The sequence below is a fragment of the Rattus norvegicus genome, chromosome 19 (assembly GCF_036323735.1).
Source record: "Rattus norvegicus strain BN/NHsdMcwi chromosome 19, GRCr8, whole genome shotgun sequence".
NCBI lineage: Eukaryota > Metazoa > Chordata > Mammalia > Rodentia > Muridae > Rattus > Rattus norvegicus.
Window position 1 is genome coordinate 66681432 of NC_086037.1, and position 121896 is coordinate 66803327.

General features: G+C 52.5%; 2 protein-coding genes, 1 long non-coding RNA gene and 1 other non-coding gene across 13 annotated transcripts in view; 2 read left to right on the forward strand and 2 right to left on the reverse strand.

The window, feature by feature from the left end:
• The window catches only part of LOC102550418 (uncharacterized), a 12446-nt gene extending 7183 nt beyond the window's left edge, over positions 1-5263 (reverse strand). For all 3 annotated transcript variants that reach the window (XR_001842335.3, XR_005496874.2, XR_597283.4), the window contains exons 1-2: positions 4976-5263; positions 1-65 (exon numbers count right to left, since the gene is read on the reverse strand). The exon at positions 1-65 is cut by the window's left edge and continues 15 nt beyond it. This is a non-coding gene — a long non-coding RNA (uncharacterized LOC102550418). The remainder of the gene's footprint in view (positions 66-4975) is intronic.
• Positions 5264-21065: 15802 nt separating this feature from the next.
• Jph3 (junctophilin 3) lies at positions 21066-82517 on the forward strand. Of its 2 annotated transcripts, NM_001107437.1 has the most exons (5): positions 21512-21893; positions 42627-43404; positions 73201-73325; positions 75802-76685; positions 81081-82517. In NM_001107437.1, exons 1-5 carry the CDS (start codon positions 21512-21514, stop codon positions 81159-81161), a joined length of 2250 nt encoding a protein of 749 aa, NP_001100907.1. In that variant the 3' UTR covers positions 81162-82517. The 2 variants fall into 2 exon arrangements, with proteins under 2 accessions (XP_038953708.1, NP_001100907.1); XM_039097780.2 differs by lacking the exons at positions 73201-73325; positions 75802-76685; positions 81081-82517 and adding an exon at positions 73045-73184 and having other exon boundaries at positions 21066-21893.
• A 5609-nt stretch (positions 82518-88126) lies between these two features.
• Klhdc4 (kelch domain containing 4) lies at positions 88127-121195 on the reverse strand. Of its 7 annotated transcripts, XM_063278064.1 has the most exons (15): positions 120994-121188; positions 120707-120843; positions 120309-120372; positions 119255-119303; positions 118548-118639; positions 118034-118112; positions 116904-117002; positions 108464-108600; positions 99217-99309; positions 97416-97575; positions 93333-93408; positions 91291-91499; positions 89683-90085; positions 88740-88865; positions 88154-88570 (listed from the first exon to the last, which is right to left on the reverse strand). In XM_063278064.1, exons 4-15 carry the CDS (start codon positions 119279-119281, stop codon positions 88374-88376), a joined length of 1698 nt encoding a protein of 565 aa, XP_063134134.1. In that variant the 5' UTR covers positions 119282-119303; positions 120309-120372; positions 120707-120843; positions 120994-121188; the 3' UTR covers positions 88154-88373. The 7 variants fall into 7 exon arrangements, with proteins under 7 accessions (NP_001414476.1, XP_063134134.1, XP_038954135.1 ...); XM_039098207.2 differs by lacking the exon at positions 120309-120372; XM_039098205.2 differs by lacking the exons at positions 120309-120372; positions 120707-120843.
• Positions 100777-100888, forward strand: Mir3564 (microRNA 3564). Its single transcript, NR_037347.1, has one exon. It is a non-coding gene; the product is annotated as a microRNA 3564 (primary transcript).
• Positions 121196-121896: the final 701 nt, after the last annotated feature.

Below are 121896 nucleotides of genomic sequence, written 5' to 3' on the forward strand. Positions count from 1 at the left end.
TGCACGTGTGCGCATGCGCACACGGAGACCCGCGTTGCTACTGCTCTTTCTCAATCTTTCTCCACCTTAAAAAAAAGAGACTTATTTATTTTATGTATATGAGCACACCTATGCCTCTTCAGATATGCCAGAAGAGGGTATCGGATCCCATAACAGATGGTTGTGAACCACCAGGTGGTTGCTGGCAATTGAACTTAAAAACCTCTGGAAGAGCGGTCAGAGCTCTTAGCTGCTGAGCCATCTCTCCAGCTCCCTCCACCCCCTTTCTGAATCAGGATCGCTCAAAGATCCCAGAGCTTGCTGATTGGCTAAACTGGCTGGCCAGCAAGTTCTGGTGCTGGGATCCAAGCCTCAGGTCCTTATGCCTGCGTGGCTAGCAGGTTCTTGGCTGATCTGTCTCCTTTGGTCCCACCAGCTTTCTTTCTACCAAGACAAAATGTATGAAATCACCACGATCTCACTCTGGCATTTATGCGAACCGAGGTGGCAGACTCCCTTAACTGGGAGTGTGTGCCTCCTCTATTGGATAATTCAGGGGTACCTTCGGTGTAGTTGGTCCCCATCATCCACACCTTCAGTGTGTGGGCTGAGTTCTGGTATATAGCCAGAGATGGGAAGCCAGGCTCAGACGCAATGCCACTATGGTTATTTCAATGGCGTTGACCGCTCTTACTGCAAGGGATGCCCGGAAAGGACACACACCTGTACTTCCAGAAGGGAGAATTTGATGACTAATTGGGTGTTTATTAGCCCATCTGTCTGTCATACACATTCTATTTAATCTCATTCTGATTTATTTATTTATTCATTCATTTATTTTGTTTTTTTCGAGACAGGGTTTCTCTGTGTAACAAGCCTTAGCTGTTCTGGACTCGCTCTGCAGATCAGGCTGTCTCAAACTCACACAGATCCACCTGCCTCTTCCTCCTGAGTGCTGGGATTGAAGGATTGCTGCACCACACCCAGCACTCATCCTGGCTTCTAACTAGCTAATGTTTTAAACACTCTGAAATGTCTCATGGCACCTTGGAAATTTATATATTCTAGATGAGCCCTAAGCATGTGGGAGGATTTAGTTGGGAGGATTTGGGGTCTCTTTATAAATATATATGCACAAACACCATTTATTTAGAAAGATGTTTGTGTTAAATTAGGTGAGAAGTTGTTTGTTGGGTTTCATTTGTTTGTTTTGGTGGTTTGAAATAGAGTTTCCCATGTAGCCCATGCAGGCTGGCCTGGAACTCCCGGCAATCCTTCTGCCTTAGCCTCCATCTTGGGTTTTTTTTTTTTGTTTTGTTTTGTTTTGTTTTGTTTTTGTTTTGTTTTGTTTTTTGGTTTTGTTTTGTTTTTTGGTTTTGTTTTGTTTTTTTTTTTTTTGATGATGATGAGATAAAATACCGTTTCTCAAGGGAGAAAGGATTTATTTTGGTTCATAATTCCACGTTATAGCTCATCACTATAATGAAGTCAAAAGAAGTCAAAGCAGCAAGAACTTGAAGCAGCTAGCTTCAGTTTCAGGGAGAAGTGAAGTCAATGTCACATCCACAGTGAAGAGCAAGAGAATGCAGCCATGCCAGTGCTCAAGTGGCTCTCCTGATTATTCGGTCCAGAAAGCCCAAGCACAGGGAATGATGCCGCCCACAGTGGGCAGGATGAAACCATACTCTCATCTTTCCATGAAGCCTGTGTGTGTGTGTGTGTGTGTGTGTGTGTGTGTGTGTGTGTGTGTGTGTGTGCTTGCACTTGCGCTTGTAAAAAATCTTAGGAAGGATCCTGAAATATTATAAAGACAATTACCTGGAGACAGAGGGAGTTTGTGGTAAAATATTAAATGTTTTCTGTAATGTATAAGTGGAAGAGTAGCCGAATCAAGAACATACAGATAGACAAATTCTTGCAGGAGAAGGTTGGGCCTGGTGGCTCACACCTTTGATCCCAGCACTCAGGAGGCAGAGGCAAGAGGACCTCTGGGGGTTCAAGGCCAGCCTGATCTACAAGACAGCCAGGGCTTTGTAGAAAGACCCTGTTTCAACAACAACAAAATATCTAAAGGCTGAAAACCCTTCCCTGTGGATCATCAGTACCAGCTTAAGCCATAGAACGTTCCAGTTCCCCATCCGGCTCTAACTCCACCCTTTAAGGTAACCACCATCCTAGTTCTAACTGGGTTGTACCCAATTTGCATTCTAAACAAACAACGGGGCCACCCAGTGCCTGGCTTCTTGCCCTCCACACTATACTTGAGGAAGCCACTGTTGCAGGAGAGATGCAAAAAGTATCTATCTGTTCAGCACAGACAAGGAGGGCATCCACGGACTGAAGAAAGGATGATGAACCAATGGGCTGACTGGAACTACTTACAGGAGATGAGCCCCATAAAGACAGATCTGTCCCTGGAAGTCCCTGGCACGTCCAGTCACCTGTGCATCTCGGAGCCTCTCCCCTCCTTCCTGAAGGAATGCCAGCAGGTGTGACTGTGTGAGGGTCTCCATCACTGATCACAGCACCCCTGCTGTGGTCACACCCATCCCAGTAGGGGGTGCGTGTGACTATAGCAGTGTTCTTCCTGCATATGAAGATCTGCTCAAATCCTTCCCTTACAGCGAGTATGTATTTCTTTTCTTTTCTTTTTTTTTTTTTTTTTGGTTCTTTTTTTCGGAGCTGGGGACCGAACCCAGGGCCTTGCACTTCCTAGGTAAGCGCTCTACCACTGAGCTAAATCCCCAGCCCTGAGTATGTATTTCTTACATTGAGACAATTGTCTCAAACTCCAGTGGGCATCCAGGTAGGAGAGTACATGCCTAGAATCTCAGTTCTCAGGAGGCAGAGGCAGGAGGATAGTTGCAAGTACCAGTCTAGCCCAGTCTACATATCAATTATGAGACAGAACAAACAAAAACAAGATAAGGGAAAATCAAGTGGATTTTTAAGGAAAGTTCAAAAAGCTAAATGAAGCTCTCTGGGGCGAGAAGCTCTAGGGACATGTGACTTCAGCCTGTGTGCCGGCGGCTGCAAGGCAGAATCTCTGGGTAGAGTTGATCCTGTGCACCCAGAGGAGCCTGAAGCTTGGTGAGCCCCAGTAATTTGCTCTAGCTGAACACACTGTTGAAGCCTTCCCTCCTCCAGACTAGGATCCACCTGCCCTTTGCTTTCCAGAGACTTCCATAAGGGGACACAAAGGCCACCACACTCCCAAGGAATGAATGATCAAACATGAGGTGCCCCAGAGAGTGGGTATTGTATCAGCTGACCTCACTCGAACACTCTTCCCAAGACAAGACACTCAGGCATGTGGCATGCTTCCCTCCGAGGGCACTGGCCAGCAAGGCTCAACCAGGGTGAGTGAACAAAGCCCAAGGCACACAGTGGAGAACGACTGCTTTAGAGAGACATTCCCCAGCTCAGAGCTCTGGCACCAGTCAGGCAATATTGAGGCAATAAGTCCACCTGCTCTGTGTCTTTGGGAAAGCCAGTCTCCCTCTCTGAGCCTCCGTTTCCCCAACTGTAAGATAAGGGTCATGACAAGACACATGTTACTGGGTTACTGTGAGGGCTGACAGACTTGGTAAATAAAAAACTCTCAGAGCAAAACTCAGGCTTGAGATTAGCCTCTGGTCATTTTCATAAGATGCGAAAACACACACATTAGTACACACGTGTACATGTACACATCCATACCCAGAATCACAGGTGTACAATACATATACACACAGTATACACGCGTACATGTTGATACAACCCTCATGTGTGTGCACTTGGCCCCTCTCTTAGTTGGGGCCATCAGGATATCACCACGATTATGTATGCATTTCCTGCTGCCTCCCCCAAGCCTGACCTTGGTCAGGCTTGTCCCAGGAAGGTTAGGGATGGATCCAAACAGCAACACTGAAAATCTTAACATGCTAAATCTGCCGGTGAGTTTTGTCTGCGTGAAAAGGAGCTGGGTGGGGGTTTGAACCTCCAGTTTCTGGAAGCCACAGTGTCCACATGACTGACAGGCTGCAGCTCCCAAGCCTGGACTTCTCCCTGCTGCTGGCTTGGGCTAATAGCGTACATCTCAAGGAAACTGAGTGCAGCCCCAGGTCACCGGCCTCCCTGGGCTTGGCACATGATCTGGTATTGAATCCACAGATGACTGTATCTGAGGTGACTGAGAACTGAGACTATGCGTGCTCTCTCACCCGCTCAGCCTTCCTCTGGTCCATTTTACAGAGGAAGGAAGCACGCTGGAGGACAGAAGAGGAGGCGGAGGTGGGTAGAAAGCCGACACCCCACTAAATCATCCCTCTCCACAAAGCTGCTTCTGACAGGGGGCTGCTGGAGTTGGGAGAAGCACGAGGCACTGACAGGCAAGTTCACAGGAGACCCTGGCTCTGTAGACCAGAGCTGCCTCTGAGTTCATGTTAGGTTGGCGATGGCCAGTGTATCTGTTATCTACTGATGCATAACAACTAGTCCGAGAGTCTGAGCTTAGCAGGGAGTTCATCTCTGTGAGGCAGGAAGCAGGAAGTGCCTCGGCAGGGTCTAGCGCTTGGAGCCTCTTGCAGGGAAGATAGCTGGCTAAGGCTACGGCTTCAATCTGATGCTTTGATTGTGCAAGGACTCCACATCCAGCCTTACTCTGTGGGAAGCCTGTTCCCTGCTCTGTGGGAAGCTCACAGCAGGCAGCTGGCTTCTCAGGGAGTAGAGAGAGTTCCCACAAAGAGGAGGAGGCAGTAAGAGGGAAGGAAGAGTGGCAGAGAAGGAGGGGCGGAATACCCAGAATTTTCAGACAGGTCTTTAAAGTCCGAGGGGTCTTGATCAGGGTTGCTGGGCTTTGAATGCCTCTTCTAAAAGCAGCAGCCACCTTAAGAGTGAGCTGGCAAGAGAGGTGATGTCCCGTGAGGTCCTGGGGACAGTTTCTGGAGGCAGGTACACAGAGCAGGAGCAGGGACGTGAAGGGGAACACCTAACTGTGATTTCAGGGATGAATTACCTTAGTCGATGTGAGGCCCGGGCATGATGCCAACTCTCTCCAAGTTTCCTAAAAGAACACTCAAGAACAAATGTGGAAAGATGAACATTTGTTCATTCTGTGTGGTGGTACGAGTTATCAGTACATGTTGAACTGTGCTTGATGGGACATCTTCCCTGTGTTTTGACAACAGGCCTCCCTAAGGACGCTCAGCGGAGGCGGGGTAGAGAGCACACCTGTTGGCATTTAGTCTAGGCTCCGCCCCACGGTTACCTGGCAACAGCCAGGTGTTCCTGACTCACTATTAAAGGGGCTGCTCTTCCCCTCCCCCTCCCTCCCTCCATCTCCCTCCCCTCTCCCTCCTCCTCCTCTCTCTCTCTCTCTCTCTTTCTCTTTCTCTCTCTCTCTCTCTCTCTCTCTCTCTCTCTCTCTCTCATTCTCTTCTCCTTTCCTCTTGCTCCTTACCCTCTCCCCCCTCTCTCCCCATTCTTCTCCCCCTTCTCTCCATGTGCTCATGGCCCACCCCTACTCTCTCTTTCTCCCTTTTCCTCCCTCCTTGCCTCTCTCTGTCTCTACTGCCCCCTCAACTCCCCTCCCCATGCCCTAAGTAAACTCTATTCTATACTATATCGTCCCGTGGCTGGTACCTCAGAGGGGAGGGATGCCTCAGCATGGACCTGCAGACACCCCTTTCCCCCACACCATACCACACCTCCACCAAACCTATTCCTTCCTTCTTATCTCTTTATAAAACACAACGCCACCCCTCCCCCAACACGCGATGACCTCAGCCTCCTCAACTGACACCCAGGGACACATGTGTCGTGTCTGACGTGACAGCGAAAGCTCATGGGACCAGACACCTGGGATCGGTGGAGGATCACGTCTAACACCTAGATGCTGAGCAAGCACAGTCAAGGCTCTTCCTCCTGAGGTAGGTCAGGAGGTTCAGAATGAGGCAAGCCCCTTCCCAGACATGGGACCCTTACTTGGGCCATACCCCAGCCACAGTGAAGCCACAGTGAAGCCACAGCTGGCCTCCTGTCCTTGCTCCCTGACTTCCTCATGTTCTCATTATGTGCAGAACTGTACGTGACGGGCAGCTTCCCTGGGCTTGGACAACAGAGAAGGTGGGAGACCACCCTGCTCCTCACCGAACCTCATTCTGTGGAAATGAACTCTTCCCAGGCTGTCTGATTTTGCTTCTCTCTTGCTTTCTTTAGCTCAGACTGGCCTCAAATCTGTATCAACCTTCCCGCCTCAGCCTCCCAGGGCCTGAGATAAATGGCTTGAACTACTATACATGGTTCTGAGTTCAACTTTGCCAAAACTCTCCTGTGACCTCAGTGTGGGCACTGGCCTGGACAGTAGGGCCAGGCGGGTGAGTTACCCGCTGCTGGCTTTTTAACCTAAGCTCAGCTCTTCATCTGGGTTGATGTTCTCCCAGGATTAGAACTCTGGCAATTGGTGCAACTGTACACAGTCATACACATCACTCGTGTGACAGATGACATTCATCGTTTGCCTCTGGACCAAAGATGTCCTAGCATGGCAGCTCAGAGCTCTCAGCCCTGGGGTGAGGCGGCCTCGGGAGAGCTCTGGGGTAGGAACATCAACATGTACTGAAGACATGGACCTACCCTCTGGCCTTGTTCTTCTGCCTCTAAAACATTCCCCAAAACTGATCCTGGAGAGAGAGGAAAACTGGGACCCAAAGGCCACTCAGCCAGCACTGTGCTTGTTGTTCACACATAAGTACCCAAGCTTGATCCCTAGATAATTTGGCAAAAAGCCCTGTGGGAGTGCATGCCTTTGATCCCAGCACGGGAAGGTAGACACAGGGCAATCTCTGGGCCTCAGTGGTCAGCCAGCGAAGCCTAATTGGCCAGCTCCAGATCTCTGTGAGAGAATAAGTCTTAAAAAACAAAACAGGGGCTGGGGATTTAGCTCAGTGGTAGAGCGCTTACCTAGGAAGCGCTCTACCCTGGGTTCGGTCCCCAGCTCCGAAAAAAAGAACAAAAACAAAACAAAACAAAACAAAACAAACAAACGAACAAAGCTTTCCTTTCACTTACACATGTACCTGCACACATACGCATCTATACCCTCCCCCTCACCCCCAATAGTGAAGAGAACGCTAGGGCTGCTCATCTCTGCAGGAGACAGGGCTCACATCTTAGTAGCTTGTCAGTGTGCTCTGTCCTGTGTGCACGTGAAGCCTGCCACTCTGAAGTATCCATCTACAATCCTTTCCCTGCCTCTCACTCTACCCCTGAGCTCTCCCAAGGCCACCCCGCCGTCCAAGGTTGAGGGTGCTGAGCCCTCATGTTAATGATGTCTTAGGCGCAGAGGCACGTGGTGGATGTCATCTGTCACATGAGCGGTGCGTGTGACTGTGTACAAACTGCACCAGCATCGCACCTCCTAGGCATAGGGAGGTCCGCAAAGCTGCCTCAGAGGTTTGCGGGAGGAGGTTGGCTGTTAACGTTAAACACTGTTGAAATTTCTCTTTTGGGAGAAAATGCCCAAACGCCAAAATAGCAATGGAAAGTAAAAATAGAGTGGAAAGTAAAAGAACCCAAGTGCCTGCACCGGCCCCTGACTTCTTCTTTTTTTTTTTTTTTTTTTTTTTTTTTTTTTTTTTGGTTCTTTTTTTCGGAGCTGGGGACCGAACCCAGGGCTTTGCACTTCCTAGGTAAGCGCTCTACCACTGAGCTAAATCCCCAGCCCCGGCCCCTGACTTCTACCTGAACACAAAACCTAAACGCAGAGAATTGCAGGAGGATACGCAGTCAAAGGTGGGGGTGGAGATGTCAACCGGGCGAAGTACGCATGCTCAAGCTCCCAAGGCAAGGCTGTGTCTCCTGGACAGCGCCGTAGCAGCTGCAGTGCCACGGCTGGGCCAGATGGGGTCTCCCTCGATCCGCGATCTTCTGAGAGCCTGCTCAGCAAGCCACCAGAGAAGCAAGGCCACAGGCCACAGCGCCTCCCGAGTCTTCACCAAGCTGGTTGGTATCTTTATCTCCCAGCCTCAGTCTCTGTGCCGCCCTGGAGCTGGTCAGGATCAGGCAATGGCTACATAAGCACCCAGGCTGGAGCGGCAGCTGATGGCAGAGATTCAGGCGTCATGGAGTGTCCAAGAGCCGACGCCCGGAGGTGAGCAGTGTCCAAGAGCTGGCAGCCACGTGTCTGGCTTGGCTATTGACATGCCGCCTGCACCAGGCTTCCTGCACGACAGGTGGTGGGAAAGAAGCTGTCCGTGCTGGACAAGTGAGCAGCAGTTATGCAGTCTGTGAATGGACTTCAGCGATGCAGGACCACAGAACCTGCAAGGGAGCCACAGGGGCCAGCCAACCCTACTGTATGCTGCAGGCCATGCTAGTTCATCGCGACTGGACCATAAACAACAGGCAGCAGCCTTGCAAAGTGCTTGTGCCCTTTGACCTGGGCATTTGTCGTTTAGAATCAGTGGAAGCAGAACTGGCAAGGTGGGTCAGTGGGCAAAGACACTTGTCACCAAGCCTGACTCAGAACCCACATGGGGGAAGGTGACAACTGACTTCTCAGGTTGTCCTCTGGCCTCCACACGCCTACCACCCAAACAAATCATGTAGAACTGTTGGAAGGGAGTGGTTAGGGGTGCGTGTGTAAGGAAGCTTTTGAGACAGTAACTCAGTACAGTGGAGCTATGACTGTCCTCTACAAGCATGGGGGACAGACCCACTTCATCTGGGAGGTGAGTGCTTTGATAGAGGAGACACAGAGGCTCTTACTGGGCAGACTTTGGTGTATAATTGTTTCTGTATCGCCTGTGTCTGCTGACTATCACCACTGCCTCCCTGGACAACATGCCCAATGCATGAGCAAGCATCTCTCTCTTTCTCTCTCTCTCTCTCTCTCTCTCTCTCTCTCTCTCTCTCTCTCTCTCTCTCTTTCTCACACACACACACACACACACACACACACAAACACACACTTGAGCACTTCTAGGCAGCAGCCTGAAATCTAGCCCCCGCCCCCGAAGTCTAGCCCCTCCCCCAACACCTGGCTCCTACCCCCAAAGTCCCTACCCCTGGGATCCCTGGGAGAGGGAGACACTGGTCTACCTGCAGAGGTTGGCCTGTGTCACAGGCCACTGCTGTCTCCATTGAATGGCACAGCCTGTGCCAACCTACTCTGCCATCACTTGGGCAGCTGGGAGATTCTCATTCCAAACTTTGGTGCTTGGATCTAGGGGAGGAGAACGGAAGAGAATGGGGCCCCTGCATCTGTGTCTCTGCAGTTATAAAGACTTCGAGCTCATTGGGTTCCCTATGTGTCCCTTGGATGCACATGTGCACACACAGAGACAGGAACAGCCATCCCCAACCCCACACCCCCTCACCCCAGCCTTGGGACTGTGGTGGCTGGTATGTACATCCCAGAGCTGGCCAGCCTCTCTCTGACTCTACCTACCAGAGACCCAAAGAAGAGACCTGTGGACTTCAGGGCCACCCACCCCAGCATACCTCCCCTCCCATGCTGACCCTTCTACTTTGCCCAAAGTGAGACCATGTGGACTCCAGGGATTGGTTGCCTGAGTCCAAGTCTCAGTTTGAGTCTTCGCTGTGTGATCCTGGGCAAATGCCTTACCTCTCTGAGCCTCAGTTTCCTCCTCCACAAGGGAGTCAGGAGTTAACTACTTCAGTCGCTGGTGCCAGGCATTGGAGTGGACAGGTGGATGGAAGGGAAGCCGTCAACAGTGTAAGTAAACTTCAGGTACAGACAAGGCTCCAAGGCACTAAGCAAGCCATACGGATTCTTAGATTGCCGTTCCTGCTTCTCTGGAGAGATTCAGGTCACTGATCAGTCCGGCGAAGACGATTTGATGAAACCAGGAACTTGCCAGGAGAGCTTGCAAAGCAGAAGGAAGGGAACTCAGCAAGCCTGTACAGTGTTCTCCTAACTCTGTGAAGTGTCTCTGGATTAGCAACGCCTCGGAGGTTCTAGAAGGAACTATGCTGAGTGAACATTAGACTTCTTCATTTCCTTCTTGGTGTCTTGTTTTGCTATTTTTGTGCAGTTTCTTCTTCTTCTTCTTTTTTCTTTTTCTTTCTTTCAGAGCTGGGGACCAAACCCAGGGCCTTGCACTTGCTAGGCAAGCGCTCTACCACTGAGCTAAATCCCCAACCCTGTGCAGTTTCTATGATTGGATTGATTGGAACATGCTTGGCGCATGTTTTTCAAAAGCTCCTCTGGGCAGGAAGCAGGGGCCCCAAAGATTCCCACCTCTTGTAAAGAGGCTGCTTTCCCAGGTCTCAGAGCTATGGGAGGGAAAAGGTTACGAGGTCGGGGGACGCATAGGACAAGAAGCACCAGCAAATGCAGACTTGTTATCCTGAAGGAAAGTGGGTGGGTCAGGTTCTCTAGAAGCCCCAAAGTGGGAACGGCACCTTGCTTTTCCATTAAGTAAAAACTTGTAGTACTACAGCAAGATGGTTTGAAGGTAAGGGCGCTCTCCCACCTAAGCCTGACATGCTGAGTGGATCCCCAGAACTCGGAGTGGAAAGTAAGAAACAGGTTCTGCAAGTTGTCCTCCGATCTCCACATGGACATCACAGTACATGCATGCACAGTGGGCCTCTCCAGTAAATGAATACAACTTAACTTAAGAACTCCTTCAATAAAAGAAGAGAGAGAGAGAGAGAGAGAGAGAGAGAGAGAGAGAGAGAGGGAGAGAGAGAGGGAACTTGGGTTGAAAATAGTGTGATGAAGAAAGCGGGACCAGTTTGCCTGTGATTCTAGAAGAGGGGAGACTGAAGCTGGAGGATTGCTTCAACTTCTAGGCCACCCCGAGATACAAATGAAGATCCTATCTCAAAAACAAGAAGGGGCCAGGAAGTAGAGGCACATGCCTTTAATCCCAGCCCTCCAGAGGCAGGGGAAGGTGGAGCTCTGTGAGTTCAAGGCCAGCCTGGTCTACAAACAGATCTAGGACAGTGAGGGCAGTTAAACAGAGAAACCTTGTCTTAAAAAGTAAAAACAAAAACAAAAACAAAAAAAAAAAAAAAAAGAAAGAAAGGAAGGAAGGAAGTTAGGTGGGAGGGGATAGGAGAAGACAGCTCACAAAATAGGAGGGTCTTGCAATCATACATCCAGAGAGAGTCTTGAATACAGAAAGCATAAAGGACACAGCAGAAATACCAAGGAATGTTTCACAGCAGGAGAAGGACCTAAACAGACGTGTCTTTTAGAGAGGACACACAGATGGCCAGGAAGCACATGAAGAGATGAGAAAATGGCTGATTGCCAGGGAAACACAAATCATGGTCGCACAGAGGTACTGCTGCAAGCTGCAGGGACAACCATCATCAAAAAGACCAACAATGACTATGAAAGGTTCTGGAGACACAGGAACCCCCCCTGTTCTCTTACCCTGCTGATGCGAATGCAGTGTGGGGCAACCGTGGTGGAAACTGCTGAGCCAAGTCTCAAAAGATAACGCACAGGGTCATCATGGGGACGATGATTCGTCTCCCAGGTCACACCAGAGACATTAAAAGTCCTGTGTCGGGGCTGGGGATTTAGCTCAGTGGTAGAGCGCTTACCTAGGAAGCACAAGGCCCTGGGTTCGGTCCCCAGCTCCGAAAAAAAGAACCAAAAGAAAAAAAAAAGTCCTGTGTCAGTGCAAAAACACATGCATACTCCTGAAGGCAACCTCGAAGCAGAGACAGCCAAATGCCCTGTCTCTTGGTGGACCACATCTGTCTTAGGATTTTTTTTTTTTTTAAAGATTTATTTTATTTATTTTATGTACAGCATTCTGCCTGCATATGTGACTGCAGGCCAGAAGAGGGCACCAGATCTCATTACAGATGGTTGTGAGCCACCATGTGGTTGCTGGGAATTGAACTCAGGACCTCTGGAAGAGAGCAGTCAGTGCTCTTAACCACTGAGCCATCTCTCCAGCCCTTAGTTAGGGGTTTTATTACTGTGATAAACAGCATGTCCAAAAGCAACCTGGGAAGGAAAGGGTTTATTTCAGCTCACACTTCCATCATCCAAGGAACTCAGGGTGGGAACTCAAGGCAGGAGCTGTGGACCAACACTGCTTACTGGCTTGCTCCCCATGACTTCTGCAGCCTGCTTTCTTATAGAACCCAGGACAATCAGACAAGGGGTGGCACCACACACAGTGGGCTGAGCCATCCCCATAAACAAAATGCCCCCACAGACTTATCTACAAGTATATATGTGAGTATATTGTCACTATCTTCAAACACACCAGAAGAGGGCATCAGATCCTATTACAGATGGTTGTGAGCCACCATGTGGTTGCTGGGAATTGAACTCAGGACCTCTGGAAGAGCGGTCAGTGCTCTTAACCGCTGAGCCGTCTCTCTAGCCTCCTATCTATAGGCCAATATCATGGACATTTTCTCAGTTAAGATTTTCTCTTCTTGCTGGGCAGGTGCACAGGCCTTTAATCCCAGCACTCAGGAGGCAGAGGCAGGTGGTTCTTTGTGAGTTCAAGGCCAGCCTGGTCTACAGAGTGAGTTTCTGGATAGCCAGAGCTACATAGAGAAACCTTGTCTCGAAAAACAAAGAAACGGAACAAAACAAATTTCCTCTTCTAGACATAGTTTGTATCAATTTTTGAACAAAAAGCAAACCACTACAACTTCTCAATGAAGCAACTGACATAAAATCCCCAGGGACTGAAGCCCAACCAGCTATTGGTGTCGGTGTAGTTTGGCTGTACTTTCAGAGGTCCGCTGGCTTCCTTCGGTACTGATGAATTCAGGTCTGAAACCAGGTTAAAGCCAGCCAAGCCTGTGAGCTGAAGAGAAAGAAGTCTGAAAGAGTTGTTTGCCTAAGGGGCTTGGGTCCCAGCACCCTTTTGTCTTGAAGATCCGGTAAGCAGCACCGGAGATAGACAGGAACCGGAAGAGAGGGGTGCCATCTTGGTTGTGTAGGCAGAAGGCAAGGCGGGGGAGAGGTCTGGAACAGGGAGGGGAGTTCTCAGCCCCCTACTCCCTCTTAGTGCTCTCTTGTCCGCCTCTCAGAGGCTCAAACACAGTTATTAAACATCTGGTGTGGATGGAAACAGAGTAGGGGCCAGGTGTGAACACTGGAGACTCCGGTTGTGTCTTTGGTCTCCCCTAGCAGATGCTGACGGTGACCAGTCTGAACCATGCAGAGAACTCTGTGCTGTAATATGGAGACACCGAGTAGAAGGGGGTGTAGAAATAGAAGGCTGGGTAGACTTCCTGGAGGAGGAGGGCCACAAGTCAAATCCTGAATCTGATAGAAGTAACCTAGTAAGAGAAGGCAGAAGCTGGCTGGAGCCAGGGTGGGTACAGGAGTTGAAAAAAGTACATTGAGTGGGGCCACGTTGAGAGAGCCAGATGTCATCCTAAATTCAGGGAGTTGGGGGTGGAGGGCTCTCCCTGAAAAGTATAGCTATGAGCTCCTCTGGGTGCCTGTTCGTCTGATGGAGCCAGTCTGCACCAGCCAGGCCTCAAGTCTACCACTTTGATTTTGGACCCTTGGATCTGCTTTGCAACCCGCAGCAGCCACTGTCTCCTAAAGCCCCTCTCAGACCAGCCCCGCCACGTGTGTGATGAGCCTTCGTGCTCTTCAGCGTCTTTTTTTCTGGCCCCTCCTCCAGGTGGAGCTGATCCACTGAGAGGAGAGTGGGATGCAGACCCCGCCCCTGCTGTTGGTCTGTGGGAGCAGGGAGGAGGGCTGCATAAAAGTAACATGTTCGGGGGCAATGGCAGAGAGGCGGTTCCTCAGATGGCTTCTATGTCCCCCACACCATCTGCTGAGCAGGAGGGGGTGAACAGGGCCCCCAGAGTCTCCCCACGGTCCGTACGTTGTGTCCCCAAGTATCCTGTTGGAGATACCAGCTGGAGTATAGCACGTAGGGAACGTGGGTCAGAAGCAGTGTGCAGATTACCTTGAGCTGTGCCCTTCCCTGGGCCACAAGCTTCAGTTCTGTCTGTGTGTAGGGATGCAGGCTGTTCGCTTGTGTGTTCATTTGCTGTGTAGTCAGAGTCATCTGTGCCAGGTGTGGAGCTCGGTGCCATGTGACAGGTCCACCTGGCCAGACCCTTCCTTCCTTGAGTGAGTGGACGAGACCATGAATTAAAAGACAGTCACATGACAAAGTGGTACACGTGGTCAAATGTGCTGACGGCGCTCAGAAAGAGGGACCAGCCTGGCTCCCCTCTCCCTTGGCTGTGAAGGTGAAACCCCCAGTGTGAATGTGTGCAGGGCTCTCACGTAAGATCATGGGAGTGGTTTTAGCAGGACAGCTGCGGCTTCAGCGTGCGTCTCCCTAGGGTCTCTCGTGGTTGAAGGCTCAGTGCCCAGGTGAGGCTGTTGGGAAGCGGCAGAACCTTTGACAAGTGATGTCTAATGGACTGTCCTTGACTGTGCTCTTTGGCGGGGAATTATGGGGCCCAGTCTCTCCGACTCCACATCTGGCGATGTGAAGTCTTCCACACATAGATGTGCGCCTTTGCTGTGATACAGTGGCTGAGAGAAAGGGTCTTCCCCCAAATGAGCTAATGCTGGTACTATGCCCTTGAACCTCAAGCATAGCGAGCTAAACAAACCTTTTCACTTGATAATGTTTGCTGCCTCGGGTACTAGGCTATAGTGGTTTTTCTTTTACAGCGGAGTAGTTTAGCCCTAGAAAGCGGGAAGAAATGTCTATTGGAGACAAGAGGCGCAGCTGTGCAGATGAATCGTAAGCATGGTGCCGGGCAGAATAGATGGGTACGGAATGCTCCCACTCACATGAAGTTCAGAAGCAAGCAAGACAAAGCTAACTGGCACAGGTTGTTCAGTGATAGGGAAAAGCAAAGATCACTAATTCAGGTTCAGGGTTTTGTCTGGGAGGAACAGAAAGTAGATTATGAAAGTAGGTTGTACATGGCTCGGGATCCTGAAGCTAAGGTACAATTCACTAACCTGGGCAGTCCTCCTGTGGGCAGTCACTATGTAACAGTCCTCCCATGGGCAGTCACTATGTAATGGTCCTCCCATGGGCAGTCACTATGTAATGGTCCTCCCATGGCAGTCACTATGTAACTATTCCATGGGCAATCACTATGTAAGGGTCCTCTCATGGCAGTCACTATGTAAGGGTCCTCCCATGGCAGTCACTATGTAACAATTCACTAAGTATAGAAATATGCACTTGCCAATGGGCAAGGCTCACCTTTCGGGGGAGGCACAGGAGACAGAAGGAAGGCACTATGATGTGCACTGTTTGTTCACATCTACCTTGGACCAATGACTTGACCTAAAACTCAAGGTCCCTCGTCTATAAAGGGGAAAAAGAAGAACAACATTATAATACCTGTTCCATAAAGTTGCTTAAGGATTAAATCTGACAGTGAATGTAAATTGCTGACTACAGTCAGGTAGGTAAGCTTAGTTTCCCACCATCACCACCATCGCCACCATCACCACCACCATCACCATCATCACCACCACCATCACTATCATCACCATCATCACCACTATCATCACTATTATCATCACCATCATCATCACCATCATCACCATCATCATCACCACCATCATCACCACCACCATCACCACCATCACCATCACCACCATCACCATCATCATCACTATCATCACCACCACCATCACCATCATTACCATCATCCTCACCATCATCACCACTATCATCACTATTATCATCACCATCATCACCACTATCATCACTATTATCATCACCATCATCACCACTATCATCACTATTATCATCACCATCATCCCCACTATCATCACTATCATCATCACCACCATCATCACCACCACCATCACCATCATCATCACCATCATCACCATCATCATCACCACCACCACCATCACCATCATCACCATCATCACCACCATCACCATCATCATCACCATCATCACCACCACCATCATCACCATCATCACCACCACCACCATCACCATCACCATCATCACCATCATCACCACTATCATCATCATCATCACCACCATCACCATCATTACCATCATCATCACCATCATCACATCATCACCACTATCATCACTATTATCATCACCATCATCATCACTATTATCATCACCACCATCACCATCATCATCACCATCATCACCATCATCATCACCATCATCACCACTATCATCACTATTATCATCACCATCATCCCCACTATCATCACTATCATCATCACCACCATCATCACCATCATCACCACCACCACCATCACCATCATCACCATCACCATCATCACCACCACCATCACCACCGTCACCATCGTCACCATCACCACCATCACCATCATCATCACCACCATCACCATCATCATCACCACTATCACCATCATCATCACCACTATCACTATCATTGTCACCACCATACCACCTGTCTTAGGGGTTCCATTGCTGTAAAGAGACACCGTGACCAAGGCAACTCATCAAGAAAAACATTTCACTGGGACTGACTTATAGTTTCTGAGGTTCGGTCCATTATCATCATGACAGGAAGCATGTCAGTGTGTGGGCAGATGTGGTGCTAGAGGAGCCAAGAGTTCTATATCTGGATCCAAAGGCAACATAAGAGACTCTCTTCCACAGTGGGTGGGGCTTGAGCACTAAGAGACCTCAAAGCCCGCCTACACAGTGACACACTTCCTCCAACAAGATCACACTCCTAATAGTAGGACTTCCCGTGGGCCAAGCATATTCAACCACCACACCATAGTGATCACCACCAGCACCAGGCACCATCTCCATCCCCATCCCTGTCAATTTGAAGTCAACCACGCCATCCACAGACTGTCCATCCTGTCCTCCCTTCTGCTGCACTAAGAAAGCAGTCACGTGTTCTTCCTGCTGTCACAAGGCAAGACACCTTCCTTGGCTGGGGTTCCCAGACCAGGAATGGACCTCTGGCTCTAACTGACCCACGCTGAATCTGTCTCCCATGATTCAGGAGTTCATACAGGCAATATGTATGATGGGGAGAGAAGACTGCAGCAGAGAAAGCAAGGCCACAGAGAGCACGAAAAGAAAAGTGTGGCAAGAAGTTGACTTTAGGACTGAGAAGGCAGAGACTCCAGCTCCAACAGTGGCTACGCCTGGAAATCAGGGGGAGAGGCTTGGGAGAAACTGAGTCAGTTGGGACCTTGACCTTGAACTTCGGGACTCAGAATGTTAGGCAATAGACTGCCATTGCATAACCCCCTGCTCTATGGTCGTTAGTTAGGGCTGGCCCATAGCCCAGGCAATGGACTCACACACTGTTGTGGAAGTAGGTAACAGGGATGGGGTTTGATCAGTAGAGTTCTTGCTAGTATGCAAGAAGGCCTAAGTTCAGTTCCCAGCATAACCCAGGCATGTACACATCTGTAATCCCAGCTTTCAGCGGGACCAGGAGTTCAAGGTCAGCCTGGGCTATATGAGATTTTTAAGTCACTCAAGTGTCAACTGACTTGTGAGCTATGAGGTGTCTAATAGATCTGCTCAATTAGCTCGTCAGAGTGTCAGTGTTGATGTAGAGTTATGGACATCCTAAGTGGACGGCCATAGCTGTGTTACAAACACAGAGCCAAGAACAACGGTAGCAAAAAAAAAAAAACAAGTTGGAGTTTGCATGACTCTTGGCTTAAAACAACAGTCCATTTTGTTCAGAGACTAAACAATGTAAGGCAGTTGGAACCATAGGATTCCCTCCCGGATGGTGTGATATGGTTCTTCTGGGATACTGGGAATCCTTTGTCTATATTTTTATTTTATTTTCTTTTTCTTGCCTATGCACTGTCAGGGTTCCTTACGGCATGGTAACTGCCCCAAGCTCCAGGAGCATTCCGGGAGTTTGAGGCCACCCCTCACAAGCTCATGAGCTAACTTTAGTTGTGTTTGCAAGCTGGTGAGGGGTCAGGGAACAGGAAGGCAGAGCCCACGTAGGGGTGGGAGGAAGGTTGACTCTACCAACATTCATAAGGGAGATTTTGCTTTTGGGGTGGGGGAGTATAGGCAAGATAAATGCAGGTGACACTAGATGGTGACTGAGTTTTTTCTAAAATATTTATGTTTTTATTTTATGTATGTGTGCATCCGTGTGTGTGTGTGTGTGTGTGTGTGTGTGTGTGTGTGTGTGTATTTATACCATATGTGTGCAGTTCAAGTGGGGACCAGTAGAGGGCATCTGAGTCCCGGGAACTGGGGTTACAGCTGATTGTGAGCCATCCAGTGAAGGAGGCTGAGGGAGGGAGGGACTGAAGCTGGTTGCCCACCCAGCAAGATCCATCCCTCCAAGGCTGAAACATTGTATTTTATAGGGGCTTTCTTGACATTTGCAACAATTTCCAGTCAGTTCTCAGTTCTAACTTAATTAACACCTTCTTCCTGGGATGGGTAAGGCATGGGGACTGCACCCAGGACCCCCTGCATACCAGACAAGCATTCTACCTGTGCTCACTCCTCAGTCCACGGCCTTCTTTCAAGGAGACAATCAGGTTCATGTAAGGCTGAAAAACAGATTTCTACATAGAGGAGGCAGAGCGCCACCCCTAGCCCCATCCGTACCCCTACCCGTACTCCCACCGAGTTACAACCAGAAAACATCCTGGGCAGGCACCAGGGAGAGAGCAGCAAAGGACACAGATACCAAGTCTGGGAACTCTCATTAGCAAAGCTCTTATCTAGCAGGGCCAAGTGGGCTTCTAAACAAAGAGAGCCTGTGATTCCACCTGAGATCATCAAGGCAAGATTTCCAGCCAAGCTCAGTCAGTACCCAAGGAGCCCACAGAGGACTGAGGCCATAGCTCAGTGGTAGAGTGCTTACCTAGCACAGGAGCACACAAGGCCCTGATTTCATCTCCAGTGAGAGGCTGCAGGATCCTGTTTGCTAGGGCAGCTTTGCTTCTTCCTTGGCTCTTGTCTTTTTTTTTTTTTTTTTTTTTTTACCTTTCTTTTTTTCGGAGCTGGGGACGGAACCCAGGGCCTTGCGCTTGCTAGGCAAGTGCTCTACCGCTGAGCTAAATCCCCAACCCCCCTTGGCTCTTGTCTTAAGTTGCTGGGTGGTACTGTGTTTAAATCACTTTGGCAAAATTCCCCTTAAAGCCAACCAATACCTCCAGCCCTACTTTATGGGGCAAACGGGTCCAAACTGCACAAACACGCCTCAAATGTCTGTGCTCCAGAGACCAGAGCTCCCGAGCGACCCTGCCGGTGAGAGATGAGAAGGAGGAGTACAGGGGAGGCTGGGCAAGATGGCAGGGAGCAAAAGGCATGCGTGGTTGGGGGTAGCAGTAGCCAGTGTCTGGCTGGAGGCCATCATCACTTACCAGAGGGAACGTGTTTGCCATGCAGTGCTGTGCGAGCAAGGGCTGCAGAGTCAGCAAAAGGGGGCAGGAAATAAAATGGAAGAGGCAATGTGTTGCCAGGCATGGTTTATTCCTACAATGTAGGGGAAGGTGGCAGGTTGAGATCTGAGTATCCCCATCACGGTGCCCATGATAACCCTACCCCTAGATGCTGGAGACCTGGTCCTCGGATCCTCACCGTGACCCATTTGGAACTGTTAGCCCCATTTTACAGGCCAGGCAACTGAACACAGAGACACGAAGTGGCTACCCAAAGTCACACAGCCTAGAAACTGGAATCAGGAAGCGAATCCTAGCCTAAAGAAGACGCGTCTGTGGCCCACCTGACCACATCCTTCTAATAGCTAACAGATTCAACACACCAGTTCATACTCCGTTTAGATTAACACACTGAAACACAGAAGTGAAGCAAGTCTGGGAGGTTGGAGACTCTCTGTATGACAGGCCAATGGGTGGGCTGCTTGGTGATGGTGGGCTATGTGTTAACTTCCAATCAAGTCCAAGATGTGATGCACCCAGCGGTTCACCATAGGCATTCGGAGGGCCATCTGAAGGCGAACCCTGAGTCAGGGACCAGAGTGACTGGAAACCTTGGACACAGAACAGGGACTGGCAGCTTCTCAAAGTCTTTGGGGGGCGGGGAGACTGGGGGCCTTAAGGAGAGGGCGTTGTGCCTAAGACAAGGGGTTGGAGTTGCAATCTGGTTCTGGAAGCACATCGATAATATTGAGAATTCTTTCAGCTGAAGGCAACTCTTCCAGTAGAGACCCCAGATGGCTGCTGGTGCCACCCTGCACTTTTTTTTTTTTTTTTTTTTTTTGCTACCAGCCTAGGACTCTCCACTGCCTGGGCTTACTAGACCGCCTGTCACCACCAGCCCCCACTAACCCCGACCCGGTGCAGCTGTGAAGCCATGCAGACCCCCTCCTCCTCAGTCCAGTGCATTGCCCGCCGGCTGCCATCCCCTGCATGCATTCCGGGAGGACAGGGGATGTGGGCGCCTGCCTTCGGATTGATGGTCCAGGAAATGTGTTTTCAATTAGTCCCAGGATGCTGAGGTCCAAGCATTGTACAGCATCTCTTGGTGGGGGTGGGTAATGAGTGGAGAGAGAGAGACTTAGTAACCGCGGAGAGCGACCCCAAAGAGCGACAGCTTCTGGAGTAGGGGGAGACCTGTTGGCCAGGGCGCAGGGCCCACAGGATTGGGGTGGCCTTGCTCCAAGATGCAAACGGGTGACCCAACTTTCTATTAATTTTGGAGGGGCTAAACACTATTCGCTAAAGATGTGTTTTCCGAGGTGAGCGCCTCCCTGGGGACCCCCCAGAGCCCCTGAAAGAGGGAGGAGAGAGTATGTGTCACAGGGAGAAACCACCTGTGGTTGGCAGGAGCCTCTCGGTCAAGTCGTGGCCCGCGCGGGCCGCGGTGCGGGTGTCCCCGGAGCTGGCGGGGTGGGGACCGCGCGGCCCTCCACTGCCTGCGGCGCCCGCGCCTCCGCCGGGCTCCCGACCGCGGCGTGCGCTCGCGGTGCCCGGTTCCTTCCCGTTACGCAGTTCCTGTCCCTTTAAATCCCAGCCCCTGGCAGCGGAGACTGGGGCGCGCGGGCCGGACCCCGGCCAGGGGAGGGGCAGGGCGCCCCGGGGTCCCCGCGTGCGCGCGCGCGCGGCCGCCAGCGCCCCTCTCCAGGCGGCCGCGCGCCTGCCGGGGCCCGGAGCGCACGCCGCCGCCGCAGTGCCGCCGCCCGGTCCGGCCGGGATCGGTGCAGCCGCGCGCGCCGCCGCCCGCGGGCCCCGCCGCCCGGGCCTGAGCCGCGCCCCGCGCCCTCCCGCTCCCGGGGCGCGCGGCGAGGGGCCCTGGCGGCGAGGTGGAGCCGCGGGCACCAGCCGCTCCCCCGCCCTGCGCCGCCCCTCCCCCGCCTCCTCCCGGTCCTGTCTCCAGCGGGAGCGCGAGACGCTGGTCAGGCTCCGGCGCAGCTCGAAAATGAACAATCGCCGCGGGCGGACCTAGAAGCCGCCGCCGGTCCGCGCGCGGGGTCGCGGGCGTGCTTCGTCCTCCCCCTCACCCCCCCCCCCCCGAAAAGAGCATCGCAACAAAAAGCCAGCCAGCCAACCAAGACTCCGGTTTGTTGATCGCCTTGTTTCTTTCTTTTTTTTTTTTTCACCGCTTGCGGGATTCGCAAACCGCGTTACATGCATGTCCAGTGGGGGTAGGTTTAATTTTGACGATGGAGGGTCCTACTGCGGAGGCTGGGAGGACGGCAAGGCGCACGGCCATGGCGTCTGCACCGGCCCGAAGGGCCAGGGCGAATACACCGGCTCGTGGAGCCACGGCTTTGAGGTGCTGGGCGTCTACACCTGGCCAAGCGGCAACACGTACCAAGGCACCTGGGCGCAGGGCAAGCGCCACGGCATCGGCCTGGAGAGCAAGGGGAAGTGGGTGTACAAGGGCGAGTGGACGCACGGATTTAAGGGGCGCTACGGGGTGCGGGAGTGCACGGGCAACGGAGCCAAATACGAAGGGACCTGGAGCAACGGACTGCAGGATGGCTACGGCACGGAGACCTACTCGGATGGAGGTAGGTGCGGGCGGCGGTGGCGGGGGAGGAATGGGGACCGTCCCCCTCTTTCTCCTTCTGTTTATCTCCCGGGAAGTTGAGCCTCGCCTTCCAGTTGGGCTGTGGGCTCCTGGGGCATCTTCTAGATTCCCAGGAGGCCTCAGCGGGCCCCTGGCCACAGGTTGCCCCACGCTTGATTGGGACAGTGGCCCATGCCAACCCACGGGTTGGGGGCTCTCCAGCATCAGGGCCCGGCCCCTGCCGCAGCAGCCGAGCCAAAGTCTCGGCATATCCTGAGGAGCAGGCCAGAGATTTGCACCTGCCAGAAGGCCAGGCCGGGTCCTCTGCCACCTCTGGGACCTGCCAAGGCAGGAGGGGCCTGGAGATAGACCCTTCCCCTCCTTTAGTATTGCCTTCCCGGTATCCCCAGAGTCAGGCCCTGGTTGGTTTCTTGTTTTCCTGCGGTGCTTAGGGCCTCCCTCAGTCCTAAAGCAACCCAGGCCAATGGAGAGGGAGCGCTGGGAGCGCCAGAGGCGGGGGATGCCGACCAAACCAAACAGCAAAGCAATAAACTTCTAGGTGGTTGGACACAGGCTGTCGAAGCAGGCTGCTGGAGGGAGGGAGCGAGGGAGGGAGGAGGCCCATCTGTTTAGCGGGAGCCCAGGAATCTGGCCATTCAGTGGCGGAATCATTTTCACCTTTAGTGTAGGGAATCGCTCTGCGCCTCCAGTTTAAGATGCCACCACAGTCAGGGCAGAGCCGGTGCCGGAAGCCAGGCAACTGCCGGCGGCGTGATGGTTTCTGTTCAGAAGTCCTAGCTGGCTTGGCAGCCTCCAGTCCAATGTCACTTCTCAGCAGCGCTGAGACCTCGGGAACAGTTATAGGTCCTGGAAGTCAGACCCCCCAAAGCAGCCTCTGCCTGGAGGCCCCCTCCCCCTTGGGGCGCTTATCCCAAGAGGCTGTTCTTTTGCCTCCCTCTGGGCCTGGGCGGCTTCAGGATTTTCTGCACGGATGCCTGGGAAGGGAGCGAGCTGCAGCAATGACTTGGGCTTCTGCGGGGGGGGATAGCGAGCTCTATGGAGCCTGTGTGTGTGTTCTCCTGCCTGAAGCCAGCACCTGCTCCCGGCCACATCTAGGAGTGATGAGGGCTGGAAAGTAATTATTATTTTGGCTTATGCAACTGAAAGACAGGGTTCGTTATTATCCGAAGAGGAGGCGGAGTCTGGGCAGTTAATTATATAATACTCCTGCCTGTCTGCGCCTTGCCCAACCCTGGTCCCAGGCGGCCTTTCCTGTACTGTTGTTTTCTTGGATTGGCCTGGAGAGTTTCCCTGACCCTGGGGCATTGAGGCCCTCCTGAGGTTCCAGGCCTGCGTGTGCCTCTGTGTGTGTGTGTGTGTGTGTGTGTGTGTGTGTGTGTGTGTGTGTGTACTCTTGGTTAGGTCCTTGCAGCAAGTGTGGGTGACCAAGGTGGGTGGTCCAGCAGCTTGGTGTTCCCAGCAGGGATCCTTAGCAGGCAAGTGTAGCCCAGGGCAGTTGTCACCTGGGCCTCTGGCTAGACAGTTCTGCAAAACTGCCTTCTGGAGGTACTGCTTCGGAAGAGCTATCCTGGTGCCCTGGGCTGACTGGACCCAAAGGGAGGGGAGAAGCCCAGAATACCTAAGGGTGAGGCCCTCCCTGTGCTGAGACCCGCCCACGCTATAGCAATTTCTATTGGCCTAAAGAATTCTTGCCACCAACAAATATGTATTGAGCACTTACTATGGCCAGATGTGGTAAGCTCTGGGATCCCAGGAGCAGGCCAAGCAGACATGATCTTCCCAGTGTGTTCACTTAGGAGGAAGGCTCTCCATGGGGAGCTGGGAACAGGCACTGAGCCTGTCAGGGAGTCGGGGCCTGGTGTGCTGAGACTATCCCTTAGCTGACGCCTTGAGGAGATGCTTCCTAAGCTTTTGGCCTCCTGCAGTACCTCCTTGCCCCCACATCCCACCTGGTCCAGTCTACTTTGAAGAGAAATCAAAGGGACCATGGATGGATATGTGTGTGCAGAGATTAAGAGCTTAGCCTTGGCAGAATCCCCTTGTGTCAGGGCCACAACACCTTACTTCTCGATGCTACCTCGCTTTGCACAGGGGCGCTCTTTTTGCCCTCAACCCCTCAAGGAAATTTCAGTTCTTAACCCTTTCCCTGGAGTGCATGGCAGAGAGGTAGGCATGTGGAAATGGGCTTCAGGGACAGATCTCTCTCTTGGATGTTGACATAGCACGACTGAAATTAAACTGGCCCTCCCTGCTCTAGGGTTCAGGTCCATGTTTCTGCTCACAACTAGCTTTCCATATGGTAGGAGTGACCGTGGAGGATTCAGACCCTGGGGAAATCATTCAGCAAAGCCTGGGTGGGCTGTGGCCAACTGCAGCAGAGGGTCCTGGCCTGGATACCATGTCCCTTACCTGGCACCAGGGTCCAGTTGAGGATGATGGGTTCTCTTGAGTGAGCAGTCCTGGTTTGGGCTTTACATGGAGCTGGGAATTTGGGGGCAGACATCAGCAGTGCTCCACAACTTTTGCTCAGTATCCAAGGCTGACTTGGAGAAGTGGTCGTTGTCATGAACAGAACATGTGTTCTGCAGTCAGCTGTCGTTGGTACGGAATCCGTTCCGATTGGGGACACTTCTGCCAAGCCCTTCTGCATCTTGCCCTCCCCCAGGCACAGCCAGACATTGTTCCTGATGGGAGCCCATTGAGCCACTCTTTTTTTTTTTTTTTTTTTTTTTTTTTTTTTTTTTTTTTTTGAGCTGGGGACCGAACCCAGGGCTTTGCGCTTCCTAGGTAAGCGCTCTACCACTGAGCTAAATCCCCAGCCCCCCATTGAGCCACTCTTGAAGTCTATATGGAAGCCTGGGAATGGGGTCAGGGCTTCAGCTTTTGGGGGGTTGACCACCTGGCCTTGAATCCTGGCTCTGCTGTGTGACTTTGGGCAAGTGGCTTAGCCTCTCTGAGTTTCTGTCTCTTTTTGCAAAGGGATAATACCGTGAAGTGGGTGAGGATTGGAGTTCCCGTCTCTGCCAGGAACGAGGTTGGCATTCTCTTCATCCTTACAGTTTACAACATGCAGTGGACATAAGGTTAGCAAGTCTTAGCAGGACTTAGGCAGGACTGAGGAGGTGAGCATGCAGGTGAGAGTCGGAGGTGACAGGTGATGACGCTTACTGTGTCTTTTACACCTGTGCAACAGAGGCTTAGAGCCAGGAGCCTCGGGAAGAGGCGGGATTCTAAGTTCGCTTTTCGTCGCTTCCCGTCCCTATAAACTCCCTTTGTGAACTGTCTACTCTACATCCACTTTCCCCGTGTCAGGGGCAGTACCCCTAGGTACAGGCAGACACATGCTCCAGCAGTCATTGCTGCCCACCTATTGAGAACCGGGGACCTCCTTACTTTCTGAAGACAAACAAGGCTTCCTTTGGATGTCTTGGACCAAAAAGTCACCCCCTCCCCCAGATAAACCCTCCTACACTCTGAGAGATGAGTCACCGAACGCCCCGGCCTCCCCACTCCCCATACGAGCAGGTCCCGTTCACCGGCCCAGATTCCACAGCCCACACACATCACACACACCCACAGTAAGAACTCAGATCCACCCAGGCGCCTGCGCACACACAGCGTGCACAATACACCTGCCACCCGCGGATCTTCCACCCTGTCCCCCGAAGCAGCCACGTGCACCTCCTGGCTTTGTTTGCTCCTCCATAGCAGAGGGCCAGAATTCCTGACACCCTGTATATACAGAGTTCTGAAGAGAGGCCCCTGCAGCTGTTTTCGTTTTGAATGTAAGCCCCTGGCACGGCTGCCCCTTGTGAAGGGAGACTGATATCCGACAATATAAACTGTGTTTTTCTTTTAGTCAGCACCCGGGTTTGAACCTACGGCCTTGCGATGCCTGGTAGACACTGTCACCAAGTGACATCCCCAGCCTTCTTTTTTACTTAGAAAAAAAAAGTGTGTGTGTGTGTGTGTGTGTGTGTGTGTGTGTGTGTGTGTGTGTAAAACATACCTGTATATTTATATATAAATATTAGATAAGGTCTTCCTAAGTTGTTTAGGATGGTCTTAAACTGGTCATCCTCCTGCCTCAATCTCTTGAGTGCTTGGGATTCCAGGTCTGTGCTAGCATACCTGCCTACTTAAACTACCTTTCATGCTTGGCTACGAGGAAAGCTTTGGGGTTTTTATGTTTTTGTTTTTGTTTAAAAGCTGGGTAAAGGGTGGTACAGCCCCATCAGCTCATCTACACAGATACTCCTCCTGGAGAAGCTTGGCTCTGAAGGGGACACACACCCCTACAGGGAACATGAAAGCTTCCCACAGGCTCTCTTCCCCATAGGGGAGGGGGATGTTGACAGGCTCCATCAGGTGAAAGGAGACAGAGCAAATGACTAACTTTGTTCCAATTATAGCTGAGAAAGAGAGTTGCTGAAAGCGTTCCCTCCACCACCTCAGCCTCAACTGCTGGCATTGGAGCACAAGCGTCGACTGATAGCACCTGGTGTGGAGTCCTGGATGCTAATGTCACTGACCTGCTATGAGGACCTGGGATATCTCTGGAAGAGATATTTCTAGTGTTGGGGTACACTTTCTCCTCAGGACCTATGACTCCATAATTCTCAGTATAACTGGCAGACTGTGCTAACAGAACGCCCTCCACAGTAGCCCCATGTCCCTTGGAGGACACGACGCTGTATAGAATTCTGGTCTTTTTGTCATAGTTATGTGTTTTGTTTCTTCTGAGAAGGGATTTACTGAGTAGCCCAGGCTAGCCTAATATTCTCTCTGTAGCCAAGGCTGAGCTAGACTTACAGAAATCCTTCTGTTTCTGTCTCCTGAATGGAAATCCCTTTTTGTTGAATGCTTAACAGGTTTTTAATTTAGTGTGTGTGTGTGTGTGTGTGTGTGTGTGTGTGTGTGTGTAGTATGGACAAGTGTGGGTGTGTATAGAACAGTTGTAGAGGCTGGAGGACAGACACCTCCTTCCACCTTCCTGTGGGCTCTGTGGCTTGAACTCAGGTTATCAGGCACATACAGAATGTCCCTTTATGCACTGAGCCATCTCGCTGGCCCTTGTATTTTCTCACTGAGATGGGCTCTTATGTTGCCCAAGCTGACCTTGAACACTCTGTACCTGAGGATGACCCTTTCACTTCTTATCACCCAGCCTCGACCTCCTGAGTGTTTTAGGATTGCAGGTGTGGATCACCACACACCCTGTGTGCTGCTGGGGCTCAACAAACTCAAGGCTTCTTGTGTGCTGTGCAGGAACTCTAACAACGGAGCTTTATCCCCAGCTCTGCGTCTTTTTTCTTTTTTTAAGTATTTGTTTTATTTGGGTTCCTGGGTGCCAGGCTGCAGGTGGAAATGTCAGAGGACGTAGCAGAGCAGGGATTGGTTCTTTCTCCCTCCATGTGGGTCTGACAGCATACACACAAATCACAGCCTTGCCAGCGGGTATGCTTACCCACTGAGTGGGCTCTGTCCTGGGTTTCTGTTTGAGCTGGATGGTTTCTGGATACGGCGTCTTCAGCACCTTGGAGAGCGCCCTTGCTCGCAGAAGGTGCAGCCACAGAGCAGGTGACTTTCTCAGGCCACGCCCAGTGGGCTCCAGAGTAAACTCCCCGGTGTGGTTGTGCTGTGTGCCTAGTAAGTGTGTGTCTACCGTTCTGTCCACTGTTCATGTTGCAAGACACATGACTGGTCCAGCTGCTGGTCTGTCTCACCCTGTGCTACCCTTCTGATTTTCTCCCAGCACTGTTGGGGCGAGTCTGGGTGAGGCTTCAGACAGACTGGCTGCCCTACACGCACGCAGTCCAAGGCTTACTCCCATTTTAGGTTGTATGCTCTGTTCATGGAATGTGGCTGGTGCATGGCAGATGGAAGAATGTCTCTGTCTGTGGTGGCCGATGAGAGAGCATCTTGTGCTTTCTCTTTAGATCGGCCTTAATGGATTAATCACCTAGAGCAGTCCTGTCCACCCCACTGGACTCTAGCCACATGCAACCATTTGCATTTAAATCTAATTAAATGGAGTACAATTGAGGAGTCAGCTCCTTGGTGCGACAGCCACATCTCCAGTGCTTTGTGGGCCGTGGAACAGTGGCAGCTGTGGTGGACAGCACAGACAGGGACTGTCACTGCCATCATAGAAAGGCTTATACAACATGGCGGCCTGGAGTATATCCCCTGCAGGAGGGGATGTTGCTGGTGGCCATTGCCATGTGTTATCAGCATGCGGTGTTCAGCGGTCAGTCGTTGGACTTGATGTTTAGTTTCCTTCACCCTCGTTCTTGATGCCATTTCCTTCAGACAGTTGGAGTGTCCAGGTGGAAACATCACTGTAAGATGTGTGTTTTGGTCAGCCTCATCACCTTGGGCCTCTGTCTACTGTATCCCTGTTACAGTGTTTTGTTACTGGCTTGGACAACCGGAATTCGAGTCAAGGAAGACGGTGGCACTTGGTGGATGAATAACAGTATTAGTGCCCTAGGGGTGAGATGCACGGATGTCTGGAGAAGGTTCTGGACCTCTGCTATGCAAGCACTCTTTCCTTGCAGAGTGCTGGAAAGAGAGGTGTGTGGCCCTCTCCCTACCTGCGTGAGAACCACCTCTCTGGGGCTGCCCTCCTCGGCTGGAAGCAGCTGGTTGTAAGGAGCCTCTCAGGGAGAGCCTGCTCTGTTCAGGCCACAGTGCAGCAACAAGGCCTGCCTTGTGTCAGCTACATTTGTTGGCCTGGCTGTGTGCAGGGCGTGGTTTGCAGGAACAGAGGGGACTAGAAACAAGAAATAGGGTGACAGGACCCCCTGGAAATGCAAGCTGTCTGGACACAGATGCCAAATATGTAGCATAGACTTTAGAGATGCTGAAGAGAAGTCCCACAAACCAGAGTTTCACGTGTGTTCTGAGGGGCAGCAGACACCTCCCAGGGCAGAAAGGTCCCAGCTGTGTTTGGAAGATCCCATACGTATGCCCTCCACTTGCCCCATCCCCCACCCACTCTCCAAATTCCTGCCCTCATGAGAACCGTCTGTTCCTTCCTCCACCCGAGTTTCCCAGACTCCAGTGGGGCATTGGCCTCCTCCTGCTCAGCTGGTGCCCCCCAACAATGTCACAGGTACTCACCTGAACCAGGATGGGCCCGAAGGGGCAAACACTATCCTGAGAACCAAAGGCAAACAAAGAAGGGACCTCCTCCCTGAGTCGAGGCCAGCAGGTGCAGAAAGCTGTGCCTGAACACAGATTGTCAGTCCTCTTGACTTTCTGACTGGGACGTCACTCAGAAGATAGACAGAGCTCAAGCAGGGCTAGTGCTGATCCAGGGGGTGCTCTGAGAACCACAGCGTAGCCAGGTGCCTCCCACCCCTGCTATGGCCCCTGACCTGTGAGACAACCTGTATGTTCTGGAGGTGACCTGGGTCCTGATGTGCCCACATCTCAGCTGAGCACCAAGTCTGTTTGGAGTGCTTCGTGGGACACCATGACCTGGGCTTACCCAAAAGTGCTGGCCAAGGGGTGGCTGAGCCCTGGGGTGCTCCATGAATTCCCCAGGTGAGGCTGGTGCCTGCCTCCAAGGAAGCCCTTTGGGTCCAGACGACTCCAGCTTTTGTCAGAACCCAAAAGTCCATCCATCCCTGGTGGATTTTAAGCTTGAAAATCAGACTTAGGGAGTGGCTTCCCAGGCTGGTGTTTGAGAAAAGCAGGTGGCCCCGGGATGGTTGTAGCAGAGAGAGCTGTTAAACTCTGCGCCCGTGCTTCAGGAAGTAGCTGAGGGGACCTGGCCATTCCCAAGCACAGTGGCCATGGCTTGGTCTTTGCCACCATCGGCAGATGACCTTTTCTGTGGCTGTGCTGGCTAATTTTGATTGTAGACTTGATTGAATTAGGAACAGCCTGGGGCACGGGTGAAGCCTGCTTTGGGTGTGTCTGTGAGAGCATTTCCACAGAGGGTTAATGGAGAAGAAGAGGCACCCTGAGTGTGGGGCTGTCATCTCATACTGACTAAAAAGGATGAGTGGAGATAAAGATGAACCTTATCTCTCCCTGCCCAAACTGGGCACGAGCAGCCTCCTTCTCCTGCAGCCAGAGCCGTGACCACCTCCTGCTCACAGATCTGTGACCAAATGCACTGCCTCACCCAAAATGGGGCAGACCTGATGCTCACAGCCTGGAGCCCCCCAAACTGTAATGGATAGACAACATACTATGCCCTTTCTGGTGGTTTGTATGTGCTTGGTCCAGGGAGTGGCACTATTAGGAGGTGTGGCCTTGTTGGAGGAAGTGTGTCACTGTGGGTGTGGACTTTGAGACCCTCATCCTAGCTGCCTGGAAGCTAGTCTTCTAGTCTTTTCGTGGCTTCCTTCAGATGAAGACGTAGAACTCTCAGCTCCTCCTGCACCATGCCTGCCTGGATGCTGCCATGTTCCCGCCTTGATGATGATGGACTGAACCTCTGAGCCTGTAAGCCAGCCCCAAATTAAATGTTGTCCTTTATAAGAGTTGCCTTGGTTATGGTGTCTGCTCACAGCAGTAAAACCCTGACTCTTTAAGACAGTTACCAACACAGAGGAAGGCTGGGGAGCTCCAGGCAGAGCTGCCTTGGGGCAGGCAAGCTGGTTAGTTTTCAACTCTAACTAGAGTCACCTGAGAAGAGGGAACTTCAATTGAGAAACTGCCTCTATCAGGTTGTCCTGTGGGCAAGCCTGTGGGGGCATCAGCTTGATTAATGGCTGATATGGGAGGGCCCCGCCCATTGTGGGTGGAGCCACTGCTGGGCATGCTGTCCTGGGTGCTATAAGAAAGCAGGCTGAGCAAGCCATGAAGAGCCAGTCAGTGACAGTGTTCCTCCTCTGTGGGTTCTGCTTGGGTTCCTGCCCTGACTTCCGTCACTGATAGATGTGACAGTAAAATGTAAGCCAAATGAACCCTTCCCTTCCTCCCCAAGTTGCTCTCGGTCAGTGTATTAGCCCGGTAACCAAATAGAAACCACGAGAGTCTGTGTCACGGTCCCTCAGGCATGCTCAGAGACTGGCGTGTGGCGGGCTTGCACCCTGAGAGGCAGAAAATGGCATTTGATAACATTTTCAGTAATAACTTTATTGAGGTATAATTCACATAAAAACTCACTCTCTTCGCTGCACACTGTGGCGTTTTTTAGTGTGTTCACAGTTGGGGTCTTCTCCCACGAGTCTAACTTTTTTCCCCTCATTTCTGTCGGCGTGCGCGTGCACACACTGGTGCATGCACATCTCAGTCAAAGCAGACTGCAGGGGCTCCTCCTTAGGTGCCATGCTTGTTCTGTGTGAGACAGAGTCTCTCACTGGCTTGACCTTGCTGGCTAGGCTGAATGGCTAGTGAACTCTAGAGATCAGCCGTCTCTGCCGCTCCATAACAAGCAGGTACCGCCATGTCTGGCTTATTCGTGTGGCTTCTGGGGACTGAAATCTCTGACTTTTGTTCTTCCATAGTCTGGACTCTGAGAATAGAGCAGGGTCTCACTGTAGCTCAGGCTGTCCTGCCTCAGCCCGCCCCCAACCCCAAGTTCTGAGATCACAGATCTGCACCACCAGCCTGTCTGGAACACTTTCCAGATCCAACCATCTCCTCACCTCTCTTTGTTGCCTGGTGACCATTGGCTTGCTTCATGTTCCCAGGCCTACTTTGGATGTTTCACATGAACATGTGAGATCATGCATGTGTGTGTCCCTGTGTGACTGGCCCCTTCACCGAGCATGACGTTCTCATTCCTCCATACCCACTCTTCATTCCTTTTTTCTGCCTGAGTAGTACTCCATTATCTGGTGGACACATGTTCCTTTCTTGGGCTTTTGCACCCATTCCACCTTCTGGCTGTGGCGAGCAGCTCTGCTCTGACTCTGTGTGTATGTATGTTTTGGTTATCTCAGGGATACCGGGAGTGGATTCTCAGGGTTCTGTGGGGTGAGGAACCAGCTGCCCATCTGCTGCGCTGTCTCCCATTCCTGCCTGCAGTGTGGTGAACCCAGGCTCACCCCTACCTAGTACTATTGCCTGTCTGAATGCAGCCATCACGGTCCACGTGTCTTGCTGTGGCTATGTTCATGCTTCCTTTGGTGCTGGGTGTTGGCGTCTCTTCACGTACATCCAGCGTGTGCTATTGACGATGTCTGAGCTCTGCACTGTTGAGGATTTGTCCCTTTTTAAACCCCATTGCTTTTTCTTGCTCCATTCTAGGGCTTTCTGTAGATGGTGTCTGTGAGTGCTGGTCGGGAAGGAGGCAGACCACTAGAGATCTCCTCAGGGTCACCTTCTTTCTTTCTCCCAGAGCTCCCAGCACTGTGCCAGGCGCACAGTGGGTGCTTAGCAGGGGTCACTGCTCATGGTCTTTGTCAGGGTCACTGGGTTCTCAGCAGAGCCTGGGACACACAACAGCTGGCTCTGGGGACGTACACAGAGCCCAGGACTATTAGGCTGTTGGTCGCTCTGGAGTAGCCCATGTTGGTTCCTTACTTGGTGTTGGTGGAGCAGAGGGCATTGGAGACAGGGTGGTGGTGTCTGTAACCAGGGGAAAACCATCGGGGGAGTAACTTTGGATGGAGAGTCTGTGATGGCAGGCTGGCAGGAGGGGCTGCCGGGCCTCCGAGCCTGCAGAAGGAGCCTGTGGCACGTCAGGGAGTGTTTTGTGGCTTGCTGGCTAGGAGGAGCAAAGCAGCCTAGCCTGTCCATGTCTCTGCAGGGACTAAGTGACTGCACCATGTTGGGGGCCACAGGCTTAACTATGCATCGCAGAGAAAACGCGGCAGAAAAACCACATGCAGGGGTTTCCTGGACCAGAGTGGGCTTTGGTAACAGCAACCCGACCATGAGGTAGCTTGCAGCATCAAGCTCTCTGTTAAGTGCAGGAGCAAAGAGAAGAGAATGCATGAGCCCTAGGGAGTTAACAGCCAGTTAGGGGACGGGAGACAGGAGCAGGGTGTGGGAGACCCAGAGGCAGAGATAAGTTCTCAGAGTTAGATGACCCGGGTCCCCCGGTCAAGACCCCACTTTGAATTTCTCCCTCCACACTCTATTTTCTGGAGTATCTATGCCTGAGAGCCTAGTAGTACTTCAGCCTGCCGTGGAGGAGTATGGCAGAGGTTTGAAGATGATGCTGTGGACCATAGGGTGCCACAGAACCCCAGGGCTGTGAGCTGGGTGCTCCCTGGCTTCATGGCATTGCCCACCTGCCTCAGTTTCCAGCCCCATCAGTACTGTGCGTGCTCAATAGAAACTGGTTCTGCCAGTGCCAGGGAATGTAGCCAGCTCCCCACAGTGCCATCTCTAGTCCTAGCCCTGGGAGGTGGTGGCCTGAATCTCTAGAGAGTTCCATCTGCTCAACCCCAGGTATGGCTGGTGACCTGGGAAGATGGTGACACTAAGATAGGATGAGGAAGAGAAACTGAGGTAGTCTCTCAAGGCCATGCCTGGAATGGATTTATAGCTTTTGCAAGTCAGAAGCTGGTAGGCTTAGGCCTGGTGGTGCAACCCCATGTCCCACCCTTGGGCAGGTCAGATGACCTGCCCCAGGTTTTTCTCCTTCCTTTCTGTCTCTAACAGATGACCACCCCTCCTAAAGCCACAAAGGCCTCTCCCTAGAAAACCTCAGAACTCAGTGGCCCTTGTCTTGCGGACACCCCACAGGTGAAGATTTGGGCTCGTTCCTGGAGTGAGGTGTGTTAGAAAGAGCTACTGAAGGACTTGGACTTTAAGGGGGGCCCTAAGCCAATGGAGTTCACTTCAGACTGGTGCTGTCTGAAAGAGAGACCGCTCTCTAGAGAGGACTGTGGGGAACAGGGCCGTGATTGGTTGGGAAACACCTGTTCTCTGTCTTTGCTGGAGAGAAATGGTCGGTGTTTGTGGGTGGCACAGTGACCTCCTTTTTCCTCACTCTCCTGATCTTGGGGTAACCTTGTCTGCAGTTGATACTCTAGAAGGCAGTTCATATCCAGAAAGACATTGACGGGGATTGGGGGTCAGGAGGGGAGATGGCACAGGCGCGTAGGTAGCCAATTGATCTCTTGCTGATGGGGTTAGGGCTTCCTCGGGCCTACACTCTGCACCCACATCTTCTTTCGTCAGCCATTTCCTGGGGTCCTTGGGGGGTCTCTGTACCCCAGTTTTATAACTGAGGGAAGTTTCTAGAAAGTCCACTTATTTCCTTCTCTCTTCCTGGGCTGAATCTGAGCTCAACTGTCCATCAGAACAGACAGTCCCCTGTACCACTCAGGCAGTAACTAATGACTAATGTGCCTGGGGACCTCTGGGGACACAAGATGTCTGGGCTGGGCTGCCAGAGAGCCAGGCTTTCTTCTAACTTCCCTCTTCAGAGCCGCCCTATCCCTCAGCTTCTTTGCATGGGTGTCCCTTCCCCAGGCTGGGGTCCATGACAGTCGCAGGGGCAGCTTGCAGGGACAGCCTCTGCTGTCCTTGACCCTGGGCCTCCTTGGCTGGCCACTGCAATGTCCGGCAGGGTGGGCGTGAGGCTGATCCCCACCTTCACAGCCAGGTCAGGTCCCCTGCGCGATGCCATGTGGGGTTGTTTGTGTTCACTGGGGCTGGACGTGCCATCTCCATGAGGGACAGCCACAGACTTGGCTTCAGGTTGAGGCCTGTGAAATCAGAGTGAGTTCCAGAACAAGGATCGAGTGGCTATGGATATTCCATAGCAGGAGGCCTCTGTCTATTCCCACGTCCAGGGTAGATGGGGGATCTTAATGTCCGGCAGAAGGGGCAGGATGCCCCCCACCCCATGGTCAGGGTAAAAGAAGCCCGTTGCTGCCTCCTCAGACTTGGTGACGCCCACCCGAGTCCCAGCATCCCTCTGGCTGCAGATGGAGCAAGTTTTTCCCAACCCACAGCTTGAAAGCAAAACAAACAGAAAACTAGGTTTGGGGCTGGAGAAATGGCTCAGTGGTTAGGAGCACTCGCTCTTGCAGAGAATCTGGGTTCAGTTCCCAGCACCCACACTACAGCTCATGACCATTTGTAACTTCTGTGCCGGAGGATCTGACATCCTTTTCTGGCTTCCATGGGTACCAGGTACACACGTGGCGCACCAAAGTACATGCAGGCAAAACACCCATGCACATAAAATAAAGGAATCCATAAAAACTAAAAAACAAACAAACAAACAAACAAAAAGCCCCTCAGTTTTTTTTTTTTCTTTTCTTTTTTTCGGAGCTGGGGACCGAACCCAGGGCCTTGCGCTTGCTAGGCAAACAAACGCTCTACCACTGAGCTAAATCCCCAACCCCCAAACCCCAGTTTTATCAGCATAACATTTACATGGTACACAGTACATTCATTTAAGGTGTTCAACTTGGTGGTTTCTAGAATATCCTCGGAGTCATAAGCCATCAGCACCTACAGTGGTCCAGCAGCTTTACCATCACAGGAAGAAACCTTGTACCTAACGATTGCTTCTCTGCTCTTCAGTCTCGGCCCCTGGCGGCCATCTTCTCTCTGTCTTATGGTTCTGCCCAAGCTGGGGGTGGCTTTGAGCAGCTGGTTTCTGTCGCTTGTCCAGGACTCATCCACGTGGGTAGCAGGTGTCTGACCGTTGATTTGTTTCCCAGCTGAGTAATATTCTCTGACCAAGATGAACTTGCCTGTCCTTCAGTGGTGGACGTTTGGGTTCTTCCCATCTTTGGTCTGTTGTGGGCATCATTGTCGTGACCATTCACGGCGAACATTCAGGTACAAGATGTGTGTGCGCTGTGCTTTCTTTTCTCGTGGGTTAGGTCGCCAAGTGTGGTGGTTTACTCCCCACAATGAACTGCCAAGATTGCTCAAGCATATAGAGAGGAGAAGGCTTGGGGATCCCCGTCTGTGACTGTCTGCCACGCCTTTGGGTCTATGGGAGGCAGCATACCATGGTAGGAATACTGTTTGCCTCATAGTGAACAATGAGACAAAGAGGCAGCCATTGGACCCAGTATAGTCTCCAAGGGTGCACCCCCCCATGCCTTAAAGAGCCCACCCCTTCCCTATAGCTCCCTGCTATGGATCTGACCTTTAACCCCTGGCCCCAGGTGATATCCCAATCCAGACCATAGCTCATCACAGGGTGACTTGGGGTTGAACTGTTTGAGGAACTTCTCGCATCTCACTCTACTTCTGAGGGGGTTCCGGAAGCTGAACCCTAGTCAGGACCACCTCCAAGCATGTGGCACAGGGTAGGGAAACTCGGGATGAGTGCCCGGCTCCCTCCTTCTGGCACAGGCCTCTCGCTGTCCTCCCTCCATGCCCTGCAGCCCAGCTCTTGAGTTATACCAGCTATCCATTGAGAGTCCCTGGATCCTGGGTGCTGGGTACCACAGCCTGCCATGCCCATAAGTGAGCAGATCCGAGGTCACCGAGGGCCATGCCTCCTTCCCTGAGGTTCTGAGGTACCTGCATCCCATTTTCTGTCAGATAGAGAGAAGCTGAGGAAGACTTCTCTCAGGATACAGGGGCACGTGGAGCCCCCTGGGAACCTCCATGAGGAAACAGAGACCCTGGGACCTCCATGGGGACACGCAGGGAGACCCTGGGGACCTCCATAGGGACACAGAGACCCTGGGGACCTCCATGGGAACACACAGAGACCCTGAGGACCACCATGGGAACATCTAGGGACCCTGAGGATACACAGATACCCTGAGGATCTCTATGGTGACACACAGAGAGACCCTGGGGACCTCCACAGGGACACACAGACCCTAGGGATCTCTATGGGGACATTTAGGGACCTGGGGACCTCCACGAAGGCACACAGACACCCTGGGTACCTCCATGGTGACATACAGAGAGACCCTACACAGAGACCCTGGGGACCACCATGGGGGACATCTAGGGACCCTGGGGACACACAGAAACCCTGGGGCCTCCTTGGGACCATACTGTACTTCTCTAAACCTAAATCCTATTAGTAATTTTACTAAGACAACGAAAAGCTTCTCCATGCCACTCCAGTGCAGCGGTCAGCCAAGGGAGAAGTGCTCGGCCACTAGGGTGTAGCCTGTCATTCACATGGCTGACTGCACCTCAGGTTCATCCTCCCCCAGGTGGAGGTGGACCACACAGGCGGCCCCTGAAGCACACTGCCCCTGTGCTGTTCCTGGGACCTCTCACTCAGGTAGCATGCGGGGTGAGGATGGGATTGTGTGGCTCTAGCTTTGCCCGTAACCCCTCCTGACTCCATGCTGCTTATGCAAGCATGAGGCGTGCGTCCTTCAAACTGGCCACCGTCCTGCTTCCTCCATATGTCGTCTGACTCTTCCCTGGCGCCTCCTTTTCCTCTGGCCAGTCTTCCTTCCTCTTCCTGTCCCTCATCCCCTCTGAGATAACAAATGCCCCGGCTTATGAAGACTGTGAGTAGTCACCCAGGACAGTGCTCTGAGTTCAGGCAAGCCATGACACCCAGGTATGTTGCAGTCCACTGTTAGATACCACATTCCTTCAGAGGCTGACTGCTGCCTTTCTAAGTATGTGGTTGGTGGCAAATCTTCAAGATCCTACCTCAGAAGACAGAGAGCTTCAGACCCTTTCTCCCTTGCCCTGCCCTGCTCAGCCCTTCGCCTCCCCTCCCCTCTCCCCTCCTCTTCCCTTCCTCTCCCCATCCCTGGCCGTCCCAGCACTATAGCACAGCTTAAAAGCTGAATCCATACTCAGTGTTTTTTATCCTTGTAACTGGAAGCTTCATTACTGCTGAGCCAAGCAGTGTTCCCCGCTGTACGTTGCCCGTGCATAGCCTGACTGAGCAATTGACTCTGTTTTAATTGCATTATTTTATTTAAATCATTGGTCAGTCTTCTCCCCACCCTTCAGACACCCAGTAAGAAAATCTCTCAATGCAGCTTCTCCCTCACACTTCAGAGTCTCCGTCCATAACCACACAAATCCACACCTGTTCACAGGTTGGTCCCTCCTCACAGTCACCCTGGAGAATCCCTTGAGCACTCCCGTTTGATCATTCTGTCTGCCTCCTCCTTAGGTCCCTCCCTCATTTTGGTGGATTCCATTCTGCGGTAGCTTTCTGAGGAAGGATGCCCAGGTGACCAGGTTTCTGTGGCTTGATCACTTGATGGACATGTTGGTGTTTAGTGCAAATGGAAAACCGTTTTTGTTCAGAATTTGTGCCATGTGGGGACACAGTTTCATACCAGAGAAGCTCTACTGTTGAAGTCTTGTGTCTTTCTGTCTGTTGGACAATGTATCCTAGTCTTCTGTCTTCTGTCTGTTGGACAATGTATCCTAGTCTTCTGTCTTCTGTTTGTTGGACAATGTATTCTTTGTTTTATTCTTGTTTTTGTTTTTTTGTTTTTTTGTTTTTTTCTTTCTGGAGCTGGGGACCGAACCCAGGGCCTTGTGCTTGCTAGGTAAGTGCTCTACCACTGAGCTAAATCCCCAACCCCCTTGTTTTTGTTTTTTTTTAAGGCAGGATTTCTCTGTGTAGCCTCAGCTGTCCTAGACCCCCTTATGTAGACCAGACTGGCTTTGAACTCAGAGATCCATTCTGCCTTCCAAGTGCTTGAATTAAAGGCGTGTGCCAACACCGCCCTGCCAGGCACAGTATATCTCGTATGCTCTGATTTTGTGACTTCCTGGAAGCTGTCTGCTGCCATGTCCTTCCCTTCACCATGCGGGGACGTGGGTCCTCAGGATGCCCCAGACCCTTAATGCTCTGGGAAAACGGTTGTCCCTGTATTTGGTCTTTTCCTTTTGTGCTTTCCTCGATCTTCATCCTGGGGCTTTGGTTCCTGCCTCATCCATTGTCTTGCTTACGTCTTTTCCAACTCAACCACCTCCTTAAGTGTACGTATCCACGCAGTTCCGTTCCCGGGTTGGAAGGGTCAGGCTTCTCCAAGGGATTGGATGGACTCGCTTCAGTCCGTAGCTAACGCCAGCAGCCATAGCTCTCCAGAGTCACACAAGGCTGTAGAGTGTCACTTCGTGACTGACGGTGACAGGAGGATGTGGTCATTGTACCTTTTCTGAGGAAAACGTTCCAAAGACGTTGGGATGACCTTCCTTGTGATGGAGGAGTTTAGTTCTAGGGATGTGTTCCTCCGAAAGACAAAGTTTGGTATTAGGTATGATTATCAGCCATAGTCAATAGGCTGAGGGTTTAACTAGGAATGCATCATGTGTTTGGTGTGTGCAAGGCCCTAGATTTGGTCCTTAGCACCAAAAATAAATAACATGAAGTAAAACAAAAAATGATGTAGGTCAGACCCAGTGGTGATTTCTGTGATAGGAGACATCCACGCAACAGACTATTACACAACCTTTATTAATAGCGGGAAGAGGTCTACTGTGAAGGAAAGAAGGTTCTAGAACATGGTGTAGCTAAGTGTGCTATGCTGGGCACAGAGTCTGTCCTCGTTCTGCCTGTGTCGCTAGACACTGGGATGCTCTTCCTGATGACAGGAGTCACCCCATCTCCTCTGAAATCCTGACTCCATGGTCAGAGTTGGGGCCCCAGAGTATTGCATTTCTCGTCTCGAATCCAAGCTCAGCAGGTGATTTCAGTCCTCAGGGACAGCACTGCTGTGTCCACTGTGGTCATTTGAGAGGCCTGCCTGGCACGATCCCCTGCTGTGACAGTGCCCTGGTGTCTTTTTACTCCGGGTGGCATGGACACGGCGTTTCCCCTAACCCGGGATGGTTGGGAAAATCACTTCTTGGCTGAAGCCCACAAGTCACAGCTTGAGCCCTCGGTGCCACACGCAAGCTGGCCAAGACGGCTGACATCCCAATCCTCCCAGCCGCCTAGAGCATCCCACTGCGGGCGGAGGGCTGTAGGGCAGCAGGATACCTGTCCCAAATGAATGAGGATGCTACAGATTGGGTCGCAGGCCCTTGCATGGCCGACTGCAGGAGGGATGTTCACATAGCCTGGTCCTCGGTCTCCTTTATTCCTGAGGAGGGTGCCCACTCTGTCCTCAGACTGATGTCTTCCACCCTTTGTGGCAATGGCCTGAAGTGTCGGTCCCTGGGTCAGATACTCTCCCTGCAGGCTCCCAACCAGCTTTAAGGATATACAGTGACCTCTTGCCTCCAAGGGAGGTGGATTCCGTGATACTCTCTGTAGAACTCTCTTCACCCTGTCTCTCCTCCCTGACCCCACTCTGCGTGCGAGTCCAGAGAGGCGAATCCTGCTACGTTGGCGTGCTGTGTTTTCTTCCCTTTCTTCACTATTGTTGGTCTTGTGATAGAGTCTTACTTTATAGCTAAGCTGGCCTCAGATGTGCGGTAATCCTCCTGCCTCAGCCTCCAAGTGCTGGGATTGCAGGCATGAGCTGTCATGCCTGACTTCTCTTTCTGTGTAATACTGGAGATGGATCCCAGACCCTCACATGTGCTAAGCATGTGTTCTGTCACTGGACCAGGCTAACAGCCCCCAGTTACACTGTACCAAGGAAGCCACAAGCTCTAGGCAGATTTGTCCAAATCTCTCAGCAGATGGTCACTTTATGCACATCTGTCCTCTGCTGAGAGCCACACATCAATAGAAAGTTAGGTGCCTGGGTAGCCAGGAAGGTACACTCTGGGCTATTCAGGGACCTGGTACTATTCTGGGTCAGTGCAGCGTGTGGACAGTTGGTCTGACTGGTGTGTGGTTGGGGAGAGAAGTGAGTTGCATTGACCTGAAGGGGCTGGGTGGATGCAGTTTGATGAAGGAGACACTCTGTGATACACAAGCCAGGACAGCTGACTTGGGGGCTATCAGAAGATATCTGGGAGTGATGGCGGTGTGTGGACCCTAGGTGGCGCTGTGTGACTCATAGCTGACAGTGGAGTGCATTCATCTCTGAGGTCTGTGAATGAGGAAGGGGGCCTGGGGGATAAAGTAGGAAGTGGGGTTGGGGTAGGGAAGAGTAAGGGGCCAGAGGAGGCAGCTGCTGCGAACTCCTAGTCATTTCACATCCGAGAAGAAAGATCTGGGGCTGCTGTGTCTTAAGAATACACAAGAGAGACCCAAAGTTGTGCCAAAATCGTTTGGTTTGACATGTGGTGCCTCAAAATGATGCCGGTGGGCATCCACTGCAGTGGGCTAGAAGACCATTTCCCAGTGTGATGAGCTAGCTCTTCTGTGGGTCCAGATTGGGTCTAGACTGTGAGAACAGCTGGCCCGTTCAGCGGATAAGGAAGCTGAAGGGGTCCAGAAACTTGCCCTCTATCATAGAGTGACATCAGAGAGGGATGGGGGTGGGGTCCTGAATGTCTCCTTGCTGGTTTTAGTGCCTTTATAACATCTTGGGGCTGAGGAGATGGCTCTGTTAGTATAGTGCTTGCCACACAAGCGTGAGGACCTGAGGTCAACCCCAGCATCCACATAAAAAGCAAGGTGTAGGGAACATGCCCGTAATTACAGCACCGAGGGGTGGAGACAGAAGGGTCCCTGATGCTTGCCGGTCAACCTGTCATCTGCGTTAGTGAAGCTCACCAATTAGTGAGAGACCCTTGAGATGGCACAGTGGTCAAGAGTGTGAACTGCTCTTTCAAGGGACCCAAATTCAGTTCCCATCACCCCCACCAGGTGGCTCACAACCTCCTGTAACTCCAGTTCCAGGGGATCCAATGCCCTCTTCTGGCCTCTGACGGTATTGCATGCATGTGGTGCACAGCCGTACATACAGGGAAAGTAAAAACTAAATCTTAGTGGAGAACAGTGGAGGAAGACAGCCATCAGAACTCACATCTGCACAGACATGCACACACCCACAGATGTGCACACACACATGCATGCACACACGCAGTTTTACATTACAGTTCTAACCACCTTTTCTTGTTTGGAGAGGGTTGGGCTGTGTTGCCCAGGTTGGCTCTGAATGTCTGGGCTCAGGTGATCCTCCTGCCTCAGCCTCCAAGGGCCACCATACCATGGCACTCTGCAGCACGATTCTTGGTGGTATTAAACATGTCACCATCTACACTAGAACATCTCTATTGCCCAAAATGGAAATGTAACCCCCAGTGAGCGACACAAGCCATGTGTTCCTGTCCCAGCCCCCGGGCTCCGCCCCTATGTGGAAGAACCAGGGGGTGGGGGAACCGGCTGCTTTTACTTCTATGGAGTCAGAGCTATGCCCTGCTATGGTGACATCAGTCCATCTTCTTCTTGTTGTCTAATTTCCTGTGTCATGGCTTTGCCACAAGGCTGACCATTATTGACACAGGGTTATTTTGGACCTCTGCGGACAGTGCTGTGTATGGGGAGTATGTTTCTGTCCTCCCAAGTCCTGTGGTGTATTTGTGGGTCAGGTAATTTTAATGTCCCTTCCCCATGCACCTGATGTTCTTCTGGGCTGTCCGTACTGCTGACAAACCTTCTGGCACACCTTGGGCAGTAGCAGCAGGGACCTTCCTCTCCCCAAGGGGAACCTGTGCTTAACGGTCTTACAACCCTCAGCCTTCTGCAGGCCACGCTTCCTCCCCTCTTTCTGAAGGCTCCCCAGGGACTCACTGGACTCTACCTGTCTAGATTATACCTCAGTCCAGCCTCAGAATCCAACCATGGGAGACAGTGCCTTTGAACATGCCCATCCGTGAGGCCAGTGTGAGGTGACTGTGGCCCTGTGCCCAGGTAGACCTACCCGGGTTTCACTTTCAAAGAGAGGTTCTGAGAGAGGCAGGTGAATGTGGATCTCCCACATACCTAACACCCACATCCTGCCTCAACAGCTCACCCCCCTCTCCTTTCTCTCCACAGGGACGTACCAGGGCCAATGGGTTGGTGGCATGCGCCAGGGCTATGGTGTACGACAGAGTGTCCCTTACGGCATGGCTGCGGTCATCCGCTCGCCCCTGAGGACGTCCATCAACTCCCTCCGCAGCGAGCACACGAACGGTGCGGCGCTGCACCCGGACGCCTCCCCGGCAGTGGCCGGCAGCCCGGCTGTGTCCCGTGGTGGCTTCGTGCTGGTGGCCCACAGTGACTCGGAGATCCTGAAGAGCAAGAAGAAGGGACTGTTCCGGCGCTCGCTGTTGAGCGGCCTGAAGCTGCGCAAGTCTGAGTCCAAGAGCAGCCTGGCTAGCCAGCGCAGCAAGCAGAGCTCCTTCCGCAGCGAGGCGGGGATGAGCACCGTGAGTTCCACGGCCAGCGACATCCACTCCACCATCAGCCTGGGTGAGGCCGAGGCTGAGCTGGCTGTCATTGAGGACGACATCGACGCCACCACCACTGAGACCTATGTGGGCGAGTGGAAAAACGACAAGCGCTCGGGCTTTGGCGTGAGCCAGCGCTCGGATGGGCTCAAGTATGAGGGTGAGTGGGTCAGCAACCGCCGGCATGGGTACGGATGTATGACCTTCCCCGATGGCACCAAGGAGGAGGGGAAGTACAAGCAGAACGTGCTCGTGAGCGGCAAGCGCAAGAACCTCATCCCACTGCGTGCCAGCAAGATCCGGGAGAAGGTGGACCGGGCCGTGGAGGCAGCCGAGAGGGCGGCCACCATCGCCAAGCAGAAAGCCGAGATCGCTGCGTCCAGGTAGGGTTGGGCAGGGTGTCTTGCAGAACCTGAGTTTTGGTCACCAGCAAGTGTCCATGACCTGCTCTGCCTGTCCGTACTGTGCCCTGTATGAGGCCTGTGCACTGTCCCCATTTCCCCCACAAGGTCTTGGGTGTTCCTTGGAGGCCCTCAGAAGGTGGTCGTGGGCAGAGGGGGCTTGGGGACCTGCAGCTTCCTCTAAAACAGGGCAGGAGGGCGTCAGGAGGCTGCAGACAGGGAGAGGTATCCTCTTGTCTCTGTGTCTAAGTATGTTTCGTTCCTGTATATCCCGATAGAGAAGGCTGCTGTTCTGCTGATATGATGTATGGAGCACTATGCTTCAGGAACACAAGAGGACTAGAAGGTACCTCAGTACCCCAGATCTATGACTGAGGGCCCTCACGGACCCCAGGCGACACCTCTTCCAAGGGGTTCACGTGAGACTTGGCATTTTGAGCCAATAGCGGTCCCAGTTGGGCTATGGGGCAATAAACTCGTGGCTCAGATGGACTACCAGGCCCCAGGGAATAGGTACTGAGGCTGAGGGCAAGCACTGAGTCTCTGTCTCTGTCTCTCTGTCTCTCCATCTCTCTCTGTCTCTGTCTCTCTGTTTCTCTCTCTCTCTCTCGCTCTCTCTCTCTCTCTCCCTGTGTGTGTGTGTGTGTGTGTGTGTGTGTGTGTGTGTGTGTGTGTATGTGAATGTGGGTATGTGTGTAGTGTGTGCGTGTATGTATGCATGCATGTTCCTGTGCGTGCGTGCGTGTGTGTGTGTGTGTGTGTGTGTGTGTGTGTGTGTGAGCGCAGTGTGTAAGCCTCAGGGCTGGAGAAGGTGCCCCAGGGTGCTTCCCTGAAAACCACATAGGCAAGTGTGGGAGCCTGGGCTGGTCTCAGCCAGTCTGAGAGGCTGCAGACGGGAACCCAGGAACCACATTCTCAACTTGAGGATGCTGTCCTGTCTGAGCGGCCACCTCCCACCCCAAACAGCCGCCTGCTCTTCTGCCCCAGTCACACGCAGCCTCTAGGTCTTAGGGGCAGGACTAAGGTAGGGAAAGATCAGGAGCAGAGGTTCTATCTGTGTGGTTATGTGGAAGCCAACCCCCATGGAGGGTAAGACTCTCCAACGTGGCCTTTTGGGGAGAGCACCCCGTTCCTATCATTTACCCCCACCCAGGCTCTATAAGGAAACTTAATGTGTTGGCTCCCCAGGGTGAACTCTGGGGGTAGATCCCTTACTTGGTTTGTTGTTAGGACCTTAGAGGTCGATGTTTGTCTCCCTCTTCGCTTACAGAAGGCCTAGGGTGGTGTTAGAAGGCAGAAGTCCCTAATCATTCCCGGCTTGAGAGCCTGGGAACCTGGAGCCACTGTTCGGGCCTCAGTCTCCTAAGCCAGTAGCCTCAGGGCATATGTGTCCGTCGGGAAAAATTCTCCGGCATGGGCTGAGCATCCAGGAGGCTCCGACTCAGCCTTTAGACTGTAGCAATTGGAGGTTTGCTGGTTCTGGGCGACTTTGAGCACGGTACTGAGCCCAGGTGTCAGCTGAGGTCTGGCGGTGATACGCACCTGTCCCCCGTAGTGTCTGTGCTCTAAAGAGGAACACGAGAACTCTTAAGAGACTGAAAGAAGGGCAGGATTTCTACCTCAGTACTGAGGTCAGACACTGCTCTGTCTTGACCCTGCCCCGCCAACTCCATCACCCGTCAGTGATGGTTAGTGATAGGTGTGGCTGTTCCCATGGGATTTTAGGAACCGGATAAACTCCAGGTGTTTTTTACTGTCGAGAACATAAACATAGCCCGTACAGAAAGGTGGGAAGTGACAGCCAGAAGACCACAGTGCTAGCTGAAGGCTGATGCATGCCCCCTGCATCCCGGGCATCCAGTACTTAGTTTTACTGTCTGTCTTGTATTTTGGGACCCTGGCAGATAAGGGACAGCTCAGAGGCTGGGAGTGCTCGTGATAGCCCTGTCAGGTACCAAGTGGATTCTTTCCTTTTTACTTTTTCTTTCTTTCTTTATTTTTTTTTTTTTTTTTGGTTCTTTTTTTCGGAGCTGGGGACCGAACCCAGGGCCTTGCGCTTCCTAGGCAAGCGCTCTACCACTGAGCTAAATCCCCAACCCCCCCCCCCCCCGCAAGGTAGTTTCTTTATGAATGCCATAGAACACTGGAGGCGGGGGGCTCTCTCTGGAACGGGGAGGTGGTGTTGGACCTGGGTGCACCCAGGGAGACCCCCTGTGGCTGGTGTTTCTCTCTGGGCCTCAGTTCCCTCATCTATGGCAGAGAAGCCATACTGTTCCCAGTGCCTGCCCCTGTCCTGCCTTTCCCAGAGTTGAGTGCGAGGAGAGCTGCATAGGGGTTGGCACACAGTGGCCTGCATGCTTCAGGGAAAGCCCAGGGGCAGGGTTAAGAGGACAAGAGGGACTCGGAGAAGTTGGGGGTCAGCCTGGAAGCTGTGAGCTACACAGCTCTGAGTGAGTCACCAGCTCTTCAGGTCCTGGCCTGCCAGTCAGCGCACCTGTCCCCTCTCATACTCTGTTGTTCTCCCTGGCAGGCGAAGGGACAGGTGGAGAGAGGATGCACCTGGGTGAGCACACACGTGCACGTGCACTCACGCACACACACATGCACACACACACACACTCCTACTTACTCTGTTGAAGCCCTGAAGAATACCCATTACTCCTACTGGCTGCCTGGGCTCAGGCTTGTTTTCTGCAGAGCTGGGGTCGCAGAGAGGGCCCAGTCCTGTTACCTGATTGGTGGTCTAACCATAAGATGAACGGGTCCTGATTCTGCATTTACACGCCTGGGATTTCAGTCTTTTGAGAAAGAGACCAGTTGATGGGTGTGTCCCCAGGTGACCTCCACATAGTGTGGGACCCATAATGTATAGCATATACAGGTATGCTAAGCCCCTTATTCTCCCTCTCCCCCCGGGCAGTCTTAAATGACTGGCACTGGCCAAGTTGTGGGGTGTGGCCTGAGCGTGGTGACAGGAAAGACAGGAGGACCAGGGCCTCTCCAGTCATCGGGAGCCAGCTTCTTAGACTTTGACCTTGAAATAGCAGGGACTTGTTCTCAACTCTGCTGTCACTGCCAAAGTCCAGGGGAGGCTGCGCTCTGAGAATGGAGCCTAGGACATGAGGCCGGGTCTGTGGTTGGCCTCATCGTCATTGCTCATGCCACCTCAACACTGCTCTGAATGTTGGCTCCTAGTGTCTCCTGCTGGAGGGAGGGAGGCAGAGCAGGGCCACCAACCAGGCTGTAAGCCTGAAATTGCGCCTTCTACATCCTCCCAATGGGCTTAGAGTGTGGGGAACTGGTGTTGAAAGGGAAGAGGTGGGAAATGATTGGCAGAGCCTTGGGTCCAGCAAGAGCCACAAAGAGCTGCACTGCCACAGAAGGGCTGGTTCATCCCCAGGATCATCACCGTTACCATGGAGATGACAGAGTGTCATCTGGTTTCTGATGGCTGGTGAGCCATCATAGGTGGGAACCTGCAGGTCAGGCCTCATCTAGCCGATTGTAATGAGAAACTGCCCGTGGCATCCTTGTCAGACATTCCAGGCCATCTTGGTGATGGCTCCAGCAAGGCTGGGGAGTAGCTGCGAAGGGTGCCATAGGCCCCTTGGGGAACCCCTTTAGAGACTTTTGGGGGAGACAAGGTAGTGCCGGTACCTTGAAGTACCCTTTAGATGGAGGGCTGGGGCTGGAGAGATGCTCGGTGGTTAAGGGGACCCCAGTTCTGTTGCCAGCACCCACATCAGGCAGCTTCCAACCTACAACTCCAGCTCGAGGGAATCAAACGCCCTCTTCTGGTCTCCATGGGAACTGCATGCATACATGCACATTTACACATGCACATATGCACATAAGTGAGAATAAAAATGTTGGGTCTTTAAATGCAGTACTGCTGTGATGGGAAGGGGAGGTGGGTGTGTCACTTGGGAAGGGGTGGGTGTGTGCACTTGGGAAGGGGAGTGGTGTGTGTGCACCTGGGAAGGGGGGTGGGTGTGTGCACTTGGGAAGGGGGTGGGTGTGTGCACTTGGGAAGGGGAGTGGTGTGTGTGCACCTGGGAAGGGGAGTGATGTGTGTGCACCTGGGAAGGGGTGGGTGTGTGCACTTGGGAAGGGGTTGGGTGTGTGCACTTGGGAAGAGGCCTGCTCAGGAGAGTAGCCAACCCTTGCTGCTCCCCATTAAGATGGTCAAATTGCACACCTTTGCTCACGGATACGTATGAAGTCACCATGAGCCGACTTGGGCTAAGCCTATCCCCCAGGCACCGCACGCGAACACTACGGTCCACCTCATCCATACGATTTTCTGCGGTCAACTGTGGTCTGCCTGGAAGAATCTTGAGGAAAATTCCATAAGTAAATAATTCATGGGTTTCCCCTGCTTTGGGATGCCCCCCCACCCCGTGTACCCATAGGTTTTTCCGCTGTGCACCATTACAAGGTGCGCAGTGGTGCCTGGCACAGTCAGTCCCACTTCATCCTTCCCAGGCCGTGACTCATTCTGTGACTTGTTCATATCCAGCATATCCATACCATGTATGATACCCGCCCATGAGCCACCAAGTCGCTACCTTCAAGTGACCCTATTTGACTCAGTAGAGTGGCTGTTGTGTCACTAATAGTCATTGTCACATTCTCACAGGTGCCTGGAATAGCAAACTCTAAAGACAGGGCTGAGGGCCATAACCTGAGATCTTAGGGTTCCCTGCCACAGGGGGACCACCATATATGTGACACCATTTCGTAACTTGCTTTGCAAGGTACTGCGTCTGGTGCTCTGAGCTCGTCCCTTCTCCCTTGTCCAGGAGTGTGTGTGCATGTTTCTTTGCCATCTGAGATATGGGTGTTCCACATTGCTGGGGCCCTTCCTCTGTTAGAGCGTTCTGGGCCTTTCTGATCTTGCAGTCCTGGACTGAGGCTGCAGAGGCCGTCCACCTATCCATCCTGTTTCTGTACCACTCTCCCCTGTAGTGTTACGATTTGTTGAAAGACACACATGTGAACCCACAGTGGATGCAGCTCCCAGGAGGAGGTGATGGGCTCCTAGGTTCACGGCCGTGTCCCAAGGAACGGAACAGAGGCCCCTGAAGTGTACCACGTCTCAAGCCCAGAGTCTGCGGCTGTCACCTCTCATGACAAAAGGGCTGCAGAGATGTTGCTGGGGGTGTGGAAGGAGGTGGTTAACGCTCCCCTCAGCTCCCCCAGGTGACCCTGTGTTGGTCTTCATGTGAGGCAGGCAGTGAAGGCAGAGGTTAGAGCTGTGACGTACAAAGATGAAAACGGAGGCCAGGAGACCAAGGAATTCAAGCAACTTCTAGTTGTTGAGGACGCTAAGGGAAAGGAGCCATCTGGATGGGCCCAACACAGGCCACACCCTGATTTCAGCTCTTCTGTATTCTGATATGTCTGCACAGCGGGTGTAGTTTAAAGACAGCGGCCACAGGAGGTGCACGCACTTGCTATTCTGTCCACAGACCCGACTGCGTCTGAGCATCTCCTGAGAATGTTCACGTCCCTCCCACCGCCCTGTCCCACCGGCTGTGCTGGCCCACAGTATAGCTTCCTGGTCCAGGGTTGGGCTCCTGCTCCACTGGTCACACATCTGGCAGCCAAGGGCCCATTTGTTTGGACTCAGCCTTGCAACTGAACAGGGTGGGTAGGGTTTTAGGGTCCTGGGAAGTGACCGGATGCAGGAGCAGCTGAGGAGGGGACACTAAAGGCAGATGACTGGTGTGTACTATTCAGGGCTCTGGGTTTACTCAAAAAAAAAAAAAAAAAGCCTCAGTTGTGTCTCAGGGATCTGAGAGATCTTGACCTTGGGCTATGTCTGGCACCTTCTGTGGTAATTCTCAGAAAGTGGGCAGCCTCCGCCCATGCCAGCCCCACCTCCTGGTCTCCACCCCGAGGGCTCTGACCTTGCTGCAAGCAGTCAGATCCTGTTGTTGGAAGCTGTGGTTAGGACAGGTGTCACACGCCCTGCCCATGGAACGCTGGTCACATGGTAGTCTAGGATCTCCGTGCAGTCTCAGGCAGCTGTCCTCCGGGTTCACAGAGGCACCACAGACACCGGAAGAGGAAAGCTTCAGCTGGAGCCTCAAGTGTGTGTCCAGAGGCTCACTAGGCCCAAGAGTCCTGCAGTGCTGAGCAGGTGTAGGAGCTGTGGGACCCAGGCCCATGACACTCTCCTTTTGCCACATGAACTTGTTGTTTAAAAGACCCCTAGGATGGGACTCCATGGCATCTCAGTGGGCTGTCCTAGGATTCGGCGACATCATGATGTCTCCTCTGAATCCAACCTGACCCTCCCATTGAACACCCTTTTCTCACTTGCCTCTCGGAAGTGTGAAGTGGCTGTGTGTGTGTGTGTGTGTGTGTGTGTGTGTGTGTGTGTGTGTGTGTGAGAGAGAGAGAGAGAGAGAGAGAGAGAGAGAGAGAGAAAGAGAGAGAGAGGTGCCTGAACTCCTGGGCCTTGCTTCCCTCTCTGTAGGGTGGCGGGTGGAGACCAGGACCACACGCCAGATGACATGGCCGTGGTGTGCAGTGTGGACATCCCAGGGTCAAGCTGACCCCAGTGGACTCAGCTTGAGTCACTGATTCATTATTTCTGACCTCTGCTCCCAGGAACAAGTACAGAGTTTCAGTGTCAGTGGCAGCCTGTCCCACACACAACAGGTTGTCCCTTCCCTAGGCCCACGTATGCCTTTCACAGGGAGTTTGCAGCTTCCCTGCTCCGTCAGGTCTGGCACATGACCCAGGAAGGGGCTATGCCTGAGCCTTTTGCTGCAGCCTCCGAGCCTCTGGGATGCCGGGTGTACACCGCCGGGCCTGACTTACCCGTCGATGTTGCTCACGCTCTTTGTGAGATGGATGGTAGACTTTGCTGTGACATCTGACATGGCAGGCAGGTCCTGAGGTCTTCCCACACACCACTGCTCCAGCCGTACTGACTCTTCTGGGAACCCCTCCATCCTGCGCAAAGGTCTCATGGCTTCTGTGGCAGAGTGCCACACACTGGGCAGTCATAGCAGCAGGGACTGTCTGGGTGCGGTTTTGGAGGCTGCTGTGAGTGCAGCCCTGTATGTTCTTCTCCACAGGGCCAGGGCGGGGCCTCCTGTCCCTACTGGGTGGTCCTGGGTCTTCTCAGGATTCTAAGGTGGCCCTGCGACTATGATCTTTACTTCTATCCCTCTCTCTCCCTCTCCCTCTCCCCCACCTCTCTCTTCCCCTCTCTCCCTTCCTCTCTCTCCTCCCCATCGGGAGTGTGCCACAGTGCTATGTGAAGGTCCGAGGACCACTGTATGGAGTCAGTTCTCCCCTTTCTCCTCTATGTGGGTTCTGGGGGTTGAACTTGGGTCATCAGGCTCTCATGACAAGTACTTTACCTGCTGAGCCATCTCACTGGCCCTGTCAGGGCCCACTGGAGTCTGGAGTGGCCTCATCATAACTTGACTACTTCTGCAGTGTCCTGCATCCCAGTAGGGCTGTACTGACGCTGCAGGTTGGCTCTATTGTACCTGCCTCTTGCCTGCTACTCTTCCACAGCTCGGGCTGCTCCTCTGTGCAATGGGCCGTCCCTCCTCCACTTGCTGTGATTCCTGGAGGCCAAGGTGCCTGCTGGAGTGGTGTTCCCAAGACTCGGAGTCAGGAGCTGACCCTGGCCTCTCGCTGCCCACATAAGCTGTGTTTGTGTTCTTGGCATGGGCCCCAGTGTGCAGGGCTTCTGCTCTTTGGGCTTCTTGCTAATGGGTTCTGTAAATATCTTCATCTTCCCACAGAAGGCACGTGCGCATGCGTGCACATGTGTGTGTATGTATGTGTGTGTATGTGAGTAGTGCATGTGTGTATGTGTGCATGTATATGTGTGTATGTATGTGTGTATATATATGTGTGTGCACGCACATGTTTGTAGTGCATGTGTATGTGTGTGCACATGTATGTGTGTGCATGTGTATGTGTGTGCATATGTGTATATGTATGTGTGAATGTGTGAATGTGTGTATGTATGTGTGTATATATGTATATGTATGTGTGTATATCTGAATGTGTGTATGTGCATGTATGTATGTGTATGAGTGTGCATGTTCATTTGCATGTGTGTGTGTGGGGTCTTTGTGCCATCCAGATGGTTCAGTGGGGTGAGGCAAGTTCAGCTCAGCCCCTGGAAGTTTGCACCACTCACTGCCTCTGATCCTAGCCTTTCCCAGTGCCTGCCCTCTGTGTCTTCAGTGGCTCACTCCCCCCAGACTCAACACAGGGGTCTGTGTGGTCATTGGCAACTAGGATGGCCTCTGCTCCCTGTGGGAAGCTGCTGCCTCAGGCGGAAGGGAGAGGCAGGCAGGGGTGAAAGGAGCCAAGTGGGATGCAGACCAGCTCACTGACCTCGGCCTCCAGGGCTTAAGTCTGTGCATATGCTATGTAACTGAGCTCTGGAACCCATGATTCTAGGGGACTTTGAAGTGCACCTGACAACTTGGGGCTCCTTCCGTCTGTGTGTAGAGTGCAGCCAACGATGTAGTCAGGACATGGCTTCTAGGACAGAATCCCAGTGCTCAAGCAAAACGGCAGTTGGGTAGCTTGCCCTGCTGGAGTGTACTGCGGGCACAGTGGGACCCAGGGCTGCAGGCAGCACTGGGACTCTCTCTCCCCCCCAGTTTGTTTTCTTCTGTGCTCTGTGTCACCACCAGAGGTAGTGAAGGCTGGAGGTGTGTTTGTTCACACACCTGACGGTTCTCAACCTTTGCAGGAAGGAAGGAGATGTCCTTTCACTCCCAGGGCCTTAGAGACTCCCCCTGGATGCCCGGTGTGTAACACGGTGTCAGTCACTTTCACTTTCCCATTGCTCCAGGGAAGAAAGTCTGGTTGTAGCTAACAGTCTGTCCTGACAGCAAGAACCTGAGGCTGCCAGAGGAGCATGATGTCGGCAGACAGGAAGCGGGGCTGTTATACCCGGAGTGACCCACTTCCTCTAGCGAGGCTTCCCCTCTTCAGGGTTCCACAGCCTTAAAAACAAGGCACACAGCTGGAACCAGGTGTCCAAAGGAGGAGCCGGAGGGAGTGTCCTGTCCATGGTGCTGAAGAAAGACTAGAGGCTCTGCCAACCCTGGGATAGAGCCGGGAACATAGGTCAGCATGCTAGAGCCCCATTTATTGGCCAGTTCATCCTGCCTTCACTCCCAGAACAGCCTCATCACCTCAGATACACCTCAGATTCCCCCCTCTGTTCCCAGTGTGGAACTGTAGTCTTGATTCCTGTCTCTGTGGACTTTTCATATAGCCAGCATCCTACCCCAAGAGGCCTTTGTTTTCATTTTTGGTCCACGTCACATTCTCAGTGGTCATTCCGGCTGATGACTGGGCAATAGTCTATGTGGTTTCTTACTGATTCATTATCCTGTGAACTCTTGGCCCGTCTCTACTCTTGTCTACTGTGGAGAAAGCAGACTTGGACGTTCATGCACATGCATGCCGTTTTTCTGAGTCCTGTGGTGTCTTTGCTGATCTGCTTCTGCAGCTGCTGGGGGGGCATGGCGTGAATCTCTCCATCCCCTGCCAGCACTTGGTATTGGCCGTCTTCTCTATCCCGCCATTTCAGTGGCTGGGGAAATGGTGTCTCGTTGTGGGTTTGTAGCGCAGACTGGCGTTGAACTTAGGATCCTTGTGCCTCAACTGTTGTCTCTCAGCCCAGCTTTGACCTGCATTTCCATGACGCCCGGCGTTATTAAGCATCCTTCTGTGTGTTTACACCTTCTCTGAGGAAATCGTTCTGTTTGGCTTTGCAGTAAATATTTGCATCCTCTGGACATTAGTTAAATTCATCTGAGTTGCAACCAGGCATAAGACTGGCTTCCTTGACAGCATAACACTGCCTGACCCTGTGCCCCGGAACACACAGGAGGACACTGCAGAAGCATTCCTTCTAGGAACGGGGCCATACACCTAATCCTGAGCCCTCCCTGAAGGCCTGTCTTGGGTGCCCTCTGAGACACAAGGCACAAGGATGGAGACAGATCCCCCAGCAGGCAGAGCCATTTCCACTCCAACTCCGTGGAAGCCAGCCCAAGCTGGCATCCCCCCCAGGGCCTGTCCGTGACGTCAAGTGCCCAGGTCTTCAGTATCCCACCACTGAATGTGACCCCAGCTCACACCGGGATCTCAAGAACGAGGAGAGAGGAGGTCCAGCCATCTTGTGAGGACACTCGGTTGCTAGGAAACATGATCCTAATGTAAACAGGGTCCAGGTAACTGTTGGTTTTAGGACAATGAGTCACAGGAGGCAAATGCTATGGGTAAAGGCCACATTTGCCACCCTGACCAGGAGCGGTCACTCTCAGGGCTTGTGCCCCTCAGTCCACAGCCTTTTCTGGGCCCCCTGGCTGGCTGCCCCATCTCTACAAGGGTCACAGCACCCATGGCACCCTGCTGCTATTAGCTCCCTTGTTTAGCTCCTTGTTCTCTGAGCAGAGTCTGTGGGTCACCTTGGGCCTCTGGCCTGGACCAGGCTGGGTCAGGGTAGCTGGAGTGAGTTTGGGTGGGTGTGTTAGATTTCCTGAATCACAGAGCTAAGGGACAGCCAAGGCATGCTGTCTCCAAACCCACAGCAGATGGCCAGCTGGGGCCTTCTGTTCTGCGTTTTTCTTCTGAGGACAGAGGTGAGGATAATCCACCTGTCTCCAGCCCTTGCCTTGTTGCTGTCTCTCCATGTCTGCCTCTGCCTCTCCTTAAATTTTCCTCCCTTCCTTCATTGCTTCCCTCCCTCCTCCCTTCCTTCTTTTTCTTTCCTCCCTTCCCTCCTCCCTCCTTTCTTTCCTTCACTCCTCCATTCCGCCTTTCATTCCTCCCTTCCCTCCCTCCCTCACATCTTTCCTTCTCTTATCCCTCCCTCCTCCCTCTGTCTTCATCCTTGCTTTCTGAGCTTTCTCTCTCCCCCCTCCCTCCATTCTCTCTCCATCTCTCGCTCTTTCTTCACCTGTGGACTCCCATCAAGGAACCAGGACGGCCACAGTGAACTGTGCCTGGCCCTCTGCCATCACCCTGACAGCCACATGTGGGGCGTTTATAAGGAACTGGCTCCCGGCAGATGGAGGGAAGTGACTGGCTGATGTAGGGGCTGCTCCTTCCACAGCCCTGAGGCCTCCCCTTTCCAGCCCCAGGGGTCTGTTAGTGATTTTCTCAGCAGGGCGACCCGATGGCTGGCGCCTTGAGAAGCAATTAGAGGAAGTAGCTGAGCAAGGGAGCTATTACCCGCAGGGCGCCACAGTCACCGTGACCTCAGTTACCACTCAGCTGTGCCCAGCTGGAGCACCCACGGCAGGCCCAGACACCCCGCCCTGGCGTCGGCGCAGCCTGCCTCTTGTGGAGAGCAGCTGTCGGGGAGGCCAGGGTGATGGGCCAGCCTATCACTGATAGAATAGTAGTGGCTACTGAGGACATTGAGTTGAAAAGGATTAGAAGGTCAGATCTGGGTGGGAAGCGATCCTCTGTTGGTTCGCAACAGAGGCTCGCCTAATAGGAGCCTTCTAGGGGAGCTTGTGTGTTGTCTCTGGGCCATGTTGGCTTAAAGTTCTGGAGGAGAGTTTTCCCAGGTGCCCCAGCATGGGGTGTGTATGTGGTATGCATGTGTGCATACGTGGGCTTACTTACCCACGCACCTTTGTGTGATGTTGTCTGCATGTGTCTGTAAGTATGCTCAGCAATGCCTCTGTGTGTGTGTGTGTGTGTGTGTGCAGGTGTGTGTTCACAGGTCTGTAAGTGTGCCCACCCGTGCCCCTGTGTATGTGAAGGGCAGAGGCCAATGGTCTCTTCCCCCCCCCCATTGCCCTTGATACCCCCAAAGTATCTCCCTAGCCCCATGGCATCTTACCTGCAGTTTTTAGAAATCAGGGTTAAAGGAGCCGTGGAGATGGCCTTGCATACGCCAGGACCTGAACTCCATTCCCCGGGAGATCCATTAAAAGGCAGGCATGGTGGCTCACATGTGTAATCCCACAGCCGGGGTGGTGAAGGCCGGGATCCCTGAGGCTTACTGGCAGGCAAGCCTAGCTTAATCTGCAATCTTGGGCCAGCAAGTGATCCTGTCCAAAAAAGCAAGGTAGATAGATGGTAAGGGAAGAAGATGTCCAGCGTCTGGCTTCTGCATTCATGTGCACATGTGAGAACGTTTACACTTGAAAATCTTTATAGAACCCCCAGAACAAAATGGCCCCCTTAGCCATGGTTCATAACGTCACGTACACACAACCATAACCAGGTTCTGCCTTCAGAGTGCAGCCTCTGTCCCCATTAAACACAGCTCCCCTCTAACTCCCCAACCTGCTAGCTACTGTAAAAGCTGGGGCTTGAGGGATGGTAGGACTAAAGAAAACGTGCTCCCCTCAATGGTGGTTGGCAGGGCGCCTGCTGGGAGGGGAGAGAACCCTGACACAATGTCAGAGTTCAGCAGGCCTGGCTGGGTGGGATGAAGATGCTCCCCCATGGGTTTTGAGTTCTGGGGTTTAGTTTGGGTTTTGAAGAAAGGTCTCCTTTATGTAGAGCAGGTGAGTCTTGAACTTGCTGTTCCCCTGCCTCAGCCTCTGTACCTCCTTGAACACCTTCCCTGGCAGCTGTGACCCTTGGTGGGCCTCTCTCTCCATTTATTGCTCCTCAGAAGCTCCTTTTACTGCAGGTCCCACAGAGCTTGGTACCATCAACCTCACCTGCCCCTTACAGCCCTCAGTTTCTCCTCTCCTGTGACCATAGGGACACTGACGTGGAAAGAGAAAGAAAATTCTAACATAGGACTGACATTCACAGATAGCACTGAAGCTCCAATGCTGTTTGTCGTCTTAGGGGTTGCCAAGGACTGAGCCCTGGCCTTGCGCGTGTTGTGCAGGCTCCCCCACACTGCCCCGCCCTGTGATCATGACAGCCGTATATACAGTTTCCATTCCGTGCTTGTTTGAAAGGCGAGTATTTGCTCCAAGAAGAGATCAAGGACTCGCCTCGTGCAAAGCAAACTGTGTCTCCCTGTGTGCAGGCTCACACCGCCCATGTCAGAAGACACAGTGTGTACCTCTGCACACTGGCTTCATGCACCCTCTACTTGTGGTGCCAGGGCTGGCCACCTGTGCCAGCCTGCCTTCCTTTCCCATCACGACCATTTCTCAGCATCGCCACAAACTAGGGTCATTTCCAAGTGTGGTGGACGCATTTGTGGTGTTCGTGTTCTGTCAAACCCTCAAACCCCAGCTTTTACGGTAGCTAGCAGGTTGGGGAGTTAGAGGGGAGCCGTGTTTAATGGGGACAGAGGCTGCACTCTGAAGGCAGATGCTGGTTATGGTTGTGTGTAGGTGACATTGTGAACCATGGCTAAGGGGACCATTTTGTTCTGGGGGTTCTATAAAGATTTTCAAGTGTAAATGTTCTCACATGTGCACATGCATGCAGAAGCCAGACGCTGGGCATCTTCCTCCCTTACCATCTATCTACCTCTGCTGCGTTTCTGCCAGCTCCCCACCCTCCTTGTGTCTCTGCCAGCCCCGTCTTCACAGCCTGGTCATTGGATGGTGCAGTTTTCCTGCCCATACAGTGATGTCCAGAAGTGCAGGCATCTACTTCAGAAGTGTCCCTATCCTGTGACATGTGTGGGAATGGCCCTTGTGTGACAGAGTCACATGAAAGTGTCCAGGGCTTGAAAATAAATGCCTCCCACTGGGACCTGAGCTCTGGGTGCTGGCCAGGCCTGTGCTGCTTCCAAATCTTGGAAACTTAAGGGATTTGATGAGAAGCAGGAGGCGAATGGAGGCCTGCTGGTGAGACACGGAGGTGGGGGCCTGTCGCTAGGCTGCCCCTGGGCACACGCCCCCTACCACAGTCTGGCAGGGCTTGCTCAGGTCCTAGTGAGTGAAGCCCAAGCTTAGGGTAATGGGCTGGGCTTTGCCTGGAATTCTGGGAGAAGGCCCTCTCCATACCTCCCAGCCCCATCCTGTGGAGCTCATTTAAAACCTGTATCCACTTGTTTATGTAGTTACCTAGTTAGGTTTTGAGGTAAACACTTGCCATGGAGCTCTGGCCAGCCTCAAACTGGCAGTAATCCTCCTGCCTCAGCTTCCTGAGTGCCTGGCTATCAAAAAAAAAATCGAATCTTTCTGATATTCCTCTTCTTTCTCCCAGGTGCCCTATTCTTTTATGTAATGCAGTCTTTGCACAAAGCTAAAGGATTACACCAGCCTCTGGCCTCCTCCTGTTGACACCCTCGCCTCCTTATGCTAGATTAACAGGGTGTGTCCGCTGAGATGGGAGAACAGCTGGCCGGAGCCCAGAGTGCTGTCCTAGCACGGACTACATGTCTCTCCACCGCCCTAGGAGCCCTGCAGGACCACAGGCTCTGACTCAGAGCCCCCACCTGCCTGGTACAGCATCCCCCACCCTCCACAGGCCTGGAGGGTCTCTAAGACCCATCTCAGACAAGTGCTTGCCTTTCCACTCCTCCATGTGTGGAAGAGGCAGCCACACAGCTAGTGCGGTGGCTTGAGTCTGAGGTGCTCAGGGTTATAGCTGTGTCATCCTCTGACCATCACCGGGGTGCAGATGGTAGGCATCTGCAGACCGGTCAGATTGGAAGGTCTCCTCCTGAAGGCGGGGCTGAGGGATGGAGCCTCATCAGTGATCTCGAGCCTGCTCTAGTGGCAAGATGGGACAGGGTCAATCGACAGTCACTTTTGACCTGCCAGTTGGCCGGGAGGAACCCAGTGTAGCACCCTTAAGTTCTGGTCACTCACGCTTCCCTTCCCCATCACACATGGGGAAGCCATGTCTCCCAGGGCAGATGTGACTTATCCAGGCTCTCAGCTCCTCAGTGGGAGAACTGGACCCTTGATTGGTGTCTGTGTGAGCTTTGTAGGATCCTGATGAGTGCTACATGGCTAGCGTGAGTCTTAGTCCAGACCCGCATGGTGCAGGTCTCTGGGGGTCACCTATACTCGTACCTCTGGGCTTCTGTCTCGCTGGCCTTGGCAAGCAGGTGGCGTTTGCTGTCTGCTCCTCTCAGGGAGACACCCAAGGCTCACTGCTGATGCCCTTCCTGCCCAAGTCTGGCTCCTGCAGAATGGACCAACTAGAACGTTCATCCCCAGGGTAGCACTTGGTGCCCATCCAGGACACCTAAGTCAACTAGCTGAAGACTTTGGGTTGCTAAAGTCCCCAACCCAGATGACCTTAACTAGTGACCACGCAAGGTCCAAGGAGGTTTTGGCTGGTCCCACACATAGGTCTCAGGGCAGTCGGGCTGAGCCCCGGGATGCCCCCAGAGTCTCCTCCTGCTTTCTGAGTGCTGCCTCCATAGCTGCTCCACATCCGATTCTGAGACACCTTTGAGCTTCCTTCGCTTCTGACTTCACAAGTGATCCCACATTGCAGGGTATGAGACAGCCGCTAAGACAGAATCCAGCCCTCTTCCCCTAGGCCCAGACTTCACGCACAGGGACAGGGCCTGCAGAAACTGGACTGGACACGGTGACAGGGAATCCTGACTCCTCTTTCCTCCTGCTCGAGCCCTGCGTGCTTCAACCCCAGATCCCATCCCTGTCCGTGGATGTGGACTTTGGTTGTCCTGGGGCTGTCCTCAGCTTTGAAACGAGACCTCGGTACTGATTCTCCCCCATCTCTGACCGCGTCAGCTCCTAATCTGGTGTATCCTCAGATAACTGAACTCAGATCGGCAGGGGCAGAGCCAGTGGCTACGTGGGAAGCCAGATGGTTTGATTTCTGATGGACGTGGGTGTCTTGTAGGAATTTTTTTTTTTCCAGAGCTGAGGATCGAACCCAGGGCCTTGCGCTTGCTAGGCAAGCGCTCTACCACTGAGCTAAATCCCCAACCCCCTTGTAGGAATTTGTAAACCCCTACTTTAACTGTGCCTGTAGACCTTGTGAGGTCGACAGTATCCACCTCTCATGTCTAGAGGGCTGAGGCATTTACCTGGCCGTGCATTTGCAACCTGGCAGCATCGGCAGAGACTGCAGCAGCCCGTGTGCCCCCCATCCCCACCTCCACTGCTGGTCTTGTGGTTTCCTGAGGTGTTGCAGCAGAGGTCCACAGTCTGAGTGCTCAGTACAAACCGGAGCTGGGATCTCTCAGGTTAGAAGCCCACATGGGAAATTCAGGTGAGTCTACGGAGGACCATACTCCCCCAGGCTCCAGGGAAAGCTCCTCTCGGGCCCCTTCCAGCATCCAGAGCACCCTGGGCATCCCTCCTTGATTTATGGCTGCATCAATCCTGTCTCCGCCTTTGTCTTTACATGGCTTCCCTCTGAATGGTGCCCTCCTCCCCCTTCTCTTTTCTCTTGTTTGTTTTGAGACAAAATCACCTGTAGACCAGGCTAGCCTGAAATCCTACTGTAAAGCTGAGGATGACCTCGAACTCCTGATCTCCCTGCCTCTACCTCCCAAGTACTGAGATGGCAGGCATGTGTCACCATGCCTTGTATGAAATCTGCCTCTTTTAAGGACACTGGTGGTGACAGCCAGGGCCTAGGTCACTTGGGTGACCCCACCTCAAGGTCCTCAATTTTTTTTGTTTACTTTTGTTTTTCAGGACGAGGTATCTTCGTGCAGCCCTGGCTGTCCTATAACTAGCTCTGTAGCCCAGGCTGGCCTCCAACTCAGAGATCCACCTGCCCCTGCCTCCCAAGGGCTAGTATCAAAGGTGTGCGCCACCACCGCCCCACTCCCACTTTTATCTTTACACTTACTTTGTGTGTCTGTCTTTCTGTCTGTCTATCTCCCTGTGTAAGTGTGCATTTTCCATGGTGTCCATGTGACTTATCAGAGGACAGCTCGGAGAGTCAGTTCTCTCTTTCCACCCTGAAGATTCCAGGAGTTGAACTTGGGTCATCAGGCTTGGCAGCAAGCTCCTCTTACCCGCTCAGCCACCATGCTGGGTCTCACCAGTTTAGTCATAGATTTAAAATATCTTCTGTTCTGGTGGGGGGCATAGCTCAGTGGTAGAGCATTTGGCTGCAAAATGTATACATCATTCCTTACAGGTATTGGCGGGAGAGGAGGGCATGTTGTTTGGGGGCCTATCTTCCAGTGTGAGGTAGAAACTGAATGAGGGCACTGGGTGTGGAGTGACACCCCGTGAATGCTGGAGTGGGTCAGCCTGGATCCCAAGCCCCACCTCTTCCGGTTTTGACCCAGCAGACTGGGCTGGGCTGTGCCTGGGCCTCCCAGCCCTGCTTCCTCACCCCACTCCCTTCGCTCCTTGGATGCCAAGTTCAGCTCTGCCATTAGCTCCAGTGTGCACTGAGATCTGATCCCCAGAGACCGGTGAACACTACAAACACCTCATTAATCCTCTGCATGGCCCCAGGAGGCCAGGCTGCTACACTTTGCCTTTGGAGAGCTGAAAATTTGCAAGGAAATGGCAGATCCTGGTGGGTGCTGGAGCTCTGCAGGGCTGGCTGGCTGGTTTTTTGTGATCATGGGCGGGAAGATCAGGACACAACTGGCTGTGCGGCTGAGTGGTCTCCACCCTTGGCCCCTCCATTTCCTCCTGCAGGAAGCTTCATGTAGATGGGGATTGGGATTTGAGTGCCTACCTGCTGGGTGGGGTGGGCAGTGAGCTGAGGTCCTAAACAGGAGGAACAAGGGCCTCTATGCCCAGCTGTGTGGGGGGGGGTGACAGCGAGGAAGGGACCTTGGTCACATTTGAGCAGCAACTCACACTCATACCTGCGTGTGGCAACAGGGATCTGGGACTTTGGACCCCAGCCTCTGTCCCCTTCTGGCTACTCTCTCTGCTTTCTGAATCATTGCTGATCTCTGTTGTTCTCTGGGTGACCCAAGCAGAGCGCACAGGTTGACACCCCAGGAAGTGCGAGCCGTCAGTGTTGAGAGAACTGGGTGGCAGGTGGCATCCAGGGCTGGGTCTGACAAGCACTGTTTGGGATAGGAAAGAAACCGTTTCCCAAGAAGCCTGGGCGCTGAGTGAAGGCTTTGATCAGTGTCTCCACTGTAACCTCAGGTTCTCAGGTCCTCCATGGCCTTGCTTCCCCTTCTATCAACAGTTCTGCTTCACACCAAGTTCTGACTGGAGGAGCTGGGAGGAGTGCACAGGCCTCTCAGGTCCTGCTCAAGCACTGGCTTCCCCTCTAGCTCTCTCCTTCCTCCTTCCTCCTTCCTCCTTCCTCTTTCTTCTTCCTCCTCCTCTTCCTCTTCTTCCTCCTCCTCTTCCTCTTCTCCCTCCTCCTCCTCCTCCTCCTCCTCCTCCTCCTCCTCCTCCTCCTCCTCCTCCTCCTCTCTTCTTCCCTTCCACCTCCTCTCCCTCTCTCTCTTCTCCTCCCAGCCTCCCTTTCACCAGACTGGGATCTCTGGCCCTACTGTGTGAGATGCTGCTGGCAGGTCTCTGAGCTCCCTCCTCCCCATCCCTCACCCCCTGTCCTTGGTTGCTGGCTGCCCGTGCAGACAGCATCATGGAGAGTGGCTCTCATCTGTTGACTGAGTTCAACCAACGCTTGTGGTGCTGCCCTGGGCCCGCCCTACCTTTGGCTCATGGGGGGTGCATACTGCTGCCGTGTGACCTGTTCACACGGGGACACAAATAAAGGTGAGATCGGGGACTACAGAAGGGTTGACAGGGAAGGGCTTCAGAGGTGGCAGAGCCTGCCACTAGGAGAGGTGGCAGGATTGGTGTCAGTCCTGTGCCCAGCAAGGCATGTCTTACAGGTAGGCCAGCTGACATCGTGAATGCAGTTGACCCCCAGGCAGGCTCTCTGCTAGCAATTGCCTGACCTTGATCCCACTGAGCTCCTGGGATGCTGCTGGGCCCCTGCCGATGGAGGAGGCTGACTTCCTCTTTGCCCTTTACTCCCTGGGAACCTGGGTTCTAATGGCATAGCAGACATGCCCTTCTGGTGTAGAGGCTCAGGGCGGAGGAGAGTAGGGTCATCATACACGATCCCCTTGGGCCATGATAGGCGATCACGCTTGAGATGCCATGGACGAGGCCTCCCTATCTGTCTCCTCATCCTGAGTTTGAAGTTTCCGCCTGTGAACAACGCCCTCTGCTGGGGTGGAGGGGTAGAGGTTCCTCCAGACACCCTCTTCCTCCTTTAACTGAGTAGGGCAGAATTGTCCAAAGATCAGATTTAAAATGGACACTGAAAAAGCAACACGAGACTCAGGTTACTGTGTCTGCCCACAAGTGCGAGGCCTCAGCTTTCATGCTAGCCCGTGTCTGACCCTCTCCCCCTGTGCTCCTGTGTCCAGGACCTGCCTAGCCAACCCTGAGAAAAGACCCCAAGCCCAGCCTGGTGTGCAGACAGCCCTGTTCAGTGGGTCTCTAGGCTGTTCCTCGTACAGTTTGCGTGGTTGGCCTGCTATTCCTGGGCACGGGGGTGGGCTGTAGGGTGAGGGAAAAGAGGGGGTGCTGGATCTAAAGATAGATAGGAGGCCTGAAGGTGAGGGGAGGCGCCGGAAGGAGGGTGAAACAATGCTTAAAATTCGACCTGCCTTTGCTTTCTCAGGCTTCCGGAGCTCCTAGAGCACCAGGGTTGCCATGACAACCGAGATGCATCTTCTCTCCCCCCCCCCCCCGCCCCATACACACAGAAACTGGATGGTGTGGGTGGGGCCTTGGCTCTGACTGGCCAAGAGCTCTCTGATGGGCAGACTCAGTACTGGAGGGGGATGAGCCTGGCTTCCCCTCACAAACAACTGTTTGCCCACATGTGCTGTGTGCTGGCCTGTAGCTTATGACAATGTTCTGAGCAGAGCCCTGCCCACGGAGAACCTCACAATTCAGTCCCCAACTGCCATTCCTACCAGCAAAGCCTTACCCTTGTCCTGTTGGGTTGTCTGATTTTAGAAAATTGGCTTTCTAAGCCCCACCTCTAAAGTCAGCCCTGGTGTTCCCACCTCCGAAGCGGTGGGTGGTGTTGGCGAGGTTCCAGCTAATATGGAGGTGTCCACAGGAGGAGGGCACTAACACGGGAAAAGAGAGACTGTTGGGGACACGACTTTCAGGTGGTGGCATTTTCGCTGATGCAGATTGACTGGGCCAATTTAGGCTCCGTTTGGGGAGGGCAGGAAAAGTGGGAATCTGCCTCACACCTCCGAGGAGAACTCCAGGTGCATTAAGAAGTTGATTTCTTACTACTCGGAGCTGAGAAGTCAAGCACTCTTGTGAACTCAGCGTTGGGGAGGCTGAGGCAGGACTGCAAAGCTTAGACCAGTAAGATCCTTGTCACAAAGCAAGATCCAAAAGTCCAAGGGCTAAAGTAAGACACAGCTAGCTCACCAGCAGCCTGTGTAGCCTACATGTGCAAAGCTGTGGGTTCAAATCTGAGCCCTGCAAGACAGTTGGCTTACTGCACTGGTGCACTAAGCCCCGGGTTCAGTCTTCAGTACCACGTAAACCCAGGTGGAGGCATTGGAGAGATGGCCCCGTGGCTAATAGCTCACAAGGACCAGAGTTCAGAGTCGAGCATCCATTTTGAGCAGCTCATAACACTTGGAACTGCAGCTCCAAGAGGTCCAATATCCTATTCTGGTCCCCATAGCTTCTTTCATGTATATGCGCATACCCACATAGACACATACCCATGATGATGATAAGGGCTGGAGAGATGGCTCAGTGGTTAAGGCCACTGACTGTTCTTCCAGGGGTCCTGAGTTCAATTCCCAGCAACCACATGATGGCTCACAACCATCTGTAATGGGATCCGATGCCCTCTTCTGGTGTGTCTGAAGACAACCACAGTGTACTCATAGACATAAAATAAATTTTAAAAATCTTTAAAGTGAGCCAGTGCCCAGGGGTTGACATTTAAAAAAAATAATGATTATCATTAATTATAATGATATTTATATAATATATTAAGTATAATAATAATTATTATAACTACAGGCATGGTGACACATGCCTATCACCCTAGCACTCAGGAGAAGGAAGATCATATGTTCAGTGTCATCCTCTGTTACAGACCAAGCTGGAGGCTAGCCTAAGCTACATGAGACCCAGTCTCGACAATAATAAAAAGGAAAGAGAGAGAGAGAAATGCAAATTAATGTGACACTCGATGTCACTGCCCTGCTTGCCAGCCTGGGAGAGTGGGTAAGCTCTGGCGACCTGCTGAGCAGGAGCCATGGATGGACCCATCCATGTGATTTCTTGTCATGACCAGTACAGCCCAGTCTTTGCTGTCCATGCTGAGCCTTAACTAGGAGATCACATTTCTGGAAATGGATCCCAAAAATATACTTGCAAAAGTCAAACGTGATCAACAGATCATCACCATTGGACAGGAAGTGACATGTGGCCACAATCAGCTCAGGGCAGCTCTGTGAACAGAACGAGGAAGATCTGCAGTTCACGGACGTGACACAGATTCCAAAGTGCCGTGTTAAGTTTAAGTGAAAAAAAGCCAGAAGTGGGGCAGACCATGTGATGTGACTTCTAGCTTTGGGTCCCGTGTCTGACACGTGGGAACTGTAGCGCCAGCACGGTGTCCTGTGTCTAACACATGTAAACCGTAGGGCTCAGCACCGTGTCCCGTGTCTGACGTGTGGGAACCGCAGCACTCAGGCCAACTGGGATGCTGGGACGAAAATGCTCTAAATTTCAGACTTTATTGAGTTTTGATGTATTTGCATGTCTCGGAGCTATTCAGGAGGTTGAGGCAGGAGGATTGTGAATTTGACACCAGCTTGGGGTACATAGTGAGACCCCGCCTCCAGAAGAGAAAGTACTCCTTGGAGATAGGAGGGGAAAGTTCACTTGCGTCTCCAGGGTGCCATCTCGATGGCCCAAGAGTGATCTCACATGTTAGCGTGTCTGTACTGCGACCTGGGCATGGCTCTTGGACACTGTGCCAGCCTCCTGCTGACCCTTCTCACTGGGCAGGCCCCAGTCTGCCTGTACCCAGCACCTGTATCCATTGGGCACATTTGTCCAGTGGGCACTGCTCCCAGAGGGCACCAGTGACTCAGAGAGCAGAGATGAGGGAATCTTTGCTCCCTCTCCATGTGTGGCTGCTTGCTGTGACAGCTTTCCAGAGCTCCGTTCTTTTATAGCAGAGTTTCTTTCCACTTAGAGCAGAACAGTGAGAACAGGTGTGGGGGTAGCTGCTGCACTGACCCCATGGCCTCTGAGTCACTGCTGACCCTAGAGGGGCTGGCAGGTGGCTCTTCTGTCCCCCAGTTTTTATGCTCTGTTCTTCCCCTCCCTCGCCCTACCCCAGGCTATCTCACCTCATACAGATGCAGCCAGATCAAGCATCTCCCCTGTGCCCTGGCTCCTTAATGTCTCCAGAATGACTTAAAACAACAAAACCAGGAAGCAGGTTGTCTGTTGCCAGGGGCTGAGGCTCGGAGTGTTGTGGGGGCATCAAGAGAAGGTGAAGCTGGACCCTGGTGGGATGGCACACCCCAGAATGTTCCCAGCACCTTTGAAACTTGCTTGTCGAGCCAGACATGTTAGGCCAGAACTCCGTGAGGCCACCCAGAAGTGAACCCTCAGAACCTCCACAGTGGAACTTCAGGCCCTGCTGCAGGTTCCTTTCCTACAGTGACCCCTCCCTATACCCACTCCTCAGATGAGGACATGAGTCCTAGAGAGGGAGGCTCTTCCCCAGCAGAGTGGCCAGTGAAAGAGGAGGCCATGTGCTCACCTCAGCCTGTCAGGGTTCCACCTGTGGTGACGCTGTGGCCGTCCATGGTCAAGATGGCTGTGTGCGTGCATATGTGGAGGGCTGTGTTCAGGAGGGCTAAGTGTGAGCGCATGCGCGCTGTGCCCTGTGTATGAGTGTGTGAGTATATACACGTGCTGTGGCCAGGGTGGTTCTCCGGGGGTACACACTGTGGAGGGCTGTGTGTTAGTAAACACGCTGTTCAGTGCCGTGGTCCGGAGGGTTCTGTCGTGAGTGCGAACACTGTGGAAGGTTGTGGTTGGTCGGGAGGGTTCTCCGAGTGAACGCATACGCAGGGTTAGTGGCCCCGGCACTTGGGAACAGTGGCTCAGACACTGTAGCCACCTTACATGGGAGCTTCCTTCTCTGTGAGGCACAGCCCTGGAGACCTTGATGACCATGCTGTGAGCTGTACTTGGTGGCTGTAGCCCGGGTGTGATTGGACATTTTAGACAGGAAGACCACATTTAAGGCCTAGGAGAGCAACTTAGCAAGACCCTGTCTAAAAGATAAATTCAAAGGAGCCACCATGCCCTGTGACTGGCACAGAGTGCAGGGAGGAGGGCGGTGCTGTGGGTGGAGGACACCTGGGAACCTTCCAGCCTCGGTCTGGAGGAGATAGGTCTTCAACCTCTTCCAGTGATCCCTGGCAGACAAGGCACATATACCAACCCCCACATATAGACCTGTGCAGCGGCCCATTCCTGAGGGAACATGATTGTAGTGGCTGTGCCGCCTGGGCCGTGTGAACAAAGCCCTGGAATAACCCAAGGCTTGTATATAGGAGTCTGTAGCACCCGTTGGCAGAGTCGCTAAGCAGCTATTGGAGGACAGAGCCAGCCTGAGTCTCCCTGGTTGTGACATGAAAACCATTCTGTTCCCGTTCCTGTGCACAATGCCTTATGTCAGGGCTGCCCAGAATCTCTATTCTTGTCAGGGTGAAAGCCAAGAGGTCCCTGACTGGTCCACAGGGCATGACAAACTCTGGTCCAGTCTCCAAGGGCTAGTCTGAGAGTCAAACGCTCAAGCCTTTGGTGCTAGTCCCCAGCAGGCACCGGCTGGCAGACCTGCCTGGGCATGGTGCCTCCCGGTGGCCTCCCTGGAGGAGGTGGAGTTGCCTTGACAACTGCAGCCTGAGGGGAGAAACCTGCTGTGAGGCTGGACACTTCCAGTAGAGTCTCCAGGAGGCTGGCTTCCTTCCCTTGAGGAAGAATAGGAAGGGTCTGTCTGCTCCACAACCCTGGGCCACCAGGATGGCATAGGACTTCACCATGAAGGTGACTGTGTGGACCATGCGTTTGACAGAGCTCCATCATGCACTGTTTGCTTCCCACGTCTGTCAGCTCTAAGCACTATGAACGTGGAGCTTGACTGCTCCACCTTCCTGGGAAGAAGAATCCAAGATCAAGGTGGCTCCATGACAGGCTGTGAGGAGAGCCCCATTCTAGCTCTGTTAAGTGTCTTCATGGAGTTCGTTCGTTCTCTCTCTCTTTCTCTCTCTCTCTCTCTCTCTCTCTCTCTCTCTCTCTCTCTCTCTCTCCCTCTCCCTCTCCCCTCCCACCCCCCCCAAGTTTTGAACAGAGGTACTAGACAGTGTACTGGATTACCTCACACCCACAAATACCTGTGGCAGGATTATAATACGTCTACTACGGCCATGACCCAGCCTGTGGCACACACACTTGGCCTTTATAGTTTAAGGCTGTCCTTAGAAGTGTAAAGGAGGGGCTGGGGATTTAGCTCAGTGGTAGAGCGCTTACCTAGGAAGCGCAAGGCCCTGGGTTCGGTCCCCAGCTCCGAAAAAAAAGAACCAAAAAAAAAGAAGTGTAAAGGAAAACCGCATTTACAATCAAGGCCCAGGATGACACATCCTAGCACTAAGGTGACTGAGGCAGGGGGATAAGAATTCAAGGCCTGTCTGGGCTACAGGGTGACTTCCCTGCTATTGAGAGAGAAGGGTGGGGAGAGAGAGAGACACACAGAGAGAGACAGAGACAGAGAGACAGAGAAAGAGGGAGGGAGGGAGAGAAAGACAGAGAGAGACAGACAGGGAGGGAGATACAGACAAACAGAGACAGAGAGAGATGGATGGAGGGAGAGAGACATAGAGAGGGAGGGAGAGAGGAAGAGACAGACAGAGAAAGAGGGAGGGAGGGAGAGAGACAGAGAGAGATGGACAGATGGAGGGAGGGAGATAAAGACAGAGACAGAGAGAGAGGGAGGAAGGGAGACAGACAGAGACAGAGAGAGATGGATGGACAGACGGAGGAGAGAGGGAGAGACAATGAGACAGAGACAGAAACAGAGAAAGAGAGAGAGAGAGGGAGGGAGAGACAGAGAGGGGAGGGAGGGAGAGAGAGAGAGAGAGAGAGAGAGAGAGAGAGTGTGAACCCCATGCAGAGTGCAGGCTGGGAAGGCTAAGAGAGCTGTTAAGTTCAGCTACCTCCCTGAGGGACAGAGTCTGCACCACTGTGCCCCTGCCTGCGTCCTGGTGTCTGCCTATGCTCACCGCTGCTATTGCTCCTCCTCAGCCCAGCGCTGTTTCAGAGCAGAGCCGTCCAGGGTGTGCTCTACAGTGGCCTATGGCTGAGCATAAAGGCCCTTATCTCAGCTCTGGGGGGGGCGGGGGGGGTTAAAGACCCTGGGTTTCAGGCAAGACCTGCCAGGGGTTCTCATGAGAGGGGTAATGGGTTAGGCCAGCAGCAGACAGGCACAGCTTGTAGTGGAGTAAACTTCCAGGAAGCAAGAAGGGCAGAAGCCCTGAAAGGCACAAACCTGTCCTGATGAAACAGGCCCTCCCTGAGGATCGGTGAAGATGGGGATGATATCCATTGCCAGTACTGACCAGAGGGCATATGTGAGCTCCTGAGTCCGGTAGAGATTCACGGTGCTGCTGTGGCAGAGGAGGGGTTAGAAGCATACACATAGTAGGCGCCACTGTATACCATCCTGTGAGATCCCTGAGGGGCAATGCCTGGGAGGAGGGAAGCCTCTGACCCTTTGCCCCACCCCGCTCCTGCCAGCCCAGGCCAGAGGTAGATACAGAACAAGAGACAGGAAGACACTGGCCACAGAAGACTGAGTTCCTGTGGTCTAGGGGAAGAGGCAGTTCTCACAGACACGGAGAAACACAGAAGGACCACACAAGGGAGAGACAGAAGGTTGTGGAACCTGAGCTCCTTATCCCTGAGACTCACTGTGATTCCTGACCCTCGGTGGCCAGGAGACCTGAGTAGTCCTCTCTCTTTGGTGGGTCCTTTCATCATGGTTCTCTGACACTGTCCCCAAGCAGACAGCAGGAACAAGAATCCTTCTGTATAAAGGCAGAGCCGTGCCCACCTGTCAGCCCAGCAGTGAGGGGGAGGTGGGAGGAGGATTATGAATTTGAGGCCTGTCTGGGCTACAGGGAGAGGTCCTGTCTCCTTCTGCCTCCCATAAAAATAAAATAAAATCCCCTCTGTGGTCCCCGAAGGCCTGCCTGGGCTTCCCAGGGTCTGGCTCCAGTGTCCAAGCATGTGTGGTGAGGAGACCAGAGGCACAAGACAAGATGGGAAACTGCCAGGGAGACCCAGGAAGTCTTGAAGAAACAGATACCCTGGCTCTGGAGCCTTGTTGCTGAATGAAGCTGGTGGAGGAGAGGCAGGGAGGAGTTGGGGAGAGGGAGGGAGGAGTTGGGGGAGAGGGAGGGTCTCCTCATGGACTCACTACTTCCCTGAGCTGTGAGAATCTCATAGCTGCCTGTTTACAGGGGAGTGATCTGTGTTCCAAGAGAACACAGAAAAGACAGGATGTAGAGCAACTTCCCTTGGCTCCCGGACAAAGGGCCACACACGGTCAGCAACTTTTTTTTTTGGTTCTTTTTTTTTCTGGAGCTGAGGACCAAACCCAGGGCCTTGTGCTTGCTAGGCAAGCACTCTACCACTGAGCTAAATCCCCAACCCCCACACGGTCAGCAACTTAAACGATCTGTTTGCACTAGAAATCTACAGCAGTCAGAATGGATTTCCCAGGATATGAGCAATGGGGTGGGCCACCCCTCCCAGAAGGCTCCAGGACGGGTCTGCAACCTTGGCTCCCCAACCCCTAGACACAGCGTCTCATGAATGGGAGAAACACAGTGTCAGGTGACCTGAGGACCAGACACTGATCCACCTGTTTTGTGGTGACTTGGGTTTTGGCACACCCCCAGGGATCTTGACCTCACACCCCATATAACACTGCACACTGTCAGCTATCTGCCCCTGGCCTCAGGGCAATGGTTTCCACCACGAGCTCCCTTTGTCTGGTGTCAGTGGCACGGCTCTCATGACTTCACCAGCAGTAGTCTGATTGGTCACCTGCCTGATATGTATGCTGGGCACCCAACTATGCTCTGAGGATCCCTTTAGGGGAGCATTGGAGGCCTTATTGAGACATAGGCTGTGGGATCCAAGTCATACAGTGTAACCCAGTGACTGACCCTCCTGCCTCAGCTTCCTGCATATTTGTATGACGAGATTGCAGGGGTGCACCAACTTGCACAGCCCTGCCACTGTTAGACACCAGGCCAACATCACCCACTGGCTGCCCTGAAGTCCTTAGGCTATCTCTGGATTCCCCCAGCCCCCCATGAACTTCCTGCAGTTAGCTTCTCTCTCCATCTGGAAAATGACTGGTCCAACCAGGCTTCTGGTCCGCCTTGGTTTCCTCTATCCAGGATGAGTCCCGGATCATGACTAGCTGACCCTCAGTTGCTCTGTGCTTTAAGTTGTCACCTTCTCTCTGGGTGCCTGAGCCCGTGGTGAGGACCACAGGTACAACTATGCCCAATATACAATGTACCCATGCAGGACGAGCTGTGGGTATAACCGTGCAGAGAACCCAGCATCAATGGCAGATGCAGGAGAGAGCCTCTCATAGGCTGAACGTCCCCTCATGCTGCCCGACCTCACATGAATGAGCCTAGACAGCAGGAGCCCCCTATGGAGGCAGCTGTCCCTTAGAGGACTCCACCAGGTCCTGCAGATACTGTTTGAAATGGACCTTTGCTACCCACATGCTGGAATCTTCACTAACCACCTCTCGTCTTGATTGATTTCATTTAGGGTTGGCATGTGTGCTTTTCTATACGTGTGACGTCTCTATGTAAACATGCACACAGCACGGGTGAGCTAATGGTATTTTTACTAAGTGAGGTTGTGGACACCAATCACAGCCCCTAAGGGACATCGGGAAACTGAGTTGTCTCTAGAGCAGGGCTGTGAGCTCGGAGGGTAAGGAAGCCATGAGTGCCCATTCAGGTCAGGACGGAACCGGAACAGTAACCGCTTGAGAAGCTTCATCTGTGCAGAGTAAGCTCAGCACTCCAGATTTCCGTCTGTGGGTTTTGGGGGTACGCACTCTCCTCTGCTTCCCGGGACACTTCAGCTCAGCAGCTGCTGTCAGGACTGTGTTCAGCTGAGTAAAAAAAAAAAATTTTTTTTTTCCAGAGCTGAGGACTGAACTCAAGGCCTTGCATTTGCTAGGCAAGCGCTCTACTGAGCTAAATCCCCATCCAGGACTGTGTTCTACTCTGGGGCATTGCAGTCCCCTCTGGAGCTGGGGTGGGGGGCGCTTGCATAGAACTTGGGACAGTTTCCAAAGTTGCACAGATCCTCGGGGAGGTCATTTTCAGAGTTCCACAAGCTATGCTGGGATCACAGGACAGGATGGAAGGACCCTAGCTAAGGGACACAGGTTCCTCCGAGGTCCCCGGGCAGTTTCTGCAGAAGGGGCCTACAGCCCTGAGTCTTCAGCTGATCCATTATCGGTAATTAATTACGTGTTGGCTAGTGCTGTGGGAGGGTAATGTTGTCGTGACAAATACCAGATACCCGAGGAATATTCTAGAAGGCACAGCGTCCATCTCACATCCTGTGGGACATGAAGTCATGGCTCTGCTGAGACGCAACTGTCTTCCCGCTCCCAGGAACTAATGTGCTTCAAGGGATAGAATTTACTAACACTATAGTCTAGCCTGTTGGGTTTCCTGGACTCCTCGGGCTGGTTCCCTGGTGTATAGCAGAGAACAGGAGGTCCTAAGGCCTGGAGGGTCACATTAGAGAACCTGGGGGCTGGGTTAGGGGTCTTGCTTCCCTTCCTGCACATTTATCTGTGGCTTGGGCATCTCCCCCTGCACCTGGGTGGCATATTTTCTTCTAATACGTCATTTGAAGAGTGAGACCCGGGGTTGGGGATTTAGCTCAGTGGTACAGCGCTTGCCTAGCGAGCGCAAGGCCCTGGGTTCGGTCCCCAGCTCCGAAAAAAAAGAACCAAAAAAAAAAAAAAAAAAAAAAAAAGAAGAGTGAGACCCAATGCTGTAAACATTGTGAGGGGTTCAGGAGTTGGCTTGGAGACCCCAAGTCGCAGGTGCTGTGAGACACCAGAACCAGGCTGCTGGGTAACAACTGTGCCCTGAGAGCTTGCTCCTCCATGTGTCCATGGTGGGAGCCCATCCCCAGGAGACGACAGAACTATCGAGGTGGAACCTTCAAGAATGGCGTCAGTGCCCTTGAGGCCAAAGCACGAGAGATGCCTTCTCTTCCTTCAGAACAGTCTGAGGATGCCATCTGTAACCAGGAAGTGGGTCTTCCCCAGATGGCACCCTAACTTTGATCCAGCCTCAGAACTGGGAGAAAGACATCCCTGAGTTGAAAGCCCCTCTCTCCCTTGCTTGCTCTGAATTTCCTGACCACGGGCAGGAGAGCTGTATGGAGACTACCACCTTTATCTCAGGGCCTGGGGACTGCTGTTTGCAGTGTCAGGGAGGTGGTATTCATGTGTATCGTGGTCCAGCCCTGCAGCCAGCATGCCAAGGAGAAGGAGAAGGAGGAGGAGGGAGGGCAATCCAACGCCTTCCCCTGGCCTCTGTTGACATACAGGCAGGCAAAGTACCCATTTACAGAAAGTAAAAAGCAAAAAAAGAAATTTACACTTTCTCCACAGGGTTGCTACACTAAAGCTGGCTGGTTGATGCCGGGAATGTTTGTTGAGTGACTATTGGAACAAACAGGATCCAGGGTAGGCTCCCAGATACTCACAACAAAGGGTCCCTTCAGGGCCTTCACTCAATGCTCGCCCATTACCGCATGTCTCCCCCAGGACCTCCCACTCACGGGCCAAGGCCGAGGCAGCACTCACTGCGGCTCAAAAAGCCCAGGAAGAAGCACGGATCGCCAGGATCACTGCCAAAGAGTTCTCGCCTTCCTTCCAGCACAGGGAAAACGGTGAGTTCTGCCCAGGAGGGTGGCTCCTGATGCCACCTGGGGCTGATTGTCACCCCTTTACCAGTGGCTTCCCTCGCTGAAGCTGATTCAGCAAACACGTTGCGTGGGTGTGCGCGGACCTAAGCGACCATCTCTGAGTGTATAGACACTGTCTCCTCGTCTTCTGGTCCCTAGGTTATCCTATAGCCATCTGCAGTGGTGGCTTTGGTCCCTCTGTAGCAAGGGTGACCGAGGAGCTGAATCTAGTCTCATCTGATAACTTCTGCTCCCTGTTTCTAATACAAGATCTTATCCTGTAGCCCAGGCTGGACCACGGCAATCCTCCTGCCTCAGCCTCCTCTGTGCTGAGTTTCACTTCATCCTAATATTCACTCGGTGAAGTGCAGGCAGCCACATGTGGGGAGTGGCTGCCATGTTGGAGAATCTCCAATGAGCAGAAGCCTGTGCTCTGTCCTGTGTGGAAGTCACTGCCCTCTGGGAGCTGTGTAAACGGAGGCACGGAGTTGGGACAGTCAACTGAGGAGGGGGTTGTGCTGTCCCCACTCAGCCTCAAAATGCCCAGTTCCACCTTGCATCCCTCCAGCATCCTGGGGAGCATCTTGGAGACAGAGTCACGGCCCCCATGTCTGCCCCCAGCTACTGTATACACAGGGTGAGAATAGAAAGTTAAACGAGGCTTTGGGGCTTGGGTGTGCCGTGTCCGATCTGTGTTTTCACACAAATGAGGACGGGGCCTCTGGGCCTGGGCTAAGGAGCCAAGCTCACACAGCTGGTGGTGCCCGGTCAGGTCAAATCAGAGTCTTGCTGTCTGCTCCTTCTAGGGCTCCCCCAGGACCCATTCTGGTATCCCACTGACCCCTGGCCACCAGCACCTTTCTTAGATGTTTCCAGTTTAGAGAGGGAGGTGGCCATCAACTCTCTGCACAGTCCCTCTCACCTGGCAGCTCTCTCAGCTTGAAGAGAAAGAAAGGGGGAGGGGGAAGCCCTGGTCCCCAGTGGAGGGCTAGCTTAGTCAGACTGAGGTGGCCCTGGTTCAAGTCAGTGGGCCGCAGCCAATCTGCTCCACATTTAGACTAAACATGTAACTGACCCCAAGCCAGGTGAGCCACGTGTAGAATATGTAAGTGAACAGACATATTAATAATTCCCACAGATCCCCAGACTCCGGCCTGCTGCTGGTTCCTTCCTTCTACACTGTCCCAAGGAGTTTTAGTTGGAGGGGACTCAATACTATCTGGGGCACTGTGTATGGAATGGTGACCAAAAGATTTATCCACCAGACATTCTGATGACCCTGGGCAAGACCCATAGGAGCCAGCCCTGCCCACAGCTGGCCTCTGGGCCTTTTGTGTGGCCTTATGCCCCATGTATATGTGCCTTGGAGCTCCCAGATGGCCCAGGATAGTGTTTCTCCTGGAGAGGCCTCAGCTAATGTCTGTTTTCTGTTCAGAGATGCCTCCTTGAAAAGTCTACGAGGAAGACCTTCAACTCACAGTACCTCAGCTGCCCCCTTACTGGGATGGGACCAGCCCATGGGACTTGGCTGGTGCAGAACCCCTTCCTGGCCGTCTCTCTGTGTGGTCTCTGGCCATGCCTGTTGCCTGGGGGGGCTGCCATGGCCTCCTCTCTCCAATATTGTGTTACTTCCAGGTCCCTTCTGCAATTTGCATCCCCATGTTAGGGCATTTCCTAGAATGCATTAGCGGTCAGTGGGGCCTTACTGGAAGGGGACTGGGGGCCAAGTGTCCCACTCCTGGTCCTCAAGGCCAGCAGTTGCTGTGTTCTCTTACAAAGAGAAGACTCCCAAGGACAGTAGCTCCATAGTCTTGTGGAAACTGAGGCAGAACTGACATTTAACATGGATCCCGGGCCACAAGCTTCGGCCATCCCTGCTGTTAAAAAACATTAGGTAAATGTTTATCAGCTAGGGGCAGAAGGCTGTCCTCCTTCGGGCTGGCTGCTTGGGGGAGACCCTGGTAGCCAGTTCCTGAGACCGCCTGATGCTAAAGGCCGGAAGGAGGGGTACAGGATGAGTCAGAGCAGTGCCCAGAGCACCGAAGCTGATACCCTATCCTTAGAGCCGGCACAGCCATGCACCCGGACGCAAGGCAGGAATAAAGGCACTGAGATTAATTTGCCCCAGGTGCCTTCTTGGTCTTCATAATGGTCTTCCAGGGACAGCGCGGGCTTTGAAGCTAATTTTAGCTGAGAATGACCTCCGTGGTGCTAGCAGGCGGGCACAGCCTCCCTGTAAGGTGCAGAGCAGTCTCACCCTTGTGAAGAAGGCCACAGGGCACACAGAAGGCTCATGCCCTGACTTTCCAGGACCCTATTTTCCACCTAAGAGACCCTGGTGACAGAAAGTGACTTGCTTTAAGGTCCTACCAGTTATCTTTGCTGAGTGACCCACACTGGGCACAAGACCTCTCTGCAGTGGGCTCCATGTAACTCTGTGCACTTTTGTCTCCCACCCAAGGGCTTGAGTACCAGAGGCCAAAGCACCAGATGTCCTGTGATGACATCGAGGTGCTCTCCACCGGGACACCCCTGCAGCAGGAGAGCCCCGAGCTGTACCGCAAGGGCACCACCCCTTCTGATCTGACCCCCGATGACAGTCCCCTGCAAAGCTTTCCTGCCAGCCCCACGGCTACCCCTCCGCCAGCTCCTGCCTCCAGGAACAAGATGGCCCACTTCTCCAGGCAGGTCTCGGTGGATGAGGAGCGAAGCGGGGACATCCAGATGCTCCTTGAGGGCCGAGGAGGGGACTATGCCCGCAACAGCTGGGGCGAGGAGAAGGCTGGGGCCTCTAGGGGTGTGCGCAGTGGTGCCCTACGCAGCGGTCAGCCCACTGAGGACTTCCGCACCCGGGGTTCAGGCCACAAGCAGCCTGGGAACCCCAAGCCCCGGGAGCGGCGGACGGAGTCCCCCACCACGTTCTCGTGGACTTCACACCACCGGGCAGGCAATCCCTGCTCTGGGGGCCCCAAGCTGCTACAGCCCGATGAGGAACAGCTGAGTAACTACAAGCTGGAGATGAAGCCCTTACTAAGGATGGATGCCTGTCCACAGGATACGCACCCACAGAGACGGCGTCACAGTCGGGGTGCTGGGGGAGACCGGCGCTCTGAGGACCGGGGCTTCGGGCTACAGAGACTGAGGTCCAAGTCCCAGAACAAGGAGAACCTCAGGCCGGCCTCCTCTGCAGAACCCACGGTGCAGAAACTAGAGAGCCTGAGGCTGGGGGACCGGCCCGAGCCCCGTCTGCTGCGTTGGGACCTGACCTTCTCCCCACCCCAGAAGTCCCTGCCTGTTGCACTAGAGTCTGACGAGGAGACTGGGGATGAGCTCAAGTCCAGCACGGTAAGTGGTGCCCACCCCTTGCTAGGCAGAGACGGTGGGACCCAGGGCCACCTTGTGTTTATTCTGCTTTCTGTGAATTGCCTTGCCAGGGATTGGGGTGTGGGTGTCTGTGGGAAGCAGAAACTGTGTACTATAGGGATCACACCTGCTTTAGATTGACCCCTGAGAAGGCTCCTCCTGGGCTTACCCTTTAGAAGCCATGTGGGTGCCTAGGAAAGTGTCTAAAAGGGAAGCCAGGCTGACTGTTGCAAACCCATTGCTGAATTTGGGCTGGAGCAGGGCAAGGCCCCTCTGCCCAGACAGCCTTCTCTTCTGAGTACCTTTCATGTTTGCCAGATGCTAAAACAGGTAAGGGTTTAGCTCCCAGGAAGTTGATGCTCTACACATGGGATGATGGGTTGGAGCCCTGCAAGCCTCTCGGAGGCCAGGCTCCAATGCCTCCCTTTCTGTGAAGCTGCTGCTACCCAGGCAGTGGGAAATCGCTAGGAATCATAGCATTGACATTCCTGGGCTGTCTGGCCTTTGGAGGTTTATCATGTCCTATAGGGTGTAGGTCAGACCCTCTACCATGTGAGTTCCCTTCCTCAGGATCAACTCTGCCTGGCCAGGCACCCCCCTCCCCAGCTGATACCCCACCCCCATCTTCACTTTCTGTCCTGGAATGGGCCTTTTGAAGGAAACAGAAGCCTTCCCTGGGCCAGTCACTTTAACGGTCTTCTGCCTGGGACCTCTAGGCCCACAGCTGGCTCCATGACAGGAGGCAGCTGGAAGGGATAAAGGGGTGCTGGCAACACAGATGCTTGGTGTCCTGTGTACCAGTGATCTCAGCTGACAGGGCCCTATTCACCTGCCTTGACACAGAAGACCACCCTGATGCCTGAGCTTTATGTGATGAACTAGATTTCTGGGCATCTAGCTGTGTGTCTGGAGGTTGTGAGGAGCTCCCCACAGGAGTGCTCTGTGGCGTGTGGCTTGTGTGGGTCACACACCTGTACCAGGCCCAGAGGGACCCTCTGCAGGGTTCTCGCTCCAGTGGCAGGGATCGGTGCCCACCACAGGGGCCTTGGGTGCTGTGTGTGGTTTCATTTCAGTTCCAAGAGTCTCTTGCCCTAGGCAAGAAGCTTCCTGTGGCCTGTGATTCTCCTTGAAGACCCTGATTGTGTCTTTGCTGCTGTAGTTCTAAGATGTCTCCTCCGCTCTGGGTTGCTGCTGGGACCACAGCAGTAGCACGGGCTCACTCTGCTGAGCCTGCGCAGTTGTGGGCATGCGGTGTGTGGCTATTTCAGGAGCAGCACAGCAGTGGGCAGGGGTGGGAGGCTCAGGAGTAGTTCTTTATTTAGCTCTCTTAACCATGTTCGTTTTTTTTGTTTTTTTGTTTTTTGGTTTTTTTTTTTTTTTTTTTTGAGTGCTTTAAGATGAGGCTTCTGGCTGGGGCTGTTCTCAATGGTAGAGTGCACTTGCCCAGTGTACATACGGCCCCAGGTTCAGTCCCCAGCAACACTGGAAAGGAAAAAGCAAAGGTTTAGCCACACCCATAAACCTAGCACTCCAGAGCTCCATACTGGAAGAGCACCGAAGTCATTCCAGTACAGGACGTGGAATAAGGCTCTTTTTTTTTAAATTTATTTATTTAATGTATGTGAGTACACTGTAGCTGTCTTCAGACACACCAGAAGAGGGCATCAGATCTTATTACAGATGGTTGTGAGCCACCATGTGGTTGCTTGGGATTTGAACTCAGGACCTCTGGAAGAGCAGTCAGTGCTCTTAACCGCTGAGCCATCTCTCCAGCCCTAAGGCTATCTTTTTGAGAGAGCACTGTGTGCAAACTGAACCTGAGCACATGAGTTTGATTCCTGGAACCAGGTGGAGTTGGTGCACACCTTTAATCTCAACACTTGAAAAGACAGAGGCAGGCAGGTGAATTCTCTTGAGATCAGGGCCAGCCTGGTCTATAGAGTGAGTTCCAGGATGGCCAGGGGTTACACAGAGAAACCTGTCCTGAAAAACAAAACAAACCACAACCCATGAGCATTATTACCCCAGCACTGAATTCTCTGTGGCCAGCGAGGCTAATCTACTTGGTGAGCTCCAGGCCAGTGAGGATCTTCTATGTCCAAGTGAGACAAGGTGAGAGGCTCATGAGGAAAACTGGGGTATACACACACACACACACACACACACACACACACACATCTACACAGTGCATGCATACACAACCAAAAGACACCCAGAGTTCCCCAGGGTAGCCGTGCAAACATGGGACTGACCTCAGGCTCGCCTTAAGTGAGGGCTGGGAGAGCCGGAAGTTTACACAGAAGCTAGGTTGATCTGGGACTCTATCACTGCCCAAGTCCATGCACACTTCAAGAAGGGAAATCAGAGAGGGCCTCCAGCCTCACCCTATGGTCCCAACTTCCTGAGAAAGCAGGCAGGTTTTCTGTAGGTGCCACACTGTCCTATGGGCCTGAGGGGAGGTTAGGCAAGGCACAGCTGTAGACTCCAGCCTTCATGGTAAGTTGAAGGTGACACTGTCCCCTGCTTGTGTTTGTGTTTAGAGGTGACCATGACTGGCCTTGGGGAGGTTGACTGCCAGCCATCTCAACATCTGTGCTCCCTTCCGGAGGGTTCTATATAGTAATGGCTATGCCCTGTGTCCTGGTCAGAGATGGTTGGTCCCTGGCTGGTGACATCATCACTTCCTCCAAGTTGTGGATGGATGGGAAAGACCCAGGCTCTGGCTCATAAGAGTCCTGGTCATGTGGAACTTTTGTGTCCTCTCCAAACCTCAGGAGCCCCACCTCTCTGATGTGAGGGGCAGAACATGAGTTCCTCAGCTCTAGACTCATCATACCTGGCAGCAACTGCAGATGACTGCTGGTGGGAGAGTCCCCTTGGTGGAGTGAACCACTGCTGTGATGGGGACCAGGTCCCAGAGCTGTCCTGCTGCATGCCAGCTATGCCCTTGACACAGCTATGGGCCAGGAGCTGGACAGGAGAGCAGCTGAGAAGGGCAGGGAGCGATGGGCTTTACCCCAGGGCTGGCATCAAGGGGCAGGACCCAATCCTTGGCCAACTCTGTTAAGATTTGTTCCTCTTCCTTGCAAGGCTGTCATGGGTATCTCAAAGTCCATGACATAAAAATGCTAGAGGTCAGAAGTGAAATCAAGACCCAAAGGCCAGTAGTCCCCCCACCCCCTTTGTTCCTCCCAGGGAGTGCCTGGGTCTCCATCCACGCCTCGACAAAGTGGTAACAGGCAAATGGCCTGGGCTGCTGGGTTCCTGGGCCCAGGTAGCACTGGCTACACTTGGATCTTTCTCCCTTGGCCAGCTCCCAGGATATTTTTAAAAAGCCTTTGCTTTGACTATAGAGGTAGAGTTCAGTAGTAAAGGGCTTGCCTAACGAAAAGTACCACAAAATAAAATATGCATATATTAAGAAGCCCTTTACTTAGCCCAGCAAATAAGGTCTGAGGACACTCAGGTAGGTAGGTAGCAAAAAATAAGGGGGAAAGCTCCCTGAAGCCTACAGTCTGGCTGAACAAACTTCTTGTTCTATTAAAAGCCAATGTCTCAAGGCTGGAGAGATGGCTCAGCGGCTAAGAGCACTGAGTGCTCTTCCAGAGGACCCTGGTTCAGTTCCCAGCACCCACATGGCGGCTCGCAGGCTAATAACTCCAATTCCAGGGGATCTGACATCCTCACACAGACATACATGCAGGAAAACCATATATACACAGAAAATAAATACTAAAGAAAGAGGCCGATGTCCACAGCAGACGAGGAGCAGGTCCTTTGTGTGTTTGGGGATGTCAGCCTAGCACCAAGTCCACTCAGAGGATGAACTGTAGGGTTGTGGGTTAGGAGCCAGCTGTGCTCTGCACACATGGGGCCTAGTTTAGGCTTCGCCTGTGCTCGCTTTCTCTGGACCACAGTCAAGGGCACATGTAAAGCCTCCATTGTGATGGGATTGTGGGGCTTCCTCCTCTGCTCTGTGTGTGAAGTATGCCCCTCCCCACCCCTGAGTTGCGACAAGACAAGGCTAGGTACACAAGCAGGCAGCTGACCAGGCAGGTGTCTTGGGCCTCTTAGGGACAGTGGCTATGAGGGGGGTGACAGCAAGCCGCACTGAGAGCTATGGGCTTCAGTGAGTGTTGGGAGAAGCTAGGTACTGGATGTGTGACAAGAATTGGACCCACGAGAGCAGCCTATGGCAGCAAGCAGGTCTTCGAGCAGGAAGAGAGGAGCACAGGAGACTCCGAGTGACCCACGGAAGAGCTGCCCACCAGGTTGAGAGCAGGGAGTGGTGCAGGAGGGAAAGCCCTCTCCCACTAGGCACCCGTGTGCAGTGAGGCCCTACACTGGCCTCACTCTTACCTGTTCCCTCTGTTCCAGGGCTCAGCTCCCATCTTGGTCGTCATGGTGATCCTGCTCAACATTGGAGTCGCCATTTTGTTTATTAACTTTTTCATCTGACAAGATTGTTGTGACCACGGAAGCAATGATGTACAAAAGGGACGATAAATGCAAAACAAGAAGGGGAACCCTGACTCGGACAGCCCCACAACTCCTGTCCTTCCACAGAAGAACAACATGATTGGGTAGCACTCACAGTTTGCCTTTTTTTCTGGGTAATGTTTTTTTGGATTTTAGCCAAAATTCTTTGCTTGTGTAACACGATGCTGTGTGGCATGGTAGGAGGAGGCCGGCATGCCACCCCTCCAGCTTGGTGTGAACGGGTCCTGGCAAACCAGCGGCCAAAAGATCGGGACTTTCATGTTTCCTGCCGGGTGTGGAAGGTGGCAAGTGGAAGGTGGCGCCTTGACCAGGGTGCCCGGCGAGCCGGGAGAGGGGGAGGGCAGCTAGGGAGTGCAGCTATGCAAGGCAAGTAGCTGGGAGTGTGGGCCCAGGCCCAGGGACAGGGACAGGGTGTCCTGGCCTCTGTCTCCATGAGTCTGTGCTGCATACCTGCGGAGGGAGAGGGAAGCCCCTGCTCTTCTTCCCAGAACAGACCATGATCCCTCTTCTCGGCACTGCCCCAAGGCTCTCCTAAGGAGGCCGCCTCCCCACACTGAGTCTTAAGGCAAAGTCTGTTCCTTGCTGTCCTCCGCTCACTCATTGTTGGCCCTGTCCAGCCATCCTCCCTCCAGACCCAGGGAGGCCATGCTGCAGACGTCCAGGGCTGACCCCGACCTGGCCAGGCACATCTGAGCCCTGATGCCAAGGGGGCTATGGCCCACATGCCCCGGACAGCCTGACAGCACGCCTGGGCTGAGCATGTGACGTTTTGCACCTAGTATGCAGGATGTATATTCAGGCTTCCGTGTCCCTGGCAGTGACGCCCCATGGAGGACGTCACCTCTCACTGACCTCCACGGGGTCTCACATCTTTGCACTGTGCCTGCCTCGACTTCCCCTAACAGATATGCATATTCCCTCCAGATGCCTCAGAGCTACTCCAGAGAGTCTGGTCCGGGACAGGAATGTGGTTGAAGCCAGTGGCTTGAATGTCCTGGAGACTGTTGCATACCCAGCACTCCCCGGATGTACAATGTAACTTGTTTCAGTCAAACAACAGGTTCCTCATGTCTCTGCCTTCTCTACCAGGGTTGTTCCCTCATCCAAACAAATGAACAAGGGATGCCAGCTCGCCTGGCACCCGTGGCTCCGTCAGTCTTCTTGGGTGCAGCCCGTTTGTCTTATGGACTTTGCCTTGCTTTGCTCGTGTTCAGCTGTCCTCTGCTACCTTTCGAGCAGATTTCTTTACTACAGTGCACTGGATTGCTATATTTTTAACCAGAAATAAACTACAGATTAGAGCATGTTCCAGCGACGCTCCGCTCTGTTGTCTCCGTTACCCACGCTGTTCCCTGTCCACCGCCTGCCCCTCCTCCACGCTGGTTTGGATTGGGGGTTGAAGGAGGGGGAGAGGTTCAGCAGGTGACCCAATGCATTCTGGTGTTTCTAACGGGCTCCATCTTTTTGTACGGCTTACTCTTCCGTTCACCTTTTTTAACATCAAGTGGTTGCCGCAGATCTGGCGTGAACCAAATAAAAGATCCCTGCCCTTTGCAGCCGTGAGAGCCGTCCGTACCGGGCTGTGTGAATTGTAGTCTCTGCAGACTCGAGGGGCTCAATGTGCATCCTGGAAGCTCCTGGCCCATTGGGGTGCTTATTCGCGTCACTTGACACAGGCACAAAGCGCAGCCCGGATGTGCTTGAGAGGCCCTGGCAGGGGACGGAGCTCATCCACTCACTTGCAAGTGATGTCACCATAGACCGGAGCCCGCTGCCTGGTGGTCCACTGGCGACCTGTAGTAGAGTGGATTCTAGGCAGAAGTGATGGAGACTGAACACACTGGATCCTGGGGATCCAGCATGCTGGCCCACAGGGTGGGACACCTTGCTGCAGCCTATGGCTACTGCTGTCCTACCCCTGCAGGCCCTCCCTCCTCTCTGAAGGTGTGGTAGATACAGCATGTTCAACAAGGGGACGATGGTAGCTTCAGGGGACACAGCAGTGTCACTCTGGCTCCCAGGCACACAGCAGACGACACACTTTCTAGAGAAATCCTTCCTGGATACCCAAGGCCCTTGGTGCCTGCGACATGGCTGTCCAGCTGTTGAGCACTGAGTCCTGCACCCTGCAGACTCACTCTTGCAGGCATGAAGTGCACGGATGAGTCCAGGCACCACAATACCAAGGTCAAGGAGTCCCAAAGGCACACATCAAGCAGCCACACAGAGCGCAGGGTAACTGGTCATGATGGTGGGGGTGGGGGTCAGAAATTCCACAGCTGCCACAATGCAAGGGCCACGCACAAGATCTCAGGCAGCACAGGCAGCGGACTGCTTTCTGTGAAAGTCTCTGCTCTGAACTGACCTCTGACAAACCCCTGACACCAGGCTCCTCCGCACCCACACTAATCCTGGTCCCTTGTGGCCAGGTTGGTACCCAGGGCAAGCAGAGACAGCCACACATCCCACTTCCAGCGTGTTTCTGCTCACTAGACAAACAGGTCCAGCTTAGACAAAACACATAGGGCCACCCTCAGGGAGACAGAAGGCACTGCTGGTGCGATGAGCAGGAGACAAGCAGTTCTGGGTGTCATTCTTTCTAGTTTGAGTTCATGGCTGGCTCTAAAGATCTTGGGTGACTGGACTGTTCTTCCAGCAGTAATTCCTGCACAGCCTATCATTCAGACACATCCTACCATAGACCTGCACAGCCTATCACCCAGACACATCCTACCATAGACCTGCACAGCCTATCACTCAGACACATCCTATCATAGACCTGCACAGCCTTGCTCCAAAGGTCTCACGGCTGCTTATTCCATACTCTCTGTGACGGTCCGAAGCGGGTGTGGGACGTTACATTCCCTGCCAGGTTAAGCTCGGTTTTGCTGGTCCTTCCTCCTCCTTCGCAGTCTCTGGTTGTGAAGCTCAGCACAGACTCCTATGCCTGCGTCTCCACATCGTGCAATCAGCTCATAGCCACACAGCCCTGTGCCACCACTTCACCATTATAGTGTGTGAGCATCCAGGAGACGGGCTGTGTGCCCTCAGCTCTGCTGTCTCTCCAAGGTTCAGCTACAGGTCAAGCGCACACCAGGACAACCACGTGTCTGTCCCTAAGTGCCCAGAACCGTCTTTCCTGTGTACCCTGGCTTTGAAAGAGGAGAACATATAGCTGTCTTTGCTGAAATTAGCGAACAGCTAGAAGCTGCACTCCAGTGCGAGTGCTGGTAACATGCCAAGACCCAAGCCTTCCTCTCCTGAGGAGCTAGACAAGGCCTGCATGACAGCATGTGAACAAGGCATGGGGCAGGAAGGAAGGCCCTCAAGGGCAGTGGCAGTGAGTCCTCATGTGGCCGAGTGCTCTCCAGACAATAGCACATGGTGCTCCTGGAGTTTGCTTTTTCTCGCCTCCCCTAATGTGGCCAGGACTAAAATGCATACTGGGCAGTCTCCTGGCTCAGCTCCTTTCTAAACTTTAGAGGCTCACTAGGACGACCTGAAGGGGGAGTGGGTACACTCCACAGAGGTGGGCTGAGGGGAACACAGGCCAAGGGTTTCCAAGGTTAGAACAGGCAAGGCAGCCAGCCAACCTCACAACTACCTCACTTCTGGGATGGCCTTTAGCCTGTCCACCCCAAAACACAGGTCAAGATGCAAACACCTATCTATGGGGTAAAACACTTCACGCTGGATCACAGACTCATCCTGACCTTTGACCTTCCCCACACTGCTGCAGCTGGATGCTGGTCCCCTCCTGTGTTGGCATGCTTGCTAGCATGCTGCTTTCTGTCTACCTTGAAGACCTTGTCTCAATTTTGATGAAAGTCAGCCTACTGCCTGAGCTTTCTCTTCAAGCATGATATCTGAGGCTGCCGAGGGTCCTGGGTCCTAAAGGCACAGCAGCCTCCTCCTGTACAGATGTGGTGTAAGTGAAGCTGAGAGGTACAGTTCAACCTTTCCCACCAAACGGGTTCTACTCTCTCCCTCCGCCAGCATCTACTTTAAGTAGGGATGTCCACTTACCACCATCAAAACGCTCTTGCAGACCATTCTGAGTCCATGAGGCAGGTACCACCATCCGGGGTGGGTAGGCAGTCACTGGATACAGGCTGAAGACTCAGGGCACAGGGGGGGGGGGGGTAGCATGAGGTGGTACAGACAGCAGCATCCCGAGGCCCAATGTCTCACAAGTCCTTGTTGCCCACAAGACCCACCAGCTTGAGCACTGCCCCCAGGAGCGGCTGTAGCTGTGCAGGCCCAGGCAGCCATGGCCATCAGAACCGACAGCTGAAGACAGGTCTGCAGAAAACACTCTCATCCTACGTGGCTCTCTGGGCGGGCGCTCCTGGCTCTGCTGCTGCATACAGGTCAGCTCTCCCTCCCAGCAGGCCAATCCTGCCTGCACCATTCGCCACTCCCAAAGCCACGCCACCCAGAAGACCTGAGGACTCTGCTGAGCTTCACGGGGCAACGACCCTGCTGTAGATGCCTTAGTGTGGCCGTGTCTGATCTTGTTTTTCCCTCTTGGTGCATGTAAACCACTCGTTAATGAGACGGACTGCTCTGTGGGCGAGGAGGGGCTGTCAGCTGAGTTCCCTCTGACGTGGTGGCTGCTCTTACCTTGGTGTCTTTAGTTGGAAACAGCTTGGCTGGCTAATCAAAAGCTGGAAACAAATCCTCTCTAATGAATGTAACTTTAAATCAGACTTCACACCTGAAGCAAGGGACGCTCAAATTTAAAATCCTCTGCTCCTTTACTTAATAAACTCATTTAAAACCACAGGACACTAGTCTCATTTCATTACCAAGCACCTTCCTGAAGCCCTGAAGAGTGGGTGGGGTGTCCCCCACCCTGCCCCTCCCAGTCTGCAACGCCCTGTCCCAATGTTGTCCTACAGTTAACGCCTTGTTCCAGCACTTTGTGGGAACACAGGGAGCTTGTGGGCCAGACAGTCCAGGACAGGAAGGGGCCCTCATGCCATCTAAGCCTCCTTCCCATCAAAGAGGGTCACCCCCCCCCCCCCCGTTCCCTCATCTCTATGACAAGCCCCAGAGCCTCTGAGTCCCGCCTCTGGGCACTGTCAAGTCCTGGCAACTGAGACTGGGACGCGGGGGCTCAGAGAAGCCCAGCTGTCTCGTGCCTGCACTGTGGCCAGCTGTGCTGATGGCTACCTGCGTCTCCACTGTACACTCCTGTGCCAAGGACAGTGACTGAGACCCTGAGTGACAGTCCCTTGGGGAAGCCCTCTGCTCTGCATGTCAGCCTACCCATGACAGCAGCAGCAGCTCATTCGTTCTGCACTGACCCCACCATATAAAGGAACTGTTATCCCTCCTTGTCTCCCTCCTGCAACATACCAGAAACGTGTCTGCACGGGAGGCTGTCACTTTCTGGCGAGAAGACGGCCCTCTGGTAGGAAGGCTTCTTACTAGCCTGGGCACCTCTGTATTTCCACTGTCATCTGGCCACTGACTTGCTACCTACAGCAATCCACTCTTAAGAGTCAGAATAGACACTACTGTCAGACCATTTTTTTTTTTTTTTTTTTTTGGTTTTTTTCGGAGCTGGGGACCGAACCCAGGGCCTTGCGCTTCCTAGGCAAGCGCTCTACCACTGAGCTAAATCCCCAACCCCCTGTCAGACCATTTTTAAAAAGTCATACTTAGAATAAGGCTTCCAGCTGGGCATGACGGCGCATGTTTTCTTTTAATCCAGCACTTGGGAGGCAGAGGCAGAGTCGAGGCCAGCCTGGTCTAAGCAATGAGTTCCAGGACAGCCAGGGACTCTGTCTCAAAACAACCAAACAAACAAACAAAATGGTAAGGTTTTCCAGTCTGCGTGGTGGTTCTTTCTGCTATCACTCTACTCTACCAACCCCAAGAGGTCCAGGGCCTTTAAGCAATCCCTCAGCCTTGGCTAATGGCATGAACTGGGTGGCTAGCTCAGCTGCTCCTGGGATACCACACTCAAATGCCAGCCACAGACTCCTGTCAGAAGTGAGCAAAAGGACCAGGCGACAGTCCAGGTCTGCTCAGCATCCTGGGCTGCATAGGCCTCAGCCCTGGCCTGGCCTGGCCACAGTAGCAGACGATGGTGTGTGAGTGACTGTGGAGCTATGGCTGTCTGGAGGCCTGCCTGGCTTAACTGTGCCCTTCTGCCTCACAGCTCCCCACAAGTCTCTTCCACTCAGCCCAGTCTGGTAGCCATCCACTCACCCTGTGGGCACAGCCCAGGACAAGCAGCAGACACTTCCCAACAAGGGGCTGGTTCCTCAGAGCGCTTCCCTCTTACCGTGGAACCAGAGTCTCACTGTGTGGCCCAGCCTGGCCTAGAACTCACTCTTCCTGCTCAGCGGTGGAGCAGGCACTGGCCAGCGTGTCTGGTGCTCGACCAATAGCACTGGAACCCCAGCTCCATGGCCAGTGGCAAAAGGGGTGAGGTCTTTGTCCTCCAGACTTGCTCTTTTCACAGAAGACAGCCCTGTGCCCACAAAGGAGAAGAGAAGGGAAGGGAAGGCATCAGCACTTCCTCCACAGTTAAGACTGTAATGGAGGGGCTGGAGCAATGGCTCGGGGGTTAAGAGCACTTTCCAGAAGACCCAGGTTCAGTTCCCAGCACCCATGCAACGCCAGCTCTTCTTCCCCAACACTCTCTTTTAGCCACCATGAACACTGGCATGTACATTCATATAAATAAAGGTAAAATACACGTCTAAAGATAAGGTAGAAAAAAAACCCAAAAACATTGCAGTCAGTGGAGCCAATGGACATGTCCACGTGTCACAGAACAAGGCTGGTGGCAAAGGCCAGCTGTCACAACAGATGCAAGGCCTGTACAGCAGCTTCAAGTGACTGCTGGGTTACTACTTGGTTGGTGACCTTCAGTCTGAGGCACATAGCACATCGGGACACTCATCCTGTTCTGTAGAAGAAAGAAGACCTTAGAGCACACAGCTAGCCCAGTTTTATTAGGACAGAAGCACACAGCCTGTGGGCCCCTCAAATTCACATCCCATTCACCTTCCCTCAGCGTGGGCAGAGGCCACTGTGAAGGCAGGGTAGCCCCCATCAGACTGTGGACAACCAAGGCTCCACAGAGGACCGTCTCTGCAGGGGCCTCCTCACACCTGGCTCGATGCCAGTGTTGAGTCCACCGCTCCGCTCCGTCTAATGTTTGGCCTGTGCAATGTCTGGAACTGCATCGTCGAAGCATGCTTTTGCCATGGCCTGGGCTACTCTCAACACTTTCTTCTCCTTTGCATCGGGCCCCACATGGTTCCGGGCGAGCTTCAGCCAGTGCTGTTCAGTCCGGGACAAGTACTCTTCGTATTGCTCCCCATGTGCCACCTCTGGGTGCTGCGGATCTTCCCAGCCCAAAAGGAAGGATGAGAAAGAAGTCAGGCAGTTCACAGGGCCCGGGGCAGGACTACACTGACTGGCAACCTGCCTGGACCCACCCCAACGCACACACTGTCAAGCAGGCCTTCCTCAGAAGCAGCAGCACACCGCAGTGTGTCTGACTGTGGCTCTCACCTGCTCCCTCCTCCGCACTGTCCTCCGAACTGTCCTCCTCCTGGTCTTCATCTCCCCCCTCTGCACCCTCTTCATCGGAGCTGCTGTCCTCTTCCGAGTCCGACTCCTCCAGCCACTCCTGTGACTCTGACAAAGCATAAGCAAAAAGGGATTCTGTGTGCCATCTCTGGTCCTGGGGAAGCACACAAGTCGGGAGCTGGTACCAGCTCCCAGAACCTCTTCCTCCTTCCACTCAGGTGCTGGGGCGGGAACCCAACATTCCTACCCTGAAGCCTGGGATTAACAGCACAGCACATGCCTCTTAGGCCTCATAGCAGCCTGGGACGGAGACCCTGTGGTTGGGTACCAACTCCAGCCATCCTGGCTGTGGGCAGCCAAATGGAGGCTGGCTCTTCCCAGGCCTACGGCCCCTGCATTATGGGCAGAGCCTTTCCCTAAACATGCAGGTTTGAGTCTCAAAGAGAGGATGATAGGCACGGCAGGTCCCACCTTTAATCCCAGCACTCAGGAGGCAGAGTCAGGTGGATCTACTTCCGTTTGAGGCCAGCCTGGATTATACAGCAAGACGCAAGTCAGCCAGGAGCACAGACTCTCCCAAGGACCAACAGCAGAGTGGGATAAATGAGGCTGTCAGAATGTCAGAGCAAAGATGGAGAGAGCTGCCACCCCAGAGTGCCAGGCACCAAGAGCAGGAGTCCGCCTGCTCTGCACTGTCCCGGGAGAAGGCAGGCCAGTGCAGCAGGCCTGACCCAGTACCAGTACCTATGCTGTCCCTCACTCTGTCCCTGCTAGCACTGTAGCACCCGGAGTGCAGGAGTGCCAGGTAAGCCCGCCCCATTCCCAGGCTCTTCCTGGGAAAGCTGCCTGGAGTCAAGGTCTGGGCCCCTGCAGGCAGGGAGGCTTTGAAGAGGCTCTACAGCCCGGCCTCGCCCACCCAGCTTACTTGGATCCATCTCCACCAAGGTTTTCCATTCTTCCATCTTGTGAAGGTCAAGGCAGTAGAGGTCACTAAGGGTCACCTGGCGGTCACCAGCTTCAAACATGCCGCCGTAGACATAGAGCAGTCCATGCTTGACAGCCAGCATGGCACTGGAACGTGGACATGGCTCCTGCCCAGTGCTGCTGGCTTCCGAAGCACTGTCGTCAGCCTTTGGTGGGGGTTGCACCCCCAACCCTGAGGGAGTGAGCACTTGCTTAATGGTAATTACTGTCCCGTCTTCAGACACCACCTCTTTTATCACCTCCAGCGGCTCTGGGGCACTGGTCCCCCCAGTCTCCTCCTCAGTGGCTCCTTCCGGGTCGTCTGCTTTGCCCCGCCTCCGTCTCTTCTTCTCTGACTTGGGGCCCTGTTAACACAATTCAAGCTGCACCACAGGGCAGTGACAGCTCTCACTCTAAAGTGTCAATCAAAGGTTTGTGGGAAGCGGAGTTGAGCAGTGCAGGAGTGAGGACCAATACTCCAGGAAGCAGGGGTGGCCAGCCAGGAAGAGACTCCCAGCCATCATTGTGATGGGACAGGCACTCCTGAGTCCCACACTGGGAAGCACTCAGTAAGACCAGGCCCGGCTAACATGCAGGCAGTATATATCTGAGGCTTGTCTTCAGAAATCCTACCTATTCACAATCCTTATCAACAGGACGGACAGACTCCACTCCTAGCCAACAGCAGGACAGGCTGACAAGAGGGTCCACACTGCACTCATCTTTAAGACCACACCCAGGAGGAGGACCCTGTCTCCAGCACTTCAAAGGTACCCTCCTCCCATTGGGCGCCCTGCAGGAGAACATGTACTTTGTCTCTCTGGCCATTCTGCAGAGTGCACCCAAGCAACGTGGTAGCAGCCTGTCATTGGGCAAAACGCTATGCTCTCATGACAGCATTTGCTGGGCTATATTTAAATATTCCAGCTAGGACTTCCAGCCAACCTGGGTCAGCTCCCTGTTCTAGACTCAAGACCCACTTCATCCACAGGCTGCAGTGGAAATCTCACACATGACAGCTCCTGAAGAACATAATGGGGCCTGAGGGCCAAGTAATCTTTGAGTAAGAGGCTAACCTACACGGTGGGGTTCAGTGCTCCCGGCAGGGCCACCACGTTTCCATAGAGCCCTTCCACGAGGCTGAGCACACAGCAGGCACTCACTAGCTTCCTGTACTGAGGGCACTCCGAGCAGTTCACTTGCATAGATGTCAGGGTGCCTGGGATCCCACATGGACTATCACCTGCTAATCTGTCTGTTCCAGGCAAGTCCTAGGCAACAGCTGCAGTGACAGCGACAGTGACAGTTGAAAGGGTGATTGGAAACCAGGGATGGTTTTGAGTCACAGACATTAACTGCCATAGACAGCCTGATGTGTCTTGATACCACACCTCTGTATCAGGAACTGCCAGGGAGTGGTGGCTGACATAAAGAAGGAATGGGTCACAAAACCAAGGGGTCCCAAGCCTAGTCACCCACAACCTACACAGAAGAGTACACGGCAGGAACAAGGCTCGAGAGTGGGCAGGAGACCAACAGAGAGTGTGGGAGACTCAGGAGCCTAGGCTACCTTCAGCTGTGCTGCAAACCATCGACTCTTGGCAGCATCGTAGATGTACAGGTCATTGAAGAAGGAGCCCTCCAGGTGCTCCTCCTCTTCCTCGTCACACACGCCCCCGAAGACCAGGATCTGATGATTGGGAGCCACAGCCACAGAAAAGCCAGACCTTACAGTAGGCTTGACCCCTGAAGGGTTAACCCGGGTCCAAGTCCATTTGTCTGTAAGGAAAAAACAGGAAGGGGTAAGAGGGTCACTGACACCAACGCAGGCACACAGAGAACCCTGGGCACAGGGGATGAGCATCATTTCAAGCATTTGAGACTGACTAGGCAAGGAGCCTCATTTCGTTCCCTGTGAAGGAAGAGATGCCCGTCAGCCACCCTCAAGACCCCTCCTTCTCAAAGCTCAGCTGTGACGCTGCCTTCTAGGGACCCTGGCACCAACTACTAACAGGCAGAAGAGACAGATGTGGAGGTGCCATCTTGCTAGAGGAGGGTCATGAGCTAAAGTATACCTCCTGGGGGTCCTAAGCCAGCTCACTCGGTCTTGTCCTACACCACCTCACCTCTAGAGATGGCTGCTCTATGCTTACCAACAGATGCCACGTTCATGTGACAGTGCTGAGTGTGTATGTGTTCATGTGACAGTGCTGAGTGTGTGTTCATGTGACAATGCTGAGTGTGTGTGTGTGTGTTCATGTGACAGTGCTGAGTGTGTGTGTGTTCATGTGACAGTGCTGAGTGTGTGTGTGTGTTCATGTGACAGTGCTGAGTGTGTGTGTGTGTTCATGTGACAGTGCTGAGTGTGTGTGTGTGTGTTCATGTGACAGTGCTGAGTGTGTGTGTGTGTGTTCATGTGACAGTGCTGAGTGTGTGTGTGTTCATGTGACAGTGCTGAGTGTGTGTTCATGTGACAGTGAGGAGTGTGTGGCCTGGTATGACATAGGAAATGTCTAACCAATACTTCTGGAAGAAAAGCTCAGACTGTCACCTCACTAAGCATTAAAAAGTGCTAGCAGCCACACACTGGGTAGTGGCCAACAAGCCCCACAGAGCGGGAGGACTCTGGGCCTGCCTGTGCTGACCAAGTCAGCTCATCACAGGAGGAGGTGTTGTGGGGAAGGACTGGAGACTAAAACACAGCAGCAGGCAGCACGGAGTGAGCCCACCATCTTTACTGTGCAACCACGGCAAGTATGCTGCCCCTGACACGGGACTCCCTTTCATGGAGCTAGTTGCTGGGCACACAGGTTAGGGCTACACGGTCTAGTCTCCAAGTTCAAGTTTCCCAGGTCCCCAAACCTAGGTTCCTGCCAGCAGTGACAAATGATCTCACCAGCTCCTACCACTGCAGGATACTGCAGTCACCCAGAAGTGCTCATGGGCGGGTGAGTTCAGAGGCCTCACTTGAGTGCGGGAGCAAAGGAGGAGCAGGTCTATGCACACTCGGCAGCAGCCCCGGCACCAGGGCTCAGCCTCAACCTCAGCCCTAAGCTGTAGACCCCAAAGCCCAGGCCACGGTCCCCAGTAAAACAGGAACCCAAGCCAACAGAATTCCACATCCTAGTAAATGTTTGTGCTCTTGTGTAAGAACAGGTTCTTTCAAATGTCAATGAAGGACAGGAAAGCAGCAACCCCTCCCTTCCTCTCCACCTCACACACACACACCTATCCATACGTGGCTTCCACACGCTGGGGCCCTGACTATGCAAGCACAGGGCTCTTCCCTAAGTGCTTCCCCATCTACCTCTAAGCACGAAGGTTAGACCTGAGAACACAATGTCACACATGGCTTTAGGGGGGACACAAAGGGCTGAGTGACTTGGGCTCCTGCTGGGGTGCAAGGTACACAAAGGGCACTCATGTCACACAGGCATGTTGGCCCAACCACTCCAGGGAAAGGTGGTCTGGCCCTTGGCTCTAGGCAAGATACAGGAAACTCCATGCAGTTCCCACTTGGTAAGAGGGAGACACGGCTTGGCCTCTACGCAGGCGCTAAACACAACCCATCCCAAGGACACAGCCAAGCAAAGTCTCGAGGCACAGCAGTACCTTCTCCCCCGTCCTCAGGCTTCAGCAGGAACATGTCTGAGTGCTGGGTGCCTTTGTCCACATCTTTCTTGACTCTCTGCAAAACAAAGGAGCCCTGAGAAGCAGCCATGCTGCAGCAGCACCAGAGAGGAACTGCAGCTCCATGGAGGGCGCCGATATGGCTGACCGATTTTATAGCCACCACCAATGGCCAGCCACGCTGAAACGCTGCAGCTTGCTCGGCCACAGATCACCGTTTATCACAGGCCTGCACAGTTCAGCTATACCTAACTGCAGCCCCTATGTGTCACCAGCTGTCCACCTTTCAGGGGACACACTGACTCCAGGGTGTGAAAAGAAGCACGCCACCACCATTTAGACCTCTGGAACCCCCACACCCACAGATCCAGGTCTATAGCCTTGAGCTTCCAGCAGAGATGCTGACTGGCTATTGGCCCTGAAGGAAGGGCATGCCCATCTACTCAGCACCCTGGAATCCAGAAAACTGCTTGGTACGATGTTCACCCTGTGAAGATGCCAGTCCACTAAAGTGTCTTCCTTATATATTTGTGCTTAAATTCTTGTTTTTATTACACTTGATTTTACAGTTTTTACGTTTACAGAAAAGAACGGAGCAGCAGCCTGGCCCCAGTCCGGACAGCAGCTGCTGCTTTATCCCACCCAGGGACATGCGGAAGCTACACTGATCAGGGACCAACCAGTTTACACATCCCTCATCTTCCCTCCTGTTGCCTCTCTCCACCAGGGCGCCACTCAGGTCCTACGATCCTGCATGCTGGCTGAGCTTGGGTGTCAGCCCCGATCTCCTTTCGATCTGTGCCGTCCAGAGGAAGGATGGCAGCTGGGAGGTGAGCGGGCACCAGGGGTATTGTCCTTACAGATCAATACTGCTCTCAGGCTGGCTTTGTGGGCTTTTAAGACTGTGTGTGTGTGTGTGTGTGTGTGTGTGTGTGTGTGTGTGTGTGTGTGTGTGTGTGTGTGTGTGCACGCGCACTATCACTGACACACCAGAAGAGGGCATCAGATGGTTGTGAGCCACCATGTGGTTGCTGGGATTTGAACTCAGGACCTCTGGAAGAGCAGTCAGTGCTCTTAACCACTGAGCCATCTCTCCAGCCCCTGAGGATGTTTTTGTGAGTCAAGTTCTAAGGAAAATAGCAAGTCTGATCCCTCTGGCTTCTGGCTCCCTGAGTGTTTCCTCTCACACAGGGTCCACCACTGTGATACCATCTGTCACGAACTGGCCATGTCCAATCCTAGATTCTCAGCCTCTAAGTTCATTTTATAGCAAAATGTGCCCTCATAGTCTAGGAGGGCTGGAATACATTATCTCTTTTCTTTCTAAGCCCCAGTCTGTAGTATCTCTCTGCACTATCAAGAGGGCCAGTGGGTGCACCGCAGGACTGCTGGGCCTCCTCATCCAAATGAGCCTTGCTGTGCACACTTTGGGTGCAGTCACTCTGCTGAAAGTAAGTCCATGCAAAAGCTACCCACAGGCATGGGGACTGCGGAGGGCCAGCACCATTCCACCTGCAGCACTTAGAGCAGACCCAGGGAAGCCAGGGCATGAACCGAGAGGAGGGAGAACAGCAGGGTTAAACGCTTAAGCACAGCTACAGGAGGAGCAGGGAGAGGAGGGGATGATTGTCGTTTACCCCCAAACTCAGGGTGCAGGAAAACCCTCACAAAAACTCACTACTGTTTAACTAAATTGACTAAATGAATTTAGACAGATAGATAGGGAGGTGGGTGGGTGGGTGGGTGGGTGGGTGCGTGCGTGCATGTGTGTATGTGTATGTGGGTGTGTGTGTTCTGAGTGAGTGTGAACACAGGTGCCCTGTATGTGTGGACAGTGACTGCCCCCAGAAGAGATGGAATTTTAAATGAAAATCTGAGCCAGGTATAAGATACCTTCCTTTGAGTTACTGGTCAAGGAGGCCCCAGAGATAGCTAAACCAACAGAAGCTCTTGGTTACCCGTCAGGATGAGGATGGTAAACCCTACCACTGACTCCACTACATGCTTTGTCTGGAAGACAATCAGGACAGAACTGACCTGAAGCTCCCTCCCTAGCTGGAGAGCTCTCATATTGCAGAAGGTGCAATGTAGGTCACTAGGGAAGACGTCATCACCAGCACTACAAGAGGCGACTCCCAAATGCTCTAATACTGACCATATAGACAGCATGTGTCCATTGGTGAACCAGTACCATTAAGATTGGGGGCTCTGAGCACCGACCACATCTGACATAGGAACTCATGCCTGGTGCAGTAAGCATGGGGTCAAAGGCCCTAGAATAGAAACCTAAGCTTTTCTCTCTGCAGTGGGCAACAGCAGCAGACATGGGGGCTCACAGTCATTCAAGGAGCAGAGAAGTAGCTGTGAGTGCTCTGCCCTAACTGGAACGTTCGCACTCAGGCTCAGGGAGCATCACTGAGGAGGGGCAGAGTGTAAGGACTGGGAGACGGGAGGAGTGCTCTGGGGCACAGGGAGGAGTGCTCTGGGGCACAGGGAGGAGTGCTCTGGGGCACAGGGAGGAGTGCTGTTAAAGCTGCCTTAGGACACGATGCAGCTGTTACACTGGTAAAACGTGGACCGTCTGCGCTCACAGGCCATGTATAAGATCAAGTCAACAAGGCTTATCACCAGTCTGGCAGGCTGTGCTGGCTGGACCTGTGGGTTACAAAGCAGACTGCAAGTGCAGTGAGGCATGCTGGGAAATGTCTGGGAGAGCTGGGTTGGATATAATCTAGACTCATTGAAAACATGTATGAAATCGCAAAAACAATAAATAAAAGATATTCTTAAATAAAAAAGCAACAAGGGCTGGAGAGATGGCTCAGTGGTTGAGAACTGGCTGCTCTTGCAGAGGTCCTGAGTTCAATTCCCAGCAACCACATGGTGGCTCACAACCATCTGTAATGAGATCCAATGCCCTCTTCTGGTGTCTGAAGACAGCTACAGTGTACTAACATACATAAAATAAATCTTTAAAAAAATAAAAAGCAATGAGCTGAAGTACAAGAGCCAACAAGGCAGAGGGGGCTGTGTAAGGCCCGTAGGCAAAAAGAGTCACGCTGTGAGTGACACAGCTGAGTGTGCTCATTGGCTGCAGGCAAACCATGTGACAGTCCACACCGACTCTACCTGACTCACACTCACACATGAATGCACATGCAGACACACTCACTCACACATTGAGGGATAGCCCTGCACTTCTCTTTGATCTACACAGAAGATAACTGACATGACAGGGACTTTGTGAACAGGTGATCACACAACTAAGCTAAAATAGGAATGGCAGACTCTCTGGGACATGCTGGCGTTCACTTAAAAATCCAGGTTAATTATGTATTTGAGAATTTTTGGATCATAAAGGATTTTTAAGAAAAAAATGAGGTAGTATTTAATCTCTGATCCATGGCAATGGCAGGATGGCACACACATGGGGCAGGGCAGTGGGTGGCCACCGTCTACAGACAGGCTCCCAAGCACTGGCATGAACAGTGTAAACACAGACTGTTCAGAGCGGTGCTCCTGGGAGGTTGGCATGACATGATCTAAGTGTGCACCCCAGCACACACACAAGCCTGGCCTAGCAGGCAGCATCTAGAGTCCCAGTGCTGGGAGATAGCAGAGGCACAACCAACCGGCAAGCTACGTCCCGGGAGAGGCCTGTCTCAGCAGTGTGGTGGAGAGAACTGAGAAGGATGCCTGGTGTTAACGCCTGACCTACACACCCACACCCACACCCACCCACACACACACACACAAATCCATCTCTGGTGGTGGCACACAACTTTAATCCCAGAACTCAGAAGGCAGAGGCAGGATGATCTCAGTGAGGGTGAGTCCAGCCTGGTATGTAAAGTGAGCTCCAGGACAGGCAGTGCTACAGAGAGAGCTCTGTCTCAAAATGTGAAACAGAACAGAACAAGCGAACAAGTCTGTGGGATACAGAGCAGCAGAGCCACCACTGCGCTCACAGCGCAGGAGATGCTGCTCACGTGTCACTGGAGTCTCCGTGGACAAACTGAAGAGCAGCAGGTGGAAGCCCTGTTAGTTCCCAGCGCCAGCCCTTACCTGCTTAGAATAGCCTCCATAGATGGCTATGCTGCCCTGGGGAGTGACAGCCATCAGGCAGCCTGACCTGGGCGTGGGCCCGGGGCCTGATGGGGACAGCTTGCTCCACAGGAAGGTGTCCAGGCTGAACGTGTACACATCACTGTAGTAGATGTAGTCCCTGGGAAAGAGAAGGGCCACAGGCATGGCAGGAAGTCAAACTTAGATTTCACCCACATGTGCTCCAAGTAAATCTAACAGAAGGCCTGTAGGATCCTGAATTCACAAAAGAATGAAAAGCACGGCAGCCAGACACAGGGCAGTCCACCGTGAAAGTTGTCTATTTCCCACCCAGTGACAACTGCATCTTCAACATCTTTGGCTACTCTGAGACCCTTGGATGGACAGTGAATCTGATGATCACAAGACTGGAGACTGACAGTTTGGTAAGGACTGGGCAGAGCATCCTACACAGCCAAAGGGCAGGAACAAACCTTCACACCCACCACCCAAGCAGGACAGGGAGGCTCTACCTATCACCAGCTGTGCTCAGAGCCAACACTCAGGCACCAAAGCACTCAGCAGAGGTCATGATAAGCAGCTTAGTACTATGGAGTGGCTGTCACAGAAAAGCCAGCTGTCCACAGAGGAGCACGTGCAAGACAGCCATTGCTCCACACAGTGCATCTGAATAATCCACGCTGTGGGTTTTAAGGCCACTGTGAGCCCAGACGGCTGCAGTGGGAGAGCTAGTCATCTGCCTCTTCTAACCTGGAGAAATGCTAAGAAATCCAGGAAAACTCACTGATGGCTGCCCTCAAATCCACAAGCTCTCAGGATGAGCACGTGGAGGGCGGGAGCCTCCTGGTTTCCATAAGATGTACTATATAATCCAGTTCTCTCAGGCTTCAAACGGCAACTTTCAGTAAAAAAAAAAAAAAAAAAAAAAAAGAAATCTACTGTGAATTGAAGATAAATAACTCTCGCTAAGAAAACTCCGAATGGTGGCATTTAAAAGTCAAGCTAATTTAATACAGATGGTGACAACATTCAGTATGGGACTGCCATTTTGTCTGTCTGCCTAAGTGCTTCCCAAAAAGACTTATTTATTTTTATATGAGTACACTGTAGCTGTCTTCAGACACACCTGCAGAGGGCAACAGACCCCATCACAGATGGTTGTGAGCCACCATGTGGTTGCTGGGATTTGAACTCAGGACCTCTGGAAGAGCAGTCAGTGCCCTTAACCGCTGAGCCATCTCTCCAGCCCCTGGCTCACACTTTTAAAAAGGCTTCCTTGTGTGTATAGGCTTGTGTGGGTGCACAGGAGCTCTGGAGGGCACTAGACTCCCTGGAGGTGAATTACAGCCAGCTATGAGCTATCAGACATGAGTGCTGGAAACTGGACTCAGGTCCTCCGGGGGAGCAGCAAGTGCTCTTACCCAGTGAGCCAGCTCTCCAGCCCCCTAAAGAGTCTTAAAGTAAGTTTTGTAAAAAGTTCTAATTTTAAATGACTGCCACCCCCCAACCCCCTCCCTACCCCCTGGAAAACCCCACTGTAGAATGGTGATGGGCAATCTACAGGTCTGTAAGAGGGAAGGGCTGTGCTGGCTTCACCCCCAACCCTGTGCACAGTAGCTGATGATGTAATATAAGGGCAGACACAGGTTTCCTCACTATTTCCCCTGGCTGTCAGTCACTGCGGCTGCCACACCCAGGGAGTGAGCAAGCGAGCGAGCACGAGCATTTCCACTGCTGATCAGAATGTTTGCCCATGAACCTCCACCCTCTGCTCCACACGAGCCCAATCTGCTGTACCAACCTCGTACTTTCATGGAAGCCACCGAAAAGAATCAGCTGTCGTTTCCAGGCCACCATCCGATGCCCACTTCGCCCTGAAGGACCCCCTGTCGATCTATAATGAAGAGGAATAAAACATCTTTACAGTGGGTATTCCAAATGAGTTTGATTCTTTATTATTTATTTATTTGTATTTTATGTGTGAGTGTCTAGCTCTCACGTGCTTATGTGTACCATGTGTACCATGCAGGTGCCTCATACACTTACAAGCCAGAAGTCATCAGATCCCAGAATTGGAGTTACAGACGGTTGTGAGCTGCCATGTGCGTGCTGGGAACCGAACCCAGGTCCTCTGGAAGAGCAGCCAGCACTCTTGATCTTCAGCCCTTGATGTCCATTTCAATGAACTTCGTAAGCTCCCTTCATTATCCCCTAAAACTATCGGAATCGGCCTGACAGTCCTGCCCGGTGCTGAAGATTTCAGGAGGGGTCGAGAATGTCTCCTAAGCATGTGCAAGACCCTGGGTTTAATTCCCAGACAGAAAAAAAGACTTCCTGAGTAGCAGAAATCTGACTTGGAATAAATGTTTTTAGGTAAAATACAAAAATTAGGTTCTGTCAAAGAATTTCAAAGTACACTACTAAAAACTATTTTAAAAAGCTAGGTGTGGTAGTCTACAGCTTTAATCCTAGTACTGAGGAGACAGTATCAGATGTCTGTGAGTTCAAGGCCAACCTAGGATACATACATAACCTAGTAACATACTCCATAATAATAATTACTATTATTAATCATAAATTTATTATTGTTGTTTGCATGTATTTTAAAGAAGCACTGGTTAAAAACAAAAAACAAGGGGCTGGAGAGATGGTTCAGTGGTTAAGAACACTGACTGCTCTTCCAGAGGTCCTGAGTTCAATTCCCAGTGACCACATGGTGGCTCACAACCATCTGTGATGGGATCTGATGCCCTCTTCTGATGTGTCTGGAGACAGCTACAATATACTCACATACATAAAATAAATAAATAGATAAATATTTAAAAAGAAAAACAAAACAAAAAGTTCAGCACAGCAGCGTGCCCCTGCGCTCCCAATGCTGGGATGGAAACAGGCGGGTGTCCTGGGCTGCCTGGCCAGGCACCTTGCCAACTGATAAGTGCCAGGTTGAGTGAGAGATTGTCTCAAAAACTATGGTGGAGAGCATTAAAGAAGATACCAAATACTGACCCCTAGACTCCTAGTCTCCATACACATATTACCTCCACAACCCCCAACCACACAAACTCACACACATACACACACACACACACACACACACAGACACACACAGACACACACACTCTCTCACACTCACACACACACACACACACACACTCACATACACACACTCACACACACAAATAATAAGAGCAAGAATATAAACTTCCCCAGCTACAAGCTTGAGTGGAAACTCTACTTCGTTCTAGCAGATAACATTGTTTTTAAAGAATCAGACTAAGATTTCATGTCAGAAAAGCATTCATAAGAACGGAAGACGACGGCAGGTTATAAAACACATTATATAAGACTCCAATCTGGGGTTCCAAACAGCTTCACTATTATCTGTCTTCTGTATCCCTCAAGCTTTCCCCAGTGAACACAGCACCCTGGGAAATGCAAAGAGGGAAGACAGAGAGGAGCATGGGGTGGGAGGGAGGAGCACCTGTCCCTGCAAAGCGCCAGAGGAGGCCTCAAGGTTCACGGTAGCCTGCCCTTTGAGACCCTCAAGGGTTAAGAGCCTCTCTCCTCTTTCTTGGGAATCAGTGCCACAGCCCCACTGTGCAGTATTCTCACCATGCCCTCCCACCGTTCCCAAGGGGGATGTAAAAATTCTACAAACAGGGTTTTAGGCAAAAATCCTCCAGACTGCGGGCTGAAGAGACGGCTCAGAAGTTAAAAGTCCTTGTCGCTCTTCTAGGTTTCAGGAGTTGGACTGGAGCACCCACACTAGGTAGCTCACAACCATGCATCTTGAGAATTAGACACCCTCTTATGGCTTCCACAGGCACCCAAATACAGATTCCCACTTCAGAAAACAAATAAAATACAACTTAAAAAAAAAGAGGTTGGGCTGGAGAGGTGGCTCAGTGGTTAAGGGCACTGACTGCTCTTCCAGAGGTCCTGAGTTCAAATCCCAGCAACCACGTGGTAGCTCACAACCATCTGTAATGGGATCTGACGCCCTCCTCTGGTGTGTCAGTTACAATGTACTGATATATAATAAAAATCTTTAAAAGAGGTCAGATGAGGTGGCTCACACTTTTAATCTCAGCACTCAGGAGGTAGCATGGTGACTCACTGAGTTCAAGGCCAGCCTTGTCTACAAAGCTAGTCCAGGATAGTCAGTGCTCTGTTACACAGAGAAACTCTTGCTTCAAGGTTCCCACCAAACACAGCCACACAGAATCTGAACCCTGAACGGATCCTGCCCAGAAGCCACCATTCACCAGCGCTCAGATGCAGCATTCAAGGTACATCCCAGGGCTGGGGATTTAGCTCAGTGGTAGAGCGCTTACCTAGGAAGCGCAAGGCCCTGGGTTCGGTCCCCAGCTCCGAAAAAAAAGAAACAAAAAAAAAAAAAAAAATTAAAAAAAAAAGGAGCAAGGTACATCCCAAGTGTGCTACTGGGGTCTTTCTTCCCTTGCTTACTCCAGAACAAGGCCTTCTCAATGCTCGACCAGGCCTTCCCATTACCAACATCCCTGCTGATGCCACTCAGGACGGCCAGCAAGCTTGTCTATAGAAAGTCAGCCCAAAGCCACCAGTGCTTTCTCCTGGACACCGCACTCTGGACACAGCCTTCAGCACCCTCTCGTGTACTCTTGCCTCATACCTTCCACTCTGTCAGGGAGGGCGGCTGTACAGTCGTCTCCTTCACCCTTATTTATAAACCTGGACAGAAAACCTCGCTAGATTGAGGCTCAACCAATTTATTTGCCTTCTCCTGACTTTTTATTACTTGTAATTTAGTAAGTACATTCTAGTACCAAACTCATAATTAAAAACACAAACATCAATTTCCAAGCTCAAAAGAACCAGTCTAAGGCACAGCATCACACAACATGCAAGCTTCCTGAGAAGCCTCTGGATCATGCTGCCGAGGGGGCCTTGATGTGCACGCGGGCAAAGGCCTTCTTGGGAAGGAGGCCACCTCCCAGGATGAGTGGACAGCACAGCTATGTTCCCCAGAGGCACAAGCACAAGCGCGAGACTGACTGCTCTGCTCAGAGCCAAGCTCCCACGGGGAGTTGAGGACACACTGCGCTCACTATACAACTGAAGCAGCACGCTCACACATCTCAGTCCACTCTACAACAGACTCAGAAGAGACTGGGCATCCCAACGCCATCCAGTGACACAGTCAAGGCCTCTGGTAGGCTGGCTATCTATGTCCCCAGAACCATGGCGGCACAGGCCAGACCTCTAACAGCTTCCTCAACAGGAACCGCACCAGGTCATCCTCTGGCTGAGTCGGATGCCAAGGACTCTGCTCACTTGTGGCAGCAGCAGTGAAACACCACTATTCTGTAACTAAAAAAAAAAAAAAAACAGGAAGCAGCTATAAAAAGGCTCCACGTTCCCTTCTGGAAAATAGAGCCACCCTTCCGAGAGCCCATTTATATTCCAATCTCCAATAGGGTTTTCAATTGCCGTCAATCCTAAATATGGAGTTAAAAAAATGAGCCTGCCCCACTCATCCAGAAGCCTATGTATAGCACAGAGATACACACGCAATAGTGTGGGTGCTAGGCTCTCAGCTCTTCTGGGCTCTGCGTGGAATGGCATTCCCACAGGGCGTGCTGCCAGCCAACATCCCCAACCCCAGGCCCGGCCCCTGTGAAATAGTCACAGAGGATGTCCATGCATCAGACACCAGTGCAGCTTAGAGAGCGAGCAGCCAAGCGTGCGACACTAGTGCTCTGAGTCACGTTCGTGTTTACACTTCAACACTACACGGTACGCACTGCCCAAGGCCAGGCCAAGCTTAGCAAAGGACTGGACTCGGCTGGAACTCCAGGCTTGGGCTCACAGGGCCCATCATAGAACAGACACTTATCTTTGGTTTTTCTCAAGACAAGGTCTCTCTGTGTAGCCCTGGCTGTCTGGAACTCACTCTGTAGACCAGGCTGGACTCAAACTCAGAGATCCACCTGCCTCTGCCTCCCGAGTGCTGGGCATGTACCACCACACCTGGGTAACCACACACACTTTTACACTAATTTTTCTTTTATTATTTACTGAAAACATTAGTGTGTATGGAAATGTAGAAATCCCACTGGCTCAGTGGAATTAAACACTGGACACACTACAACATGGTGAACTTGAAAGGCTCATGCTGAACAGACACTTATGGCCACAGGATTTCAGAATTCCACCCGAAGCCACAAGAGGCAAACTCAGACAAAGTGGGGACTGGGTGACAGAGGAGCGGAGTGGTTTCTTTTTAGGGGCTAGAAATCCTTTAGACTGACACAGTATACTGCTATGCACAAGTGAGCACACTGAGAACCACTCAATCGTGTGCTTTATTTACGATTGTGTATAAGGGGGGGGGTTACATGTGCATAAGTGGACAACAGGCTGATGCTGGTAAACTCCTCAATCTCTCTACTCATCTACTGAGCCAGTCTCCTACTATTTCAGTTGAACCTGTCTCCTCCTCCACATCCTCCCCATAGTGTGCAGCCCACAGTGTGTGACCTCCTGCCTGGAGTTCTGTGAGTGATAGAGATCAGCCCTGGAGGTTCTCATGCCTGGGCACTGTGACGCCTGTTCTTGGTTGTCAATTTGACCACACTGATGAGTGCACTTGTGAGGGATTTTCTTATTTTGCATCACGAGAAAAGGAAAGACCTAACTAAATCTGGGCCACACTTTCTAGTGGCAGCCTAGACAAAAGGACATGGAAGAAGGAAGCTTTCCTTTCTGCCTGGTTGCTATCATTCTCACGAGCAAGTTAATTCCTTCGCTGGTATTCAAGCCTGCTGCTTACAGCCTAACATATACTGAAGGCCATCCGAGACATCCAGCCTTGTAAACCAAGCTATTAAGACTCTGAAGACTTGGGGTTGGGGATTTAGCTCAGTGGTAGAGCGCTTGCCTAGGAAGCGCAAGGCCCTGGGTTCGGTCCCCAGCTCCGAAAAAAAGAACCAAAAAAAAAAAAAAGACTCTTAAGACATTCCGTCAGGAAATAGCCATTGTTGGAATAGTTGGCCCACAGACTAAGCCTCTCTAGCAAACCCTGTTCTTACACAGAGACTCATTCTATCAGAGGTTTCCCTAAAAGCCCTAACACAGGGGGGTCAGGCACTTTACTTACTAAGTATTGCACTGTTTAAAGGGTGACTATTGATTCCATAAATTACTCTACAATGAGAGCTACCATAAAGCCTATTGCAGTGGGCATGAAGTTCAGGTTTCCAATCCTAGATCTGAGGAGGCTGAGGCAGGAGGACTGCTGTGAATTCAAAGCCAGTCTGGCCTAGAGACTGAAAATCTATCTCAAGAAAATCCAAGAGACGATCAAGAGGGCTCTCCAGTACATGGACTCAGTCCTCCCTAGGCTAGACACATACCCAACAAGGTACAGGGTTTCTATTGTACTTGTAGCCTCTGACTCTCCTATTGGTGTTCCAACTTCCTCGTTTCCTGATTAGACGTCACACACAGGAAAAGATGTCAACCAGCACCAGCTTCCAATCGTGGGGCAGGAAGGGTGGCACTGCGCATGGCCTGGTGACCACAGGTCACAGCTCTGAGTGAGCACTTGCTACTGAAAGAGAAGGGAGACCACTGTCCTAACTCTGCTTCTCCTCCACTGCAGGGGAGTCAGGCCAGCTCTATGTAAATCAGGCACTGTGTGCAGTTCTCAGTCAAGATGGAGCCTAAAAGGACTCTCCAAACGGTCCTTAGCACTGCTGCCAGCACTGAGGCACTGCTGGGCTCCTGTGACCGTGAGGTTGTCCTTCTGGAGTGAGCAGTTAAAGTGGCTTTCTGTGCGTTGAGTGTCTGCTGACAGTCAACAGTCACGGAAACGTGCACTAATGCAGGGAAGCAGAGACTAGAGTTGCTACACTCGCCCGGATGCAGCGATGAACCTCTTGGGCTGCTGGGTAGTACCAGTTAGCACTGGAATAGGAGTATGCTTGCCAGCCAAGCTAGAGCCTCAGAGACACAAACCTATGGCTAAGTAATAGCACAAACCTCTGCCTGCCGGGGCACACATGGCAGTGTGCACAGGCCACGGGGAAAGGATCATGTTCACATGAGATACTCTACAATAAGCCACAGGCACTAGCGTCCAGTCTCTCAGAGCCAATGTACAGAAAAAGAATGTTTACACAGAATCCACCAGATGAGGTTCAAAGCCAAGCAGAGGTCTGGTGGACAGAGGGAGCAGGTCAGGGCACACGGGCTTCTCAGGTGACCTGATATGGAGTTGAGTGACTGGAAATCTCCTGGGCTCTGCTGACTCGGACTCTCCATCACAGAACCCATGCTGTGATTAGAGGTGGTGCCACACAAGCTCTATACCTCTGAGACAGGCAGTTTGGGCTGGAGAACTGGCTCAGTGGTTAAGAGTGCATGCTGCTCTTACAGAGGACATGAGTTTGAAACTCTGTACCTATAACTCCAGTCTAAGTAATGTCAAGCCCTCTTCTGGCCTCCTCAAACACTAGAGACCCAAGTGGTGCATAGACACAAATGCGGACAAAACTCCAACACACATAAAATAAACTCTCTTTTTAGAAAGCCTTTTTTTCAGAGGTCACCTGGTCACTTGGTTTCTTGGTCCTTGCTCATCTCTCCCAATATTCAACCTCTCCCAACCTCAGTTCCCTTGACTGAAACCTACTCTCCTAAGGAATAAAGACATTCACTAAAATCACATGTATTTCAGGAAAAAAATCTACCCTGGAAATGACAAAGTAGTGAACTGTGTTCACTTTGGCTAGATTGCCTTCCTTCCCTTTAGATCAATTTGAAGAATGACAGAAGCCAGGCAGCGGTGGCACATGTTTACTCCCAACACTCAGGAGGTAGACAGGCAGATCTCTCTGAGTTCGAGGTCTACAGAGTGAGTTTCAGGTCAGGCAAGGCTACACAGAGAAACCCTGTCTCAAACCATTTCCCCCCAAAATAAGAAAACTGACTGAAGCAGACCAGCAGCAGCTCCTCTGTGGCCATTCTGTCAGCACAGAGACAATCCTCCAACACCACACTCTGGTGGCTACCTCAGGCCTTTACTCCCAACGCTCTGCAGGAGGCAGAAACGTGGATTCTGAGACCAAGCTCTGCCTGGTCTACAAAGCCAGTTCCAGGCCAGCCAGGGCTACATAGTGAGACTTTCTCAAACAGAAAGGGTGGAGGAATGAAAGATTGATGGAATCGCCCCTCTACCAAGCTTCCCTACAGGCTGCTCTATGATGTAGTTCTGAGCTTAGGTAAGACCACTGTTTACTTGGAAACTCCAGAGTTTTAGAAGCAGGAATCACTCACACACACACACACACACACACACACACACACACACACACACACACACCCTCTGTATATCCTTTCTTAAGCTAGGAGCATCATTTTAAATGTTTATTATTTAAGAGTATACCACTGGGGTTGGGGATTTAGCTCAGTGGTAGAGCGCTTGCCTAGCAAGCACAAGGCCCTGGGTTCAGTCCCCAGCTCCGGAAAAAAGAAAAAAAAAAAAAAAGAGTATGCAGCTGAGTGAGGCGGGGCCACTTCCACTCATGTCCTCACACACTGTTCTTTTGCGTTTCATCAGGGGTTTTAACCAGTGAGGCAGGCTGGAGCCAACACAAGCGGACAACCAACCCACATCCCCGATACAGTGGTGCTCATGAGAGACAGAAAGCAACTCCTGGGCATGTGCACACCAGGGCAAGGCTGACCATTGCTCACTCCTGACTGCCAAATGTGAACCAGCTCAGCTCCAGGGTCGGATTTGACTGGAAGGCAGGAGAATGACAAAAAGATGGAGACAGACAGAGAAAAAGGCTGGGACTGGGTAGACCAGGATACTCATGGAGAAACCACAGGACTCTGGAAGCTCAGGGTGCCTGTCATGTAGAGGAGAACAGGGAGAGGGAGCTACAGCCTACAGCTGAAGGGGAGGTGGGTCAGGGAGACTGGCTTAGCTGCTCTCAGTAGGAGCGCTCCTGTAAACACCTGGGAGAAGACAACTGGGGCGGGCATTTGACTTGGCTGTGGCTGAATCAGCAGTGCACAGTTCACTTAGGACTTTGGGCTTCCTAACAAAACACCCACCACACCTGACTATGAGGCAAAAGCCTCAAAGCAGATCCCACGGGGTCTGTGTCTCAGGAGACTCTCCCCTGACAATGCCAGAGGCCACATTCAGCCTGAAACTATTGGCAGAGGCTCCTCCAACAGTAGCATGGAAAAAAAAAAAAAAAAAAGGCAGTAAAACACATAAATAACAAAATAACCACCTTTCCACATGCTATGAGTCTGCAGCCAATACTGAGGGATTAAGAATGGTAACTGAGGGGCTAGAGAGGTGGCTCAGAGGTTAAGAGAACTCACCACTCTTTCAGAGGTCCTGAGTTCAAATCCCAGAAACCACATGGTGGCTCACAACCATCTGTAATGGTGTGCAGGAATACACACAGACAACCACTGTATACATAAATCAAGCCCAGGAGACTCTGGTCCCTGTTTCCATCCTGGTTTACTGGTGTATCAGCAGAAAGGACAGTGACCTTACACTGTGGCATGCACAACAGTGTATGCAACACTGGCAACAGGGCTCGGTGGCCCCCAAAGAGGATGAAGTCAGTAAGTCTGCTGGCAATTAGCCATTCTGCCAGACTCCTCTCCACAGCAAGTCTCATGCAGATACAGTAACAGAGACACGGTGTGGCACACAGCAGAGGTGGGCTCAAGCACCAGCACTCTGAGTCAGGCTTGCTGAGAACCATGAAGGCTGCCTTGTCCTCTGACCAGCTCTGCCGTTTCTCCTTCTGTCTGACTCAGGGCCATCTCCTGGTCCTGATGGACAGACCTCCATCAGGAGCAGCTTTACTTGCCTGACACTGCTCACCGCTCACACCCCAAACAACGCCTCTACCAAAGCTTTTCCCACCACACAGGACAGCACCCTGTCCCCTCCTTGTCCTGCCCATAACTCAAACCCAAACAGGGACAAAAGCTGAGGCCAGGGCTCAGGCTAGTATCCAGAATCTTACCGAATCTGTTCCCAGGTCTTGGTGGCCAAGTGCAGAACCCAGAGGTCCTTGTAATGGTAGAACTGCTCGCCATCAGGAGATGCAAACTCCCCCCCGAAGATCCACAGCTGCCCACCACCCTGGGGTACCACCACCGCCTGTTAAAAGAAAGCAAACGGATTAGGTGAGGCACAAGGCAGCACAGGTGGCCCCAGTGTGACCAGCAGAATCAGCACTATCCACCTAGAATCTCAGGGACTCCCTCAGCCACTGTCTCCTGCCTCCAAGGGGAAGCTTCTAAAACAAACTCCCCTAGGCATATTAATTATACTCAAAGACCTAACACAACCATGTTTCCCTAAACTACAAGATAAACATCTACTTACATTCAGACAACATACTATCCAATTAAATGAGCAGTTACTAAACTTCACATAGGTTATCAATGAACAAATATAATTTAATAATTATTAATTATTAAATAACCACAGGAAGCATTTCATGCACGTGTGAGAGTATGAGGTATAAACATGTGTGTGAGTTTATACACATGTGTATGCAAAGCATATGCAACTGTGTGAAATATATGTACAGGAGTGTAAGGTGTGTGCACATGAGAACATGAGCTGTATGCACGTGTATGACTTGTATGCTTGTGTGTGCCTGTAGGCATATCACATGTGTAGATGTGAGGTATGTAGACATGTAAGGCATATACATCTGTGTGAGACGTATGCACCTGTGTATGCGTGTATTGAGACTGTATGCACATGTTGTGAGTGCATGAGGTATATGCACACATGCATGTGTTTAAGGTGTATGTGTGGATGTATGTGTATGTGGACATGTATGAGAAGTTTATGCTGCTGTGTGAGGTCTACGCACATGTGTATGTGTATGAGGTATAAACACGTCATGGGGCTGCACATGCCTGTGTCCAGGGGCAGAGATAGGAGGACACTGAGTGGCCTATCACTCTCTCCCGTGCTCTCCTTAAGACAAGGTCTTTCACTGAGTCTGGAGCTAGGCTGGTGTGATGAGCTCTGGTGACCTTCCTGTCTCTACCCCTGCCAACACTAGGGTTACAGGTGTGCACAGCCACGCCCACATGTTTACATGGACGCTGGGATCCTAATTCGCATTTCCAGGTCTGTTTCAGTCCACTTAACCCATTCCTAGGCATCAAGCATCACCCACTCATCTGAAAGCACGTTGTGAAGGAGCACGAACAGGAACGACATGAAGAGTTGGTGGGACATTAACGTTTCTTTCCGAAGACCTAAAGCTAAGAACTGATGTTCGCCTGAACATTCTTTGCAAAACTAAGTTTTTAAAAATAAAAAAAATAGATCTATCTGAAGATCCAGCTATACCACTCATGGGCATATAACCAAAAGATGCCCCACCATGCCACAAGGGCACGTGCTCCTTCCTCTATGTTCATAGCAGCCTTGTTTGTGATAGCCAGAAGCTGGAGACAACCCAGATGTCCCACAATGGAAGAATGGATACAGAAAATATGGTTCATTTACACAATGGAACACTACTCAGTTATTAAGAATGAGGACATCATGAGTTTTGCAAGCAAATGGATAGAACTGGAAAATATCATCCTGAGTGAGGTAACTCAGACCCAAAAGGACATGCACGCATGGTATGTACTCACTGATAAGTGGATATTAGCCAAAAAAGTACAAAATATCCAGGATACAATCCACAGAACTCAAGAAGGAAAACAAGCCAAAGGGCCCAAGTGAGGATGTCTCAATCACATTTGGGAGGGAGAAGAAAGCAGAGCTCAGAGGGAGAGAGGAAGGGAGGGAAGTAGGTGGGGAAGGAGAAAGGGAGAGCATGATCAGGTACTGTGGGGTGGGGACCAGGAGTGAAGCCCCAAGGGCCAGCAGAATGAATGGAAACAGACAACCTCAGGAGGTAGGAGGTGGGGGCACCCTCTAGAATGAACCAGAGACCTGGGAGGTGAGAGAATCTCAGGACTCAAAGGGAGGGACCTTAGATAAGATGCCTGACAGTGGGGAGAAGGAACTTGTAGAGTCCGCCTCCAGTAGAAAGACAGGGCATTGGGTGAAGGGATGGGATTGCCATCCTATAGTCAGGAACTCTGACCCGGGGTTGTTTCTGTCTGGGAGAAATTAGGGGACAAAAACGGAGAGGAGATTGCAGGAAAGGAAGTCCAGTGACAGGCCCAAGCTGGGACCCATCTCAGGGGGAGGTTCCAGAACCTGACACTATTACTGATGCTGTAGTGTACTTACAGATAGAGCCTAGCATGGCTGTCCTCTGAGAGGTCCAACAAGAAGCTGACCAAGTCAGATGCAGATACTTACATCCAACCAATGGCCTGAAGTCAGGGATCCCTGTGGTCAAATTGGGGAAAAGCTGGAAGAAGCCGAGGAGGACAGTGATCCCATGGGAAGGCCAGCAGTCTCAAGGAACCTGGACCCATGACATCTCTCAGACACTGAGCCACCAACCAGGCAGCATATACTGGCTGGTCAGAGTCCCCCTGACACATACAGCAGAGGGCTGCCTGGTCTGGTATCAGTGTGAAGATGCACCTAGCCCTTGAGAGACTTGGGGCCCAGGGAGTGAGGAGGCCTGATGGGATGGGGGAGCGGGGGAGTGGAGACATCCTCTTGGAGATGGGAAAGGAGGAATGTGATGGAGAACTGTCAGAGGGCAGAACGGGAGGGAGATAGCGACTGAACTGTGAGGAAAGATTAAAGATAATAAAAATAAAAAATAAATAAAAACAAAGCCTCATGTAACCCAGGTTAGCCTCCAGCTTATTATGTATCCAAGGATTACCTTGAGCTTCTGATCCTCCACCTGCCGACCGCCCCTACACAGCACTAAGATGCTGGAGCCTGGGCACTAGGCTTCGTGCCTACCAACCATGAAGAACAGACTACTCTAACGAGGCCTGTGTCACCCACAGCAGCATAGAGGACTGGAAAGGGCTCATAAGAGCAGTGAAGGCAGGTCTCAGGTTCCCTCTCGAGTGTTCGAGGTCCCAGTCAGTGCAGCCTGAGGACTCACGGCAAGCAGAGCAGAGCACACCAGCCCCTCAGCCCAGAGTATCAAGATTGAAGCCAGCGCCTCCATCACTGTTCATCAGTGATTGCCAACCCAAAGAACGAGGCAGTCACCGGCCAAGGCCGCGGGGACTCCCTGCCCTGGTGCCAGGACTGTGGTAACATCTGTGCAAAGACTGGGCAAACCTAGTGACAGGACAGTGCTTCACACCTTTAACCCCAAAGCTTGGGAGGCAAAAGCAGGCTGACCTATCTCTGTGGGTTCAAGAGCCAAGGCTACAAAGAACCAACCTGCCAGCTACTTAGCTCTGGACTCCTTCCTCAGGCTGCAAGCAATCCGAGAAGCAAGCTGAGCGAGGCAGGCTGTGGGACTCTTGCCCGGGTCAGAGCAAGACCAGGGTCCACATACGCACAAAGCAGTGCCAAGCCCAGGTCTGTCTCCCTCAGCCAGAGAGAGCAGAGTGACAGCCTGCACTGAACCTTCTGCACAGCCTGTTTCATGTACACAGTGAGCTGGTTTTACCGTCAGTAACTGGAAGTGGCTTCTAGGAAGCAGAGATGGACTCATTTCTTGGGAACCAGTTCCGCCTGTAAGCATCCTTCCACTGTGGGCTCCATGCTCACACAAAGTCCTCCTCAAGTCAGACACACACTCGGGAATGTGAGCTACATGTGGTTGCTGGGAATCAGACCCAGGTCCTCTGGAAGAATATCTAGAATAGCAGCCAGGGCTCTTAACCTCTAAGCCATCTCTCCAATCCCACAGCACAGTTTTTTGTTTTTTTTTAAGATTTATTTAAATGAGTACATGAGTACACTGTCATTGTCTTCAGACACAACAGAAGAGAGCACTGGATCCCATTATAGATGGTTGTGAGCCACCATGTGGTTGCTGGGAATTGAACTCAGGGCCTCTGGAAGCACAGCCACTGCTTTTTAACAGCTGAGCCATCTCTGCAGCCCCACAGCACAGTTCTTAAGGAAGGAACAGTAAGTAGCACTAATGAGACTGGGCAGGATGTTAGGATCTATCATATAAACCTAAGCCCCAAGAAGGAAGGGCTACACAAGCACAGGCAGTAAACTCCACAATACAGGTCGGTCCTCAGGAATGAACATGTCAGTGAGTTCATGGAAGAACGGAATGCTAGTCACTCCAGGCAGTGGAGCTGGAAGGCACAGTCTTAGCACCAAGAGATCACACTATGCTACAAAGTAACCCTCACATAGTCTGAATCATGCTGGCTTCCTTACAAAAAGATATCTGGAAAAGATTTCAGAGTATTTGTAGATTAGCTAACTGCTAAATTTTGTAACCCGAAGGTCAAATAGCATCTAAATCCATCAGAACGCGCTAGATCCCAGTGATCTACAAACACAAAGCACCGACTATGCAGGAGAGAGCTGCAGTCACGTCTAGAGGGATTTGCATCTGTCAATGCCTCTGGTAAGAAGAACTAGGAAGAGCTAAGCCTCCAGAGGAGCTAGAAAGAGTGGAACAAAGAAACCGAGTACTGAAATTATTGGGAAACAAAGTAGCATTTAGGGAGGGGGCTCAGTAAGTAAGGTGCTCGCCTCCAAACCTGATGACTGAGCTCAATCTCTGGAGTCGCATCTCAAAGGATAGAACTGACTCTCCAAAAGCTTCCTCAGACCTCCAAATGTGTGCCATGCCACACACACACACACACACACACACACACACACACACACACACACACACGTGCTCCAGGCAATGGTGGTGCATGCCTTTAATCCCAGCACTTGGGAGGCAGAGAAGGGTGATTCGTTTGAGTTTGAAAGCACCCTGGCTTACAGAGTGAGTTCCAGGACAGCCAGGGCTGTCTCAAAAAACACAACAAAAACATAAGTAAAAAATAAATAAAACACACACACACACACACACCAAATTATGTTAAAAAAATTTTTTTAAGTTAAAAAAGTGCAGGGCTAGAGATGGCTCAGCCATTAAGAGCACAGGCTTCGGGGTTGGGGATTTAGCTCAGTGGTAGAGCGCTTACTTAGCAAGCGCAAGGCCCTGGGTTCGGTCCCCAGCTCCGGAAAAAAAAAAAAAAAAAAAGCACAGGCTTCTCTTCCAGAGAACCCAGGTTCAATTCCCAGCACACACATGGTAGCTCACAACTGTAACTCCAGTTCCAGAGATCTGACACCCTCACACAGACATACATGCTGGAAAAACACCAATGCACATGAAATATGAATTAAAAAATTTTAGGGGTTGGGGATTTAGCTCAGTGGTAGAGCGCTTGCCTAGCAAGCACAAGGCCCTGGGTTCGGTCCCCAGCTCCGAAAAAAAGAAAAAGAAAAAAAAAATTTTAAAATACAAATACACCCTACCCCTGGCTACACAGACACACCCTACCCTTGGTGGTAGTGGTGTACTCACATAAGTCAGGGCAGAGCGGAGGGCAGTCTTTTGTTTATCAAAATATATATATATATATATATATACGAATGGGGACTGGGGGAAATCAACACACTCCACATTTGGAAGGGAAAAAAAAAGGAAAACAAGACAAAAACAACCCAGGAACCGAGGAACTAGTTTTCCATGCGGGATTTAGTGCTGAGGTGTCTAACCCCAGGGACTATACCATCTTTCAGGGAACTTTTGGAACTGCTCAGAGGTGGTTCAGGAAACCATTCCATAAGAGCTTCAAACCAGTTTCTTTTCTTTTCAGTGGGTCACACTACACAGCCCTAATCGGCCTGGAATTCACTATGTGACCAAAGATACATACAGGAAGAGCTTGGTCACTTAGTGATTCTGTTGCCGGGCACAGACAGACGCAGGGTCAGCAAGAGGGGCCAGTGGGTAAGAGGACTTACTCTGCATGCCCAATGGCTGAGTCCCACCCTGGAACCCACAGTGGGAAGTGAGAACTGACTTCCAAGAGTTGTGCTCTGGCTCCTACATGTGTCATGGCATGCACTTGGCACACACATGAGAGAGCTGAGCTTGTATCCAAGGGGCACAACATAACCAAGCCCAGGGTGTGTACTTTCCACTGCCCGGCCAGACAACACAGTGCCTGGAGGCTTTGTAAGCCTATCTACATTAGAAACAAGCCACAGCAGCTGGGGATGACTCAGTTGGGAAGGCACGAACCGTGTGAGCTTCAGGATAAGAGCTCAATCCTCCAGAACCCACATTTCAAGCAAAGCAAGCAAGCTGGGCATAGCGGCCGTGCCTGTATTCCTAGTGCTGAGGAGGCAGAGGCAGGACTCCTGAGGCTTGCAGGCATGCCAGTCTAACAGCCAGTCAGTGGGTCCAGGTTCAATGAGAACCCTGTCTCCCAAATAAATAAGGGTCAATGAGGTCACCAGATGTCCAATCCCTTCTCCACGGGCACCCATACACAGCAGTAACTCCTAGTGCTGGGACTAAAGGTGTGCATCTCACACCCAGCTGCTGTGAATGTCGTTAAAGAAGCCAACACAACTGACTCCTACGAGAGCCTCCCAGGTCAGGACAGAGCTCCTGAGACAAGAACATAAGCCAAGGCTACTGCAGACCTCAGAACGACCCCTACCACTCTCAGGAGACGAGGAGTCCTGGGACCGAACTGATTACAGCACTCCCCCTGTCACTGTCTGATCCCGCCCTCTTAACCCTCAGGAAGCTTGCCCTGGGCCCTCACTGCTGCACTTGGCTGGAAATGAACCAAAACCAAGAGCAAAAGCAAAACAGGACAAAACCACTTGAAAGCACACCCACCGCACACGTGCGGTCCCCAAACCTCTGTAACCGGTGGCCACACCCATTCCTCTGGGTCAGACAGAACCAGAGCATGGCCAGGCAACCAGGTATTATCGGCTGGGACACCACACATAGGTGCAGAGGACAGCCCCACTGCCGTGCCCCACCAAGGCCATGGGCTCCCAGGTGTTTGCGTTCCCTTGTCACTGCACAGGAACACAGAGAAAGTGTCCAAAAACGTACCTGAGCCATCCACACAGACAGCCAGCATGTGTGTACTGTACATAAAAGCACACACTCTGGGCTCCATTTTATCTTACCACCACCAAAACACAACACAACACAGGTCTCTGATGTCAGCCTCACCCTTCTGCTGAGGGAGCCCAAGCCAGACAGCTCAAGACCAAACCAGGCACAAAACAGAAGGCCGAGTGAGTCACCGATGCAGCCCAGCACCAGAGGGCACCCAGCAGACAGAGGAGGCAGAACAGGCAGGACTCTGTTGGCCAGGGGGTGCTCTTCCCCAGGCACTCAGAGCACACCAATGCTTCCATCCACAGCCCACTGCCAGAGGCCACTGAAAGCCCAGCTCTCCGCCCAACCAATAGCAGCCTGTCTTCCCTTCCCCTTCGTGAGCGCTGTAGTCTTCATCCTCCAGCTCTGCTAAAACACAGCAAGCCAATTTTATACATCACTGAGGACAGCCAGGGCAGGAACCTGGAGGCAGAAACCAAAGCAAGAACCATGGAGGCTTACTGCCTTTCCCCCGACAGCTGCTCAGCTTGCTTTCATATATGACACAAACCACCTGCCAGGACCAACAGCAGCCACAGTGATTGGATCCCTCCCACATCAATCACTAATCAAGAAAATGCCCCACTGATGTGCCCACAGGCCAGTCTGATGGAGGTGCTTTGTCACGGAGGTTCCCTCCTCCCAGGTGACTCCAACTTATGTCAAGCTCACAAAATCAACCAGCGCAACGAGAAAACCCACTGCAAAGGCATTCTGGTCAGTATCACTGGGGAAACTCACTATCAAGAGGTAGACAGCCTGTCTTTTTGACATCAGCTGCCTGCAGCCTCCAGAGTCAACAGAGAAGAGCTGTCCCTAGCACCCACCCACACCCATCCCATCCTCCTCCCAGGAAAGGAGAACAAACTATGATGCTGAATGAGGAGCTACAGAGCCAGGGAACACATGACCCTGGGAACGGCTTCCTGCTCTCCTTTGTGTCTGCAAAAAGAGCTAACGATGAAGTTATAACAACAATTTATCCAAAATAATCCTGTTCCCTCCACCATCTGACCCACTCCTGAACACTGCACCGTGCTGTGCTCAGCACCAGCCCAGCCCCAGGGCACACTGGATGCTCTAACCCAGAAAGGCCTTCAGTACAATCTCATGATACGCAGCGGTGCTTTAATCAGCACATCATTCAGAGCAGGGGCTCTGCCCTCCTCAGACCAGGAAACTCAGTAAGGAGTGCAGGGAAGATGCAGAACCCAGGCTGGCAGCTCCAGCTTCTCATTCCAGCACACCGGAAGCTTAAGGCAAGAGGATGCCGTGAGTTCAAGACCAGCTTGGGCCACAGAGATCCTATCTCAAAGACCCAGAAGGATGTAGGAGGGAGGCCAGAGATAGCCTTTCATATGCAGATGGCTCCGACAGTCCGTTCCGGCCTTACCTGATGAGCACAGCGCCTGGGAGGTGGGCCAGGGATGTCAACTTTCGTCCAGGTGCCCTTTCTAATACTGTAGATGTAGAGTTCGTTATACATGAAGGTCTGCAGGAAGGAAGTGGACCATCAATGCACAGACCGCGTGCAGGCAGCCACGTTGACAGCAGCAGGGAGTACACTCTGTGGGAAGCTTGTGCACTGACCCATACCAGTGCAGACAGGCATGTGTAAATCTGGAAACTGTCTGGGAGGACATGACAGATGCTCCCGACGTGCCACAGGCTTGTCTTAATGAACTTATGAACAGGTAAAAGTACTAATTGGAACATGCACTGTGTGTGCCTAAGGCACCAAAGCTCCCCGTCAGCCCAGCCCATCTTAAATGGGCTCACAACACTAGCCTCACCTGTGGGTGGCCACCACCTAACACAGCACTGCTTCTCAAAGAGCACTGCCCTGCCACAGAATATCGCTCTGACTGATGAACAGCATGGTCGAGTCAGCATCCTTTCCCTACTGTATACTCAAGGCTCACAGGGGAAGCCCTCACAAGTCAGGGCTGCGTGCTGTTGTGCCGACTGACTCCTCAGGGCCTGAGGGCCTCTGCTGCACCGCACAGCATTCCTGTCTCTCTCTGAACTTAAGCCAGTGTTTAAAGGCATGAAAATCCAGAAAGCAAGCTGGGCACTGAGGTGACTGGACAGTGAGGTGACTGGAGCTTGTGGCAGGCTGGGAGGGCCCCGAGCTTCCAACTGCTCTTCTTCTAGACTCTGACTTCACTAACACTATTCCAGGTAACTCTGAGGGCTGGCCTGAGAGCTCGATGTCAAGGACTGCACGCCTAGCATGAGCCCCGAATCACGAGGCCCCACAAAAGCAACCCTGTGACAGTTGCACCACGCACATATGGCCCATTGGAGTCAGGCTCTGCTAAGAGGCCAGAACCCCTGCAGCAGTGAAGTCCCTGCTGCAGGTCCTTAAGGGATTCTGGTGACAAGCCACACACACCCCACCTCAGGCTTGACACTTAGCATGTGGAAGGGCAAGAGGGGGTGACTGGACACATTTATATCACCAACTTAAATTTACTTCCAGAGCCCCGAAAGGTTGGGAGAAAAGAAAAACGTATACTTTACTTTTTGGCCATTGAAATATTCACCTCCGAAAAGGATTAATTCATCTTTCTCAGGATGAGCAGACAGGGAGGCATTTAACCTGCAAGACAAAAGTCACAAAGGAACAATGTCAGAGAAGATGACACCAGGCTAAAGAGACTCCCTTTTCCTTCTCTATACCGACCTCAGAGTACAGGACCAAGACCCACCCTACAACCTCCAGCCCAACATTGAGTTCATGCTCACAGGAGAGCCCTGCGACTGAGTAACTTCCCTAGAACTAACGGAAAGAGCATGCAGGAAGACATCCAGCCTCTAAGCACACATGGAACTTTCCTGACCTGTTCTGGAAGACTCTAGTCTTAAAGGATGCAAACCTCCAATCCCAGTGGCCTGGGAGGCAGAGGCTGGCAGATCTCTGAATTCTAACACTAGACTGGTCTACAGAGAGTTCCAGGACAGCCAGGGCTACATAGAGAAACCCTGTCTCGAAACATACCCACCCAAAAAAGGGAAACAAAGCTTGCTCACTTACCGTGGGGAGGGTGGAGGACATGGTGTCTCTGTGACCTGGGTCTTTTTGGCATCCAGGGTCTGGAAATGGGCTATGAGGGCCTCCAGGTCTTCCTAAGGAAACAAGCAGCTCTGTGTGAGATTGCCTAACCTACCTCAGAGTCAAAAAGCACAGCCAGCTTTTGTCCCATTGGTCTGACTACTGGGATCCAATCACATCTGAGTCTTAACATGGATCTGAAAACAGAGATCTTGACACATTCAGGAAATACTGTGACACCAGCAACAGCTTTGCTGTAGGTGTAAATGCATGCACACCCCTCCTGCCAACCAAGGGTTTTCTATGAATATTGTACCCTGGCCACACTACCCTCAATGGCCTCTGATAACCTGTTTGTGCCAACGGCCTGCCTCGCTGTCTACATAGCCTGGGATTCCTCTTGCTTACTGGTTTCCAGCTCCCATTCGCAGGCTAACATATGAGTTCCATGTGAACAGGCCTTGAGTCCTATAGACCAGTGCCTGAATGACCTGTGGTCCACCACTCGACAGTCCCTACTTCCCAGCTGTCACTGCAGACCTGGACATTGAGGTAGAAACAAGCATGCTGGACAGCGCTGAGACCGAGCCTTCACACACCCACCCAGCGCCCAAGCCGGAGTTCACTAGGGTGTCTTAGTTTGCTTCCCATTGCTGTGATCAAAAGCAACTGGGAAGGAGAGGATTTACCTCATTCCACGGTTTACACTCCTTCATGAAAGGAGGTTAGAGCAGGAACCTGGGGCCAGGAAATGAAGCAGAGACAAAGGAGGAAAGCTGCTTACTATCTACTTGTCTGTAGCTTGTTCAGCTTACTTTCCTAACGTCCCAGTGCCTCCCACCTAGGTATGGGCTGGATCCTCCAATATCACTAATCAAGACAAAACCCCCACCAATTTGCCTAGAAGCAGGTTTTTTTTTTTTTTCTTTTTTCTTTTTTTCGGAGCTGGGGACCGAACCCAGGGCCTTGCGCTTGCTAGGCAAGTGCTTTACCGCTGAGCTAAATCCCCAACCCCGAAGCAGGTTTTTAAAAATGCATTATTCCAGGGTTGGGGATTTAGCTCAGTGGTAGAGCGCTTGCCTAGCAAGCACAAAGCCCTGGGTTCGGTCCCCAGCTCCGAAAAAAAATGCATTATTCCATGTGTGTAGGTGTCTTGCCTGAATGTGTGTCTGTGGGCCATGTGTGTGCCTGGTGCCCACAAAGGCCAGACAGCCCTGAGTTCCAAGGTGGGTGCATAGAATAAAGCCTGGATCCTCTGGAAGAGCAACATATACTCCTAACAACTGAGCCATCTCTCCAGCTCCGTTCCAGCCAATCTTACGGAGGTATTTCCTCAACTGAGGTTCCTTCTTCCAAGATTATGAGGATGGGAGCCCAGGAAGTCCTGTGCCTGGCAGACCACTGAGCAAACCTCAGTCATCATAGCTGCCTCCATAGTCTCTTAGGTCGGAAAGACACTTAGCCCGAAGTTCGGCATGGATCTACCTGTAGCTCATGTAATAATGGATGCCTATAAGAATATGACGGTGAGGGGCTGGGGATTTAGCTCAGTGGTAGAGCGCTTACCTAGGAAGCGCAAAGCCCTGGGTTCGGTCCCCAGCTCCGAAAAAAAGAACCAAAAAAAAAAAAAAAAAGAATATGACGGTGAGGGTCCCAACCAACTCTTCTGAAACACTACACAGTTCCAGCGACTTGTTTGATTACTAAGTTCTACTTATACCACCTGCTAATGGGGACACATGCCTTCAATTCCAGCACTCGGGAGGCAGAAGCAACGGGAGTTCTCTGGGTTCTAGGTCAACCTGGTCTACAGAGTGAGTTCCAGGACAGACAAGAGAAACCCTGTCTCGAAAACGAACAGAGAAAACCCCCAACCCCTACATATGGCTCACTCCCTAGTGCTGCTGGAAGAAAATCTGCTCTCCTTTGGGGGCGGGGGCGGGGGCGGGGGCGGGGGCGGGGGCGGGGGCGGGGGCGGGGGCGGGGGCGGGGGCGGGGGCGGGGGCGGGGGCGGGGGCGGGGGCGGGGGCGGGGGCGGGGGCGGGGGCGGGGGCGGGGGCGGGGGCGGGGGCGGGGGCGGGGGCGGGGGCGGGGAGGTCGGAGGCGCAGGACCGTTATGGCTTTATTCCTGAAACGCAGACCTGGACAAAGCAGGAGTCACTCAACTTCAGTTCTCCTCCACTAAGCCTCACCAAGCTGCTTCACTCTACATACAGTAAGGGAGGCAAGCGGAACCGAACAGAAGAGGAAACGACGGGGTAAACGAGGAGTCTCGGGGCTGCAAAGAGACCCGGTAGAGAAGGCGAAGCCTGAAGGCGCTGGGCTAGGCATAGGCCTACCACCCTGGGACCCGGGGGACAACCTCGTTCCCGGTCTCCCGCTCGCAGTCGCTCGGCGTTCTACGCCCGCCCCTCCGGGTCCCGCTCACCTCCTCCTTCCGCGAGCGCTTGGACACTTTCTTCTCCATCTTGGCGGCCGTCTTCTCCGCGCCGCGGCCCTTCTTCTCTTTCTTTCCCTTCTTGCCCATCGCGCAGGTTCTGAAGGGGTACCTAGAGGCAACGGGAGGAAAATGAATGATGATGTTCTGTCCGGCCAAAAACGAGCGGCGCGCTATATGAACGTCACTTCCTGTCCGTTTTTCTAATGTTCCGTGGAGCAACCGACTCCACCAGTACTTAGGGTCCGCCGGCCCACGCGTCTCGGGCCGCGTTAGTATATATCCGCTCCCCAGCACACCAGCAAACTCTGGGTGACTTGTTTTAAACGCGAGGAAGTGGGATACTGGAGGTCTCATTCCGCAGAGGAATTTCCATGTACTTAGGGATTCCTGACCTGAGTTAAGGCAGCCCCTTTTCCTACCCCATGTAAAATGTGCCAGGAGCTGTCAGGCCTTTGTCCTTCTGGCGGCGTGACTCCACTGGACATGTCTTTCCATTGGGATATCCGGGCTGGTTATAGGTATCTACACTCCAACGGTGCTTGATTTATGGTCTGGCAAAATACGTGATAGGGAAATATGCCCCTGGGTTTGACTCAAATAGAATGGAAGAAGGACCGCGGTTTGAAAGAGCCGTGTGAAAATGTGCATTGCCTAGAGGGTGTCGTCTTTGAGCTGTAATCAAGGAACGGCTCAAAGTAAGGACAAGGGCAAGCAAAATATTGGCAAAGGGAACACATAGACGAGGAAATAATCTTCTTTCTTTCTCTGTGGGAACGCTGCCAAAGCACAGCCTTTAAAGAAACTGCCTTGGATCAGGCCAACCACTAATCATTGAAGCTCTGAGGAGGCGTGAGCTCCCAACTCAGTTCCAGATTTTTCCATAAACCTAGT

Coding starts and splice junctions, on each gene's coding strand:
- Jph3 (NM_001107437.1), top strand. CDS start 21,512: ATGTCCAGTGGGGGTAGGTTTAATTTTGACGATGGAGGGTCCTACTGC. Junction 43,405..73,200: donor GCCGAGATCGCTGCGTCCAG/GTAGGGTTGGGC, acceptor TGTCTCCCCCAG/GACCTCCCACTCACGGGCCA. Junction 73,326..75,801: donor CTTCCAGCACAGGGAAAACG/GTGAGTTCTGCC, acceptor CTCCCACCCAAG/GGCTTGAGTACCAGAGGCCA.
- Klhdc4 (NM_001427547.1), bottom strand. CDS start 121,092: ATGGGCAAGAAGGGAAAGAAAGAGAAGAAGGGCCGCGGCGCGGAGAAG. Junction 108,601..116,903: donor CCAGGCGCTGTGCTCATCAG/GTAAGGCCGGAA, acceptor TTCTTTTAACAG/GCGGTGGTGGTACCCCAGGG. Junction 97,576..99,216: donor GGCTTCCATGAAAGTACGAG/GTTGGTACAGCA, acceptor TCTCTTTCCCAG/GGACTACATCTACTACAGTG.